The sequence below is a fragment of the Anopheles marshallii genome, chromosome 3, assembly GCF_943734725.1.
Source record: "Anopheles marshallii chromosome 3, idAnoMarsDA_429_01, whole genome shotgun sequence".
Taxonomy (NCBI): Eukaryota; Metazoa; Arthropoda; class Insecta; order Diptera; family Culicidae; genus Anopheles; species Anopheles marshallii.
The window spans coordinates 60891583-61030197 of NC_071327.1; the positions used below are offsets into that span (position 1 = coordinate 60891583).

Genomic DNA, 138615 nt, shown 5'->3' on the forward strand with positions numbered 1-138615 from the left:
AATTTCGCTCTAAGTTTTCATCCGAACCCTTCGAAAGTGCACTAAGGGCAATGTTCGTTAGTTTGTTGGCAAAAATTTAAAGAAAAAAATAAACAAAGCATCCTTTAACACACCCACACATACGTAGCTTATCATCGATCATCAACACACACACCCACCCACAAGTGCTGCATTGTTCTCATCTGCATTCTTTCAAGTCAACGAGGTGCCCAGATCATCCTTTACGGTGCTGCTAGTGCTACACATTGTTCTGGTGCGGTGCTGATTGTTGTGGTACTTATATTCTTGTATAATGCAATAGCCCTGATAGTGATATTATTCATCTCCCGTGTGTATGTGTGGCGTGCTTTTCGTTGCGGTTGTCCTTCTTCGGGCCTGTGCCGTGTTTGTGGGTTTGACGCGAACAAGTGCATCGAAATTTTGCGCTCACTGAACAGTGCACGCGCTCAGCGACCGCGGTACAGGACCGGGTTCCGGTTCCGTACGGATCCTCACGCCAATCGCCGTGGTCACCTTGGCGACCAGACTGCCCATCGGCGGCTGTCCACGACGACCGAACAGACTGTTGCGCTACGCGCATACTGCGACCGAACTCCACGTCGACCCTAACCGGTGGTTTTGCAGTCGAGCAGCTGATCCGGCATCTGTTCGGCGCCGATCAGCTAACCATCATCGTCACAGTGACAGCGATTGTTATAGGACTTCTAATAGAGCTACGGTAAGTCAGCAGCAAGCAAGAGCGCTCGGTTAGGATGTTTCGTCACGCATGCGCGCATGATCGTGTACCGATTTTGTGTTTTTTTTTTTTTCGGTACTGCAATGTGGCCGGATCTTCTACGCGTAGACTACGAAATCATTATGACCTCCATTTGAACTTTTTCCAGCCCGGTGTCAGTCGGTGCGAACAGAACGCGCGATGATGGGTTCGATCCAATTTTTCACTTTCCCCCACTTACTTGGCCAGCTTCACCACCGTGGGCATTGCACAAGGGTGTTTGTGTTGATCTGTGGACGCACATGCTGATTGACGAAAAGATCTTCAATGTTTGAGCTCCTCTTGATATTTGTTTTCATGATTTTTATCACACTTGGTGCGATTTTTATAAAGATACGTTAAAGAAATCTAAATCTAGGAGAATTCTAGGAGATTTAAAGGTTATTTTAAAAAAATAGAGTTGCACATTCATAATAGAAATTTCTAAAATTATTTAGGTAATTAGAGTAAAATTTTCCCAAAACTTATTTTTATAACAAGAAAATTTAACCTATTTTAGGAAAACATGAAATTTGGAAAATAAAAAATGCAATTCCACTTACAAAATTACATGAACTGTCAAAATTTTGAGATTCGCGTAACTCGAGTGTCGCGTAACTCGAGTGTCGCGTAACTCGAGTGTCGCGTAACACGAGAAATGACTACTCACAAAAAATAATTCTGGTCAATGGAAAATTCTAAAAAAAAAACTCAAAGAATTGCTATAGGTTAACTAAAATAAAATTACTACCTTACTAAAAAAAAAATTATGGCCAAATTCAAACTCATCCTTTAACATTGTCCAAACGTACAGGTGATGCAATGTGTGATGCTAACTCCCAGTAACTTTCAACACTCTGTAGTTGAATGCGTTAAACTGTTTTTCTTTCTTCGTAAGAACGACCATTTTACACAGCCTCACCAAAGAATACGGTTAACCATCTTCAATTCAAACCAACTGGAAACAATATTGTATGTTGCATCACACACTGACCCGATCTCCGTTTAGTGTCGGGACTTGTGCGAAATTATCCCACCCAAACCCTCCCTTGCCCCTCCGTTCGTACAGTGACGAAGTTTCTTATTTGCGTCCTGCGGGCGGTGTCGCTTGCGCTTTCCTTTTACTGAAAGGAAAAAAAATCTATTTTCAAACCCCCGTGTGCGCCCTGCTCATATCCTGTGTGTAAGTACTTGCTTAAAAATAACACAACCCAAAACCCGTATCAATTTTGTTTGGTCGCCATTCCGCAAAACCACCCCAAGACCATGGTGTGCAATATTGGATATATTGGTTTGGGTTACTATTGCCAAAAGGGGGACAAAAATGCTCTTACCTGTGCGGAACAACGAGTTCACCTGACCCCTACCCCGTTGCAGGTAGTTGTGAGAGAATTCCCGTTGCAACAGACCATCCGCGGAACAAACATTGTCCGGTCGGAGTTGACGTACTGCCCACCCACGGGATTGGGTGTGCGATGGCCGCCCAAAGGATGCACAGGTAGATCATGGTGAAATGTGAACGATCAGGTGATGATTGACGCTATTGGATGCGAGATATGGGGGCGGCCAATGGCCGAGCCCTTTACCGTCGGCGGTAATCGCCCGATCGGGAACCAGCTGACGATCCCACGACCACCGATACGCTCGTGCACCGCTTTTATTAGCAGCGCACGCTGAATTTAGATCAAGACGGCTTCATCAACTGACTCGCGGGTAGCCAGACAGTCTGACGATCGGGGCAGTAAATTACGCCGCCAGCAATGGAAACATGGCGCCGTGTAGAAGGTCAGATGATCAAACAATGTGTTGACAGTTGACTGCAAACCGTGTGTCTTTCCGCTCCTTTCAGTGCTGCACGCTGTCCAAAATGGGAGTTCCGTTCGATTAAGCACACTCACTCGGTTTGTTGCACTTACACTTGCACAAACACCTGTACCGTCGATAGGGCGAGTGTGATGGTGTTATTTATCTGTTTGATTACTTTATTACTCCGTCCGTCGCTATCACCGTTATCGATCTGCCGTAAAACAAATGTATATCGCCATGATCGGTTCAATTAGAAACGGTGTGCCGCAAGCAATTGACAAACTTGCGATGCGTTCGCTTTGCAAAACAGCACGCCCATAAACGAAACTGCATTGTCATACGGTGGGCCACGGTGCTCACACCCATCCACGGACTCCATACGGCAGCAACATTGCTTGAAATGCATTCGAAAAACAAAACCGCCCGTATATCTTTCGACGCGCACCCATTCCGCCCACCGTTGCTAATGTCATTTGAAGGTGACCACACGCTCCGGAGCATATACATTTGCTTCGCAACGTTTCCACCCGGCTCGGGTTGGGTTTGGCCGAATTTACGACATATTGTGTTCGTCTAGAACCATCATCCGGTCGTCTCTCACCGTGCTTTTCTTCGTGCTGTAGGTGTTCTAATGCGTTTCCTTCGCCGGCTTCACGGCCCTTCTAAAACTCTTTCCACGCGTATCAATCGGACGGGATTGCATCATTTGCCGTGTTTGCATCGATCTTCTTTCGATACATTGCTTGCAAAGATGGCGCTGGTTTACCGTCTTCGTTGGTCGTGGAGGGGGGTTTTTTTTCGGGACACGCGCACGTGCTTCGCATCTTTGCCCTTGACCGTGGTGCTTTGACGATTGAATTTATGAATTGAGAAATTCACTCCAAATTAACTGTCTAGTGCGCCGCCCGGTACGAATGATCAGTGCGTGCATCGGTGGTACGAACCAACGACCACCAGGCGTCTCCATAATACATTCTTTAGCGTTAATTAAGGGGGTGGTATACTCGGGCTGTATTTTATTATTTATTCTCTCAAGAATGGACGGCTAATGGAGGCCGTACATTTAAACTTTGTTTATATGAAATTGTAGATAATGTTCTGCTGACGCGATAAATGCGAAAAATTTCCTTGAAAATTTCCTGCAAAATGATTAGATTTTCGGACGTTAAAATTAAAATTGAAGGTTTTCAAACATGTAATATTAGAAATAGAGTAAAAACTGTGTAGAAAAATCGCGTACAAAAAATGATAAAAAATCCCTCGCGGAAATCGCGGAAATAATCGAAGTTTTGATTTTTGTCAACTCTGTTGCAACACTACAACTTTGGAGCGCATCATAAACTTCAGATATACCGTTCTGAACCGAATTAGGGAAAGCTTCAAATTTCGGACATTCGTTAGGTTTTAGCTGAATAATCTTTATACACAAACTATAACTACACCGCTGATTAATTTTACCATTATTGCCTTTAGATACTAGAAACAATTTATAATATTACTGGCATCTATTGAGTTCTATTTTCGCGATAAATAAATATGTTTCACCCGTCAGCAGTGCTAGCCATACCTAGCAGTTTTGCTTCAAACCGACTCTAGTGTAAATTCATCATCATTTCAACCTTTATTCTAACCTTGCTGCATCGAAGTATATCGGAAACGGCTTTTGAGATTATATCAACGAAAAGACTATAGTGGTTTATCATTTTACACTCTGAATTCTACAAAAAAAATCTTATTTTATTTTGTCCGCAATTCGAATTATGGTGTTTTACCTTGTTTTTTATTCCAAATAACCAAAATAAATTGTAATTGTTCTCAGACTTATAGAAGAAAACCACCTCAGTAGGCGCAAAAATGTCACGTCAAGAGGAGAGGGGGAAGAAAGGGTTTGTTTTGCTCGCAAGATTGAACTGAAGGAGCAAGAATGTGACTAAGATCGTGTACAGGCGTGTCTCTTGATGTCTCTATTTGGGCGGTGATAAGTTACAAATTAGATAGAACTAGACTAGAACTTTTAGTATAGAAAACGTGTGTTTTGTGAACCGTATTGACAAAGTTTTGGTGCTGTCGGAAAAATTAGTTTAAATCGTCTGTAATATGAAATAAAGCGTCGCACGTTGCAATTTCGTGGGATTTTTCAACGTTTCGAGTTATTTTTGATTGAAAATGCTCATCCCTTTCTTAAATAAGATGGCTTTTGCTCTCTTAAACCAGATTGTGCTGTGTTGTGACCAATTTAATTTCTATTTAATAATAATAATAATATGGGCGAAAGGTTCGTTAAGTTTGTAATTCGATCCAAAACGGTAGTTTCCAATAAAGTAGACAGTCGAAAGCATATTTTAAGCCAAAAAAAAATTACTGAATCTTCCAGAGTGTACTACACCCTTAATTCGATTCGTTGGCAGTCGGTTCGTGAATGGTGGTGCCGAACAGAATGATGATGATATTTCGTCATTCTATCGTAAATAAAAACCGACTATCCATTTCCGTGGGAATTAAATGGGTGCATTCAATCAATTGGGTGTAATTAGTACCGAACAGTTACTTGCCTTTTACTTGATTGTTATTTCATAACGTAAAAAGACACCCCATTTCTTTCTTCTTTGTCCACGGTTCACCTTAATCTCATCACCGTCATACACGACACAACGAAACGACTCCTCCAAGTCCGGAGTTGATAATGCGATCCTGCGATAACCATCTGTGTCAAGCACAAGCTGTTGGAGTGATTCATTCGATTGGCGCCAAACCAACCATATTTTTGGCCTTGACAGTGAAATTAAACCCGGCCGTACGAGGTGGGGATGGTTTTCTTGGGGTGAACTTTTACGACCATACCGTTTGAGATGAACTAAATTTCGGGCCACGCTTTATACAGTATTCAGCTAATGAAATTCTTCCTCTGGATCCAGATTTATATGCTCTCCCTCTCGTTATGTCTCTTCATGCTGTGTTTATAGTGCCTTCAGCTTGCTCAGTTGCTGTTATCACGCAATCGTGTTGGTAAACATTCCGCAAACGAATTCACAACCATATGACGCTCGCCGGAGACGCCGGAGCCGTCTGCTGTCAGCATAACCCTGCGCCGGGCACTGGCTGCCCGATAACGGCCACTGTTTACTGTTTACGGTGTAACGCTGATAGGCGGTGGACGGATTACACCGGTCCGGCCGGTCTGATCGTTGGGTCGGTGCAACGGTTCATGTTTACCAACGATTAGGAAGTGCAGCAGCAGCGCCCGCCCGGCAATGGGATCGGATCCGTAGCGCCAACATTTGTAGCCATCGAACCGTTTGTAGCCATTCGTTTTTTTTTTTTTGCTGGTATATTTTCTAGCTTCGGTTGCATTTCGATGAAACAACCGCATACTACCACCCAGTGCTCCACGTGAGTGTTGCATGACACTCACATGTGGCTGGTGCCATATACACTCTCCTTAATTAAGGAATAAACTATCACGTAATAAGGCGACGAATGAAGGGAGTAATTGGAATGTAAATTATAAAAAGTTGATTTTTTGCTAATAATGTTAAAATAGTACCGCCGTTATAGTTAGGTTAGTGCGTGTACGGAGGAAGCAACATTGCTCGTGTTTCATAAACATCTCATTTTCGAGGAACATCGAACCACTCAGCATCATAACGCGATTCGTTACATCATGACCAGGCACGTGGCCAGGGTAGGGGCTAGTTGTGAATTAGTTCGTTCTCAGTAGCCTTGGTAGTAAACTGACATTACCTTATTAACACTTGTAGCTAGGAAACCTTAACAGCATTGGTAATAACTATCATTACAATATTAATAATTCGGTAAATAAATTAAGTGTGCTGTCTTTACATTGATGATGATCTTTGTAATGTGAAGATTTTCAGCAGCTCTACCATTTCCTCTCAAACCCCAGTAGTGATGAGCACAAAGCAAACAGAATGAATGTATGATTTAAAAATTGCTAGAGAGTGAGTTAATTCAAATCTCCCAGTAGATTATTTATAACTCTTTTGCGATTTAACTCATTCACAGAGAATTAATTCACTCAAAACAGTTTTGATGAATTTCTTCACGGAAATATGGGGAGCTCATGGTTTAAAATATGAGTTAACTCATGTGTGAGTTAACTCAGGATTTAATTCTTCGACGACCTTCAACTCTGTATTTTTTTCATACATTGAAGGTCGCTGTGAAGAGTTAAATCCTGTCTTGTATGTTTTAAATCATGAGTTGAAGGTCGCCGTGTAGAGTCAAATTCTGAGTTAACTCACATATGAGTCAAAGGATCGCCGTGAGGAGTTAATGAATTAAAGTAAGGGTTGCAATTTTTAATTCACTGTGAATCAGTTGCTAGACTAGAAAAATTTATTTTGTGTTGGTAAATTTTTTGCGAGTGAGATAATGAGTTAAATCCTTATTCTAACTCTTTGATTCAGATTTAAATCCTTGCAATGAATTAAAATTCCCATCGCAATGGTTCAACAGTGTGTGGAAGAAGATATAAACGTAGAACTTTTTTTTAAATCTAATCTTAGAGATGGGAATAACAGCTCACTTTGAAGATTCAATTCAGAGTGGATGAGTTGCATACAAGAGTCAACTCTTTTACCGACTCTTTCAAGAGTAATTATTCAAAAATTTGCGCGAAGGGGGAGGTGGAGGTGAAATGCAAAACGTTTAGGCCGTATTGCTTTTAATGAGCAGGGGAAAGGACAACAAGATCAATAACTCTGCGAGCAAGTTTCATCACAAATGAGTTAAAACCACTCTTTGTCAAGATTCGAGTGAACTAACAAAACTTAATTCATTCATTCACTCTGACTCATTATGCACATCTCTAATCTTATCATTTAATTCTACCGATCGATAAAAGAGAAGGTAGACGACTTGCAGTGCAAGAAGTAGAGATCGAGCTAAAGATATTCACAAAAAGGTTGGTTGGTTGGTTGCATGATTGGAGATACTTTGAAAAAAAGTTTCTGTGGATATATTCACTATAGGTTATCGTATTATCCATATCCCTCAACTTCAACTTATCCTGCAAACCCAACAATCTTAAACCAATCTACCCGAAATTGTTTGTTTTTTGCCCAAAACTACCAATTCTTTAATGTTGTTAATTAAGTTCATTAAGTCAAGTTGATTAAGGGGTTAATCCGATGCTTTGTACATTAGTTGAATTTAATAATTAATAATAATAATTCAACAATAATGTTCCGCTCAATAATACAGTTCGAAAATTCTTTCTTATGCATTGTTTCTGTACCGTCTGTGATAAACCTGGTCGTTTTCACGTGATTCCCCCTCCAAACAGCTGTCCATCGTGGAAAGTATCGCTCGGCAACTAAATCACCAGCTTGATCATGTTTCATGCCCATACCACACTTCACAGCCAATAACGCAAAAATCAACGTCCTTCATATGATATAACCCACAACATAATGCATCATAGTGTCAGTAGTTTACCATTGAAAATCATCTATAATTAAATTGTAGCACGCTCTGGCACCACGCATACCGTTTGCAGGCAGTGGCGCGATCGCCACCAGCAGACGTATTTCCTTCTTCTCGTCGCTTTAATTACTATTATCGCCCCGTGTCTGACACTGACAGACGTTGCTAGTGAACCACCACCGTCACAAGTGCCTGCTCGGATCGAATCTGTCTAATCAGCGTTTGCACGAACACAGCCCCACGTTCCGCTTCGTATGGATCGAACCCTGCTACACGCGTGCGACATTGACATTAGTCTTTTTTTAGGATACAACAAAAGAAGTCGTCCTCCGGGGCCACATCGGCAACATTGCTGCTGGTTGCCCATTGATCCGCCCGAAACACTTGTATCAATGGCACATGCCTGCAAGGGTTCGCTTGGGCGTACAGCGTGAATCGCTTTCACCCTCGCCCGTTGGCGGGCAGATGCGATCGGCATTGCGCCGTGAATTGCGCGTGCGGTTGGGTAGAGCGTGAACATAAACGCCCTCAAAACCCATGTTTGCTGTTGGTTGGGTTTTTTTGTTTAGTTTGGTTTGTTTTGAGCTAAGAATAGGACGTTTCCGCAGCATCGGTCTGCCACAACCGGATTTTCTAACCCACCAATGCTCTGTATCCTTCTTTATCCTTCGCTTTCCCTATACACTCCGTCCGTTCAGTGCGGTGGTTTCATGATGCACGCATCTTCTTTACCTTCAAATGTGCCGTGTCTCATCCTTAGGAAGGGATCAGCTGACATTTTGGTTTGTTGTTCACGCAACAATGTGCGAGACACGGGGCCTACAACTGGTCGGTGACTGGTCCAATTTTAATTATACCTTCAATTATCTTTTTTTCCAGATTACATGAAGCTTGGTCACTCTACGTCTGGTGGTGGATCATTTTGATCAGGTTCTTATTGATTTTTGTTTACTTTTGTTTCGTTTTGTTCTAGCGTTGTTGTTGGTGCTGTTTTGTTGTTGTTGTTTCATCGTTTTTGTTGGTTCTTTATAAACTTTATATAAATTTTTTTTTCAAGAATTCATTTGAATGTTTCTTCTTTCCAAACACCTTTGCTACATTGACACGTTTGCAGGGGTTTCGAGTTCAACTAGAATGTCCCGACAAATATCTGGAATTCTTAACATTTTTTTCTTGTAACTTAGAGAGATTCAGATTCATTCATTCATTTCAAAGAGTCATTCCGATTCATGAATCCGTTAATAATCTAATAATCTTAAGTGAATCTAAAGGATTCGTGGATTATTGAGGATCAATAAATCTTTGAGAATTCTTAAGTTTTAAAGATTCATGAATCTTTATAAAAGAGATTCAGATTCATTCATTCCATTCAAAGTGCCTTAAGGATTCATGACTCTTTATAATAGAGATTCAGATTCATTGGTCCGAATCTGATTTATCCAACTCTAATTATGATCTTATTCATTGATGGGTTTGAATATATTTTCTCTCCTCGTTGCTGTGTTTTCTCGTTAGTAAGCGACTTGACTAAAGTAAATTTTTGGTTGCTGTGTATGATTTGAATTTTAATAAAAGGAAAACAGTGTTGAAGTTCAAAAACTCTTGACTATAAATAGAAACTAATAGAAAGCTACCGGTTTTCCACTAGGAAAAGTTCCAGAAAGTACGAAGAATTCCAGATCTACCTCGGCACATTCTAGTTCAACTTGAACAGTTCTAGTACAACTTGTGATCCCGAAAATCCTATACAACTATTCATATGTGTACATAAGGAAGACAGTTTGCAACGCTTATTACACTGCTTTACATTGAACTACACCACAAGTTACACACCTCGCATACGATCGATCGATCGATGCACCTGAATACGACACAGCCCCGAATGCTTGCGTTCCGTCTGTCTGTACACGCGTGCGTCTCGTAACTCTGCTACCACTGGTTTGTTGCTGGCGTTCGTTAAGGAACAGGACCGTACGATACGCGAATGCAAAAGGCGCCAGACAACAGTATTTATAGAAAGTTCGTAATTGAAACAGCAACAAAAATCCAACGCCCCCTTAAGCTGATGATTTTCCGCTTAACGTTTGAGCGTGGTTTTAATCGAATTGTCGTTGAGCGCCCTAGGAAGAACAAAAGAAAGTATTTGTGTTTGTGTCTCTGATATTGATAACGCACTAACATTCCTTAAATAAAACCAGTTTGGTGTAGAGGCATTAAGGAGCAATACTTAGGAGTTTCATACTGTAGCTGTGTGAGAGGAAAAGAAGGAAAGCTTAATCGATGAAAGTTGTGGTGGGGCCAGTAACCGAAACAATAATTCCACCCCCCCTCTCCCTCCTCCCCCATCCCCTCCCACACTTTAAAATGCTGACCACCAGCATCCCCTTTGAGCGGGATTCGCAATTTAATTCATCAACCTCACCACACCCTTTGGTAAGGCAGTAACAAACATGCGTCAGCAGTGGGGTCGCGCGTACTAGTGAAACGCCATTCGTGCCATAAATAAATTTAATTGAAAATAAGCAAAAAAAAAAAAAACACACACACACACTCGTTTCGTGCGTTTGCTTCTACCGTTTTTGGATGAGTGGAGACGTTGAGAGGATCGTACAGAATTGGAAGCAGAAGAACAGGAAAACAAGCTGTCGAAGATTTCTTGAGCGTCAAGCAAGATCTCAAAGCCATTTGGCAATATATTTATATATTTTCTCTATTCCGGTACAGATTTGGCGTATGCAAATCCAATCCAATGTGATGCAATCGTCCGTGCAGGAGGATGGCATGTGATCGTAGTGATGGTGTTTTCGTTTTTGTTGGAAGGAGGGGGGGGGGGGAGGGGGAGAGGGGCAAAACATTTCCATTTCGCTTGCTTTCTTTAGTGCTTTTTGCTTTTATTAATGAATCGATACGGTTTTCGAGTGCTTTAATTGTCTTGAAGTCAGAATAAGCATCTTGGAGGGAGCTAAAGCGCGAAGAAATCCATGCAGCAATTGCAATACACTCGCATCAGTCATATCCTTAACGTTATTGGTTCAATGTTGAAATTGTTAAAAAAAAATACCGACTTAATTAACCATCTGGCATTGTTCACTTCTAACGATAAGACATACTCACACCACGCAAACCGGCGTACCATTTAGCGCTGTAGCACCAGGTTGCTAAACCAGCTTGCAAGTTATCAAGCAGAATTGTCCGAGGAGAGGCTCCTGGTGGACTATTTCAATTGATCGTGTCTTGTTTGGGTTATTTTTCCGACAGAAACTGCCTTGCTTCCATGACCACATCGGGCGATCCGTCAGCGACTGGACCTGACAGACCGTGCGGGATCACCGCACTGCTGCCGAGCGGTATGTCTTGCCGGAGCCGTGCCGAAGCCTTCGCCCGAAGCTTACAGTCCCGTTTGCGGAACCTTGGCTCCCAGGTAAGCCTGCATGGCCGTGAGTGATCGCCATATCCTCTGCATCGCTGGTCCCGTTCCTGCTTGAAGTTCTGTCTCCCAAACGCATTGTCGTTGATGTTGTCAACTCTCTTCCTTCATTCCATCATCGTTTGTAAACACATACAACGTAAAAGCTAGTGGAGGAACTGTAGAAGTCACTAACGATAGACTTGGATTGATATTCATTGGATGATTGTGTTCCGTTGCAGGGCAGCACCGGTGATGACGATGATGACGAAGGTCGACTTACGGCGGAGGAGCAACAGCAGCAGCACACGGAAAACACCTGGCTATCGGCGGGCGCGAACGACCAGACGGGCGTAACGAGTCTGCAGCCACTGCGCATGATTGTTGCCAACGAGGCCGACTCCTGCTTTGACTTTGGGCTGGAAGCGGAAAGCCCAAGTTCCCCCGTGGAGGAGTGCGAGTACACACGGTTGATCGAAACGGCGACAGCCACCCCGACCAGTTTGCCCTCCATCGCGGCAGTCAGCGAGTCGGCCGTAGTCCAAGCACCCGAATCGGGTTACGTCTGCTCGTCGCCCTGCTCCACACCACAGGGTTCGGCCGCGAGCAGTCACAGCAGTTCGTCCGACTGTCAGTTCTACGATCCGGACAGCTCCGACCCAGAGCAGCGATCGGTTAGTGGGTGTGAGTACTACGATTGCACAATCCCGGTGGCCGGTAGTTTGCGATCGGTGGGAACCGGACCGTACAGCTGCGCACCGCCAACGGGCGACCCTGTCCTGCAATCCGCTGTTAATCCTACCGGTGAACCGGCGCAGCATGATGACAATATCGCACACAAGCCCACAGCAACTACCTCAGCGAATAATCCCTTTACCGGCGTAAGTCTATCTAGTCAGGCGGCGAACGGACACATCCCGGGCTACACCACGGCCGGTGCGCTCGACAGTGACAGCTGTTCCGAGTCACTACCACCGTCACAGTCTACGGAATCGAACATTTCCACCTTCACGGGGATGAGCTCGAATTCGAACAGCACCCTGCAGGACGTCACCATGGAACCGCTGGACGATCAGCCGGGTGCAGATATCCCGGACGGTGTCCACTGCTCGGCGCCCCATCGGATGGGCAATGGGCACGCGATCATGCCCCGCGGTACAGTCATCAACGCCGACACGGAGCTTGGCCTGATGGGGCGTGGGCTGAAGTACGAAGAAGACTCCGACGTGCACGGTGAGGATGGTGCTGGCGGTGCCCAGTGCACCACCCAAGGTGCGGCAATCCAGATAGCGGAGGTTGAGAAAATCCTCCATGATTGTACAATGACCGATCGGCAGGGGGAAACTGTACAGAACAATCACGAACACAGCGCTTACAACGATGCGGATGACGACGAGGACCGAAAGCAGGGCCGCCGGGCGACGATGTCGTCGGGCGACGAGGATGAGGAGGAAACGAAACCGCAGCGTATAAGGCGATGCTCGTCGCTGAAAACTGGCAAAACCCCACCCGGCACACCGGGACGGAAGAAGATCGTCCGGTTTGCCGATGTGCTCGGGCTGGATCTGACCGACGTCCGGACGTTTATGGACGAGGTGCCCAAGGTGCCGCAGTCGGCGTTCGAGGACCTCACGATCGCACCGGCGGTCGAGCAACCGATGCCGGAGATCATCAGCCTCGGACCGAAGGTGGACCGTGTGCTGGTGCCACTGTTCCAGCAACCGGGCGCACTGCCCTGCTTCCTCGACCGGGTGCGCGAAAAGCAGGTCAACCTGGAAAATGCGGCCGTTACCGATCCGATCACGCTCACCATCACCGGCACGGTGCGTGTGCGCAACCTCGACTTCCACAAGTCGGTGTACGTGCGGTATACGCTCGATAATTGGCGCAGCTACGCCGACCTGCAGGCCGTCTATGCGGAGAACTCGTGCGATGGGTTTTCGGACAAGTTTAGCTTCACGCTGCACGGCAACTCGGTGCAGGTGGGGCAGCGTATCGAGATGGCGATACGGTTTCACTGCAGGGGGGAACAGTTCTGGGACAGCAACTACGACACCAACTACGTCTTCCAGTGTTTGCCGATTACCCAACCGACGCCGATGATCGCGGCCCGCCCCCTGACGGAACCGTCCACCATGTTGACCTCCTCCGAACCGGCATGGTGCAGCAATTTCTACTAATAAGAACGCAACAGACACACATGGCGCCCGTATCGGCGCATCAATGCAGTAGTGCAATGAAACACTCAAAGTATGTGCCATCCCGCCCCAGGATGCGCTTGCTTGGCCATCGGTTCGTAGGGTCGTAGTATTAATGAACTGTTTTTTTTTTTTTTTAATTCGAATTTCAAGCTATCGCATCGATCGTGTGATCGTCATGCTAAATGTACCAAAGTTTTATCCGAACGCACTTGGAAACAAGGAAGGAACTTAGGAGAAGCAGTGCGAAACAATACGCAAAAGTAGTAGTGTAAAGTGTGAAGAAATACAAAAACCCTACAATCTGTTATAAAAGTTGATCGACTCCCATCTGAGCGACAGGTATTTTAAGCGAAATTATCTCCCTCCCCTCATTTCGATATCGTCAAGGCAAAGATGAATTAATCACTGTTGAAAGCTTTAGTAAATTAAAATCAGATAGTAGAGATTAGCAGGTAGCAAAGAAATGGAAACGGAATGGGAAGAGATGGAGTGTGCATCGCGTGTATATGAGAATGTTGTTGAGAGCGTTAAAAAGTGTTATGTTTGCTAAAGTTTATGTTACATATACTAGGAATGTACGTGCGGATAGGGGAAAAACAGCGGGACAAACTTTCGCGATCAGCGTGGCGTGGCGTGTAAATAACGAATGAACAAAGCTAGCGAATGAGCAAATGACGGAGAAGTCTTTTGGGAATGAGTAAAAAATCGAAAGAAAATTAATTTTAGAAACGAAGCGTCCCGAACCCGAATCACAGAAATTGGCAGAAGTGAATTGATGAGTGAAAGTGGAAAGAAAACGGTACCACAATGTATGTTGTATTCGGACGATTGTAGCGACTATGGCAATATGAGAGTAAATTGCAACATTATAATAAACATTGTGTCTTATGATGTAAATCAGAGCATTGTAGCGAACGATGGAGATCCTTCCCGTCCCCCGTCCCCCTTCGTCCCTTTTTCCCCCCCCCCCCCCCACATTAGAATGTAATTTCATCCCAAAGTTTAGTAATGGTAGGAATAGCAATACTGAAATGTAATTATTATGCTGACTGTCAGAAAGGTTTAGGAACTGCATCTAAGTGCACGGAACATGACACACACACACACACATCTCACTGGCAAACAACTGGAGAATAGTTTCTCACCGGTGGTCGATTCTGTATGGAAAGTTAAGGCCAGTTTTACTCAGTTAGAAGAAAGTTGAATAAAGTGAGCATTATTTAAATACAAAAACTGGACTGCAGTGTATGCGGGAGGTTGTATATGTGATAAAAGAACACAGAACGGTAATGTATTCTCAGCTATACATACTCTACTGCACCTTTATTCGGGTTGCCTTTCTTCATTTCGTCTAATGTACCAACCTAACTTCCTTCGTTTGATCTTCTACTTTTTTAAGCAAACCATCATCACCATCATCATCATCATCAGCGATCGCATCCACGTCGACCTTGCGTATCGAGTGCTGTTTCTTTCGCTTGTGGCGAAGCTTTGGATTTTTAACTGCTTCAAACCCATCCGGCTGTGACTGTTTGAACTGTTCCCAGGGATGTTCTCGCACAATGCCGAGCGCCTGGTCTAGCGCTAGTCCCTGCAATCCCATATGTTCCCGCCACGCGTCCAGATGCATCCGATATCGGTTGTACTCCATCTTGAACTCGTCCCGTCCCTTTTGCCGTGGTTTGGCATCATAGTCGCGGTCCCGCTTTTCACACACCTTACCAAACTCCTCCAGATGGCGCAGGAACGGTTCGTTCGGCTTCAATCGCTCCCGCTTGACTATGTTCAGCACTTCCGTAACGTAGCGGAAGTTATTCCTCGCGCAACCCTGGCGCAACATTGCGCCGAGAATTTGTATGTTCATGCGCACGTCCGCTTGTTTCATCATGTTGAGGAGCGAACGGGCTTCCTCCTGGGTTTGGCATCCGAGGGCCAGTACACCGTAGGTGACGATATCCGGTTCGAGATTTGCTGCCTCAATCATGTACAGCACTTCCTGGAGTAGACGAAAAAATATGATTATTAGGCAATTTGCACCCGAAAACAAGTGGAAATATTGACGTACCCTAGCTCCTTCGTAGTCGAATCGCATCGATCGTTTCTTGATAAGAATGTTAAAAAAATCGATATCACACCCCAACTTTAGTTGCTTTATCGTGGTCAGCAGCTGCTTCTCGGCAGCATACGTCGGTGGAATCACATCCAGCAGCTCGGTCATGGTTCGTACGTCCGGCTCCACGTTGCATCGTTTCATTTCGGCGAATACATTCGATGAGCCACCTAACAATAGCAAACGATCTTCCGCTTTTCGCACCTCGCCCAACTTTACCAAGCTACCTAAATGGGGTTTTGGCGACAGCAGATCTGGCACACCCTCGTGATTGAGCCGATCGGTAAGTTCGCTGTTCACGTAAGCGATTTGGAGCGATGGTGTACTTTCGTCGTTTACTGCAAGCGTACCCTCGTTAGTCCGTTTTTCTCCGACTGATGCTAACTGTTGCTGCGGTTGTACAATACTTTGGCTGAGTATTTGCTCGATGACTTGTTCCATTGTTTCCAGCTCACCAAGCTGACAGTCCCGGACGCAACGGAGCAACAGATTAAACGAATAGCGATCCGGGCTGATCTTCATACGATGCATCCTGTGCCACACTAGCAGCGCATGTCGGAACCCATACTCACGGTCACTAATGCATGCCTGCAGCAAAAAGTTAAACGTGTCCGTCGCGACATTCAGTTCGCGTGCCACCATTTCATCGACCAGTTGAAAAGCGGTCATCAGATCACCGCATCGACCGTACGCTTTGATCATGGCATTGTAATTCGTTTCGTTCGGTTCGTATCCCTTCTCTAGCATGATTTCGCGCAGATGATTTGCTCGCTTTAGTCCATCCCCAAGAAACGGTGAGATGGCACATGCATTGAACAGCGACGTGTACGTTCCGCCGGTCACTTTCAGACCATGTTGCTTCATTTTATTGTACAGCTGAAACGCTTTCTTACTGTAGCCGACCCGTGCACATCCACCAATCAGCAGATTAAAATGATAGTTTACCGGCTTGACACGATCCTGCTTCATTCGCACCTCGACCACGTCCAGGGCTTCCCGGATGCGATTGTTTTTCAAATGATCCTTTATCATATCGGCATACTGGCGCACGGAAAGCTTCTGTCCCTGCGAGGGTAAGTTTTGCAGAAAGTCTTCCTCCTTCAGATCGCCTTCATCGGCTGTTTCCGGTTCGTCCACTTGTGGGGATAGCGTTCCGAATTGATCTGGGCCGTGTACCGCCTCTAGGTGCGAATATGCATCTTTTCTGTTTAGCTTTTTTGCAAAGCCGGCTGAAGATCCGTGCAATCCATTCCTGATGCAATATGGCTGGTGGAATAGCCGTGCGCGGAACTGGCTCAAACATTGCCTTCGTAGAGCGCTCAACATTATCATCGACATAGTACAAATCACTAGAAAAATACTTCTACACCATTTTTACATCCAACAGTTTTCACTACGAACGGTGCGAAAGCATGTGTTTTTGTTTACCTTAAACTGACATTTCGGAACTGTGCTGCCAGCTTCAGCTTTGGCAGTCGGTTAGCTGTCTGTTAGCTCATGGCTCCTTTACACAACTGCACTCATTAAAATTCATTTTTTTTAATGCTAATAATCGTAATAAAATTAAGATGATAAGAATTAACTTGAAACAAGCTGTTTGACCAAGTGTTGCAGTGAAATGGCTTTTTAAACGGTTTATGTTTTCCATTCGCTGCCAAGCGCACTTTGCAGTTTACCCACTCTCCAATCTCAGCTGTCACTATTTGTAAACAAACCGGAAACCTGTAAATTACGTAAACAAATCATTTGAACAGCGGTATGGTTCTTATTCGGTGAACGGCGCTGGCTTTATCTATTTCTCATCAAATGGCCAATCGTTTTTGGCCAATTTTTAATGTATCATTGCGACGAGGTTTTCACTCATCACGTTCCGCCCAAAGTGTGCCACGCAAACGATCTATAGCCCGCGGATTTGCATTCGGGCTGACCGGTTGCATTGTCGGTGCCACAACGTACGATGGTTTGGTGAATGGATTCGAAAACATACAAGGTGCCCAACGTTTTCTACGTTCCCTTGCTATCGGTCTCAGCATATCGGTTGATTACGCCTGGAGCTTGAAGGGGCTCCAGGAAGGCGATGGTCTGTACGAAGCAGTACTACCCGAGATTCATTTACGATCGGCGAAAAAACTACTCGATGGATGCCTTGCGAATGGTGGGCTGTACATCAAAATTGGCCAAGGTGTAGCCGCAGTGAACCACATCATACCGAAAGAGTACGTCGATACGCTTCGACAGCTGGAGGATCGCTGTCTCACCCGGCAGCCGGGCGAGGTGCGTTCATTATTCATTGAAGATTTCGGATCGCCACCTGAAGAGATATTTGCCAGCTTTCAATATGAAGCGATAGCGGCCGCCAGCCTAGCCCAAGTGTTCCGTGCTGTCACCAAATCTGGTGAGCAGGTAGCGGTCAAGGTGCAGTACGCAGATCTAAGGAAACGGTTTGACGGGGATTTACGCACGATTATGTTCCTACAGCGGCTTGTGGCACTGCTACACAAGAATTACAATTTCGGATGGATTATAGACGATCTGCAAGGAACGCTTCGGGAGGAGCTGGATTTTATACACGAGGGCAAAAACGCCGAACGTTGCGCCAAAGATTTGGAACGTTTCGACTCGGTGTACGTTCCGAAGGTGCTGTGGAACCTAACAAACGAACGCATCCTGACGACGGAATTTATCGATGGGTGCAAAGTAAGCGATCGTGACTCGATTCAAGCAATGGAGCTTAATCTATCCGAGATCGATAAACAATTGTTTACCACCTTTGGGCAGCAGATTTTCTCAACCGGGTTCGTACATGCCGATCCACACCCAGGGAACGTGTTTGTCCGTAAAGATCCATCCAATAAGAAACGACTCCAGCTCGTCCTTCTCGATCACGGGCTGTACGAGCAGTTAGCACCAGGTGTACGGGAAAATCTTTGCCGATTCTGGGAGGCGATTGTCCTTCGCGATCACGCTGCAATGCAGCACTACTCAAACGCATTGAACGTAGCTGATTATCGTACGTTTGCGGAAATATTGCTACAGCGGCCGCTGGAGTTGAAAGGTACGGGAAAGTTCTCTACACGACTAAGCGAACAAGATGTTGCGTATATGGCGAAGCAAGCGAAGGAACATTTTGACCGTATCATGGAAACACTAAAGTCTATGCCAAGAAATTTAATTCTCATTATACGGTAAGCAGTCTGATTATTGATTGATGATGCTTTATACATAATGATTGTTTGCAGCAATCTAAACACGATACGTTCCATCGCACGGGATCACGGCGATCCCGTCGATCGGCCGAAAATACTGGCTCGCTGTGCACTGGCTGCCCTCTGTCCGTCTCGTCGCGATGTACGCAACTTTCTGTGGGTCACTTTTCGCAAGTTGCGCTTCGAGTTTCTCCTGTGGTGAGTAGTTAATGGCAGTGGAAGTCATCCCGCATCAATTTAATGCACCGTTTTTACTTCACTCCAATCAATGCAGGCGACAATCATTCCATTATTGGATCGTAAGCTATTATCTCAGGATGCTGACGAGAGTTGGTCGTTCGCCGGACACTTCCCATCTGATGAATATTAATATTGATGTGTGAGAGCACGGTTTAGCGCAATAGTGTATTGCGACTCATCGGTTGCATCGGTAGCGAAAAAACAGATGAAACGAACAGTTTGTATTAAAGTTGAGTTTATGTCACTAAATTGTTAATAAATCGCAACTGGTTCAACTAATTGTTCTATATAATGTGATAAGTTTTACAAACTATTTATTTCATTATAGATACTACATTGCATGTAATTGATATTCGGAAGCAATAAATCAATGAAAATAAAAAAAGAAGTAAAGCGTCTAACTATTAATTTTATAGTGGATTGAACATGAGGCTGGACCCACCATCAAGGATTTTCTTGGCTTCTGCAACACACACCTCTCCGATTGTGCCAGGTCTAAAATTTGTTAAACCAACAACTATCCGAGCACCCTTCTTCATGTATGCATTCCACAGCCCCGGCGTTCCTCGTACATATTCGTGCCAGGCTATTGGATCCAGATTTGAAGGACACTTTCCGGCTTTCTTTATGACGTCATCTATATCCGTTTCAGGAGATGCCGCTGCATCATGCTGACGATGAACAGATTTGATCGCACCTACCACGAAGGCTCCTTCCATCGGCAATGTAGAGAAATCACGGAGCATTTTGGCATTCTTAGAACGCTCATTACCCAAAACGGTTCCCATCGTGTGCACAAAGACCTGTAAATTGCCGTTACGCTTGATTGAGGCAATACTTTCCTGTCCTAGTGCCATGCAGTGGAAATACGGTGAATAGCTATAGGGATCGTCTAAGGCATTTCTGGGATCCAACAACTTTTTTGCTTCGTTAGCTGCCCCGGCGCTCCATATCCAATCAAGAAGCTGGCTGCTGTCTGGCACGTCCATGAGTGCACCCAAGTGAGGAATCAGTAAATTTGCGTGGCAGTTTTTGTGACGCGTACATTCAGTTCCTACACGCATTTTGCATTCCGCATGGTTCGGAAACCTTTCCAAAAACATATCCAGAGCTGCTGCCATGGATAGATAGTTTCGATTCGATTTCAATCTTCCGTAGAACGTTGCTACATCTTGATGCGACACTGATCTTAACTTGTGACCAGGAGGTACAGCCGCGGTCAGCTTTGCGGCGAGAGCTTTCTTCTGCCCTTCGTATGTTGTATCCAAGGTGATCGGGGCAAAAATGTAGTACATTGCCAGTTTCGCCGTGCAAGAGTGCATCTTCATTGGACGATTGGCCTTCGGTTCGGGGTTGCCATCACAAAGTTTAACTTCCAGTAAAGATAAGGGAGTTATGATGTCTCCCCCTTCTTTCCGATCACGACTCCGAACGATTCCCAGTTTGCTGCAAGCGTTGCCTGAATCTGTTCCAGTTGTTTGTAGATCAAGTAATTAACAGCGGCGTCATCGACGAGGTTGTTTACTTTGCTACTAACTATGGCAGAGGCTATATCGTCCGGATTATCATGCTGGATCACAATCGTGATCTCTGGTTTCCTAGGTTTAGGACGCAAATAATCTCCTGGGTACGATGCGTCTATTGTATTGAAATCGATAGACTCAAGTTCAGCAAGCTGTAGCCATTCCTCGGGAGTCGACATCTTAACTGAAAACTACCGGGGAATACAGAACTTGTATTAATATAGTACGCAGCTTTGGGCGTGCGCGGAATGAGTGTGCGTTAACGATTAGCTTTACCGAATGCACAATTCTTACTATGCGCAAACTTTATGCGTTGTATTGCGTGTTGTAAATTTACACTGCGCAATTACAATATAAAAGTAGTATTTTGTGCGCACTCTAGCACACAGAATGAAGCGAAATTTAATCTGCCTCAATGTAATTAGATCGATGTTCGAAGACTGGCGCGATTATTGCAGTTCGTAGCGTTGTTTTGAAATAGTACGTCCACCCTTGTAGCGAAATTAACAGTTGACTACAGACAGTCTCTGAGATACGCGATTCCATCGACAGTGACCAGTTGCACCGCCCTGCGTCTGCTTTCAATTCCATATAAAAATCGGTTTGATGCGATCAGACGCGGTTTGGTACGTGTACAGGCAGTCCTCCAGATACGCGGATTCGGACTTACGCGGTTTTAGGAAATTTGCAGCTAAGTTAATTTATAGCACAAATCTAGGCAAAAAGTGAAAATTTGGTCGACCTTCCTTTGTCATTTAAAACATTTGTTTTTAATTTATTTTATTGTATTCTTTCAAAAAGACGGCTGATTTGCTGAATAAATTAAGTGCAGAGGAGGAAGTCAACTATCTAACTTTGAAATATAAACACTATAATAGCGTATCTCGGGGACTGCTTGTAGTCTGGATGTCAAACTGTGTGTGTAGTTTGGCTGTCATGCCCAAGGCTGTCAAAAGCCGCAATTTTCGTCAAATCGCAACGAACAAAACCTGAAACCACTTTAGTTTCATCGCCTGCCCAGAGCGGGGCAATTTTGGTAAGCTCGCTTGTACGTTGGCCAGACTGCAATGAGTGACCGGCAAAAATTAATTGTGTTTTCTTCCAGGCAGCGCCTATCGAAACGAATTCTCTATCTGGAGCAGCAATCGTATCCCGCACCCCGTAACGTATGTGCCAGAAGACGTTCTGTATCGTTAGCGGTTGAGAGTTCCATCCATTTCCGCTACATTCGTTTGTTATCGCATTATCACAGAATTGAGACTTTTTCTAACAGCATATTATCACAGGCAGTAGTTTTCATCACGGATTTTTGATATGGACGAGTCAAGCAAGTCTGAAGATTCGGATACGATCTGGTTCATGGGTCAATCAATATCATTACCACTGTTCGAAAATCGCTCGAGGTACCCAGGAGACTATTTCCTTCCTAAACCTAGGAAACCAGAGATCACGATTGTGATCCAGCATGATAATCCGGACGATATAGCCTCTGCCATAGTTAGTAGCAAAGTAAACAACCTCGTCGATGACGCCGCTGTTAATTACATGATCTACAAACAACTGGAACAGATTCAGGCAACGCTCGCAGCAAACTGGGAATCGTTCGGAGTCGTGGTCGGAAAGAAGGGAGACATCATAACTCCCTTATCTTTACTGGAAGTTAAACTTTGTGATGGCAACCCCGAACCGAAGGCCAATCGTCCAATGAAGATGCACTCTTGCACGGCGAAACTGGCAATGTACTACATTTTTGCCCCGATCACCTTGGATACAACATACGAAGGGCAGAAGAAAGCTCTCGCCGCAAAGCTGACCGCGGCTGTACCTCCTGGTCAAAAGTTAAGATCAGTGTCGCATCAAGATGTAGCAACGTTCTACGGAAGATTGAAATCGAATCGAAACTATCTATCCATGGCAGCAGCTCTGGATATGTTTTTGGAAAGGTTTCCGAACCATGCGGAATGCAAAATGCGTGTAGGAACTGAATGTACGCGTCACAAAAACTGCCACGCAAATTTACTGATTCCTCACTTGGGTGCACTCATGGACGTGCCAGACAGCAGCCAGCTTCTTGATTGGATATGGAGCGCCGGGGCAGCTAACGAAGCAAAAAAGTTGTTGGATCCCAGAAATGCCTTAGACGATCCCTATAGCTATTCACCGTATTTCCACTGCATGGCACTAGGACAGGAAAGTATTGCCTCAATCAAGCGTAACGGCAATTTACAGGTCTTTGTGCACACGGTGGGAACCGTTTTGGGTAATGAGCGTTCTAAGAATGCCAAAATGCTCCGTGATTTCTCTACATTGCCGATGGAAGGAGCCTTCGTGGTAGGTGCGATCAAATCTGTTCATCGTCAGCATGATGCAGCGGCATCTCCTGAAACGGATATAGATGACGTCATAAAGAAAGCCGGAAAGTGTCCTTCAAATCTGGATCCAATAGCCTGGCACGAATATGTACGAGGAACGCCGGGGCTGTGGAATGCATACATGAAGAAGGGTGCTCGGATAGTTGTTGGTTTAACAAATTTTAGACCTGGCACAATGGGAGAGGTGTGTGTTGCAGAAGCCAAGAAAATCCTTGATGGTGGGTCCAGCCTCATGTTCAATCCACTATAAAATTAATAGTTAGACGCTTTACTTCTTTTTTTATTTTCATTGATTTATTGCTTCCGAATATCAATTACATGCAATGTAGTATCTATAATGAAATAAATAGTTTGTAAAACTTATCACATTATATAGAACAATTAGTTGAACCAGTTGCGATTTATTAACAATTTAGTGACATAAACTCAACTTTAATACAAACTGTTCGTTTCATCTGTTTTTTCGCTACCGATGCAACCGATGAGTCGCAATACACTATTGCGCTAAACCGTGCTCTCACACATCAATATTAATATTCATCAGATGGGAAGTGTCCGGCGAACGACCAACTCTCGTCAGCATCCTGAGATAATAGCTTACGATCCAATAATGGAACGATTGTCGCCTGCATTGATTGGAGTGAAGTAAAAACGGTGCATTAAATTAGTGCGGGATGACTTCCACTGCCATTAACTACTCACCACAGGAGAAACTCGAAGCGCAACTTGCGAAAAGTGACACCTCGGGACATTGGGGAAAGATGTGCGATATCCCCTGTGAGGCATTGAGACTCTTTATACAGGCATAATTCACAGCTGGACGTTGCAGTATTGTGAATCCCACGGTGTCTAGGAAGAAACCCTTCGAATACGTCGGAACGAGCGATGAAGGCCATGTCGCGATAACCTGCTCCACCATGACCAGCAATGAAGTCAACCCAAGTCTCAACAGCAACGGCAAAGCACCAGCACAGCTAGAACTGGGTGAATACCGTGGATAGCGATCCCGAAGATGACGAAAGGATGATAATGTGCCGGCCGATACCGACAGCGATTGGCAAAACAAATTGAATCGGTCCCCGAATGAGCGATGTCACTCTCGCGGAAGCAATGATGGAGGAGATTTAATATGAGGTATAATACAGGAATGCAGTGACAATTCAATTTAAGCTAGCATGTTTTATGTATCGTAATATCCGTAATAAAGCAGCTTACAAAAACAAAAATACAGAAGAAAAAGTTGTCAACACTGTGTTACCAACCAACTGGTTTACCTAGTAATTTCTCTAAACAACTCCCAGGTCACCAGGTATTAATTACAAAGTAGGCAGGAGAATCTAGATTGGCTTGCGGGAAATAAAAATCGTTTAAACACCAGTTAGCCCTTTCACCTACAACGGAACGGTTGTAAAAAAAAAACCGCCACATAGTCTATCTAAGAAGCGTTTGCCATCTTAACACACATCTAACCTCTCGTAGGCATCGTTTGAACTATCAGTGCACCTTTTGCTGCCCTGCAGGCGTGCAAAATGCTTGCACCGATTACGGTGATTATTAGGTGCCGGCACACCGGCTTTGCGCACACCCCATCAAGCGTGGGATTGCCGGTACCGACTGCTGAGAACTGGACTTCATTACTTCCTCAATTGCTGTGACCTGGTCACCGACATCATCGATCAGGAGCTAAGCATGAGCGCTGGCACGTACGACAGGTATTGGCTTCCAGCACCGCCGTTTAGCACGTTAGTAGTGTGTTACACTTGCAATCAAGCGGATTAAGCGAGCATTGCCAAGATGTTGATCGCGGTTCTAGTGTTCATCTTAGCTTGCTGCGTTGCCGTACTGCTTCTACGGGATTATCAATCGAAGCAAACGGATGGGTACCGGGCTGCCCAGCACTATCCCGGAGGAAGAATCGTACCGGTGTTGGGGAACTTACTAGAGCTCTTGTTTAAAAATCCCGGTAAGGGCTGTTAAATCTTCCGCTAGAAGCTCCAGTGAATCTATTCACACAAAAACAACAACAAATCCTTTACAGTTCAAACATTTGCTTATGCTCGTGAGAATGCAACCCGCTTCGGGGCCTCCTATCGCCAGTGGATCGATGGCAGGGTGATCCTGAACATTACCCGCATTAAGGAAGCGGAAAAGATCCTCTCCAGCGCGCAACACACCCGCAAAAGCGTCCTGTACAAGTTTCTTCATCCGCTCATGGGTGATGGATTGCTTTGCAGCAAGGGTTCCAAGTGGCAGCAGCGACGCCGCATATTGACACCGGCATTCCACTTCAACATACTGCCCAAATTTCTCACCATCTTCCAGGAGGAAAGTGAAAAACTCGTCCGTCAGCTGGATCACTATGCCGACGGTAGGCAGGAGATTGTGCTGCAATCCATTGTGACAAGCTTCGCACTGCACACGATTTGCGGTAAGTGTTGGTAGTGGTTAGCAAAGGGGGGATATTCTCACGCTCCTCTTCCAAAATCCCAGAAACGGCCATGGGCGTGAAGCTCGATGCGTACAACGAAGCGGATGAGTACAAGCAGAAGGTGTATGAAGTTGGTGAAATGTTGGTCCATCGCACCATGTCACCCTGGTTGTACAACGATCGAGTGTACCGGCTGTTGGGTTACGATCGACCACTAGCCGTGTCATTAAAACCCATACATCACTTCACGCGCAGCATCATTCGCCAGCGTCGGCAAAACTTTCAAGCTCAGGCACAGCTCATCGATTCCAGCAACGAGGAAAACATGTACCGTACGCCCCATGAGCGTGGTTTTATGTTGTGTTACTAATCTTCCCTTCCTCTATTTAGGTACTTTGGCAGCAAGCATCGGTACGCCATGCTAGACACACTGCTTGCCGCCGAAGCGAAGCAACAGATCGACGAGGAAGGCATCCGGGAAGAGGTGGACACGTTCATGTTCGAAGGACATGACACAACGGCTGCCGCGATCATGTTTACGCTTGTGCTACTAGCGATCGAACAGGACGTGCAGGAACGCTGCTATAAGGAGCTGGAAGAATTACTCGAACGCGTGGCAACCGGTAGCAGTGAATCCGTCCCTCTTTCGGTGCAGGATTATCAGAACCTTCCGTATCTGGATCGTGTGATCAAGGAGTCGCTAAGGTTGTATCCACCGGTTGCCTTCATTTCACGCACCACCACCGGTGAACTGGCTGTGGGTAAGAATACTCTCAAACGTTCTAACGAAAATGAACCTTGGTGTTGTAATTAAACTGCTGCTTTTGGCTCCAACTCCAGATGGGACAACCTTCCCGCATAACACAATCACGCACGTCCACATATACGATCTGCATCGGGATCCGGCACAGTTTCCCGACCCGGAACGCTTCGATCCCGATCGTTTCCTACCGGACGTGGCGGAAAAGCGCAACCCATACGCGTACGTACCGTTCAGCGCTGGACCAAGGAACTGTATCGGGCAGAAGTTTGCTCAGCTCGAAATTAAGACGGTTCTGGTGGCGCTGTTACATCGCTTTCGTCTGATGCCGGTGACGAAGCGTGAAGAGATCGTGTTCATGGCCGATCTTGTACTTCGCGCTAAAACTCCGCTGAAGGTGCAATTAGTGAGGAGATAGGAACGTACTCGTACTGCAAGCTTTAGTGGTTCTAGTTGTCGGTTGGTGGTTGTGGAAGCTATTGTGATTAATTAAACTACTACAATAATTCTCTTCAATTCGTGGACCATTCCCGTCCAATTTTTTTGTTGCCAAAGAAAATAGTGTTTTCGTCGTCTTACGAATAGTATCTCCGGGGATCGTTCTTGGCTTCCTATTGCTGTCTAGTTCCCACGCTTAGACTCCTTGACCTACGGTATAGTTAGTTTACAAACACGGCTTTTAAGCGTCAGCGCCAGAGTGAAATCTTGCTCGAATCAGTGGCATTCAACGGCAAGTGCATAGTTCTTATCGGTTACGCCTTCATCTTGCACGCAAACAATCAACCTGCTGCAAGCCCTAGTCGGCACGATTTTTGCATTCAGTAATCAACATGGCCCCCGGTTGGAGCGTAGTTCTTTCCGAACAGCCTGTTTCAGTAATTCTTGTGCTGGTCGTACTGTTGCTTTGGATAGTTTGGGATGTGATTGATAAGCGCGGTTCGACGTATGTTGCCTTTCGACAATTTCCGGGACCTCCGGTGTGGCCACTGATCGGTACGATGTACTACACCCGTGGACTGGATGCAGCCAAAACGTTCGATGCATTCCGCTACTTCACCAATCGGTACGGGGGAACGTACAAACTGTGGCTAAACAGTCATCTCTTTTCCCTGAACATAACACGCTGGCAGGAAGCGGAACCGTTCATGAGCGGAGGACGCAACACGGACAAGAGCATTCTGTACCGGTTCCTGCATCCGTTCATTGGGATTGGTCTGCTGAACAGTGCGGGCGCCAAGTGGCTCCAGCGGAGACGCATACTTACGCCAACGTTTCACTTCCATATCCTGAACGAATTCCATCGGACGTTCTGCGAGGAGAGTGAAAAGCTTGCCGCCAAAGTGGACTCCCAGCAGACGGGTCTGGAAGGGGTGGAGGTGGACCTACAGTCTGCAATGTCTCAGCTAACGTTGAACACCATATGTGGTGGGTATGGTTGTGCAAAGTACCGACACACCAAGAAGAACTTGCTCTGATCTCTCGCTCAATCCCGTCTCTTGCACAGAAACATCCATGGGCGTAAAGCTGGACACTTTGGACAGCGCTCGGGAATACCGTGAAGGTATCTACAAGGTCGGCGATATGTTGCTTAATCGTGCCGTTCGTCCCTGGCTCTATGTGGACTGGATGTACCGGTTATTGGGATACGCGCAAAAAATGCAACGCTTGCTGAAACCCCTGTATCTCTTCACGACCGGCATCATCACACAACGGCGTGAACTTTTCGTGCAGGGAAAGCTAAAGGATCTTAGCACGGAAGAATCCACACAGGACGGTGATCATTCGCTGTACAACACTGCATCCGGTGGAAAGAAACGCTACGCCATGCTGGACACACTGCTGACGGCCGAAACCCATGGACTGATTGACGCAGACGGCATCCGGGAGGAGGTAGACACGTTCATGTTTGAAGGCCACGACACAACCGCATCGGCGCTCGTCTTCATCTTCCTCACCCTGTCGTGGGAGCTGGAAATCCAAGAGCGTCTGCACCAGGAACTGCTACAGCTGCACATGGAAAAGGTTGCAACCGATGGGCATTTCTCCGCGCACGATTTAAACACTTTGAAGTTTTTCGATCGCGTCATCAAGGAGTGTCTTCGGCTGTGGCCACCGGTAGCATTCATTTCGCGCGCCGTGACGGAGGAGATACATTTGCCGGACGGGCGCACCATACCCAAGGGTTGCATCGCTAATCTGCACATATTCGATCTGCATCGTGATCCGGCACAGTTTCCCGACCCGGACCGATTCGATCCGGATCGCTTCCTGCCGGAACGGATTGCCGAACGCAACCCGTTCGCTTATGTTCCATTTAGCGCGGGTCAACGGAACTGCATTGGGCAGAAGTATGCACTGCTAGAAATCAAAACCGTTGTCGCCTATCTGGCCCTGCGCTATCGCATTCTACCCGTTACGAAGCGTGCGGAAATACGCTTTATCGCTGATCTGGTCTTGCGTGCGTCTACTCCACTGAGGGTTCGCTTCGAAAGGCGAAGTGCGTGAGACCGTCGGCGGACCGGCCTGTGCTGATCAGTGGGTGTTATCATACCGTTTGTTTACGAACAACTAGAACGGCCCGTCGCCGCACTATCAACTCTCAAACCAACACGTGAAGATCTGTACGTAGCGGAGAGCTGCGAGCAAGCTGGTTATCAACATGTTGACAAACAGTAGAACTGTCTTGCAAAGCAGTCTGAAGTACTCATGCATTTTGCACCAATTTTAGTTTATTTTCAGGAGTGCGCGAAAAATATAGCTTATCTGCTTGGCGTATTCAACACAAAATTATTTATATTTAAATGGGAAGCTTAGAAATGCCGGCGAGTCTCTCTAAAAGAATCCGCGATCAAGGGTAACTTCTAGGAGGTTATCAGCACCACACTGGGGATCGCCAAAAAGGTTCTGCTTCAATCATCACCTACCACCCTGGGGGTCAGTTGTTCACCGCCGTACCAATTTTGCACTCGTCATGCTCGCGTATCAATCGACTCAACGCACCCATCCCTCGCCAAAGTCCAAGATCGGCTCAAATCTTTCTGCCCAAGTCATCCACTCAGGGTAGGCTCGGAGCAGCTTAGTTCATTTGCACACTCCGAAAGCGATGGACATCTTGACCGTGGGTTTACTGTTCGTAGTGCTACTGCTCGTTTTATTCGAACTGCACGTCCAGTTATCGACACCGTACCGTGCCGGAAAGAAATTCCCCGGACCTAAAGCCTTGCCCCTGCTCGGTAACGCTCACAATCTACTGTTTAACGATCAACGGCGCACGTTCCAGCTACCGAGACGATGGGCCGCTAAGTATGGTGACACCTACCGCATTTTGGTACGCGGTTTGCTCAATCTAAACGCAATACAGGCGAAAGACGTCGAACCGCTCCTGTCGAGTCCGAAACTCATCGACAAGGGTATGATTTACACCCTGCTGCACAGTTTTCTCGGCATCGGACTGTTGAATAGCACTGGCCCGAAGTGGCAACACCGCCGGCGTATTTTAACGCCCGCGTTCCATTTCAACATTTTGCCCAGCTTCTTGATCACGTTCCAGGAGGAGTGCCGTGGTCTGGTTGCGCAGCTGGAACAGTATGCCGATAAGGGTACACCAGTGGCGTTACAGCCAATTGCTACCAAGTTTACGCTTAATACCATTTGCGGTAAGAAATCGAAAGCGTTGCTGCCTTTTGTGTACAAATGTAAAAAAAAACTTTGTTTTTCTACCCAGAAACGGCCATGGGCATTAAGCTGGACTCGATGACACTGGCGAATGAGTATCGTGGTAAAATAGAAGCAATTGGTACCATGCTGCTCCAGCGGCTTATGAATCCTTGGTTGTTTGAGGACTTCAACTACAAGCTCAGCGGACTGCAGGCCAAGTTTAGCAAGTTGCTACAACCGGTGCACGCGTTCACGCGGTCGATCATACAGCAACGACGTGAGCAGTTTCATCAAAACATTCGAAACATTGGAGATTTTTCGGAGGAAAATATGTAAGTAGAGCTGGAACCAACAAAATCAAGTGACAGACCATATACTTCTACTCATATTTTAGCTATACGAACCTTAAACAGCGGTACGCGATGCTAGACACGTTGCTAGCCGCCGAGGCTAAGGAGCAGATCGACGAGGAAGGCATTCGCGAGGAGGTGGATACGTTCATGTTTGAGGGGCACGATACGACGTCCGCGGCAATCATCTTCACGCTGCTACTGCTTGCACACAGCCCTGAAGTACAGCAGCGTTTGTACGAGGAGTTGCAACAGATCGCCGCCTCGCGATCGGATGCGGATGGAGCGGAGTTCACGCAGCGTGACTACAATGAGCTGAAGTACATGGATATGGTGCTGAAGGAGTCACTGCGTCTATATCCGCCGGTTCCTTTCATTTCGCGCAACGTCTCCGAGGACACCATGTTTGGTGATCGGCTTGTACCGAAGGATACCCTGTTCAATGTGCACATATTCGATCTGCACCGCGATCCGGCCGTATTTCCCGACCCGGAGCATTTCGATCCCGATCGCTTTCTGCCGGAAAATGTTGCAGAACGGAGTCCGTATGCGTACGTTCCGTTCAGTGCAGGACCAAGGAATTGTATAGGCCAGCGGTTTGCTATACTGGAGCTCAAAACGGTACTCAAAGCGATACTGGTGAATTTCCGCGTGCTACCGATCACCAAGAGGGAAGAGGTGGTCTTCGTGGCGGATATGATATTACGCACCAAAGATCCGATCATGGTTAAGTTTGAACGGCGCAACAGGTAGATTGGATTTCTTTCCATTTTTTAAGCATGGATAATAAAGGCGTTAGTACGATAATGGCCAAGAGTATAGACCTTTTATATTTATGATATTCTAGCATGGTAGAACTTGTCCGTACTTTGTATGATAATATGTAGAAATGTTTGCAATGTTTGCCATGCTTAGGGTGAAATTACGAATCTAAATTTAATGATGCGATTGCATGCCCTGGCCCATCTGCTGTTGCAGTTGCTGCTGTAACGCAACATTTGGATTCGCAACTCCGCTCACCTGTGTCGGTTGTTGTGATCCAGTAGCTGGCCCGGCTGCACCCTGTACCGGTGCTACAACTCCTTGGGTTGTACCGGGCGTACCGGAAGCGGCACCGGATGCGGTTACCCCCGTTGCCGAGTTTGCAACGCCCTGTGCGGTTGCGGCCTTCTGATCGACGCCAATTTCCTCGACATTCAGACGCGTGATAAACCGCAAACGCATTTGCAGTGCTGGCCGCAAACGGCGAATGATAGCCTCCAGCTCCGTTTTCATCGTATCGCCAACGAACATGTACTTGATGTGATACAGTAAATCGCAAATCGGATCCATATAACGTATCGGTTGCGTTGGCTGCGCTTTGTCCACCTGTTCCAACAGCTCGTATAGCATAAGCGTGATATCTGCGACAGCGCGAACACGTTCGATGCTTAGACGGTGCAGAAATGGTCCAACCACGTGGCAAACATAGATTAGCTGATACTCGGTGTGGACCAGCGGTTTCAATTTTTCCTTCATCGAACTACAACGAAAAAAAGGGGGAAAATGCCTCATGTTATATACGGAACAGCTAAATGGAATCTTTCCACACGCACTCAGTAACAGTGGCCAGCTGGCCAATTCCAAAGTGATGGAAAATGCTGTGCACAATCGCCAGCACCGTTACATAGCTCCGGTCAAGCATCGATTCCTTCACGATCTTAAAGTTGAACATTTCGAACGGACTCTGTCGGTAGACCCATTCCTTCATGGCTTTCGAGTTTAGTGCACCCTGCATGCGCTCGTAAATAACGCTCCAGTAAGCTTCCGGCAGGGCTGCCATAATCAGACCGATCGTGTTGGCCCAGTTGTGTATCACGGCGTTCGGAACCACGGTATATCCCTTGACAAGCACATCGATGATACTGTTCGCGACCACATTGGGTCCCACCGGTAATCCGAGTAGCTCTACACACGTTACATAAAGTGCGTGGGCCGGAGGATTAGGGAACTCATTGAAGCGCCAGTCTGTGCCGGAAAATATGTTTTTCCCATCCATAGCTATTGTTTGGGCAGAAAAACGTTTGGGAATTAAGAAACACGAAAAGATCGTTTGTCCAGAACAGGATACTTACTGTCTTGCATGCGACGAACAAGATTGATGTAATAGCTCAACTCCGGCACCCAGTTGACATTGTCCGTCTCCTTCGTCATCATGTATGCTTGATAGGCTTCTGTTAGGGCCCAATTCTCCGGTCGTACATCCTTCAGCGAACCCACCACTGTACAAACCTGCAACATATTCATACATATTGGTACTCTTACAGAACCCTTCTTTACGAGCATTGAAACCTACCAAGCGTTTCTTCAACTGTGGGCGATCTCGAAGCTTACGCTCATAATAGTGCAACGTGTTATACAGGTAGGTGATGGGCCGATCGTGAAATTTATACAACGATCCCAGATGATCGAGAATAACGTCGAGCGTTTTGCTCAGCTGTGTCGGCACCTCCAAGAACCGGTGCACGATAATGTCCAGCACGGGCAGGAACCGGAGGCAAACGTTCCCAAAGTACACCGGTAGCGTTGGATGTGAAACGGATTCATCGGGAGCAAACTTTTCCGGAAACTTCTGGTGAAATGCCAGATGTCGTTCGTGCCAATTGTTCTGCTTCCAGTGTTCCGGCGAGTTGATCGTAATGAACTCCTGCACCCGGTTACGGAACTCGGTTGTTTTCAACAACAGCAGTTGTATGATGTAGAAGCTAACCTGTGCCTCGTTGCCATCAAGCGTGCGCAGTATCAGACACAGCACCAGCCGATCGATCGTTACAATGTTGTACTTCCAAATCATGTCGTTGATCGTGTCGACGCATTTGTTCACGTGCGCTCCACCGCCCGAATTGGCCACTTCGAAAAGCAAATAATCGCACATCTTCCGTAGATGAGTCGAAAGAGCGCGGGCGCCGATGCGTTCCAGAATTCTGTCGAATTGAAAGAAAGTAAGTAACAGGACATAATACAACATTCTCCTTTCATTCTACTCACTTGTATGCTACCGGACTGATTACATCGGTTTCGATGATCATTTTGAACACCAGACAAAGGAACAGTGGAGGGTTCACCGTCATGCCGAAGTGAGCGATAATGTCGTTCTCGTTCGTCATTGATGCCCAGTTGCGATACTCTTCGTCGACCGTTTTCTTCAGCAGCTGCTTGCTTTCCTTCGGTATGTTGTGCTGCATGAAGAATTCGTTCAGCACCGGCGGAAAGCAGTACAGTGTATGCTGGGGCCAGGCATGGGGCGTGTTGAGCATTATATTCTGAAGAAGATCCTTACACCAAGCGCTCGATTGGGGATCGTTTCCAGTGCCGGTGATGTGCATCGAACGGGCAAGCGTCAGTATGAGCGCTCGGTTCAGTTCTTCACTTTCGGCAGACACGATATTGCCCGGGGGCTTCGGTTCGCTCAGATAGCGTGACAGCTGTGCCTGCACTTCTACCGAACCTAACCCAATGATCAAACGAAGAGCCGTCGACTCAACGCTAAAATATAGATAAAAAAACAAGAATTAGCCTTTCTTCGTATTCGTGAGCATCCAATACCTACCAGGAGTGTAGCTGCATCTGATTCGTGTGCGGTACCGATGCCAATGAATGCAGATGAGTCAACAGTTGCACCCGATAGTGCGAATGGATGTGGTGCATGCGATAGGAGAACATCTCCAGCAGTGTGTAAAGTATGCCCCAGGCTTGCGATTTGAATACCTGCGGTAACAATTGGCCCAAAAATCCCTTTATGCCAAGCGACTCGATTTCGGTGTACACAAGCAACCTCGAGTACGTCTCCACCAGAGCCGGTGCCATGTTGTTCCCGTTCGGTATTGAGCTTTTGTTTTGTGCTTGTTTGATCATATGCATCACAATGCTGTGTATTAACGACATCTTGCTGTGTATGGTCAAGCTGTCCAGCACGCGCATCGACAATGGAGCAGTTGGAAGCGACTGAACGCCACCACCAACCATATTTGCCTGCGGGTTTTTGCTGTTGCCCAATATTGTATCAATCAGTGCTTGCATCGGACGGGAGAAATAATCCGTCTGGGTAGAATAAGCATTGCACAGCAACGCGAACCGATACTCGGATCCCATAAACAGTGTCGGATTGTTGCTGGGCATTGCTAGATGCTGGAGATACTCGAAGTGCAACCGCAGTGCGATCGGTATCGGGCGATTTATGTTGTAATTCTCCGTCTGGGCACGTTTCATCAGATGAATCCAGATGCACGTCGGTGCCATTTGATGTGTGCAGTTCGGGTTGCTGTTGTCCGGTACCGGTAATGATTCCTTCTCCGGATAGAGTATATCGTAAAGTTTCAGTATCGGCAAAAAGTTCAGTATCGAGTGCTTCTGTATGCTGCCCGATATGTACTGCAAAAACACCCACATCAGGTGATCGCGGCCACGACGCAGATTGCGCACGGCCAGTTTTTCATGCAGCGCGTTTACGATATTCTGAAAGGTTGCAAACTGAAACAGTACGAAGTAGATCAGCTGCGAACTCAGATGCAACCAGACCCACTGCGTGTGACTTTGATCGTTATCATGCTCATTCATCGTTGTACCGGCCGTATTTTGAGCCTGCGTTCCTTCCTTTTCCGAATATTCCATCGCGTTCAGCACCAACCAAACCAATTGTTCCTCGAGCGCGGCACACTTTTGTTTCTGCTGCTTCTGGAAGTTTAGCATTGAGCATACCATATCGCGCGAATAGGGCTGCTGCAGTACAAACCGTAACAAACGGGCCTGTGGTTGCAACAGTTCCTCATCGTACGGTAGATTGCCCCGGAGCGCAAGTTTCAGCGTATCCGGATCCAGCTTCCACGGTATGATAAGATTATCCGCGTACGACGAATGCTCCACGATTGGTAGCATGGAGGAGTGCCCAATGATTGACAGCATCTGGGCGACGGAAACAAACTCCTCGATGAAGTTCGCCGTAAGATTCGACACTCGCCAGTGCATGTTCTGGTAGTCGGTTTTCTTAATTTCATTGATGATAAAGTACGCCGGCAGCAGGCACGCATTCCGGTTGAAGATATGCTCGATCAGTTCGATCAGCTCGAGCAGTTGTGGTAAAATGTTAACGCTCACATTAGCCGGAAATGAAAGAGCCTTCTCCTTGCAGCACTTCATTATTTCTCGCACACCTTTGTAATCCACGCCGCCGATCACTTTCCGGATCAGTCGAAACGCTTCGATCCAAAAGCACGGATTCTTGTACACCAGCTTATCCGAGCACATTAGCTGATCGCACAACAGTTTGGCCGGAATGATGTTCAAAGCCACCATACGGTTCATCACCTGCAGGTAGTTGTGCACCCGGTTCTGATGGTTCACGGTAGCCACGTAGCCGAGGTAGCTACGGATGGATGCTTCCTTCACTTCCGGTGTCATCGCACCGAACAGTGTGCCGATTTTCTTGTAGCCCTCTTCAGTCTTTTTGCGCTGTTCTTCCTCATCGAAGCTGGGAACAATGTTTTTGTCCTCCTAAAATGTACATCCCCGTTAGCAGCAAGTTCTTCGTTGTGTCGCCAGCGCAAACAAACAACATGAAAGTGCACCAAACATAAGTGTTCTTACCAAAACCTCTTCGAAAAGCTTCACAATTCGCAATTCAGCCGACATTTTTACACAGTTTTACAGTCCAAATATACTATTGCATACCAAAAAGATAATCTTTTACACACCGACTCTGCAAAGCGCAACCAAACACCGCTTTGCCGATGTAAACAATAGCTAGTGATGGTACGAACTAGTGATGAGCGATGGTTCGTTTACTCCGGATCGGAATGAAACGTTTTGACGAACAAATCGTTCCAATCCGGCTCGGAACGAGAACACCGCAACTTAACGAAAGTTTCAAATAATTGTATTTTATGAAATCGTCAATTTAATAGCAAATTGATTTTAGTTAGCATAAGAACAAACACTACATAAAAATAGCAAAATAAAAAACTAATTTTCTTGGTAAAACAATGGGTTCGTAAAATATAAAAAGAAAAAACGATAAAAATACACAACAAGTAGGGACATTTATTCGACAAGCGACTTGGTTTTTACTTGTTTTTAAAACTAAATATGATAGCTTCATTTCAACACACACGGTCAATTCTGAGCTACAGCTGCAGTAACATTATTTAACGGATCTTCATGTCAATCCGAAAATCTCGCATGAAGTAACTACGATAAAAAGGCAAACAAAATCTACGAAATAGGTCACGTTGTAGGTCAATGCCTTGTGCTGGGGCCATCTTCGCCGGTTGCCCTGTGCCCATCGTTGACAAACTTTGTCGCTCGTCCGTTCTTAGGATAGCTACCCCAGCCATTTGCACTTTAGTTTCCATAAATAACCATACGGAACGTTTTGCCCATTCTAAGCACGTTTCGAATGATCTGCAAACAGTACGGAAACATGCACGCAAATGATTATGATCAAGAGATTGTGTTTCTGCACAGCGCAAGAACGAAAACACTTGTCGCCGGTCGGTTCTTTAGGGTAGCGTCCGTCGACTTCCTAATGAGAACGAATTTAGATGGCGCCTCGTTCCAGCCATGATGGTTACGGTGAAATTAATGGCCGTTCTGGCTTTGTTCCTGATCGAAGGCGTGTCAGGTTTAGCTAGGAATCAAATCTCTTATTAGATGTGGACATATTTGTTAAGCAAACAGTTTATTCAGCTCGCATTTATTTGTTCATTCGCTAATATAAACTACATTCAACTATATTTTTGTCTGCAGTTTTTGTCGTATGTTCTGGATAAGTCTTAATGATAAGGGATGATGAGATGTAAACATCAGCGTTCGGTAAAAAGTCAAAATTTGGAGTGTTTCCAATGTTTCCAGAGCTCCCCGCTGATGCAGCACAGACCGGACAACTGTTGAAAGTGTATTCGAGAACGTGATGTGAAATGAAGATGACAATCATGGCTGATGATAAAATGCTTCCCAGAGTAAGAAGACACTCCGGCCGCATCGGGTCAACCAAGAATTAGATAGTGTCGATGTAGATAGTGACGATCGTCTGCGAGCTCAAGAGGGACCTCATGAATCGACGAAGGGAAAGAATCAAGCAGCACCTTAGACATCGCACGAAACGATCAACCATTGAAGAAGGAAGAATATGAAACAGGACAAAACACAACACAAAAAAAAAACGCAAAGGTTCCATCTGAAGCCAGATAAAATGTCCGTGCTTTTTTTTGTGTGTGAAGAAAAGAGCAATAGAAGGCATGGAACTAAATAACCTGTTTTCCTACCTGTCTGGTTTTGTGTGATGTAGCTGTGATTTTAGTACCGATTTCGACGAGGCAAACATTTGAACCATCGCACGCACACTTATGCTTTTCTTCGCATCGGTGGATGATAAGATTTGTGGTCTGGTTTTTTTTTCGTTTTAAATTTATTTAACACGATAACAACATAAATTAATATGTTGATTTTACATAAGTAACAATCATATCGGTAAATTTGTTTAGTAGAACTCTATCTAGAGCTTATACTTATTGGAAGTTTACTAAAGAGAAATAACATTTCCAGTGTTTTAAGATGCTTATAAAGCAGAAGGTAAAGTAACATACATGCAAACAACACAATGGCGAGACTAGCATAGCAAATTGCTCAGCATATAGTAGAACAGAATATAAAGTTACAGCGAAAAGAAAGAAAGAAAGAGAGTAAGAGATCTTAACATTAAAAAAGGAAGGAAAACCCTGCTTAATCACTGTCGCACCTGTGTGTAGGTAAGAATGGTGCACATAGAAATCGGAAAGAAAGCTTACATTTCATGGATTTTCTTCATTCCCGCAACCTTCCATGAACAGCCTGAATCACAGGGTCATTTGTGTATGGTTTGAATGCACACACGCACACCAGGAACAAGCTAGAGTGCGCGCCTTGTCAACATGAACCCTGCCGCATCCTTGCGCCGCCCATCCATTAAAGCACCAAAACCTCACATGCGCAACACCGCGCATGCAACAGGTTCGTCTAGCTGAAACTGTGTTCCCGGTAAAAGTAGTGCTGCCACCGAGCGGTGGGTGGGCACTCACACACAGGGGTGACGTAGAAAACAGGCTCACGGACCCCTGTAGCATCCCGTCACTCGTGTTCCGAAAGCCTTCGCAGCATGTTCGATTGCGTACGCCGTGCTGTCTCGAAGGATTCCGGTTGTTGATTAAGTGTGCCCCAAAACCGATCCTCGTTGAAAACGGATGTACAACTTTTCCAGCAGGTTCTGGAAGTGATTTGGAAGTGGAAGAGTTCGTATGGTTTTTTTTCCCCCAAACGTGCTGATCATATCGCGACAGAGAAGAACAGTGCTGCAGCACGAATCTGGAACCATTGAGTGGCAGGGTCAACGCATGTGTGGCGCATACGATCCCAGGGTGGGTGGGGTGGTTGGGTGGGATGCTGGGATTTGATCTTTTCCACTCGCCAAAGCCATCTTTGTGCGTTTTCATTCGTGTTTGTGTGGTCGCAGGCGACTGAAGTGGTGTTTCTGCCGTGCGAGAATCTTATTCGTTTCTGTGTTTGTTTTTTGTTTTCTTCCGTTGCCATTAATGGGATATAAGAAAGAAAGCAGAACAAATGAAGTGATTGTTTTTTTTTTATACATAATTTCGGTGCTAACCTCAAATGGATTAACATTATGTGTCGCTATTCGGGTTGAAAAGACACCCCTGCCGTTGGGGTTGCATTCGGTTGCATGCTGACGAAATCAGTAAAACTCCAACAAAAAGCAAACAAACACAACCACGTCAACAAGGCAGTCAAAAAGTCGAAACAGTGACAGAAAAGCACGCAGAAGAGGAACCGATCGAAAGAGCACGCGAAGAGCAACGGTTGAATGAGACGGAGATGGAGTGAAGGATCGATCACCGTGGCGTTTCACGCCGGAGTGCTAGTCGGAAGCGAGACAGCGAGCATAGGCAAGCAAGTGTTGTGATGTGTGATCTGCAAAAGGTGCGTAAGGCCCAAACAGCAAAACCCCTTCGGGTGCTGCCAGACAGGGACAAGAAATTCGCCCAAAAGCGGGCGACACAGTGCCGTAAACCTGCCTACGTTCTGGCATTTCACCTTCTTCAGGATCACATTCGTTTCTGGGCGAGGATGATGAGGGTTGGGCAACGGATTGTCCCGTGCGACATAGAAGTGTGTGTTTTTTTTCGTGATCTACCAGTTTTAACAAGTTTCGCACACTGCAAATATTACTTTCCAGTGTGGTTAGGATACGCAAACAACGTATCCAACGAGCATAACATTTATTGCAGCCAGATTGTTCGGTTTGTTTGTGTAGAGTCGTCAACAAGGGGTGCGATCGTACGGTATGTTGTAATTGAGTGTGCGTGTGTGTGGGTTTGCACGTTGGAACACAACGAGAAGGTGGTCAAAATACGCAAGAGTCGGAGAAGCTGTTTCGACTCGCAAGAGTCGCCAGTGCCCAACCGCCTAAAGGTCCCGCAAAGCAAGATCGCTCGCCCCCCCTTTTTTTTCCTCAACGCGTCGATCAAGTGCGAGTTTCGGCGGCAGCCGACTTCGTGACCTGATGAGATGTGAACGGCGCGCGCGCGCGCGGTCACCCAAGTGTGTGCGTGTGTGTATGTGTGTGTGTGTGTAGGTGGCAAGTGGAAAGGAAAGAGCATAATAAAGCTAATGTCAGAAAAGAAACTACATCGCCAGAGTAAAAAAAACACATTTCTATACCAGACAAATCTGGTATGCTGGCGAATGCGTTGCGAACGAGTGAGACAGAACCATGGTAGAACAAGTGTGTGTTGAGACGTATCGCTGCATGTGTATGTGTGATCATAATCAGAACGGAGTGTGTGATTAAATCCAAAACGGGAGGGAAACAAAAAGAATTATTGATAGAAGGATAAAAGTGTATAAAAAAAATTGTTAAGAACAGTAAACAGTGACGCGTGAAGGATATTAAACGAATCAAGAAGAAAAGTTAGACAGAGAGAGCGAGAGAGTAAGACAGAGAGAAGAAACGAAGGAAAGAATGATCAGGAACGGATTGAAACTCGGGGGTTTGATTCGCCATTAATCATGCACCCCTCCCATGCACACCCTACCGCCATCGCTTGGAACAAGATCTTCCCGTTCGTATAGGTGCATGATCAACGTCACAGCGTGCGCGAATGACGTTTACACATCCAAGTGCACTTGGCGAAGGATTCCAAAAAAAAAAAACACTCTTTTCTCTCTCCCTCTCTTTCTCTCTCTCTATATGAGGTTTTTTTTAGGTTTGTAGAAATATATTGGTGATGCGTGCAAATCCAGCGTTGTGAATGGGTTTGTTTTACGCGCGTGAGCGAAAGAGAAAGAGCGACATTTCGAGAGAGAGAAAGAAACAAAAACAGGAAAAAAAAATTAAACGATTGACGTGTTGCGCTGATGAGACGCAATTCTAACCGATTACACCGATGTGCGGAAAGGGTTCGTATCTGTGTCGTTTACTTAAAGCGTTGCATTGGTAGTTGATCGATCGTACCCGTACGCACACAAACACCTTACGAACGCAAACACGAACCCTACCCCTGACGGAGTGTCGCCCGGGCGCTTGTAGTGGTGATGGGGTGGAAGAAAATCATGCCAGCACCCTCTTTCCCCCCTCTCTCCCTCCTTTTCCACTCTCTCACTTAACTGTGCTTGTGGGTAACAGCCACCCACCCCTTTCGTTTGCAAGTGCACGCATTTCGCGCAATGAACGCACACATGTATTCGCTCTCCATTACGGGTTCACTCTCGCGCACGCTCGCTCTCCCGCTCTCACCGACGCTCTCGCTCTGCTTGAGTGGAAGAAGCAATGGAGGGAGCGTATTAATGCGTTTACGTAGCCTGCTCCAACACGGGCACAGCACAGATTTGGATGTGGCTGTACCAACGGCGGTGGCGTAGTTGATGGTAGTAGTATTGTTTGGCGCCTCTCGCATCGCTCCATGGTGGTAGTTAGTACGCGATACGTCCGTGTGTTGAAAAAAGTAGCGGACGCACTCGCAGCACCAAACGGGAGCGAATCAACGCGTGTGAGCAAGCAAGAGCGAGTCGGACGGAACGAGAAACGAATAAAACGAAGATTGAGCATTTTGGGGAGCAGATTTTATTCGTTCGCGGTACGCAGCCCTGAGAGTGTACCGATCTCGAGATCACTCCTCATCTTTGACTGGCTGGATCAGCGAAGGGTTGTTGCACGGGTACCGTACGGTGTTGGGATGCGTTTTCAGTTGGTGTTCGAACGATAGCATTCGCGCAACAAAAGGTGTCTTGTCAATCTCGTTTCCACTGGCTGGGTTTTTTAGTGCTAGATTTGGGAAAACTCAACCCCGGAAACGGTTCGGGCTGTATATGCTCGTGCGCGCGCGTGTGTGTGTGTGTGTCTATTTCGTGTCTATTGCGTACCGTGCGAAACTTCCTGTCTCGAAACGCGAACAGTCGGTTTTTCTTTTGCGCATACCGCTTTAACTGCTAAGTGCAAACGTGTCACTACGAACTTTGCGCGGTGTTTTTAAGCGAGTTCGACGCTCGTGCACTGTGGATAACCGAACCTAGGCTAGTGGGAGTAGGGGAGGTGATCAAACACCTTTGCCCGATACGGAGTGCAGCGGGAAGCGTTACCGTTTGTCACTGAACCGTTAGCGTGGCCTCTGTGGAAGGAAGAACAAACTAACTCCGAAGTGTACTACCCCCGCTATCCAAAGCAAAATTTACAGATCAGTTTTAAAGAAGTTCACAGTTTCGCACTAACCACCACTTCGTATAATCAACATTTAATTTTTATTTTCATCTCCCAGAATAGTGACCCAAAACCGTCGTCACGTGCAGAAAAAAAAAAACGTAGCGCTGCATGTAAGGGCTTGATGTTTGAACCGACCGCTGTTAGACGAGCGCTAGCTGTTGGCGTCCACCAAGAATAAGGTGAATGGTGCGGGCCAAGATTGTTGCTCCGGTGAAGTGATTAACCCTACGGATACAAAGAAAGTTGTGCACCGAAGTCATTCGCCCATCTCGCTAGTGTTTGTATACAACCGGGTGTGGGTGTGTGTGCGTTCGTGTGTGCGTGAAAAGTGTGCAGAAAAAGGCTGAAAGAATTGAAAACAAGAAGTGATCATACGCGGAAAATAAAGCGAAACCCCCGACGGGTGAATAAAAAACATTCCGCGAAGGGCGCCTGCGAAAACTTCACCTCCCTCCCCCCCCCCCCTTCACGGCACGCTCTTTATTGCTAGCCCGTAACCGAGCATCGGCTCCAGCATCAGCACCAAATACTCACACACAGTGGCCGCGAAAGGGCGCGCCCCGTACCCAGCAGCTGTGCCTAGTGAGCAAGATTCTAACAAAACGGTGGTGCATACGAGCGAACGAGATCATCGCAGCGATCGTGCGCTCTCGCTCACAACAACAACAAAAACCCCAGTGAAAACCTGAATCGCGAGCCCGAGATCAAGCTGGGCTTTTGAAGGGTTGGGCTCTGACTGCTGACTTAAGCGCGAACCGCGCTTCCCACCTCAACACACGCGCGTATGCATGTGAGTGTGTGTGTGTGCGAGGCAGAAAGAAGATAGAAAATTGTGTTGTTAGAAGAAACCGGGGAATATCCCGTAAGTGCGTATTAAAAAAAAACACACACACAAACAAACAAAACAACATGGCGTTCAACGGTGGTGCTGCCGGTGGGAACGGCAATGCAGCGGCTGCAGTGGCCGCCGGTGCAGCAAATAATGCCAGCGACGAGAACGAATCAACCGGTGCGAACAAGAAGAAGAACCTGATCATACTGGTCGACAAAGATTCGAACGATAAGCTGAACGAGCTGTTCGACAAGACGCTCAGCAATAAGCTCCCGCTACAGATCCCGTACCGCATGCGCAAGCTGCCGGAGTCGTTCTTCATGCCACCGTCGTCCGGCTCCAAATCGCCGTCGGTGTCGCACTCGCGCGAAAACTCGGCCGACTCGGCGTTCGGCTCCGGTACGACCATACTCGGCGGTGTGACCGGTGTCGCGACCGGTCCGAACGGTTTGCCGATCCATCACAGCCGCGCCCACAGCAGCCCGGCCTCGCTCGGGAAGATCCCGGTCGGGTTGGGCGGGCTGGGCGGCGGTGTGGTAGCGGCGGCCGCAGCCGCTGCAGCCGCCGCCGCCGCCGCCGGTGGCAACGGGGCGGGCGGTGGGGGCGGCGGCGGTGGCAACAGTGGCGGCGGTGCGGGCAACAGTGCCGGGGCCGGCGGTAGCAAGTCGGCGGCGGCGGCAGCGCAGGCGGCGGCCGCGGCGGCAGCGGCCGCCCAGAACGATGCCAGCAGTCTCGGGGCGGCCGTCCTGCAGCAGGCGGCACTGTCGAAGGCGGCCATACAGCATCTGCACAGCCGGGGTCGCTCGTACGATGTGTCGAACCTGCACGCCAACTTTGGCGAGCTGCCGCCCGGCTGGGAGCAGGCCAAAACACAGGACGGACGCATCTACTACATCAAGTAAGTATCGCTCGAATCGTTCGCTTTCCTCGCAAGTGGGCAAACACTTGGGAGGCTTCTTCTCCCGCACACGAACGCCATCCAGTTGGCAGCTGGAATGCGAACGGACAATGTACGACGTTAGCGGGCTTCATGGAAGGTCACACACTCGAAAGATCTGCTGGTCTTGGTCATCTCGGACATGTGAGCCATGGACATCTTGAGACGCAATAGTACTCGCAAAGACCTTTGCACACTGTTTAACGGGAGGGGGGAGGAGGATCAATTTTAGGGATCAATGACAGGAACAAACAGCTTGACACCTGAAGAGGGCTTTTTTCTTGTAAAACAATCAACGATACCTTTTGGGGGGCTTCGGTGCTATATATAAATCTAGAGAGCTACAAACACACCTGTCGCGGCAGGTTGCGCTGCATTCTGCAGTGGTGGCTACTCCACGACTCCGCTCTCTGATTGGATAATATACATTTAATCGTGCCATAAACATCTTGATTTTAGATGGCGTGGGGTGTTTGGGGTTTTGCCGTTTCCAACAGTACACGCTCTCGAATGTGTCAAGTACGGACATTTATAGCATCAAGCTGTCCAAAAGCCCTTGAAGGGCATTGTATTGCTGTGGAAACTAAAAACACACATCAAGCCTCCTCCACGAAACGGACACTTTCCCGTGTGCAACAACTGCACCGGCCGGACAGCACAATCCGGTGCTTTATTCACTTACCCCTTGCCGCCCCAGTAACGGAACCCCCTCCCCTCAACAGTGCGAAGTCACGCGAAAACGGGCAACCGGAAAACCCATCATTTGGAGGAACGTCCGGGCATGAACGCACCCGGTGCACCGAAGTTGTTGGCAAGTGTTTTCACACGTCTTGCAAACGACCGATCGATCGGGTGATCGCTCCACCGCACACCGTTCGCTAGCAAATCGAACGGAACAGCAACAAACCACCTCCCTCCCCCCCCACAACTGACCATCGTCATCGTCGTTTGACGGTGTCGATCCTTTCGGATTCGTTCTTGCATTTCTCGAAACACTTGCCGCATCGTGGTTGGAATGGATCGTGATGAAACATAATTAAAACCGTTCACCAAGCAGAACCGCCAGCTTTGGATGTGGGCATTGGTGGGTTCGATTTTTTTTTTTGGTTTTTGTTGAAGGTTTTTTGTTTTTGTGAAACAATAGCCAAAAAAAAACAAGGATCTTACTTCATGGAGAAGTTGTTTGTACAAGCATCTCACCCGGTCACAAACATTTTTCCACGCGGGTTGTCTAGGCGGTGTGCAATCTCCCGAGGACCTTCACGTTCGTTCACGTGTTGGTTCGAGTTCGAGAAGGGCCGTACGCCGTGTGGCTCACGTGTTGGGCAACGTTGGGTTCGCTGCAGCGTGAGTGGCTCTTCAAGGAGCAGACGAGCAAGTTGGCACGTGTAGCACCACTGTCTCCCTTTGGCAGAAGAATCTCATAAAGCATGGGTCATTTCTAAATCACCCGCACGGTGCCATTGCCCCGTCGCTCTTAGCGAGCCCCTTCTCAAGGGTACGCGACCCCAGTCTTGCGACGCATCGGTTTGGTTCACTTCCGAAATGTATCCGCTAACCCTCGTTTGGGGTTTTCGATTGATGAGCTGGTCCAAAGTTCACACCCGCCTTGCTGAGGCGTAGTTTAATTAGCATTTAAATTAATCACCAGGCAGAAGGGTCCGCACTGTCTGCTGGTGCCGACTGCGACACACCCTTCAAACCTCATGTGCGCTGATAGATATTAATCTACTTCTTGCCTACACTGCCACCGGACTGCATTCGGTTGGTTTTGTAAGGAAATCTTTGTAATATTCCACATCCAGCGCACCTACCGTGCGGCCTCTTAACAGTGCTGCTGCTCTGGGTCTGTGGGAGAGAGGGAAAAAACAGAGGAACATACGCTCTAATAAAGCTTAATTGGCGTAGGAACACCTCCGTCTATGCAAAACAGATTGTTGGTTATTACCATCTCGCCCAGAGCGACCGATCGACCGATCGTGCCTCTCATATATATATAGGAAGTGGCTACTACTTAACAGTGTGTTTGCCCAGTTTAGCTCCCTTCGTTCGCTCGCATGTTATCCGGCTTGTCCCCGGTGCGCCAACCGATCGCCTTGCCATTCTCCGCCCTGGCGGCATTCGGTACGCATGGCACCCTTTTATGCAACCCCCACTCCCCCCTCACCCCCACCTAACCCTAACGGTACAACCCGGTTCTGCTAATAATCATAATTGAAAAATATTAACTCCATTGCACCAGCTAGTGGACACGGTGGGAGGTGCGGTTTACACCCCCCTTTGCAGACTCTAGCGCACAACCCAACACAACAGGGTTTGATGGTTATCGTGCTCTTTTGACACAGGCGCTATTTACAAGACATGCTACGGGCGGTGGGCCAGCAAAGAACCCCGGGTGAGGCAGACCGGAGCTGCCGAGGAACTTCTCCGGCCTGGAACTTCCTTCCTATCTGCCGTATGCGTGTCTGTGTGTTCTTTTATCATGCTCATCATCGCAACACCATCTTCCAGCGTGTGTGTGTGTGTGAGTGCTTTTTGCGTTGGAAGGGTGGCTGTAGCGTGTTGCGAGTTTAGTCGTGGCAGTGACCTCATGTTGACGGAAATAGAAGATGCTGTAATATCTACTCTACTTCTGCAGGTCTGCAGGTCCAGGTTGGTTTTTTTTTTCTCCCCTGGATCATTATTCGTACCCTTTTGTGGGGCAACTTCCCCGCACCCCACCCTGACGCTTACCATCTGCCAGACAAGTACGGTGGTCGGCCAGAAAAAAAACCCCTACTGTCCACCAGCATGATAAGATAAGATTGGCCTGCAGTTCGGTGTTTTCTGTGATGTGTGTGTGTTTAACTCAAGGTGACGAGGGGTTTTTGATAGCGTTCCTTCACTGCGTGCGTGACCAAACAGCCCCAAAACAAGTAGTCACGCAACATAACCTACATCAGGCGGTGGGACGGGTCCTTTGCTTTGCGTTTTACGCTGGGGCGGCAAACAGCTCCGCACCGAACGCTATCAATCAAGCAGTGATTGCGCGAACCATATCGATATGTTTTGCAGGGAAGCGAGAGGTCGTCCCAGGTCCGAGACCACCTTTGCCGATCGTTTGATGTGCGTTTCGGGCACTAGTGGGAGATGAAAGAATTTTGCGTACGAAAAGCGTCATCAATTATTTTTAATTAATGCAACACTGGGCGGCTCATTAGCCTCTTTGTCGGCTGGACAGTGTCATTGTCGCTATATTAGGAGCCGGTTTTTTTAGAAAATGAGGAGTCATCTCTAGAGTAATGGGAACAAACATTTGTCCTTCCTGCTGGAACATTGAAGAATGCAGCAGTTTGTGTTCTCTTTATGTAAATCTTCAGACTGTAGGCAAACATCTATATCCGGAACTCTGCAACGCAAGGTAGAAGAATATGCAAAGCGTTTCGGAATTGATTGAAGAGAAATTCTTGGCCATTAGGGTTCTTGGGACGCGCTTGCCGTAATCTTGGCAGAGCCAACAGATAATTAACACCACTAACGGGTGGCGAGATGTTGTGTTGCAGCTCAGCGTCAAGTGGCAACGCACCGAGCATTCCCTTTGCATGCAACCCTCCGGTAACGGTGGCGAAGATCTTGCCCGAATGTTTGCCCAGCCGTTGGACCTTAGCTGCCTGCGAAGTGGTTGATTGTTGCCGTGTCTCAAGCGTTGCGCTTTCAGCAACATTCGTCCGCGGGTTTTGGAATGTGAAGTTCAACAGTAAACCCGACCCGATAGGTACGCGATCGCGACCGGGTGTGTCGTAGGACAAGCAGGCAAGCGCCAAGAAGCAATGCTCCCAACCAACACGCAACACTCACAGAACGTTCTTAAGCGCAATGAATCAGCAAAACCGATTATTGCTGCCCTGCGCCGCTCAACGGGGCTTTGGTTCGCCCTAACTGCTTCCTCGCCAAACGGACGCGACCACATGTGTGAAGCGCGTAACCGGATACGGCAAGAATGTACCGTGAAATGAGGTGTCTATGGGAAATAAAAATCCGAACCGTGCTGAGGGAAGATGGATGAGGGCCTTTGCCAGGGGTTGGGACCGATCGCACTGAGATGGTCGGGAAATCAGGTGCAGTTTCGACGCTTCGCAATCGTTTTTGGCTTGCTTGGGTACTAGCCGGTCCGAAGACCTTTTTCCCGGTTCCCGGCAATAGTGTGGGCTTTTGCCCCCAACACACACACACCTGAGGTATCTCCTTGAAGAGTGTATCTCCGAGTGCGTCCTTATCGCATGGATCGTTTGATCGGTGGTTGTGCTGGCTTTGCTGGAGCGGCGTGGAGTGGTAGATTTGTGGCCAAACCACCTGACACACAAGTGCGTCATCCTGCACCGCCGTGAATTATGTTGTGTTTTCTTTTTTTTGGGGGCATTTCCTTCCCGGTGGCAACGTTGCGGGACTCGAGCGCGATCGATTGGTCAGCGGCTGGTCAGAAGCGAATGCAACCATCTGTCTTCTGGAGGCCTATTGTGTGTGTGTGTGTGTTTTTTTTGCAAGTAATCCTCCCATTTGGGAAGCACTCTTCCGTGAGTCATCGGACCAATTGTTTACCCAGTCCTAATCGTTGCGCAAACACAACCGCGCGCTGCCGAATTCCCACGAAACAGGACCGTAAATAATCGCTAGAACGGTGCTAAGGACACGTCAAACCACCGAAATAAACCCCCATTCCACAAGACGCACATAAATGGCCGCCGGCTGTCCGCGTGGTAGTGGCAAGATCGGTACAATTATTCCATAAATTTGTTCCGATTCATTCCACTTTATGGCACCGCAATTTAAGTTTTCTGCGCGGAACGGCACGAAAAACATCGTTTACGCGTCAGCGTCACAGGGCAGCTTCCGCTAGCAGGAAATGTGGCCACCTCTACGCGCCGGTGGTGTAAATTATGGTCCCACAAAAGATATGACGCGTGATGGATCGTCTTCAAAGCATGCTGGCGAACCGCGCGAGATGTCCGACGGGACAACAAATAAAAAAAACCCTCGCAACTTTTATTCCCTCCCATGCCCAATGCGCACGGTTTTGGAATGGGTTGTGGGTGGAAATATGTCAGGAATTCGAACAATTTACTGCCACTGCGCCGTGTCAAGTGTGGTGTGGAGCATTTTGGAATTACAACAAAAAAAAACAAAATACAAAATGTTATCTCGTGCCTCAGTTTTCCTCATGCAGGGTTTCCCACCGGAATTGGAATGCAACCAAAACCACGAAACCGCACTTTTATTGCTTTACTCGCATGCTTTTGCAACTACTCCCCGCTCCCACACACATACACACACTCACACGTGTGGCATCCTTATTTTCCCATGACGGTTACGGGGGGGCGATTCTGGAAACAAACGGAATGGATGGCGCGGACGAGTTTGTTTTCCATACCATGAAAGTGCCAAAAAGAAAAGCGCCACTTCGGGTACGTAATTTTGCACGGCGGAAAGGCCGTTTTGTGGTGGGGTTTATTGGTTTATACGTTCGGATTTGTGATTCCACATGATTTGCGTGTGTTCACAAAAATGGGAGGGTTTTTTTTTCCTTTTATTTCTTTAGATGCTTATTACCTTAGCTTGAGAGTGAACACGTTTTGGAGCTCGCGAACAGTGCGATGCGGCGGTAAACAGACGGCGCCGCCTGAAATATTTCCATCAGTCACCGAACGCTTCCTAGAACACCTCGTACGGCTCTATTTTCATTATTTTCGCGAGAAAAAAAAAAACTTCATTTCCCCGAAAACAAAATAAAAGTGTACACAGAAAACCACACACAACACTTTAATCGCCATCATCCTCTCGTTCGCAATTGGTGACAAACAAACAGTCTTGGTCAGCCGCCAGTTTGACGGCATTTTTCCCGGCATCTTACCTCGCGGTATGGTTTGGAGTATTTCAAGAATTCATCGAAACCACACCGGGGCCCGCACCGTTACATGATATACCGGCGTACTATCATCATGCCGGATCGGAAAAAGAGCGAAATGCATCGTCATAGCGATTTGCGCCACGGAATATGACTGAAATGCTCGAATTTATGGCGCTAGACTTGCGGTAAACTGATATTGAGTCGTTAATTGGTGACGACGGGACTAATGAAACGAAAAATCGTGAAATCTGAACCATTTTCCTTTCCTCGAACAGCTTAAACTAATTTTATTACAAAAACACCACACCGGCAAGTGTAATAAAAACAACTGCACACTAGCCAATTCAAAACAACGGGTTCGAATTTCAGTACACGCTGCAACGGAATCTCATCCAAATGATAGTAAAATGTTTAATTTTGGTCGATGATCTCGTTGGGTCGCGTTGGTTGGGGGAGTTAGTTTTCGGTCCAGGCTTTGTGGGCAAATCAGGTTAATCACGCAACTGCTCCTCGCTGCTCAAGCAATACGATTAGCTATATCGTTCGTTGCCGTTTCCGCCAGCAGAAAGGAACCTCCATTCCCATTTCTGGGGGGAGGGAGGCTGTGTGTGTTTTTCCATACATGCCGTACCACCGCTCGGCTACACGGTTTGTTTTTCACGATCACCTGTCGTTGGGCAACGCGCTGTTGACATGTGGCTAAAAATAGTCTTTCGCCCATCATCACGCCCATCTCGCAAACCAGCCCACCCATATTACGACAGAATTTCTTTCTACGTCATGCGATATTTGGATGGAATACGGAAATTGTGTGACAAACTGGTGGATCTCTGCTTCGAACAGGTATATAAGAGAGTAGTAAAAAAAAGGAGGAAAACAAAATTAATGGGGTTAGTTCGTTGTTGTGTTGAGTTGGACCCATTGCTTAATTATTCTGCTGATTGCAGTAGAACAATGAGAGATAATAGTGGAATCTTATCGCATTTTGCGACCTTGCTCAAGTTGACGTATCCATCATGCCATAAATCACTGAAAATTGGTGAATTGGGAACTCTTTAAATAGAATCTATTTTATATTTGGAAGAAAATCTATTTCTTATCGCCTAAATAATCTAACATAAATGTGCAACGAATCTAGAATCGGTTACAATTTGCTCAACTTCAACGCAAACAACCCTGATCTGTTGCAAAGAAAGGGTTTTGAGGTGAGCTGCTGCAGGGTTTTGCTAACCAGGTGGGCTTATAGCTTTCATACGGTCGCCATATTGAAACAAGTTTTGACGTTTATGAATTCGATTGTGATACGTAAATTTTCACTAACACAATCATACACAGGATATGAAGCACACACATACACTGACAAAAGGTCGAACCCACTGCTGTCAAATTTTTGTTTCATTTTTCTAATGTGCAAATGTCAAATCGTTCGGGATAAGCCCATCAGTAAAGCACTGGCTGTAACGTTACAATCGGGTTCGCTCCAATCCATCCCACCATGTTACATGCCAACGATAGTTTTTTTTCCATAATTTTCCATCTGCTGTGACAGAAGTATCGTGACCAGCGTTAGCACATGTGGTATTTTGTCCCTTAAATCTTACTGTTAACAATTTCATCCTGTTGCTATGTTCCAATGCCCATTTCGTTATTCCATTCTTCCGTAACGGGGACGTATTTTTTTTTTTCGCCCAAACACAGAAGACCTGCGGGCTAATGCCGTATATAAATTAAGAAACTTGCCACACACACACATACATTGGGGCTCATCTTCGGGCGCATAACGGCTTGCAATTCATCACACCCGGTTTGGAGTGTTGGTTTGAGCGAGTGGAACGGAAGCTTCGCGGAGCGCCAATTTGCTGCCCGCCAAAATGTACCGGACGGGAAATGTGAAAATGTGAAGTAAACAAAAACAAAAAACAACCTCGCCAACACACGCAAGTCCACCGACAGACTGAAAGCCATGCTATTTTCGGGCCCACGGGGAGGCATGGTGAAGGATTGGGATTGGCTTAAATATAAAATTAATTTAAATTTTAATTCCCTGCAATTTCACCGTTCTATAAATTCGCTTCTTCGAGGTGGTTTTCATGTCTGCCGCTTGCCGTGCTGTTTTTTGCCTTTTTGCTGCTTTTGTTTGCCAGTGTCAGTGAACGATGTGATTTCAATGCAACGAATTGAAATTCATCGACAATCACACACCGATATCCGTTAGATCGTCTCTGAACTGTCACGAACCGACACCGAACGTCACGTTTTGTGCCCCTTTTTGTTATTGTTGCATTTTGTTTGGCTGTGGGTTTCTTTCTTCAAAAAACTAGAAGGATGTGCTAAAGCGATGTGTGAAGTGACGCACATACACGCATATTGCATTCGACACCGAACCCAAATCAAATGACATGAAAATCTTCTCGCACCCGAACCGATTAGATGCAACCCTGCCAACACAGGGTTTCACGTATGTATGAGCACCCGTCACAGCCGTCCGGTCGGGATCGGCACGCTAAAGTGTGATAAGCAATCGAATGCACGGGAGCGCACAGCAGAACGGGATACAAACCGGCCCGGATGGATGGTATTTGAGTGCGCGTTTCGTTGGCAGACCAAAAAATTCTTTCCTTTAAGCGCTTGATGCACCGTTTGCTTCGACGCAGACCGAGCATAATTCGTTCACCGCTCTTCACCAACACAGCCGTTGATCGTTCGGTGATAGATCGTGTAGCAACCGCCGGGTGTTGGGTGGATGGAGGTGTTTGGTATTGTTTTGTCTTGTCGTTTGGCGCGACGCACCGTGTGGATGGGGATCCGATCGCGGTAACCCTACACCGGCTCCATACTTTGCTTCCGTTTGGCCCTGCCACACGCTGATTGGTATTTTATATCGACGACGATGGTCGACGTCGGCAAACGATGTGCGAAAACGATGCAAACGATGCTGATCGTTCTTTGTTGGATCGGTGACGGGAAAGCGAGAAGTTGCAAAAAAAAAAACACAAAACCGCAACACTGGAGTCGGTCGGAATGTATGCACGCAGGGTGTCGGGGATGAAAAGATGACGATTGGGTTGGTGGGGAGGTGTCTGAAAAACTCCAATCAGTTAACCGGTCGTTAGAAGTATCGCCGTGCCGCACTCATATTACCCACGCCGTGGATCGCTTGCAAACGTCAGCAGACGGATCGCGTCGAATGTAACGAACTTTCCGGCGAAAAACCGCCATTAAATGCGTTTATCTATGCGCTCGCAGCGTAAGGTAGGCAAACAACGGAAACGGAGAGAGAGAGAGAGAGGAAAAAAAAGAAAAAAAGCGAAATGAAACAACATACACACACAAAAACCAAACTAAAAAAAAGATGGCAGTACAAACAGAAATAAAAATGCACACACGCGTTTTGCTAGAGAAAAAAAAAACGTTGCGTTGCGTTGCTGTGCGCTCGCACACGTGATCATGTCGCGAGGCAAGACACCACTGCACACTCGTCACACCCCAACCCCCCAACCCCCCAGGTGCTTCGAGTGTTGTTTGCTGCGCGCGATTGTCTTGTCGTCAACAGTGGGTACGCGCGTTGGAAGTTGTATGTTGATCGTTCCTGGGGCTCTAGCGCTGCTATGGCGTTTGTTGTTACAATTGCCACTCGAAACGAGTTGTCAGTTAACAGGGGGCTTTAAAAAAAAAAACGCTGGCGGTTTTAATCGACTTTCTGTTAAAGTAGCAAGCTAAAATTGTATACATCTTGCTGTGAAGAGGAAGAAAAAAAAAGTGCTGTAAGTTAGTGTTGCTATACATGCAAAAGAGTAAACATAGGACAATTAGTTTACCCAGCATGTCTTTGCTTAGTTGTTTTTAGTAGAAGAACTCTTTTCAATAACTTTGTAAAAAATGAAGCGTATCTCAACGTTGGGTGTTGATTGCAAACATTAATGTATTCATAACACCTCTTTGGTACCATAATTCTAAACGTGGTCTTTCTTTGCTTTTTGTACTTGGAACTGCCACCTTCTCCTCCTTAACTTACAAATTTTACCTCTTTACTTCGCCTTCTGGATATGCGGGTCTAGATGGGATTTGATATCGGGCTTGTCCGTGTGAAAACTCGACATCACTACCACTATACCACCGGGCCTCCCAGCTAACACAGCGCAACAAGCCCTATATAAGCAGCACTGTAATGTTGCGCATCCTTTCCACCGATCGTGTGGTTAGCCAAATGTGCATATTAAAGTAACTCTTACCACAAGATGAACAATCGATAAAGCAATACATATATTTCACCCAATAAACACCTGCATACTAAAACCGTACCCCGAATGACGTCAAAGATCGCACCGGATGCTGCGGTTGCGGTTCTGTCGCGAGGCGACTCACTCGATGCGATGAGTCACCGGCAACCCAATTTTGTTTTTCGGGGAAACTGCATGCGTTTCGTACGCTTCCCTTTTCCCGCGCGTGCCGATCAAAACACATTGTGTGCGATGACTAAAAATGGACGAACGCGAACTCATCATTGTCCAAATCTCAAAACCCCAACCACTGTAAGCGTTTCTGATCGCTCGGCGCTATCGAATCGTGACTTGACCTGACCAGCATTTACGTCCTCCCCGGTAGCATGTCGCAGCAGAAAGCGCGTCCTCCTGTGGACGGCTTCTTAGACGATCGTTACCGACCGTTGGCAGACGTGTTGAGTAAAGTGAGCAAACAGGGTGCCGCTTGCCGAACAGTTACCATCCCGTGGCCCCTTGTCTCGCTGTTGCGGGTTGTTGCGGCACAAATTTTGGCAATTGCGAACCCGAGATCGTCGCCCCAACCAACCACTGGGGCGGTGGGAAAACAGCCGTGTAGGTTGTTGAGCCGGTAGCAAGACACTGACCACGGGTTTTTTTTTTGGGGGACGTCCTACGCTCGGTAGAAAGGAGATGCGATCGCCCGTTCCGTATTCAAACGGTGATGGTGATCGTCAAAATTTGGCATCGATCGAACCGAAACCAGTGGTGGTTGCCTGCCTAAAACCCCGCGTATCCACATCGCAGCACCGGTGAATCATCCTTGCGGTGCGGCACTACCAGAAGCAAAGGGTCGCGCCGGCATGGTGCCGAGTGAAAATAAATCAAACCACACGGGCCTGGTCGGTGTTTGGTACGGCGTGCGTGGTGCGTTCACCGTCTTGGCTGCCGGTAGCACACCGACCGTTTTACGTAGGGTTCTACACCCGCGCGTTCCCATGGTTTTGGTGCGTTGCGGTAATGGAGCTGCGGTCAACTCCATGGTGCGTGATTAACGTCTCCTTTGCCAGGACGGTCCCTAAATGTGGCGAGCGCGGTTTTTTTTTTTTTCGTTTCGGAGCTGTCTGTGCGTGTGGCGTCGGTACGCGCCGCGTAGTGGGCAAACATTAATCGTCGAAGGCGTACCGCCACTGGCACTAGGGTGGCACAACCGTGCCGAACGTGCACAGCAGTGTTGGCGCTCTAACGCTCTAAATTTAACTACACAACGGAGCGGAATGGGAACGGAGTGCCAGGGGGCAGATCCGACGGGTTCGAAGTTCTAACCTATTTTTCCACCAAACTGACGAAGTGTCCTCCATGTTGTATGTTTTGATGCCAAACCAACCCCTCCCAGACCGAAGAGGATGCCGTGCGTATTCGGAGGTGTGGAGATTGTGTATCTTCACTGTTTGTACACTGTAACCAAATGTGTGGCGCATGTGTGTGTTTGTTTTTTCGCTCTTTGATACTGTGATCCGCTGATCCTCAGACCGGAAGTCTTGACGATACCAAACCCACGGTGGATCGTTAGCTTGATGCTTTTTCTTCTCAACCGCGTGAGCGGTGGGAGTTTCCTTTACTCGAAACAGGCGTACCGCTGCACATGCGGATGATCGTTGGTCGATCAATCCCATCATAGGCAAGGCGCGTAGGCAAGCTGCAAGCCCCCCATTAGACGAGTGTTGGCTTTGGGGAGTTGCAATAGCGCGAACTCTACTACAACAAAAAAACCCACCCTCACCAACACGTAACCGTGCGATATTGATCAACGATAAAAACATATGTTCGGTGTAAATCTTCCACCCGAACACACCGTCCGGCCGTCCTGAGCTCGCGTCCACTGGGTGACGAACGGGCTAGTGCCGTGTTTCGTCCGGCAGGAAAGCACTTTAGAACGGGCGCCGTTCGGGTGCCAGAAACCAGGAAGATAACTTCCCGTGCAACCAATCCGGACTACCCCACCGGCCGTTCGTTTCCGAACGGATCGTCCGATGTACCATGTTGTCAGATTTATGGTAGCTTTCACGGCGCGTTTCAAGAGCAATTCCAATTAAATTTAACTTTCATCCGGTCCTGTGCAGTACCGTACCGAATCCGCCACCGAACGAACCTCTACTGCCAGCCGTGCATGTATTTTACGGTTTGTTGCGGTGGCATTTTGCCGTGTGTAGTTGCCGTTTTATTCTGTGCTGTACCGTTGCGAGATTTTGCGCGCTTTTGTCACCGCACGGTATAGTCTCCGGTGGCCGGGGGATCCCGTTGGCCGTCGTTGACAAAGGGAAGGGTTATGGTTTGCTGTTTGATTTGCTCGCTTTTTTAACCACCACCAATGGCGCCTACCGGTGCTCCGCCTGTGAGGAGTAACGATCCTGGCCCGTAGGGTGGGTGTGTGTGTGTTGTTTAACGTTGTTTGGCAGCGGAATCCGGTGCCACTTGAAATATGATCGGCCATCTCAATCAAAGATCCGATCCCACCCAAACACACGTGCCGGGGAGGATAAGTGGACCGTAGGGAAGCGAGGGAGACAAGGGGATTTTGAGAAATAAACTCTCGATCGGCCGTCGGAATGGGCGAAAGCACTCGCGAATGGTGGCCGGCGGCTGATGATTATGTCAACCTTAGCGCTGTGCGCGCCCCGGAAGATTTATCGACAACCGGGCGGATAGATACACTGCCTCCCATCCTCCCTTCCTCCCCCCCTCTCCCTCCCTTCCCGCACAAACCCTCGCGCCTACAAACGGGCGTGTGTGCAAGAAGAGTGGTGCAGTGTCCGACAAGCTTGCGGTTGAAAAATGACCGCTATTTCAAGGATTGATAAGTGGTTCTTCTACCACCGTTTCTCCCAGTGAGTTCCCATTCGCTCCCGCTATCGGTCCGCCCGCACCGGGATCCTACCGCGAGATCCTGGGAAGAATGATCGGCCACGGCGAAAGGATGCCCCTAGACGGGTTCTTGGCCAAATCCTGCACACACAACGGCCAAGGCTTAATCTCCGCCACGCAAGACTTTCCTGTTTTTTTTTTCCCCCGAACGGTCGAGGAAGTGCGTCGCCGACCTGACGAGGGGGGGTTTGTTTTTTTCTTCGAAAAAATTAGATTTCTATTTCTGACACGCCGACCGACATCCCGAATCCGCTGTACCACCGACCACCGTTTCGAACTCGGCAAACCTCTGCCTGTCTGCACCGGTACGGCTACGCCGCTTGCCGTTCTCGTTCTGGTAGGTCATTAGTCAACTCGTCTGTCCCAGGGCCCGCGTGGCGCGTATTGTGCGCGTGTTCGTGGTTCGCGATCACCCCAAACGGGGCACCGAAGTTTGCGCGTCTCGCAGGCGGGCAGGTTGCACCGCTTACCTTCGTAGCTGCGGCGTCGGAAAGGTGTGTCGGTTTCGATTTGGCAAATGGCCCATCATCATACCGAATGGGTCGTGGCGGTGGCGCGAGCCTAACGGCGCTGGCACTCACCGAATGAGCCGGGCGGCAATGGTCGTCCAACCGCTGAGACGCGGCAGTACTACGACCCGTTGCACTTGCGCTAGACTGCACGCAGATTGTGTTGCACCGCTCCCGTCGTTGCTTATTTTGTTGTCACCTTAGTTCCTTTGTTTTGTTGCTAACATACGCCTACAAGCGCGAACTGCGTGTGTGCCCAGGCTGGGTAGGGTCAGTGCAAGACTTAGGGGTAGGGGGGAGGCGAATCACCTACCCGGTGGCAAACGGCCAACCCCGAAACGGGCGGCGCGTTTCGTTTGGTGACTTTTATTTTTATTTACTATTTGTCATTCAACTGGCGCTGGTTGGCGCCTTCAAAAGTTTCATCAACACGGGCCCCCAAGGGGTAGTGACAAACAAAACGAGCAACAACAAACAAAGCAAAAACAAAAGGAAACATGTGAAGCAGCTTCACGGTTGGATGATGTTCTGCACGCCCTGTGGAGATCGCGCGCAGTGTTTTAACTCTTCCGTATTATTTAATTAGTTAGTTCCTGAACGTTAGAATGTATTATTTTTCTTATGCGAACAAGACTTCAGTGGCATGGCCACACTTGCAAACGGTGAAACAGCGGCTTCAAAGTGTTCTTAAGCGTTCAGCCACACACAATGTCATCGGTTTGATACAAAATGCCCAACCACCCCCCTCCAAAAGATGGATGATCGCGTGCGCCCCCGATCGGTCGCGACGCTCGTCACTGATGACGTCCGACATCTCCCCGCCCGTTCCCGTTCCAACCGCTGCCAACACCACGGCAATGATAAGTTGGCCTTCGAAGCGACAAACGCTGAAGCGCCAACGCTGCACATCATGCGTCCCCATGGTTGATCATCTTCGTTAGAGCTCCGGCAGCCATACGAGCGGGCGTGTGGAGCATGTGTGTACATCCTCCCAGTTTTGGTCGTATTTTTGTTCCATTTCTGTTTCTGTGTGTCCCGTTCCGTTCCATCACCCTAACCGAACGACCCGGGGGGGAAGGTGAGAGAGAGGGAGGATACACCCGCAAATGGGTGGCGGATTGTCGTTGCCTTAGCCGATGGGTGTTTAAATTATTTTTAAACATCCCGCGCGACGCTTTTCTCCGTCACACACAGTTGAGGCGGGAACGCGTTGGGCGAACACGGTACGAGCATTGGGATGGGCTGGGCGTTCGTCCCCTCTGGGAAATTGACGGCTATAATGGTACCAGCCGCGCTAGTCGTTGGTTCCAAATTTGCAGACGCACGCCTAATCTCGACCAGACTGCACGCAGTGCAGACGACAACTCAGTAGGCGTCCCCCGCCGAACGAACCACTCGCACCGAGCGCCGCTCCGTAAAGTCACCGCTAGATGGCGCTTCGTCTGACCGAACTTCAAGTGGACAGTTGATGTTGCAGCGTGCACGGGAAGCGGGACGGGCGACCATTTGGCGAAAACAAAACACTTCAGCCGCGCTCGAGTGTACGCCACCAGAACGCCTGCGCATAAGTCGTCCCGCCCTGATTCACCGACCGGACGACTTCAGGCGCTGTCTTCAGCGGTGTGCGTACGCACACGGCTATGGAGATCATGGATATTCCAATTATAGCTCGGGACTGCTTAATGATCCCGGCAGCGCTCGTCCCGATGCGGCCCGAACGGAGCGGTGCGCCAAGCCGCTTAGCCATCTGACGCCCGGCACGGTTTCGCGGCCCAGGGTCCTGTACATGTCTCCCTAATGAAGTTTATGATTTGCGCAAAACGATATTGCGACAGACGGTATATAAAAGCGAACTCATAAAGCTGTCGGTGCCGGCCGACCGTTAATGTGGTTCACGTTTTACTTTTTGCCAATCCTTACGGGAAGCGCACAGAACCAGAACTGGATGCGCCATCGGTAGAGCATGACCCTGAACGGTACGACAAGAAGGTATACCTGCGTTACCTTGAGCGGTCCCGGATACCTGTTCCGAGCATTGGTGGGAGTTGGTTCTGGGAACTATTCCCACGTTCCCACGAACACGTCGTCCGCTGGAGGGGCGCTTCTTCCAGACCCAAAGAAACATCCCAAGCAAAGGCCCCTAACACCGTCCGTCCTTGGTCGATGTTTTAGCAAACGGGCTCGGGATTTCACGGCGTGAGACGAATTAAACGAAGAGACAAAACCTCCAAACCTGAGCAAACGGGGATTTTTCGAACACCTTTATGCTTTTCTTTCTCTTCCTGGAAACCTAATTGAAATCGAAATCGGTACGAAACTACACATTTATCTTCGGTACGGCATCAATCGGGACCCGGTCACTCCGTCCGGTTCCCTTTTTTGTACTGCTGGAGGTAAAAGAATGAACGAAGAATTACGGATCCTTCCGAAAGCAGAACAGGGCAGCGCCGTTTGTACCAGGCGTCTCCTGGAAGGATCACTTCTGTCCCTCTCTCTCTCTCTTCCCATCGCCACTCGGGGTTTCTCGTATGTCCAATAAACGCGGACAGCGAGTTGCCGCAATCAAGTGTGCCATCCTTACGCACACTTGGGGTAAGCAATTTGCAGACGCTGTAGAGTTCGTCCTCTTGTCGTCGGCTGTACAGCCGGTGAGTTTGTTAATGGGATCGAATTCGGTACGGAAGGAGCAAAAAAAGGCAGAACCCACTCGTAAAGCTGTGAACAGTGACACCGCCATTAAGAGTGCGATGCGTCGCAGCTTATTGTTCTGTTTAAGGGTTGCAGGTTATGTCTGGGCAGTGTTTTCAATTTGCTGGCACAATTCCTAACTCATTCAGCATTTTTTTTCTTTGCATTCTCCTTTTGACATGCGGTTCTTTTTTTTTTGTATGTGAATGAACGCTCTGAAGCGTTGATCGATAGAAAAACAGAAGGGTCCATTCGGTTATTACTGCACGGGATGTTTATGATTCCATTCATCAACCGCATTACACATCACGACATGGCCTCGCTTGCATTCCTTGCGGCACAGGGACAGCCCGGATCGGCCGGAAAGCTTCATAATCTATGCAGCCTTCAGCCAATGGCTTCTGTTTGCAATAGCAGAGCAGTGCACAAAAACTAGCCGCATTGCATTGCTGCATAAGATTAAGAGAAGTTTGCTGATGCAGCAGCTCCGAAGATACCAACCTAAGCTGCCTACAAGAGATCCCCCCCCCCCCACACACACACACTCACAGCGGTGACTGAAGCGTACGTAAACGACGCCAACAGTTCGTTCGGGTTTCGTAATAATTCGTCCGGGTCCGGACGGCGGAACACCACGGCACGCAAATGGGAATGATCGTGCGATAGCGCTGGCATCCATCGAGGCCCGGTTACAAGCCCGGCGTTCTGCGACATGCTGCGGTGGTACTTTATGCGGTGCACAGGAGGGGTGCTAACACAGCTGGGTCTACCTATCGGCAGTTCGGCACTGTGAAACATTTGCCAGCGTTTGCTGCACCTTCCAGCAAACTGCATCAGGAACGGTTCGCCTCTAGGGGATTGCGGATGCGAGAGGTAGTGATGTGTATTTCGTTCTGAACCTGTCAGGTTCGTACCGTTCCTTCTGTGGAACGATGAAACTTTGGAGCATAATAATTCAGAAAGTTGGTTTTTTTTTGCACCGACTTGTTTTGTTCGTCTTGCGAAGCTTATACAAGTTAACGTTTACTGCTAAGTAACGCTCAAAGTAACAAGATTTTGTCCGCGTTCGTTCAATGATCTTCTGCTGAATTGATATACTTTTTTTAGAGAATATAGGATAATTGTTGGGAACACTACAACAGCGAGAGAAATGTCCCAACGACCTGTCATGTAGCTATGGAAAAAGATTAGCAACACATCAAACATCAAAGAAGAAAAATTATAAAACCGATCGCAGGATGCGCCTGCGACCTCTTTGAAAACATGACACGTGAAGAATAAAGACCTATTTTTTGGCACACGTTATATCCGTGTCCGGCAGAAAAAGTTTTATTCTCGGCAAATCAGTTTGAAAACCAGCAGTTTTCCAACAATAATGTTGTATTCCATTCTTTCTGGGTGACGGTTGTTTACGTCATGTGGAAACTTCGGAAGCTGCATTTTCGACTTACTCGCAAGGCGTTCGGATTGTAAGAGAGTTATATTCCCATGTTGTCGCTTTGATGTTCATAAGGACACGTTCCTTATGCGCTTCTTTCAATACGGTGCGTCGGGCGATTCTATTTTGTCCTGTGTTTTAGCAGCACCTGAATTCTCGCTGTTGAGCAGTTTCTTCATTGCTGCTATCGAGAAGATCCCCACAGTTATATTCTGAGGGGAATGGATATCTCTAAAACTGGTTCGATATGTAGTGAAACGACGGAATAGAATATCGTTTAAGAAACCTTATCTAGATACGCTTATAAAACATAACCACTGTTATTAATGGTTATAGTTGCAATCGGTTCGTTTAATATTCGTCTTATTTTTTGACATTTTATTTTAAAAATCTCTCGAACATTTCCCTACGGCTTTAGCTTGTTTGTTTAAATTTCACCTTCTGTTTAATGATGTTTTGAGAACTTTGAAAAAAAAAAATATCGCCGTTGGTAGCGAAGATTTTATAGCAAAAAATTTACATCCAGAACTTTGTACTTTTAAACCAAAGCCTGTAAATATTAGCCAAATACTATTATAATAAATATTGGTAACGAATTTGTAAAAATCGTATCATACAAGATTGTTTTAACTTTCTCATAAAAGTAGGCTCAACGATCCTATTAGGTTCGTTCCATTCCGTTCAAGAAAAGAACCTGGATCGGTTCCGTTCCGCAAAAAAAAAGTGGAACTTTCACACCACTAGCGCGAAGGTGCCCATTGGTGCCCGTCAGTGACTGTTTTATTAGTTTTGCAACAATTATTTCTAAACAGCGTACCGTGCCGTTAGCACTGTGCGAGATTATGCGCAAACAGAAGTTGACGGGAATGCCCACGCATCCGTAAGCATTTATATATTTATACGCGATGCAGAATATAATGTTTGCCCGCAAATTTTTCCTTCTCTCACCGCCCGTTTGGATCCAGCTTCTGGCTGGCACGCTGTGCGGCTTGGGACACCCGCTCACACGCATGCCGTTGTGTGGTGTCCTCGTCCAGCTAGTCGGGGTTTGCGCAACCGCAAAACGGCAACGACGCTCAGCAGCACAGAACAACAACACAGACCCGGCACGTACCGATTACCGGTCGCCTGGGTTAAACATAATCCGACAAACAACTGCCGGACGTCACCGGGCCGCGTCCTGCATCCTCTCGGTCGGCTAAATCTGATTCGTGCTGGATACAGACCGGGTGTTGTGTGTTGCAACAGCATCCAAAACCAACCCCGGAGAGTAACAACCGTGTGTAGCGTATGTGCATGCATAATACGGCGCTTTCCAAAAGCCGAATCTCCCTTGGCGGTTACTTGCGGCCTGCCAAGGGGTTTTTTTTTGCGTACGAGTTAGCAAATCCCAACCCCCACCTTCTTGTTTATTAATAGGTAAATAATCATAAACGCCACACTGCGGTTGGTACCGGCCGCCTCCAATCGTGCGGACACCATAATCAGTGGGTTTTTCCTTCTCCTGTCTTCTAGTAACACGGGATCTTGTTGAAGGCACTGTGTCCAACCCGTGCAGCTGCAGTGCTCTCCAAGATTTGGACCACTTGGAATGGAACCATGTGGAGGTGGTGATGTGGGTCGGTGGGTTGGCAACTGCGTGAGCTTTGGTATGGTTTATGTGGGTCGCGTGACCCCCCGACTATTGTAGCTCGCCAACAGCGCAAAGCGGCCTATTATCCAGGTGCTTGATAGGCGTCTTGCTTGGAAGTGTTGCGGGCGGTCCAATGCGATAGCGTGGATTAGCTAGTACAGGCGATCCGCCAGAGTTCGCGCAAGATAAAGCAAACTGTACCTCGCAGTGTGGTAAAGTTTATCCGCGCTAAAACACTGGAGTACTGGCAATATCGTTCATGTTGAGTTGGCGTCGCGTCCAAAAAAACATCCAGCAATCTTGGTCCGATTGGGGGGAAACACACCGCTTTATGACTACATCACCGCAACGTACAGCGGTTTGGGATCTTTGTTTTAGTACGTATTTTTACGCGGTGCTGTTTTTTGTCCGCAACGAAACGACGCTCCCGGCGCGGCTCCCATTGCAAGCACCCACCCTCCAACCCCCACAAACCACCCCCCCGCATCTTGCAGCTGGTGTTGTGTACGCGCCGCGTTCGGGTGGCGTGGTGCTATTTTTGGAGTTTCGTTGAGAAAATCTAAAACTGAATCAAGGCACTAGAAACCCCTTGTACACACACACATATACTCACACACACAGACACACAGACAGACAGGCAAAGTGCGCATTTGTGCTGGCTGTTTCGCGGTGTAAACACCTTCCCCCGTTCGCTCGATGCCGTGGAAAATCCTGATCATCAACCCTCCCCCTCCCTTCCCCCCCTTAACCCCTCCACCACCCCCTCCCCCCGGTTGATATAGGTGACGTTCTGGTTTGGCGACGGGAGCGGCCCACCCTCGAGACCCCCGATGCGCGCACATAATTTGTTGTGTGCCGCTCTCGATTCGTTTGCAATTAATCTTTCGGAAGCAGGAAGCGGGCAGGAATCAATGTTGTGAAAGAACTATGAACAAACAAAAAAAAAATAAAACAATTGGTAAACGGTATGTCACGGTTGTTCCAACGCGTTCACGCTGCACACTTCGAAATGATTTGTACGTCGTAGTTGCAGGTATTTAATTTTACCGTCCATCACACACGGACCGGTACGGCCGGTATCGCCTACGCCATTCTATTCTCGGGCGCACGGTTCGGTACATCTCGCCCAATTTTGCCTGCATTGCAAAAGCGAAGCGGGTTTATTTTTTCTCCTCTTTCGGTTCAATCTCTGGGAAGAAATGGTTGCTTCATTCGATTGAACCCTGCGTGATCTGCGTGTATGTACAGCTGGCCGATCAGTACGGGGTAACGGGGTATGGTAAATTGTTCAAAAACATGGCAGTGAAACATGATAGTCCGGCGCCGGCCACGGCCACGTTTATGACACTCGGCAAACGCGGACGGTGTTGCAACTTTTGCAGTTCGGTGCTTTCGCAGCAAATTAACATGAGAAGCGGAGAACGGAAACGCGGAAGCGGAGAAACGGAGAAGAAATTAACATGCAACCGGAGAAAGCACACGCCGCTTTACGCGGGGGTTTGTAGGGTGTATTTTCGTCCATGCAAAAAGCAGGCGATACATTAACAGCCTTAGCCCATTACCCGATCAGGCGGTCGGTTCGGTTGGATGCCGGGTGGAAAAGGGGGAAAATTCATTTTTCATCATACCCGTCAATCGTAACGTCGGAAATGTGCGTTGCTCGTGTCTAGCATCGCAGCATACAAAAACACACACACACACACCGAGCGGAAAAAGGCAATCATAATCCAATTAATTGCGAGCGTTATCAGCTCATTAAAGGATCATGATCGCGCACGGCTGAAAGGGGGCAGAAAGATGCCACGGTTTGCAACATTGATTTTCACTTTGCACTAGTGTCATAGCAGTGCTCTCCGATGCACCCCCTTGCTACACCAAAAACGGTAATTAATCCGACGGTTGATGGGTGATGTTAATCCATCTCGCGATCATCCCATTCAAAAAAAAAGGAAAACTCATTCCGACACGCCAATCACTTACTTACGCTGGCAAACTATCAACGCCCGGCCCCATCCCGGTAAGAGGGTTTTAATGTACTCTTTATCGTTCGGCTATCATTCAGCGCAACGACAGCAGCAAAACAAAACAAAAAAAAGGTTACCACGATCAATCGTGCCTGATCGATCGAGCCCACCGGGCCCAGAACGGGCCGTCGCTGTACATAAAATGCGTGCCGCGCAGTTAGTTGTTAATTGATTTATAATATACCCCTGTTTTTCATCGCGTTGCTTTTTTCCCCCCCGATCCAACAGGGCGGGGCGGCAATAAAGCGATAGGAGTGTATGGAAAAGCGAAGAAAAGCCGCCAAAGATCGGTGCCATTATCGGTGCGTTCGTGCGGTTCGATCATGGCTAAACGAGGGTGGGAGGTGGGGGGGAAAAGCCTTGCGCGGGGTGTTTGGGCGATCATGCTTCCGTAACGCGATCCGACGGTTCGGTGGCGCTCGCCGATCAGTTTCGACCGTTTGCGTAGATCCATCCTCGTTAGTGTTGGGCAACGGGGGAAACGCTCACGCACGTGCGCGCACGCGTACAATATAAATATCATATTATCATTAAAAACAAAAAATACATCCAAACCAAACATGGTCTGGGAAGCGATGAGATGAACATTAAGGCTACACGAAAACAATAAACCGTGACTAATAAAACTCTAACACAACCAATCTTAATTGCAATCCATCATTTGCTGTGAACGCTCCAGGTGCAGATGGGAGATGGGGCTTGACGGTGGAAACTTTTCCATAACATGCCAAATGAAATTAGTTAGCAATGGCAGTTAATTAAAATGTTGAGACAGATTAAAAATGGAGTGTAATTATGTCAATCTCATTCATCTCAAATTTTAACATATTGCGTCTGAGATTTTCATGTAAATTAGTTGCTTATTAAAATTCAATTTGATTACTGATTCAATGATGCATAATAATATATTCAGTGTTACCCTTGCATCTGTCCGATCCGGGATCCAGCAGCGTTCGTACTCAGTTCATTGCAGGTTCATCACTGGAATGAACTGGCGTACGCTACAATATTTGCCTCTCTATTTGTGGAATTGAAGAATTTTGTTTGCTAATTTTAAACATTTGGATCAAATCAACGTCATTTAAGCAAAATTTTTAGGCGAGAGTGTCTTACTTACTTACTTTAGCAATCAGGTTTACAACAACCATTGTACCGATTGTTGGCTGCCGCAGGAGTCCTCACGGTTGAGCGCCGTCGTCTGCCCATCCATCACCCCGACATTTCTAGCCCAGGCATCAACGCCACCACTCCATCTCAACTTGGTCCTACCAAGGCCTCCTCTGTCTATGTGGACGACCTAATAGGACGTTACGGGCTGGATCGTCCGGTGTCATTCTCATGACGTGACCAGCCCATCGGAGCTTTGGCGAGTCTAATTCGCTGTATTCTACAGTGACTTCGTCATACAGCTCGTGGAGCTCGTCATTGTCAGTTTTGGACCAACGTCCATGTCTTATAGGCGTATGTGAATAGGTTCTATATAGTCCCAGCTTCTTTCTTCGCGACAGCAGTTTTCAGTGGAGATGACTCCTTCGACTGTAGAAGGACCGGTTGGCTGCACGTATCTCAACATCAATGCTGTAGTCGGTACTGACATTTGACCCAAAACAGGTAGAACTTTGAACGACTTCTAAGGTGGTCAGGTGGATTTGCTGGCAGGGCTGCTGGTGGTGCCACCTTCTTCTGCTTCACCAGCAACCTCAAGGGGTCTAGGCCTGCCATTTCTGACATTCTGTGACTTTATTTGCCCGTAGCTGGATAGCCAGTCCTGCGTACGGGGGATTGGCCCAGTTGGGATTTTGGTCCGGACCGTTTGTGTGAAGACCGACGCCGCTACCATCATGCCACCGGGCCGCCACCACTCTTGATTTTTGTATTTTTTAAGTAACTATGCGAGGCTAGCCAAGACAGACGCTTTCAAAAACTCCTCTCAAGAAAAGATCTTGAGGAATCTGAGAATTTCGTGGATGTCAGAGGTATGAGATAAACAAACAATAATAATTAAAATTATCAAAGGATTTTTCAACAGAATTAGAATTCTTGGATGAGTTGTTCACAACGAACTTATAAACAAAGGAAATAGTTCAGAGGACAAATACTCATTACTCAAGGTACATTTTACTCCAATTTTGCTTAAAATCAATCCTTGTTCATTTTCCCCAACTTCATTCTGCTCGCTGAAAATTCAATTGTACTCTGAATTCTACAAAATATTCATTTGCTGAGCACGGCCAATCTAGCAGAACTGGGAATATCCGCTGGATAACGATGGCTGCTCGTGAACAACCGACCAAAACGAGGTGGTGCTACCTCGCCCAGCCATTTATCTTTCCCCCCGACGCGCACCGGTCGCATTATCGGCACGTCCCTGACAAGGTTCACCGTTTATCGCTCGTGGTAGTACCGCTCCCCCGGGGAGGGCGCCACAGTGCCCAGGACGCCGTCACCATGACGCCACGGACACCTTTGAAGGAACGGCTCCCGGAGCACGTACGCCGATGTGGGACCGGGTCGAGTGGTGGCTCGCTCGAGCGTGCCTTCGATTCGCGGAACGGATCAATGCGGACCCGCAAGTGAGTGTGTTTGTACGGCCTTTCCTCCCCCTTGCCACTTGCAACTCCCCATTCCCCACCCTGCAAGCCCTTGAAGAGGGTAGATTTAGCACGTCGTGTTTGATAGCAGAAGGACGCTGTATCGGGCTGTTACCTTTTTTCTTTCTTATTCCCTCCACTGCATTAACTGTTGGGAAAGGGAAGCGGCTAATCTTGGTAATGTTTACCGACACTGCACTCACTGCACTCTCGGGATGGGGGGGGGGCACCAGCACAAACAGGGGAGGGTTTCCAGATGACTCCTTGCGGTAAGCACGCGTGATTCAGCGAAGAAATGGAACTGTGCGGATGCTTTTGCTGTCGTGACGTAATGTGCCACGGGACGGCACGTGGACAAACGCGTGGAAACGTGGCGAGATGATGTCGCTGGAAAGCTATCCGCGTGCGCCGTTGATAGATGAACCTTTGAGCGGCGTAGTTGCCGGGTTGACGTGGTTGACGCGCTGCGAGTTTCGTAAAAAGCATCTGATAAATGACATCGTACCGCATTATTCGATCGATCTTGCCTGCCTACTCTATTCGCCTGCGGTTGATCTCTTGGTGAACATTTTTTTTATTGGTACTGCCACCGTGTACCCAAGGAACACAACAAAGTTCACCACACCGAACAAAATAAATCGCACCAAAAGCAAAACAACAGCAACAACATAAAAAAAAAACACAGTAAGCTCGCGGGCGGAAGTTTAAACCCGTTCCCGAAGGACGTTGTTGAAATAATAACAAATGAACAGAGAAAATAAACAAATTACCTTCATTACCCCTTGGTGCGCCAACGTCGCATGGGTTGGTCCACCGCGCGTTGGAGTCGTTTGGTTCGATTCTAACCCATGAAATCCGGCTAGCGAACGGAAACCACAGCGGTGTGTGCACCGTTGGACGGAAGCTGTAAGCGTTACGTTGAAGGAACGGAAGTGAAAGGGGCCAGAGTGGGGTGGGGAGGGAGAGAAAAGCATCAACTTTGCACGATCAACCCACTCCCGAACTATTTGCAACAGAACAACAACAAAACTAGCAAGATGGTGGTGTTTTTTTTTTTTGCGGTGGGGGAACAGAACAGGCGCGTGTGTGAGGCGTTACGAAGCCAAACGATCGGTGATCGTGTGCGGTGAAAATGTATCACGATCGGCAATAACAACAACTGCCGGCGGAGGGTGGCAACGGCAACAAAACAACAACGAAAAATCGAGTGAAAACCAAACGTACCGAGGGTTGAATCGAAGAAGGAAGGAAAATCACACACACACACACGGGCGCGCGCGCGCCCCTACAAGAAGGGAAACTTAACATGGCGGCTGGTTGGCTAGTATTAGGCAGCATCAGCAGAAGAAGGAGTAGTAGCGCGTTATACCGAATAGGCGGTTACCGGTTTTTGATTTCGATTCGGCTAGGTCCGACCAATCCGACCAAGGTGGAGGGGGAGAGGAGAGAGAGAGAGTGAAAGAAGAAGAGTTGTGTGTTGGCAGTGTATCTTCCCCATTTTGTGTGTGTGTGTGTGTGTTTTTTTGCTAGTGGTTTGCTTTTGCCCTTCTGCTGGCTTTGCGGCGGATGAGTCTAAAAATAAACTACCATTTCACGCAGGTTTTCCACCAGTCTGTTTTCCAATCTACGCACTAGTAAAACACCGATGGGTCTCTCGGTTGGAACCTTGGGGTTGTAATGTAAAGATTGTCGGCCGCTCTGCCACACAACCACACGGGAAACACACACACAGAGAGAGAGCATGGGGGGTATCTGGCCGCGCGCAGTGTATGTTGTTGGTGATGCTGTTGGTGGTTGATCGCGACGATCCCAACGGTGCGTAAGCTAAGGTTCTTTGGGTGTAACGAAGATACGCATGTAGGATGGATCACTGGCCGGTGATCCAGTGGCCGCGTTCGGACGCCGGGCGCGGAAACACACAAGCGGCGACGTCATCGATGTTGCCAGACGGATTAAGACGTTGTGGGGTTGTGTTTTGCTTTTTCCACGAGATCAACATGGGAGGGCAGTATTAGCCAGCTAGCGTCTCACCCGCGCACCGAGAACCGTTGCCGTCCGTGCGTGATTGATTTATATCACCCGCCCACATCTCAAAAGCGAAGCCTCCCCGCTGCGTTCCGGCAGTGTCGGTCGCATCATGCTGCTGGGGGTTTTGTTTTTTTTTCTTTCGGCTTCTTCCCGATACGATCTGCCTCCGATCGATGTAAACATAATCTTACAGGGAGTGTGGGTGGAACAGTGTGTTGCCACTACGGTGAAAACGATTTGCTTCGGGCGAACCGGATAAATGATGGTCCGAGTAGGCCACCCGGAAAGGGCGGCATGATTGAAGAATGCGCTGTGGTTCTAAATGGTTTTCACTCTAAAACCAGAGTAAAACTGTAAAACTCCGGTTGCTTGGTTACGTCATGCGAAGGTAACCGAGCAATCTAGTCTTCAAAATTCGATTTGGGATATTCAAAAGCACTCGGTAGGTATACTTATTTACATGCTTACTTATCCGACGCTACTTGTTGCAAGAGTCCTCTTAACCGCTAACGGTCAGGTTAGTCGAACACATCAGCGCCATCGCTCCATTTCAATTTGGGCATGTGGACGACCTAAAAGACCTAAAGGCTGGGTCGTCCGGTGTCATTCTCATGACGTGACCAGCCCACCGAAGCCTGGAAAGTCTTATCCGCTGCACGACAGTAAGTTCACCGTACAGTTCGTAGAGCTCGTCGTTGTAGCGGAGTCCACTATTGTCCTTCCAAACACACGGGAGTAAAAATACGTTTGAGCATCTTCCTCTCGAACGAAGCTCAGAGGGCTTCATCAGTTTTGGACAAAGTTCATTTCTCAGAGGTGTATGTGAATACTGGAACTATGTAGGTTCTATACAGCTTCAACTTCGTTCGTTGTGACAGGTGTTTTGAGTGGAGAAGACAAGCTGTAGAAGGAATCGTATCTCAACCTCAATGTTATTGTCGGTGGTGACGTTTGACCTAAGATAGGTGATATTTTGGACGACTTCTAAGGTGCGCTCATCTACCTGTACGTCACCCATCACAGCATCTTTTCCGCTGTATGCTCAATCCTCTGGTAATCCTCCACTACGTAGGAGAGCCTTCAACCAATGATGTCTATATCATCAGTGTATTAATCTGGATGTGGATTGACTTATAGAAGATGGTTCCCAAAGTTTCCAGCTCCGAGACGCGGATGGCCATCGCTAGTGCTAGGTTGAAGAGTAGACAAGCTAGGCCATCTCCTTGGAGCAGACGCTTGGTGGTAGCAAAGGGCCCCGAGAGTTTTCCATCCACCATCACCTGGCATGTGACGTTGGTTATTGTCATTTGTACGGCCTTGTAGTCGATGAAGAGATGGAAGAAGTAAGCTATACTAGACCTAGATTACTCCAGAAGCGCTGGCGTCGTAGTAATTTCCAACAGACCTAGACCACAAACAAGTTCTAGCTGTTACCAATGCTCTTAGCCTTAGTAAAACAACACATGCTGTATCATAATTTTGTTTGCATCATGTCTACTGCATCTGCTTATCTGTCCCCCTTATAGCACACCATGACTCATCTGTTGGGGCAAGTGCAAAATGTGTTCAATTGAGAAAAAAAACAGCCTGTCACTATCCACTACTTGTCTGGACGGTAGTTATACCTCGCCTTACCGCAATCAATCGAGTGCAATTTTCTCCCCACGCGAGTGACCCTTTTTGCGATGAGAAAAACACCTGCACAAACCGGTACCGTACGTTCTGCATTCCGATGGATATGAGCCAGACCCTTCATTATCGGGACGACCTTGTTTTGGGAAAAACCCAAGCATCAGCCCGAAGCTGGTCACAAGGTGCCCAGTTTGCCTGTGCCCCGGGGCAGAACCCACCCGTAATGTCAACAGTGTGTGCTCAGCATGCCCGATGAGTGTGTTACACCATCACGGTAGCGTCCTCTGTGTACAAACAGTCTGTAACCAGGGCGACGAACGTGAGTGCCACTTTCTAACGATTTCTTACTCACGCGTTTTCTCCGCTTCTTTACTACCCAACAGCCACAACACAAGAACGACCACGTGGGAGGACCCGCGCATTACCGCCATGCAGGAAAGCCTTTTCCAGCAGCAGTCCAGCGTAGAGACCCTGTTCAATACCGGCTCCCAGACGTTGCTCAGTCCCACGATCTCCTCCCCGACACCGACCAACAATGGTGAGTAGACGAGTGCTCGAATTTCCCCAGGGTGTCCTTGAGATTTTACCGGATATCTGTGACCCCTTTGCCCCGTCACAGCTAATTCATCCACACGGAAAGCAGTGGGAGGTGTGCGACACACAATGGACGTAGCGAAGTGTGTGGTCCTTTTCGAATCATTATTGCTTTCCCATTACCCAAACCACTCGTGAATCGTTGATAAAACTCTCAAGGAAAACCCTGTTCAACGTGTACAACTCAGTCGATAGACTCCCTCCCATGGCACGCAGGATTAATTTGTTGCTCTCTTATTAACTCGTTGCACTTTAAAACAATAAAAATACACTGTATAAAGAAATGATCCTCCTGCCAGGATCAATGTGCACTGTGACTAACCTTACAGATGGTAACACATCAAAGATATAATTTAGTTTGAAGAAATGTTAGGTAAATTCTTAAAACCACTGCAGGATGAGCAAGTGAGTGTACCGTAAGATTCAAAATGATGTTTTCACTCTCGTTTTCTAAAACATTTTCGATCAACGATTTAATTGCTTTACCGTGCAAACATCTTTACCAACGTTTTTATTGCATCTTAGCGGATGTTTTTATGTGCATTTGTTGATTTGTCATTACGTGTCAAAGCGTACCCAAATAAATTTGAATCGTATAGATAAGGGTGTTTTTTTTTTCCATTCAGCTTTACTTACTATCTCTAGCTGGTGGCCACTACGCTACACGATCATTCATACATTTCAACCGGAAGTAGATTGCTTTCGGTTATTACCGTCTAAATTGTGGATCGTCTTGAAATAAGAAACTTTCCCACAAATCCGTGCACACACGGAAAACCCCTCCCAACATTGGGAGTTGTCATGACTGAGATGGTGAAGAAAAAGTCCTCTTCCGGCATACATAAAAACACACACACACACACACAATTTGAAGATAGTTTTTAAAAAGTAACAACAAATGTACAACAAAAACAGACAATAATGATAAGACCTTTTGCTATCTGCATGGTACTCTGACTAATCTAATTTGGGTACGGAGATGGAGTTCGGCAGGGGAAAAAAATACTCAACATATAATCATTCAAACATACGCCCAACCCGTCACGTAGTCACCCCTCACGCGTAAACAAATCCGGTGGCGGCAGGTATCCCGCAATCGTTCCTCTTGGTAAATATGACTTTTAAATGGAGTCGGCCAATGGTTCTGTGTCGCACCCGAACCGCACGTTCGTTATCGGGAAAGGCAAATATCGGAGAGTCGTAAAATTCATTCATCAGCCCTATCGCCCCGTCCAGTCCAGTCCGGCCGCATCACATTCGGCTTCCGGTGCCGTTGGTTTGATGGGGTCAATCGTAATTAAGGGATTGCGACCGTCGCGTCGAGAGGTGGCCAGTGTTTGCAGTGGATGGAAATGGCCATTTTCCCTTTTTTTTTTCCTCCCTTTCACGAGCCAAAACTTCACCCCGTAAGTGGGTCAGTGGTGGCCTTTTTTAGAGGATGGGTATGGCTTTTCATGCTGCTGAGATGATAGTGCTTTGTTGTCTTCACTGCCTTTGCGATTCCACTCCGATCTGCCCGTTGCTATCCGTTTTTCATCCGGACGGACCCCTGATTTTATGTAACATTGCGCGATCAGTACAGTGGGTTCGGAGTGTGGTGCACTCTATGTGTGTGTGACTTAATGTCTTTCCACTTTCGAGCCCGGGCACTCCCTCATCCGGTGACACTGGTAAACACACAAAGGAAAAGCAATACAAACGATGCACGCATCGAGCGTCTAATCCGACGGATGACACGAATCAATCAGGGTCTAACAGTGCGCCGTTCGTTTCTCTGTCCAGCGGGGTTTGCTAACATAACCTGAAAACCGCCCGCGACTGTCCCCTTCGGTTTTCGGTACTAAGCAAATGTGTGTATGTGTAAATAAATAAATGTACACGCTGTCCCCTTTCTTTACCAATTGACCACACTAACGTACCCACTCCCAGGTTCCCTTAGCCTCGTGTGACAACACTACACCCTTACCCTATTCGTATGCCGGGCGCGCGCCATCAATGAATGTGGCAGAGCAATTGAATCGTCCATTTTCATTCATGAAACTTTCGTCTAGTCTACGTGTGCACCAACACAGTGGAAACGTTGATGACGATGATCGGACGTACCCATTCCGATGCTCCAAAACATCACCTCTCAACCGCTGGTTAGTGGCAATCTACCTCCACCCCTTCCCACTCCCACCCCCTCCCACCCCCTCCCCACCCTGTTAGAGAGAGATCGTGCCCGCCCGAAGGAGAAGACATTTCTGTACCATAAATGGCTTTCGGCTTCAATTTCTTACCAATCCAAGCTACCCGATATGGATGTACGGGGGAGCTGACCGTCCGCCTGCAGGAAATGAGGTTAGGTGTGAGAAAAGTAAAATTGAAAGAAAATGTCTATTTTAGCACTGGCCCATCACTCGGGATGGCAATCGTTTTGCGATCCCATCTAGGAGCATGGCAGTGGTGATCTTTAGGGCATGGTGAATTAAAGCGAATGTACAAAGGAGGTGGCTTTTTGCTACGTTGGGGGTCTGTGTAAATATCGTTTTGAAATTATTTTCTCTACTCAAAGACAACAACTTTTGGGGAGAAGAACTGCACAATTAGCACAAATCGACACTCGCAGTACACGCACCCACCAAGCCCGGAACGGCATTCGTGCACATCTGTTTACCATCCCGCAATTGTTTATTTATTTTACCGTCCACTGCAATCGTGTTTCTCTCCACCGCTGCGGGCTGTGTGGGTTCATTCATTGATTCATTCATGCATTTGATTCCCATTTAACCCTCCCCACCATGCACGCTCGACCCGCTCATCCCGGTACTGCCAAAAGGGTTTAGTTTCATTCATACTGTCAAATTCCCCGTTAGTATTGGTTCGCTTGGGGGAATGTTTTTTGTTATTGGAGTAAATATTCTAATGTTCTCTCGCGACCCCGGTCCCACCAACTCACTTCATATCGGACTTTCTACCGCTTGACCGTAAGCGATAAGACCCGCACCGATAAGAAGCGTGCAGAGAGTCAACAATTCTGGGTTTCCCTTTCGTTCCCCTCCGGCCCTTTAGCCCTGGCACAACATCCCAGACGGTGGCATATATCACCACTACCGGAAGTGTGTCAGCAATGACGCCGGTCCAATTACAAACCCCGCCGGTGTCGGTGGGCAAAACGAATCACGTCCGGTTTCGCTACTAATACAGCAAGCGGCCCTTTTACGTTTTGCTGACGTTGTTGAGCAGATCAGATGGGAAACAACGAAACGAAAACGACAAAGAAAAAAAAAACAAAATTGATCGAGAAAAAGAGAAAACATTTGTGTTTCTGTGAATGTGTGTGTGTCTGTATGTTGTAAGTGTCCCGTTATCTTCTACAGGCCATGCAAACCCTTTTAATGTTTGCACCTTTTGCGGTAGGGTTTGTCCGCGCCTAGACTCGTCTAGACACAGGTGCCATTGCTTTATGACGACCCCCTTGGTTGCGGGCCCAGTCATCGATGATAAGAATTGTTTTGCTTTCGCAAGCTGGTGGTACTGTAAGTACCAAGGGCTCTTTGTAGATTTTAGTGGACAGTAAACAAATTGTGCCTCAAATTGTAGTACAAACCCTTTAGAGAAGATTTCTGATAGTGGATTATACGCTTAGTACCACCTAAAGTGTAATATCGGAAGCTTTAGTAGATGTTCTTGAGTGCATCTAACGATCTTTCCAAATAGCATAGTCGGAAGTAACGCGACTTAACATTATTAGGGGTTTGAGGTTCAAATCTCGAGCTCAAGCCTCTCAAGTTGTTTAAAACTTTTTGAAGCTACACAGCACATTTGAAGACGCAAAAAGAGGGGGAGAGCACTCACCTCGTATGCAAATAGAGCCCACCCAAACCTAAGAAGAGTAGTTTGCAAAATGCAATGGGAAAAAGGTAAAAAAAAAGAAGACAAAAAAGAGAAAAAGAGTAAGATCATTTGAACTTCCCTGGAGAAACTTGTAATAGAGAACCCAACTTAGAGAGATGACAAGTCTCTCAACCCGTGTTGTCAGCACTTTCATCCATCATATAACGAGAATTTGAGAAGCAAACGAACGCCTTTTACCGACCGGTCATTGGGAAGAAAACGTTTGGGATGCGAGAGCTTCACTTGTTCTCCGTCCACTAGCGCTCTCTTGTTGTCCTTTCTTCTATTGTTTCTCTATCTTTCTCTCTCTCTCTCTTTCTCTTTCTCTCTCTCTCTCTTCAGTGGTATTTCCAGATACAATTCAAATGACAAATGACAATCTCGCACCGTCGAACGCCGCCCCACCGGCATCGATGCTGACCGGCAGCAATGTCGATCTGGGCCCACTGCCGGAAGGATGGGAGGAAGGCATCACGGAGAAGGGTGAACGGTACTATATCAATCATGCGACTCGGTCGACCACCTGGCGGGATCCCCGATTGTGTACGTGTCCATTTTTTTTGTTTGTTTTGTTTTACAAATTTTCGCTCCCCCGTATCTTTAAGTTCACACGCTCACATCCCGGAACACGCGCCACCTGCTCGATGTTCCGTTTTGTGTCTGCACTGTATCTCTGCATTCTTCATGACGATCTCGGTTTTACCCAGAAAAAAAGACACTTGCTCGTAGTGTAGGTGCCACCGTTGATGGTGGCAGAGCGGCGGCGGAGGGCAGCTAGAACGCAAACAGGCAGCGAGGTTAAGATGAGCTTACTAGAGCTAGAAGGTGTAGTTTGTGGTTGCGCAGCGGCATGTAGTTAGGTAGCGAGGGTAGTGCATCTTGACTTTTCTGCAGCTGAATTACTAAGCCTTACTCATGTTACTAACACGCAAAACAGCAACCATTCTTCTTCCAACGCTGAACCCCCTCCGTACGTAGAGGTGCGGAGATACTAACACCATTACTAACCGATAGGGCTGGAGGTTGTAGCAGTAGCGCCTGGAGCACACGGTCTTTTATCTCACCACACATCGCCAGATAAGCTTAAGCGCATGGAGCATCCAGCACGAGGACGTGGTATCTAATTCGCTTTGTTTACATTCTGTTTCATTTTACCAAACACCGACGAACAATCCAAAACCAAACAGCAAACCAAGATTGGGCAGTACAAGAGCAAACTGTGCGTCTGTACAACCTGCAGCTGGAACGGGAGCGACTTCGGAAAAGGCAGCAAGAGATCAAATCACATGTAAGTATGGGGTGGGGATGCGTAGTAGTGCTGCGCGTTGCCGCTAGATGGCCTCCGCTACAATGCATTCGTGCAATGCCGCTTGTCTTCTCCAGATGGGAGACGACCCGTTCCTGTCCGGTATTGCCGATCACACACGCCAGGAGTCCGGTGATAGCGGTTTGAGCGAATCGTCCATGACGCAGTCGATGCCCCACACGCCCGAATTTCTCTCCAGTATAGACGACAGTATGGATGGGTTGAGCAGTAAGTTTTTGCGCCGTTTTGTCGGCCAGATTGCCTTGGTTTTGCTAATGCGTACTCCTTTTTGTTTTTAGTGACGGACAATACGATGGACACTATAGCATTTGGGGATAATCTCGAGACGCCTGATGAGTTTATGGTGAGTATCATTGCTGGACCGGGGCTTCTTTCGGCGGCCTTCCTTAAGCGGTCAATACACTACGAACTGTTTTGTGGGGTGCGTGACAAAACACAAACAGAAAACATTGATTGTTTTTCGGGTCGTGTGTGCACCATAACCATCCACCGGCAGCTAAATAAATGCTGATCCGGTAGGACAAACACGCACACACACACAGACCAACAGACCCAGCGGAGCGTTTTCAATTTTCGGACAGCAATTCTCTTACTACGCAACATTCCGCCAAGGTCGTTTGCCGGCACCGGTTGGAAAAATGGTCTGGCCGCGCGCGCAAGTGGGTGTGAAAGTTGCCAAATATGCACAATGTGGGGAGCAAACCAAAAAAAAAAGGTTGGAACAACTTCAACGAAACGTTGCAAAAATATAATTTATGGCTACCGGGAGGAACCGGGTGGTTCGTGTGGGCAGAATTTTCTATTTCTGTCCTTTGTTAACTCACCTTTTCACGAACCTCAGATCCTTTGCTGTGTGACGAACGCTCACTAACATCTACTCACGTTTCCTTCCAGCTGGACGATCCTTTGCTGTTGGAAAAGATTGATGCCGTCACCAACCTGACCCTGATGGATCCGACGAGTAGTAAAGCGGAAAACACGCTCTACGACATCATCTAACGGTTGATAGGCGAGAAACCCTCCCCCAGTTAGAGCATAGGCCAACCCCACTAGTACACCACTTGTACATCCACGTGGATAAAACTCACACACACACATCTAAACGCGAACATATTCATACACACAATCCATTGAAACCATCCTTAAATCCCACCCTTCCCACACACACACACAAGTATATATGTATAAGTGGAGCCAGCATCGGATAATGTGCTGAGTCCTTCGCGAGAGATACTGTTGGACACCGTTGTACCGCGCCACAAATCGAACCAGCGCCTTCCCCTCCCCCAAAAACGACTCCACAAAGCGCTCGGAAGCTACTTAAAAAGGCGGGAAGGGATCCACTCTGCTAGAAATGGACTATCTGTAGGGTAAAAAAAAAACAGTAGGGAGGGAACACTCCTGAATCCACGTTTTAAATGTAGTAGGATCTATTATTTCTAGGTTTATGTTTTCTGTCCTTTTGTTTCCGTTACGTCGATATACATGATTATTATTACGAGAGGGAGAAAACGAGAAAAAAAGAACATTATTAGTGTTTACGCTTAGGTACGAATTATTATTGTATTTTTTTTTATTACTATTATTTTTTTTTTAATTCAAATTTAGATAAAACGTGAGATATTGATCGTGTGCTAGGGTAGAGCGCATGAATGCGGTTGCAGCGTGTGCAGGGCTAAGCGGTGCGCTGCCAAGCTGCGACGCGTCGTTGCGACATTAGGTGAGACTAAAAGTGACGCGCAAACAATTCAAGTGCCTTAAACGATGTGACAGGATCGTGCATGGTTGGGGTGGTGGTAGAACGCAGTGCGAATTGAAGCAAAACGGAAGGCAGCTAGGAATGAAGCCCCATTGGAAGAATGTGTATTATAATGCAATAATGCGATTTTGCGTGGAACACGTATACGAGCAGACGTACGTACGTGTATATATGCCAGCGGGGGCAGATGCGCTCATTTGCCCCCTTCCCCCCTCCCCCCTCTCCCCTTTTTCCCCCCGTCTGGGTATAGATAGGCCAATCCGCTTTTCTAGCGATATTATAGCAGCAACACACGGTTTTGAGTGCTAAGTGCGCGTGTGACGCACAGTGATGGTTGAGGATGTATGCGTGCGATAGAGCTGTATGAATGGTTCTACCGTCTGTCTGTCTGTGCGTGTGTGTGTGTGCTGTGTTTTTTTTTATTGGAATATCCAATATTCTAGCCATAAGATAGTAGCATCGGGACGAAGAAACGAAGAACGTGTCTGCCGCATGCATAACCCAAGCCCTAAGCAGCATATCAGCCCGGGGTCCGCTGATCTTGATAATGTGGCATATTTCCATTGCGAAGTGTCGGCAGTGTGGAGCGGCGCTGGCGAACGAGCCCCGTGGCATGATGCATTTATTTTACTCTTAACGCGGCCGACACGATCAGCTGCCAAGCATTAACGGGGTCCTGCAAGCAACAGCGGTCCTCCAGTGTCCCGACATTATCAAACGCTTGTCCAGACGCTGCACACATGGTGGAATAGTAACGTACTTAGTGTACTCCACTAAGGTGTGTCTGTGTGTGCGTGTGCAAAAAGTGCCTTACATCTTGTTGCGCGGCAAGATTTCAAAATGTCTCCGGACGCGCGCAACAATGAAGCAGAGACGCGTACGCCGATGGATTGTCACTCTGTGTGCCTTTAAGGTCGCCCGGGGCCATGCAGAGGTGGAAACTGTGTTTTTTTTTTAATTAAAATCATTTTGATGCTATTGAAAAATTAATTAGGCTAAAAACGTTAGAGTGGCGTATGCAATTATATAGATTTTATGTTTCAATTTTACATCCTTCGCATCCCGTTGGGGAATGACTTTCGAGCAATGGCAGCGTTACTGCCTTCTGCCTTACCTTTGTAGCTGCGGTATGAAGCAAAGAATGCGGAAGCTGCCGACCGCTCGTCCCTCTGGTGGGAAACGCGAAGGGATAAGTAATAGAGCATAAGCCAAGATAAACATATCCCTACTGATGATCCTCTACCTATCTACGCTCACAACAGTTCGGTTCATTTGCTTCATCCACCCATCCACAGTTACTGCAAAAACCAAACCACCTGACAAGTGAATGGTCAACACATTCATCGCAATGGAACCTCTTTGAACCTTTCAAACAATAGATAACTGAATCACGTTTAAAGATCCAATGCGTTTAGAGCCAGTTTTTGTAGATGCAATGTTTCGTAATAATTAACCATTTTTTAGTTTTGTTAAAACAAACTTCTACTATATTTACTACACAGTATCATAGAAATTTTGTCCCATTATTACTACTCGATAGAAACAGTAAGCACTGTAGTGTGGGAATTTATTTTAGAACAATGAGCAGCAGCAAACCGTTGCTGTAGAAATTCGGTTCGGTTACGGTATTCGGCTGAACTGGCACCTCGTTTGCCAATCAGATTGTTGTTTAAAGTAGCGTTAGAAAGTCACACCTAAGCAAGCGTTGGTTCTGATTCGGACGCAATGCAAAACGCTCATGATTGTCCACCCCATCGGTCCCATAGCAAAATTAGCGTTGCGTTGCCTGAGTGGCGTTGACCATTTTGTTTCGTTTGTCAGTTTGTTTGTTTGCTCACAGTGAATTTTTCTGTTCGCAGTGTTTCGTGCACGCACGTACTTTTCGCGCGACAGAGTGTTGCGGAACGCACAGTTGCAATTGCCGTCCATTTTTTTTTTTTAGTTTCTTTGCAACGGAAACCGTAAACAGTTAAAGTACCAATGTGTCACCCCCTCCCCATACTTGCAGTAACCGTTGTTAGGGATGGTAAATGAAATCGAATTGGGCCAGCCGAACACTCAGATACCGCGATAGACGCATCCAGTTAGGTGCGAATCCATCCAAAACACCAGCCCGATTCGGCCGTAAAGTCGCATAGCGAATGGAGAGGAAGCGAACGTAAGCGAACGGAATGGACATTGCAATGATATGTCACGAAAGATACTTGATCGCCGTCCAAATTGCAATAACGAAAAAGCAATACAAATACTAGCGTGGATAAGAATCTAGAGGCAAGGCAATGGGAAGCAATCGCACGGTACCCACGGTGCAGTTGTTGGTTTCGGTGTAATTAAACAGACAGTTAAAATCGGTGCAAGATACTGGTGGTGTAACGGTGTGTAACATGCGTTACTGAGCTGCGCAACCCTGTCCAAAAAAATGGCGCTTTACCCGGCAGCACTCATCAAGCAATATTTGTGAGCAAATAGTGTACAGCGTTGATGTGCTAGCTGCAACCTGTAAAGCGACGTTCGAAGAACGTGATTTTGGTTGTCTTTTTGTTTTATCGTTACAATATGTTATCAAAACCCCTGCAGGGTTGGCAGGTGAAACAGTTGAAAAATAAACCCCCTTCAGTAAAGGCTTACGTGCTTTAGTCTGCTTCCGCTACCACATAACGGGGGACACGAATTGTGCTGCTAGACACCTATTGCTCTACGGTTGTCCAACGCGAGACGCGCCGTCTCGTAGAAGATTCATACAGGTAGAGGAATTAGCGTTGTCCGGGAAAGCACCGTACCGCTCAAAGTGTTCCTCATGTAGAAATGTAACTGTGTTTGTAAATTCGATAACATCTAGATTAGTTTACCGGCGCGAACATTAGATTATGTCAGTTCCAGTAGTAGCGTTCACCACCAAAGCTGCATGTCACTAATTTTAACTGCACCGGTTTGATTTTTAACGATAAACTGCACCTCGGTATGCTTTGCTAATTGCTTCGACACAAAGCTCGTGTTTTGTTTAGTGATTGTACCGTTCGAACGATGTTTGGCAACAGGTATAGAACAACGGTATGGCTGATGATGTACATCTTCCAAACGGACAATAGTTGACCCGAACGGGCAACGCAATACGTGTGGCGTAGCCACACTTGTACACAGCAAACAACACAAAAAAACCAACAACATTTTCATAGTGAGTGCGTGACAGACGCAAAATGGTTAGTGGAAGTTTCCAGTCTCAATTGGTCTTTCACCGATATGTAGAAAAAAGCTCTTGCGCACACGTGTGTAGTAAAGGGGGACAGGGAATAATGCAAATAGATTAAATTTGTCTTTGTTCCAAAGACCTTGTAACACCCTGTATGCCGTAGAGACGAATGGTATCTAAAGCAATACGATGCATAATAAAAGGAAAATTCAACCAACCAGAACCAACAATACGACACGTCGAGTTGTGGCGTTTACAGCACTAAACATAGTTGATGACATGCGTACCACTAATGTGCAGCAGGAGGGCATTGAAGGAGTCGTGAGGCTCCGGTGGACTGGTCACGTCGTTTGAATGACACCAGACGACCTAGACCGTAAAGTCCTTTAAGGTCGTGCACATGAACAGGGGTGACATGAGAGACTCAAACTATGCGAAGGAGTAATGGCGTCGATGCGTCCATCAGAAAAGCCTCAATTAGGCTATTGGATTGGTAGACGATGACTCTCAACCGTGAGTGGTTTAGAGGACTTCTTCAATAGGCCAAGACCTCGAAGCGTAACGTCCAATAAGTAAGTAAGTACACATTAAACTACAGCTTTGATAGAATGCATCTTCACGTTCAAAGATGATTAACCCTCGTATATAATAAGGTGGAAATTGCCGAGTCTTCTTTAACTTAGTCTAATTCCCCATGGGAAGATAGAAATATTTCAAAGAAACCTTAGAAATGTTTAGTTATTATGCGAATTCTAACAAAAAAAACTAATCATCAATTATAAAACATTTTGGAGTCTGAAAACGACAATGAAAACGGGAATTACAACTGCTTCATGTTGACATGTTCATACATCGCCACGTGTTGTTCAAAATGTTTGGCGCGTTTATACATTTAAAGAATAGCACTAGCGCCCTCTGTATGTCAGCTCTGCAAACCATGACGCCAACATTGAAATGTGCGCATTATTTCAAATTCAAGAAATACCTTATTCAATTAAAAAATCACAATTTACAAACATACAAGCGTACTACTTTTGTTGAGATTTAATTATGCAGTAAATCTATAGTTTGAAAGTTCTTCAGACGGTTTAGAAGACGATACGCAACTCGTAGCATTTCGGTAGCATTTTCACTGGGCTGAATTCTTTCAATTTCGACTGGCCATTCTTTAAATTTATCCAAGTATTGCTTGTTTTTAATTATAAAAAGCGTATGATTGGTAAGGCATGAAATATGTTTAATGCACGCGTTGTTTAAATAATGATTTTAACTACAAAATAAAAGAAAGCATTGAAAATTGGCAACGAAATGTCAACAGCGATAGAAGATAGTTTATAGAAGAGCCTAGGGCGAAATGCTACCTTCAGCTTTGCAGCACACAAAGTGGTAAGAAAACACATTAACCGGATTCAAAATTAATCTCTATTGTTTTGTTAGCTGTTTCTATTTTTAGAACTATCCATCAAATGCTAATCCAATTTTTAGTAACATTGTTTATAATTATCATGGTTACTTATAGAAATGCTGATAAAGCTGTCTAGGGGGTGCATTCTGCCCTCCGAGCAATTGTGCGAGTGAAATAGTTGGCACATATGAGCGAGACCAAACAGCACTGAACGTCAAAAGACACGCACACTACCAAAACCACGCATTTCACACACACACTATGCACTCTACAGTTCTTGTTGCCTACACGGTGACAGCTCTAATTTGGTTGGATGATAGCTCTTTGCACCAGTGTGTGCGTGTGTTTCTTACGGTGTAAAATTCGGCCGGCCCGTGTTGTGTTGAGAACTAAAATAAATACTTGTCGGTCGTATCTTCGTGCTGCGGTAAGTGCGTGCAAAGTGAAACGCACTTTACACAGGTTTGCTTAACTGGAAGGGCACGTGCGCCAAGTGTAGGACAATCTCGCAGGAAAGATAAACGCTGAGACCTCATCAAGAATCATATCGAGTGCAGACGAAATCGACGGGGGTTTTAGCGTAAGGTCGCGGACGAAGTCACGACGGCAGAGCATTCGCCGCCGTCCGAATCCGTGAGATTAAAACGCCCAAGTCGTCGAAGAGTGTGGAGCAGCTGCTGCATAAAAATTATTCTGAGACTGTTGTGTGTGAAACCGCAACAACGACCCAAGTCGCTGGTCTGTTATGATTTCAGATTCTTCAGAAATGCACCCACCAGTTCGGCAGTAAACCAAATTGTTGCATCCGGCAGTAGCAAAACGTCCGGAACGCAGTGTGAGCAATACTTCCATCGCACTGTCCACCGACACACCAGTTCATCGGTGTGGCGCTGTTGCGAGTCGTCCTAAAATAGGGCGATTGCGTGCAAACATTCCGGAAGCCGCTGCTGCAACCGAGTGCATTCGCCTTCTTCACGTCTCCCTTAGGCGTGAGAGTAAGAAAGTGAGAACAGAACAAGCAAACCCATAAATTCCACGCGTGCTTGTGTGATGTGTGAGAAAAATATTAAATGAAGAAGCAATAAATAAAGGTTGGTGTGTGGCCGTCGTCCAAGTCCAACCCTTTGCGTCGGTGTGCAGCAAGAGGGGGCATATACATACACCCGCACGCAGTGCATTCACAACTATAGAACCCGTCGAATGCAACAGTATCATTGACTCCGCGGACAAAACGGTGGAGGACGCGCGAGTGCATCGACAGTGTGTCGTTTGCAGTGGGTACAACATCGGTGAAAGCGTTTGCTGCCAGTGGCCTTGAAAATTATCCTCGACGGTACGAAAAAAACGGACTGACGAAGCAGCAGAATCGTCACCTATCGGCAACTCTCCCAAAAAAGGGAAATTGGAATAGAAATTCGGCAAAGTTCGTAAAAATAGCTTTTAATGCAACACCATCTAGTGTGCGAAGGAAGATCACGAGTGTGTGTGCGCGCGGATTTGGAAACAACGATTTGGTGCTGTGGTAAACACATATCAGCAATCACTCCGGCAGGCTCTGTAATGCAGCCGGACGATGCTTTTATCGCAATAAGTAGCATTCCATTCTGCTAAACATACCGGATAGAAATTCTGACGAAGAATACAGCTGTGGGAGCGTGTGTGTCGTTACAAAAAAGGTGAACTGGTGAATAAAATTTGTGTATTGTGGTTGCGGATATAAATACTACACCTGCCATAACACATCAGGTGCAGCTGCAGTTTAATGTGCATTTGTTCGGTTTGAGTGCCTGTGTCCAAACTTCCGCGGACCGTATGGGTCAGTTAAATCAATCCCCGCGTACTGCCCTTTCGTCGGCTAGCAACCATCGCCTAGATGCCAAACCAGCGTGTGTGATCTAGTTTTCCATTTTTGTTTTTCTCCACCTTTTTTTCCTTTCATTCCGTTGCGGTTTTGTCTTGGCTATCGAAAAATTGCTCGCCGATTTTAATTAAGCAGCCAGTTAAAAGTTTCTTTTCCTGATCTGTTCCGTGATCTCCCGGGCGGAGAAACAAATATTTTCGTCTGAGTTCAATTTCTCCAACATTTCTACTTACTTTCCTTCGAGTGCAATCGAAGGTGAGTGGGAAAAAGCGCGGACACAGGGTTTGCAATACAGCAGATCGCTGCCTTCTTAAAGCTCCCCGGCTTAATCACACCTTTATCGTGCACCGTATATACACTACGGGAGATACCTACGCAATACGGACGCCACTGTCTCTGTCGTATCAAAAGTGTCGCCCCGTTTGTGCAGTTCCACCTGTGCTGCTCCGTACGGCCCCTCGTAACTCCCGGTACCTGCTGCCCGAAGGTCTGCCCTTCGTATGCTGGCGATGTCTTCCAAACAGTAAGTATTCCCCTTTTCCCTACACCCTACCTACGTTGCAGTCACGTGTTTTTTTTGTTTTTCCTTCAGAAAAATTCCGAAAAAGCACGCACTTCTGAGCGCGAAATGCTGCCACAATCAAGCATGTAAATCACAAGTCGAGAATAACGATGGGAGAGAAAAAAACGGGGTAACCCCCAAAAGCAGGGTAGAACAGCACAAAGAACTCGCCACCTTCAGTCAAATGCTCCCCGCCAGTGGGGTGGCAAAACATAAGGCATGGAAGCGGGCGTGCTTGCTTGTTCAAGTCGAAAGCCTTTAACCTTCGGGGCATAATGATATGTGTGTATGGTAGTTGCGTTGTACAGCAGAGAGAAAAAAAAAATGACGCAAAGAACGGGATTTGGAAGGGCGGGAGCAAAGCTCTTCATCAAGCAGTTCTCTGATTCTTGGTGCCTCTTGTTTCTTTTTATTTGCTCTAACACTACGCTTCTTCTGTGCTTTGCTGCCAGTACGCGGTCGTCACTGTCGGGCGCTGTAGCAAATGTGTCCACACGTGGAATGATAGATATGGGAGGGAAGCATGATGATGATGGTAGAGCTCAATCTACGCACCCCCCCGAAACTCCATTCTGGAGACCGCTCATTCAGATGCACTGCAATGTACCCAGAACCCTTGCGGAAGCTTTGCTGTTCGACAGTCGTGGACAGGGTGCATAAAACAAAAAACGAAATCTAAAAGGTCCGTTTTTCCAGCGCGTTATGTTTACATTAGCACCATCACGTTCTTCGATGGTGCTGGTCCCCCTTTTATGGGGGTTGTATTAAGTAGCCGTACCTAATGGCGGCACTGTACTCAACCCGCGAAGCATAAGCGTGGCTTTAAAATAGGCTCGGCCATTAAACCATTTGTAAATAATTTATTGTAAGTAGACATTGCATCTTCAATTAAATGATGCCAAAACGCTAGGTACAATTAGTTTATGGTTAATTTTTAATTGTATATGAGATTATTTAGTACAAATTGTAAAATTTCAGTCATTTCTGGAATCTGTACAAGTTTAAATAGAATTTGTCCATGTAGGTAATGAATCCTTCCCAATTTTGGGATATTTTGCAAGTTGGTATAGGGTATAAGCTGGTAAAATTTTTAACTGAATTTACCAACTTTTAACCAACTCGGAAAAGTTTCATTTGGTCTCAAATCTTTGGTACTTTCGTACAAGACGATCATAAATCTTTCGTACTCCAGGTTTGTCACTTGAGCTCGCGAACCCTGTATGATTCATCAATTCATTTTAACAGTTTCAGGTGTAAGGAGAAACAGGTTTTGTTTTGATATTGTTGAACCTCGAACCCCGAACACGGTCTGGCACGATCTATATTTCCGGTTACTTATAAAACCTTACACCACCCCCGTAGGGCATCGTCATCTTTCCGACAGGAAGAGCAAAGAATGTCAGGTTTAAAAGGCGTTCCATTGTATTTTGTACCGATGTAAGCCCTTTTAGAAGTTTGAGTTACGAGGCATTAAATATTGATGTACGTACTACCGGTGATGGAATACCCGTATCGATTGACGGTTACATTACCCAAAGCTTTCATTACAATTACCAAAGAGCAATAATTTATTAAATTGGAGAAAAAAAAAGTTCTATCACTGTGACAATTATTTGTTGTGAAAGGAAAAAAAATGGAGAAGGACGAAGAATGCGTTGGGAACATTCCACAATCTGCTCTGCTTATGTGGAGCAGCTCGAAAGCTTGTACAATGTATGACGAAGGAACGAACTAGGATACCAAAAAAAATGGCCTCCCGTTAGTGGGTGGGCGGTATCTTCCTCGTGGAACACGCCGGTTGCTTTGCAATGGGCACAAAACCCTGACCGAATAATGCTGCTAAATCATGTAGAACGTAACGCTTGCTGGGAGGATCGATGACGATGTGTTAGTTCTGTTATGTTACAGAAATAGTTTTCAAATAATCGATATACCACTTGGCTGCCGTTGAATGTAGGCAACGGGTTAAGGTATTGCTTTACCAGGGTAAGGTGGTGACATAGCGAAAACATTCAAAGGAGACCACTTTTGATCAACTTAAGCGGTAGAATATGATAGAAACGAGAACCGAGGTATCGTGCTACTGCAGTGCCCATCGAAAACTCATCATCATCATAAGCGGCCTTCCTTCCTTCCGGTGTATGTTTCGGCGTCGTGCGAGGATGGTACATGTACTTGATGGTTGGAAGAATGAAATTATTGCTATTGGCTAATACTATCACGAGTCACATGTCGATTCGCTTGTTGGTCTTCACATTTCTCCATGGCGGATATCGCAAGCAGGAGAAATTATAAACTCGTTAGGAAAAAAAGGATGTTTGCCGAATGGAAGGGGTAATTGCGTGACAGATTGCGTTACAACCCGTGTCTGGTGTGGCAGGATAAAAATAGCCCGACTTTGTAGTATTATATCGAAGGATCTCATAAATGTTTCTTATGTTCCCCTCTCGTTTGCAGTGAACTGAAGAAACTCTCGGAAGAAAGCTTAACACGGCAGCCGGATGAGGTGTTCGACATTATTTGCAAGCTGGGCGAGGGTAGCTATGGCTCCGTGTACAAGGCACTGCACAAGGAGAGCGAACAGGTGCTCGCCATCAAGCAGGTCCCCGTCGATACCGATCTGCAGGAGATCATCAAAGAGATCTCGATCATGCAGCAGTGTGACTCACCGTACGTCGTCAAATACTACGGTAGTTACTTTAAAAACACGGATCTCTGGATCGTGATGGAGTACTGTGGCGCCGGTAGTGTATCCGATATAATGCGGCTACGCAAGAAAACCCTTTCCGAGGACGAAATCGCAACCATCCTGATCGACACGCTGAAGGGGCTGGAGTATTTGCATCTGCGGCGCAAAATCCATCGCGACATCAAGGCGGGCAACATACTGCTCAACTCGGAAGGCCACGCCAAGCTGGCGGATTTCGGTGTTGCCGGCCAGCTGACGGATACGATGGCGAAACGGAACACGGTAATTGGCACACCGTTCTGGATGGCACCGGAGGTAATCGAGGAGATCGGGTACGACTGTGTGGCGGATATTTGGTCGCTGGGCATTACGGCGCTCGAGATGGCGGAAGGGAAACCACCGTACGGGGATATACATCCAATGCGAGCCATCTTCATGATACCGACGAAACCGCCACCATCGTTCCGTGATCCCGATATCTGGTCGCCGGAGTTTATCGATTTCGTAAGCCTGTGTTTGGTGAAGAATCCGGAGGAACGTGCGACTGCCACCGATCTGCTGGCCCATGAGTTTATTGGTAAGCTATTGAATGCTTTTCTGGTGGTTTTTTTGTAACGTATTGCTAATGACATGCGATTCCCCGTTGCAGGCAATGCCAAACCGTGCAGCATACTGAGCCAAATGATAGCGGAAGCGAAAGAAATTCGGGAAAACCAAAGCTACAGGCATGCGGCTGCCATTAGTCAAGCTAACAAACAGCTGCAGAACAATAGTAATAACGCGAATGGGCATGACGGTGGTGATTCGGACGATGAGGATCAGGTGAACTCGAGGACGATGAAGGAATTTCCTGCCGACTGCGGTACGCTGGTGCCGGGTCGTGGAGACGAAGGTGACGGTACGATGATTGCGCACGCCGATTACGGTACGCTGGTGCCCGACAATGGGACGATGGTGGAGCTGCAATCCAACCTGGGCACGATGGTGATCAATTCCGATTCGGAAGAATCGACTATGAAAAGTGAGTTTCTTTGTGTCGACAAGGTGTTTGTGTAGGACAATGTTAACGATTTTTTTTTTTCTCATTTCCACAGGACATGATACAAATCCGGATAAACCGAAATATAGGCCCCTGTTTCTTGACCATTTCGACAAGAAAGAGGCGGAAGCTGCCAGTTTCGGTAATAGCAAGGTTGCCGCAGTAAACAACCACCACCATCATCATCAACTGCAATCGCCACCATCCGCGATGAGTTCGTTCGACGATGGATCTCCGTCGGTCGATATGCAAGCGGAACATTCGCCCGCCTTCAGCCCACAGACGACACCGATCGCCTCGCCGCAACAACCACACCTTCCACAGCCTTTAGCAACATCACCACAGCAACCTCAGCCGCAGGTGCAGAAGATCGTTAGCAATCTGGTTGCACCGGCGGCACCCGCAGCGCAAGCCTTTCCAGCCACGCACAGTCCGGTCTCTCCGTCAGCACCACCGATGACGCAAAATTTCCAAGACCACCAGCAGCATCAACACCAGGCACTGCAACAGCAACAGCAGCAGCAACAGTTCAATGAAGAGCGACAACGATATCAATCGCATCTACAACTGCAATTGAATCAAATCTCCGCCGTTAGTCCCAATATGCATCAGATGCAGTTTTTGCAACCCACCGCGGCCGAGTATGATTCGGTAAGTGGACACATTGCGACTGTTGATGGTTTCTAGGTTAATATCTGTTTACCGCTTACTAATGATTTATTACACCTTATTACAGCTTAAGTTTATGAATTACGAACAGTTGGAGCAACGGTTGGCCAGCTTAGACAAGGAAATGGAGAAAGAGCTGGCGGAAACAAAGAAGCGTTACACCTCAAAACGCCAGCCGATTCTGGACGCGATCGAGGCCAAGCAACAGAAGCGACAGCAGAAGCTGGAAGAGTTCTGAGTAGTCGCCAGTGTAAGGGTGAGCGTGGCCAATTCATCATGGTTCCCACACGATGATGTATGTACGCGATTCGTTGATTTTAGTAATTAGTGCGTAGACTTATTTAATAGGAATAATTTCAAACCAAGGCTGCCGTCATTTAGTTGCGAACTCCTATTACTTTTTTAAACATATCTACCAACCGTTGGAACAGGGGACATCCAATTCCCTGGTAGGGTGCTGCTTGTCGCTAGAAAATGACGTCTGTTTAGGTATTCTAAATGCTTTTACCGACAAAATGTATCCATCAAACGGTGTTTGCGTGTTGTCTGATATTACCTGCATAAAAGCAATACTTGCACAATAATGTGTGAACGGATGGACGGTGTGGTGAACAGATCTGATATTTTATTTTAACCCTAAAACCCAGCAAAGCGACCATTCATCCCCATCTTTCTGGGGCTTGTTGATTAGCTGCGAGATACAGGAAACTGATTTTAGAGGGCCTCTGGTTTTATGTTTTCTACATGTTTGATCCTCACGTGTCATGGTCCGTCCCTTGAAGCAAGTGCAAACACAATGTCACAATTGCACTTTTTGTTAGGTTGACATTTTTCAGGCTGGTTAAGATTACAGTGACCGTACATGCGAATTAAATGCATTCTCTCCGGATTGACAAGAACATTAGGATGAGGTCCTTATTGAAGTGACGATACAGCAATGCATACATTTATATTACGACTTTTATGCTGCACTGTTAAAGATGAGTTTGCTTGCATTAATCGAACCTAATGCTGCTTTGGGTGGTCAATTTTGTGATGCTGGCGCCTCACCCCAACCAAATAATTTATTGACAAATCGTTAATCGTTACACATGCGTGAGAATGAGCGGGTGCGAGAAATAAATAGAACACTGAGTGTGATTCTAGCGAACGTGAATTAAAATTACCTTAAAAAGAGACAGACCTCAAACTAACCGAGAAGATTGAACGTAGAATACAATAATCCTGTAATAACTATAACCAGGGACGAGAAAATTATACATATATCCAGCAAGAGCGTAAATGAGACGATTATATACAAAAAAAAACAAACATACGCAAGCAACACAATGCAATTGAAGGACTCATCGATCGTAGTTGATCACACATTTTATACACTAACTAAGCCATATACCCTTGGTATGATAATAAACAAGATTGGTAGTGCTGAACACAGGAGTTAAGGGATCCAGGAGAACCAACATTAGACATTGGAGGAAAGGCTAAGTCTAGACAACTTACCTTGTTACATTAACATTAACGAAAGTGCTAAAAGTGAGAGACCCAAATGGTAGGTGATGGAGAACATAGCAATGAACAAAAGTGCTACATTTTATTCTTTAAACATATACAAGTTTATTGAGAAATAGTATCTATCTACCGCTGCTAGAGATATTATAAATAGGAAGATGATTAAACCGCATGGCGCAACGGCTATGCGCGGAAGTTTGTGGGAATGATTGATAAAAAGCAACGCGATAATAAACTAATCGCCCGGGATACAGGAATATGCGATTAAAAATTGTAAAGTAGTACGAAGACGCACCAAATAATGGACAGCAAACACGAACGTATTATTAACACAAAAACTCGGATGAACGAACACCCAAACACATGATAAATAAAGTTGAACTTTAAGGTTGCCATGCATTTATATTAAAATCAACTGTTCCTATGAAGCTGATCATTCTTTCGGAACCTTTCGATTCCGCAACATAAACGACAGCGAATTCCAGCACGTATGTGATTGCTTTTTCTCGACGCGTGTAGTGGACATCAAAACAAGTTGATTTCCAGCCGCAGCATAATCATTGGCGAGAAGGAGACAGCCGGTAAAGGAGCTAGAGCTTTCCCGTTCATACTTGCTGCATCAATTCGTGTTGCCTTTCACTCGCGGACACCCATGGTACGGCACCGCGTACACCAGTTGCATACACCGTGAAGCGATGGTCGTGTGGAAAGGTTTTACGTGGCAATGTAGAGTCCCTCGCGGGACGATCGTGCTTTATGCGCTGCTGTTTTGCCAATTGTACTCACTTGTTGGGACGCAACAGCAACCCCCACCGCAACAACAACAACATCCGCCGCCGCAGCAGCAACATCCGCCGCCGCAGCAGCAACAACATCCGCCACCACAGCAGCAACATCCGCCGCCACAACAGCAACATCCGCCGCCGCAACAACAACAGCCACCGCCGCCACAGCAGTATCAGCAACAGCATCCACCCCAACAGCAGCAACAGCATCCACCTCCACAGCAATTCCAGCAGCAACAGCCGCCACCACAGCAATTCCAGCAGCAGCAGCACCCACCCCCGCAGCAATACCAGCAGCAGCAACAGCATCCGCCTCCACAGCAACAGTTCCAGCAACATCCGCCTCCTCAGCAACAATTCCAGCAGCAACCTCCGGTACCTCACGACGTCGTCGGTCAGCATCCACCACAGGTGCAGCATCATCCAGCAGTAGCACTGCAAGACATCCCAGAACACGACCGACCATGGTACGAAATGCTACCAGCTGTTGCAATGGACTACAAGGTGCACATCGATGCCGGCAAGGAAGATTGCTACTTCCAGTACGTCCAGCAGGGCAGCACCCTCTATGTAAGTTTCCACGTTATCCGTGGAGGTGACGGAATGGCCGGATTCGCGGTGCGCAATCCTCGTGGTGAAATTGTCCACCCGTACCAGTGGCAGGCGTCCAGCGATTACACGGACGGGGCCGCCATGGGAGGTTTCTATGCCGTGTGTATCGATAATCAGTTCTCGCGATTCGCCAGCAAGCTGGTCAATCTGTACATTACCGTCATCCGGTACGAAGAATGGGAAAAGTTCACCAAGGAGATCGAAGATTTGAATGTGAACATGAACAACTTTACGGTATGTAATCAATGTAAACGACCATCCGTTTGGTACAGTCGTTATCATTAAGCGTCATGGTTGTAAATCTTATCGCAACTTTCCTCCGCGTTTCTGTCTCTCTCTATACAGGGCACCATTTCGACGGTGGAACGGAACTTGAACGCCATGTTCCAGTATCAGGCACATTCCCGCAACAACGAAGCCCGTGATTATGCGCTGATTTTAGACAACAATGCATATATCTGGAAGTGGTCGGTGCTGCAGATTCTTGTGATCGTTTTTACTACCTCGGTGCAGGTGTACTTCGTGCGGAAACTGTTCGACATTAAGACGGGCAGTGGCAAAAGTCGCATTTAAAAGAACCGAATTTCGCAACGGAACCATGTCATTCCGGTCGAGCTGTTTCGATGATACTTACAATGTAACAGAGTGTTCAACGGAAGTGGAGATTCAGACGCACACCAATTTTCCCTCCCCGAAAGATGCCAGGAAAGTTTTTTTGGTTTTCTTCCATCGTTACGTGGCTTCCGTTACAGTATTGAAGGATTGTGTCCATTCCCTGATGACTTCCTGAATGACTGAAAGTGAATACAATCTGCTTTTGTTACACAATGGACCATGTTTTGTTGCATATGCTATTCAATTTGTGTAAGTAAAAAAGAGTGAGTATCAAGACGTAATAAAAATCTGTTGCTTTGCCTATTTCTCTGCAATCCACCTGTTTTCGGTGACAAGTGAAATTTAAAAAAGCAGCAACGCAAAACATAAACAAAACAAACAGCTGTCAAATGTTTCTCCTGAACCGCTCCATTGGTATTTTTTATTTCTATTTCTTCCCGTGGTTTGATGCTTTTTTGTTAGTAATAATTCGCCTTTCGATAAATCTCAACAATGTGCTAAATTGGTTTAATCTTAGTTATTGGAAATGTTTTTTTAAAGTAACGTGCGAACGATTTGTATCGTTGTTCTGCGCGCTGTTCTTAAAAAAAAGTTAAGTGTAATTTACACACAACAGAGCTTGCTTCATCGAGTGTCATTGATCCCATATTTCACATCTCAAATATAAGCCACAGTTTAAAACATGTATTATTAATAAAACTATAAAGATTTTTGATACAATTTTGTTTTACTCAAGAAATAAATTATAATTGGTCATCTACACATGTTGCTGCTCGACAGTTTTGGCAGTCTAGTGAGTGATGGTCCCACTGGACGATGGAGAAAAAGAAAGGGCATTAAACACGCCTTTCCTTCAATTCCTTTCACACGTTTGACATACATTCACAAATTTCCGATGATTCTGACGGTTTCAAACAAATCTGGTCATTTCCAACGTTTTCGACCGATTCCGGCTTTTCGGTTTATTTCGGACAATTCCAGCAATGCTGAACAGTTCCGGGATATTCCGAACGATTCCAATGGATCTGATTGCACCTCGGAACAGGTTCGAACAATTTTTTTGCATTGTTACGAACCAGCTCCGGTGTATTTTTGAAATCAATTTTAACCATCTCTACTGGCATAGTTAGCCATGTCGCATAGTTCCATCAACATGCTGCGTTGTCAAACCTACGCTTAATAGCATCAAAACGATCGAAGCGACCATCCCTTTTAGCTGACGCGTTATTACGGTTTCGTTATTTGTGGTGTCAACGACGAATCAATTGCAATCTTCACTGCGCCGTGCTAAGAAAAACGCATCGTAAGAAAAGTAGGTTTTGCTTTGTCTCGCTATGGACACATATGTACGCAAGTGATGTTGATGGTGGTGCGCCTGTCCTCGAGATAATGCTACATTCATCTTTGCAAAAGTGTGGCAGATTATTGAAGGAAATCAATGCGTGGAAAACCAATTCTAGTAGTAAGGTGATCTCAAATAGGGAAAGAATACGAATTTTTAAGATACTTATCGTGTGTACTCTTGCATTGCGAACAAAGACGTTCTTCTATAGCGCATAAAATAGAATTGTACAAAAAGAAATAGCTTCCATGCTCTGTGCGCGTACATTTTCTATATGTGTGAGTGTATTTTATGGCGAGTGTGACATTGTGAAAACATATTTTTCCCCTGGTTTGGAACCATTGCAATTACCCAGTACGCATCGGAGGCAATCGTGTGGTGTGTGTAGGAAAACTATGTTCAATTGTACGAACATGATCATTTCTTTCGTTGTCGAACAAATTACTATTACGATGTTATTCGTGAGATGTGTGTGAATGAGTGAGAGAGAGAGAGAGGTATGTGTTTAAGCGAGTGTAGCAAACCTCGGAAACATTTTTCAATGGAGTAGGCTAACAAAACGGGAAAAACATTTTGTAGAACACTTGATCGGTTCTTTAGTGTGTGCGTGTTTAACGCTTGCTGTCCTACTTCTTTCCACACGTTCCGTCATACTTCTATTATTAATTCTTCTCAATAATGAGTGATGAGCCTACTGAAATCTGATTAAATCATGGAGTTTAAGTTGGATTATACTATATTGAGGTGTTTAAATTTATTATAAACAATATTGATAAGCTTGAAAGTACTAAATGGATCGATGTAGATGTATGCGTGTATCTGCTAAACTGCCATTATGAAAACCATGTTCGCTAAAGGTGAAACTAACTGGACGACTCTAGGTCCATCGTTGCTTTCGATTGCATTTAAACAAACCGAAGTGAAACAACTGCTTTTTAATTTGGGCTTAACAAATGGGATTTTGTGTGAAAAAAAACTATAAACATAGGAGACAAAGAAACATATGAAGCTGCGCTCGTATGCGTGTGTGCGTAAACTCCAATTCATTTTACAATACGGTGTGAAATAGAGCCCAACAAGGATCGACAAGGAAGACATTGTCCTGTGCCTTGCGTTGTGTGTGTGTGCGTGAGCTAGAAAAGTGTGCGTATAAAATGTAAACAAAAACACAATTGCAATTGTTGGTGCTGCGACGCATAAACAATTTCGTTTTATTACACTGTTTTACGACGACATTCTAAAGTTTGCCTCTCTCGCAAAGTCATTTTGGTTTTTAAAACTTTGGTTCAGAGAATGAAAAGTAAAGGAAGACACACGAAAATTAAAATAACCAAAAGAAAAGCAACATTTATGTACAGCGACATCTACACCGCAGTGCCAAAGCGAAAAAGCTTTTTCCCGTTTACAGCAAAACTGCCAACAAGCAACTGTCAAGTATTGGTTTCAATTGGCTTCCGTAGTGACAGCTCGAACATGCTGTAAAAAAAAAGATTTTTTTTCCGATCATTAACAATTGGTGAACTCATTTTACTATAGAAAACGACTTCCACTGTTTTATTTTCTACATTAATTTGTTCCATGTAACGTGAAACATGGCGCATCACCCTGCACATAATACGCAGCTACATCATCACAATCATTCGTCATCAATAAGAATCAGCTGGTTTGTGGTACAAGAACCGTAAATATTATGCTGATGTTTTCTCTTTGTTACGCGAACGATGCTACTCACACTTTGCATCGTTTTCGATCTCGTTACACGCACACAATCGTACATCGCACATACAGATACGTTAGTAGCAAGATGCAGCAAAGGGCTACAACAACGCATTATATGCATCTTTGTCAGACTTTTCTTCTTCGGATCGAATATTTTCATTCTCCGTGTAACTGCTTCTCTTTCTTGCCGACGACAAATGGTATCATGACGAATGTTGTGTTTCTCGCTCAATGGCTCCTGCATTTTGGTTCATGCTAGTGTGCGTAATATTTGGGCTACCCATGCTGGCATGGTATGTGTTTGTTGCGTTCGAGAGTGGTGCAGACACTTTTCAATGGGAGAAAAAGAGAGATAGAGAAAGAAAAACAAGATGAACGAATACAAACGTTCGAACGAAAGGAGGAAAACAAGCCCAACGAAAGTACATGTGCTAGAGTAGGACAACAGTTCCCTTTCCGTTCCATCGTTTCTCCCGCACAGCTTAAATCATTTGATTTAGCACAGCCCTCTGGTACGTCAAAGTGAAAACCATTCAAGACTTGTCGTCTTAGCACTAGTAAGTAACAGGCAATCACAAAATCACAGCAAATCAGAGAACTAGGAAGTGATTCGATAGAACGATGGAGATTGCAGATAAATGCAATCCATAGTAATTCATTAGCATATAAATTTCCTTGTGCGACAAACAACAAAAAATATATAGGTTTCGTGCACTTTGAGCCACTCTCCAACGATACACACGGAGCAAAAATGGAAGAAGGAGAGAGGGCATACGAATCCGAATAAGTTCGTGCGAAAACGTACCCACCGTGTCCGTCCAACCATATCAAGCAGCAGTGCACCATCCGTGACGATTCGATGCACTTTTAATTTCGTGACAAGTGTATGCGTTTGCTAACGGTGATCCCCCAACATCTTTTCCTTTATTCTAGTTGCATTAGAGTGTTTGCTATCATCGACGGTTGGAGTCGATGAAGTTTGGCCAGCAGGAAGTGACAAACTCTCGGGGGCTGCATCGAATTAGATGCAGCAGCAGCAGCAGCAGCTTGTCATTTTTTCATCTCTCGTGTTGCAATAGGAGCGAATCGGACGTGTGCATGCTCTAGCAAGGCAAGAACGGATAAACGACGACCAAGACGGAGGTGTTACGACGACGTCGGTGTCTTTTGAGTAGTAGTAGGCTGCGCGAAGACACCACACACCACAGGATCGGAATAGAAGTGAGAGCTCTGCGGTTTTTGAGGGAAGTGGAATTAGTGGCTCAAGCGCACCTTCGTCGTCTAGATTAATTTTCCTTTTTTGGTAAGTATTTCGTAAGAAATGTGTGTTCTTCTTCTAATTAGCATTTAATGGAAGATATACGCATTCCATTATTCTTCAAGTCTAAACTTATCTTAACATTACGACTTACAGCGAGGACAGTACAGATGATTTAATAATTGTATGTTTTCTTCCGTTATCTCGAATGTCTTGTTATTGTTGCACTCAGAGTTTGAATGGTGCCCTCGATAGAAACTCAAAATTGATTGCCTTCGGAAACCGATTGGCGGCGGCTCTTCGGCAAGGTCCTGCTCGTCCTCGTCGTCGTCGGACGAAGACCTCAATGAACGACCACCACCACCGCAGCGGAGGAAGTTCTCGTGCCAGACTACGCAAGACTTGCCGTCAGCCGACGGTATCGGAATTGTCGTCGTTGTGGTAGAGAGTCAGCCGGACCAGCCGGAGCAGCAGGTGCAGCAACGCGAAACAGTCGGAAGGAGTTTCGCGGTGGCAGAACCGGAGCAACAGCAGCAGCAGCAGCAACGGCAACTAGCAGCGGCAGGTGAAGTCGAACACGTAAGGGAGGAGGAGCAGCAGCCGGTCGAGGAGCAGCACCCCCAGCGACGCCTGGCTGTGGCCGAACGGGAGAAGGAGGAACGGGAGGGCGACGATAGTCGTCCTGCTGCTGCCACCACTACCGCCGCTAGTCGTCGAAGGTCGCGGGTAGTGATAGTGCCAAGTGGAGGAGGCGGAAGTGGAGGCAGAAGCGAAGGTGGTGGAGGTGAAGAAGGTGGTATCGGTGACGGAACTGTTGGTGTTGTTAGTGGTGGTGGTAGTGGTAGCGTCGCGCTAGCAGGATTACCCACCGCCGAGTCAGCGGAACGAATTTGCACGAAACGCCGTAGTACGAGAACGGCCACACAGCGGCACAGTAGCGTGGTGGCCCCCGTGGCCGTAAGTGAACCCCATTCAGGGCTAGTGGTACAGCACCAGCTCGGCGACGCGTCCAGTCCGTGCCGTCTTAGATCGTCGTCCTCCACGTCGTCGATACAGTCGCTGCGTCAGCAAGCGTCGGTCGGTACGAGCGACGGGCATTCACTTCATCATCATCATCAACATAATCGTTCCGCACGCGCGTTAGACACATCCGCTAGCAACAAAGACTCGGTGCAGCATCGGGAAGACGACGCAATCGAGCGCAGAGCGGTAGCGGACGAACCCGGTGCAGTAGTGGAGGAAGCGGGTAGCTGTTACTACATTGCCGCGAGTAGCGAGCAGCAGCAGCGTAGTGACGAAGACGACGATTGCAGTCCACGTTCGAAACGCCGGCGAAAGATGCTGAACGATAACATCGGTGGTGGTAATCGAAACGGTGCGGCCGCCGCCGCCGCCGGTCTTGCACCGGTGGCCCCCTCCTCGACCGCCTCACCGATGGACGCGTCCAACTGTGATCTGAATGGTCACACCGTGACCAACAGTAGTAGCAGCAGCAACAACAGTAGTAGTAGTAATAACGCCACCGCTAGCAATAATAGTAGCAACCCGGCCGAGAACGACAATGGCATGGGCAACAACAACAACAATGGACTGACTGCGAACGGTGATACGGGTGGAGGTGGAGGATCGCGCCCCTTACCGGCACAGAGGACCGTAAAGCTGGACCGCACAAACCAGGATATCGTGCGACTGATCGGACAGCATCTGAAAGACATTGGGCTGGAGCGGAGCGCCGAGATGCTGATGCAGGAATCGGGTTGCTGTTTGGAGCATCCGGCCGCAACAAAGTTCCGCATCCACGTGCTGTCCGGCGACTGGAACAAGGCGGATCACGATCTGCAGGAGCTGCAATCCATGGTCGACATCCGGACCGATCGGACGAGCATGAACGAGATGAAGTTTCTGTTGCTCGAGCAAAAGTATCTGGAGTATCTCGAGGAGGGCCGTCCGATCGATGCGTTGCATGTGCTGCGTAACGAGTTGACACCGCTACAGCACAAGACACCGCGCGTCCATCAGCTCTCGTCGTACATGATGTGTACGAACAACCAGGAGCTGTATGCGCGGGCCGGCTGGGAAGGCAAGGGTTCCAAATCGCGCACCCGCCTCATGGATCGACTCCAGTCTTACCTGCCGGCGACGGTAATGCTACCTCCGCGGCGACTCCGTTCGCTGCTCGTACAGGCGGTCGAGCTGCAGAACGAACGCTGCCAGTGTCACGACATGACGTGGAGCACCAGCATCGACAGTGTGTCACTGTTGGTCGACCATAATTGCAGTGCGGACGGGTTTCCGCTGCAGCCGCTCCAGGTGCTGAATGACCACTCGGACGAGGTGTGGTTCTGCAAGTTCTCGCCAGACGGGCGACGCCTTGCGACCGGTTCGAAGGATAACAGCGTGATCGTCTGGGAGGTCGACCCGGTAAAGCTACTCCTGCGCAACAAACGATCCTTCGAGGGGCACACGTACGGCGTTTCGTACATTGCCTGGAGCCCGGATTCGAAACACTTCATCGCCTGCGGTCCGGACGACTGTCCGGATCTATGGATCTGGGACGTGGAGCAGGAAAAGCTGGTGACGAAGTTCTCACACTCGACCGATGACAGTTTAACGTGCGCCGCCTTTAATCGCGACGGCACACGGTTCGTGACGGGCGGCACCCGCGGACAGTTCTACCTGGTCGATCTGGACGGCATTCTGCACGACAACTGGGAGGGTGTGCGCGTCAACGGGCTCGCCTTCCTGTCGGACAACAAGACTGTGCTGGCAGCGGACACGCACTATCGGATACGGGGCTACAGCTTCGACAACCCGCGCACCGATTACGGCATCGTGCAGGAACAGTGCCCAATCATGACGTTCTCGGTAAACTCGGCCGATCGGCTCGCCCTGCTCAACATCTCCTCCCAGGGGCTGCACCTGTGGGATCTGCAGGACAAGTGCCTGGTGCGACGTTTCCAGGGTGTCACGCAAGGCAACTACACCATCTACTCCTGCTTCGGTGGCGTAAACGAAAGCTTCGTGGCCAGCGGAAGCGAGGACAACAAGGTGTACATTTGGCACATCCGCCGGGAGGAACCGCTGGCCACATTAATCGGCCATACGCGCACGGTGAACTGTGTCAGCTGGAACCCGGTCTACCCGTCACTGTTGGCGTCCGCTTCGGACGACGGTACGGTACGGATCTGGGGACCACAGCAACCACAGACGCAGTGGAATGCAAACGGTGCGACTGGGTCGTTGCAACAGGCCAACCAACATCCGCAGGTGCACACGAATGGTAGTGCCGGTGCCGCCGATAGTGCCTCGATCAGTTCGACCGGATCTGCAACCTCCACATCATCATCAACCTCATCCTCATCCGGTGGAAGCGGTGGTGGCGGTGGTAGTGCTGGCGGTTCCGGTCAACCACCCAATGCAGGAGGCGGCGGAACTGGTGGCAGCATCGAAGTTCTATCGACATCGTCCTGGAATATCACATAATGTTAGGTGAGTAATGATACTATTGCAAGGTACTGGAAGATAAAAAATCGTTCGTTATTTGGAGTAGGCTTATTAGTGGACAACAGTCAAGGCAGGTCAACACCGGCCTCCAGTTGTAGAGCAAATGAACAACAATCGAAAAATGGAAGGAATCGCATTAGAGATACACATTGGCTGTTAAGGGGAAGCTTACATTAATGAGTAAATGAAGGTGAGAAATGGAATGATTAGAGCGGACAATCATTGCGTCTCCATTTGACATTCGTACACCACCGCGTTACGCGCTAGCGTAGTAGTGTTTGTGTAGAATAACTCGAAGCCATTGGTTGGCTGTTACCAGTGTAGGTCGGAACCGGGTACGAGTGAACTGCACAACCAAACGACCATGATACTGCGTGGATGAGCAACACAAACATCAGGAACTGTGTGGAACGGCGAGAAAATCAGGGAAAGAAAGCGAATGCTCTTGTTCACGGCTACCTTTTACTCGGCAGTGCAAACACAGCAGTGCGCCGGCACTGCACTTTGATAAGCATACCGGCCTTGGTTTTAAATTTCATCTATTACACTCCCGGACGCTAACCGAGAGTTGCGTTTTACAGTATTTTTTTTTTGCGCAGGGTAAAATGAATGCAAACAAGATAAGCGAAGAGAAAGAAAGGAATCGATTGATGCATTCGTTAAAAATAGCAACTATGTGTTTTAAATATAGATAATGCAACAGGGCATAGCGAAATAATAAATTGGTGTTGGGTCGGTACAATTGTCGTTTTGCTTAAAGACATTGGCCGGTTTTCTTCGCACGGCAATTCCGCTACCTGTTAGTTTTTGATAAGTATTAGAAAACAGTTTTACACACTTCCAACACAGTGGCATTTGTAGCATATGATATGCGATTTATGCAACACACATTGCGGACAATCAGGCGCGTCCCGTCCATAGTAGCCACAATAGTAATGTTGTATTTTTATTTACTTCTTCTTTCAGATATTTAAAACAAAAACCCGGTCTCAAGAGCGTATATTTAAGCGAAAGGGTTGTCCACCAACGCTAGCAGCGCCGCTCCACGGTGTTTGTGAGCACTGCGTGTGGTGTCGTGTACTAACTGCCCGGTACTGCTGCTGAGCCTCGTAGCTGTGTTGTGTTGTTGTCTGCCATCGTCGGTTCCTTGTTGCTGGGCAAAGGTTACGTAGTGGCAATAGGCGTGTGCGGGAAAAGTGTGTGGGTGTGTGTGTGGGCGCGCGCGTTTCATCGACCACGGAGAGCTGCCAGAGTCGGACTACTAGATCTCGATTGGTGAGCACACATCGGTCGGTGTAATAGAAATATGTTATAAGAGGGAAATCATAACAGATTCTATGAAACTTATAATACCGCAAATCCAGCGATTGGTGGTAATTTTAATAACCGAACGACGTTAATAAAACCAAGAAAAGGGAGATCATACAAAACGCAATAGTAAAATGAGCAAAATAGTGCAAAAGAAGAGCAGAAGGCGAATGCCACAGATTACGAAAGAAAGTATGAAAACTTTAACGGAAAAAGCCAATAGAAAGATTGGTGGAGTAAATGCTAAGATGAGTCTTAAGATAGGCTTAAGTGAGAGAGAGAGAGAGAAATGCAATTCATTCGCACGTAGAAACGAAATAAAATCAAATATAATATAACACAGTAGTAGCATATGTATGGATGCGATACAGAAAAAGAAAAACAAGTAGACCCGCAATTGGCTATCAAGGCGAAAGCAAAGCGTCAACCGTAAGTGAAGATGAGATGAAAACTGTCAGGCGATATGTAGTTGCATGCTGGCAGATTTTTTCATTCGATCGATATGAATCGAAGCAACCGAGGTTGGTGAAAGCGCAGAGGCAACACAAACGTATCGACAACAGAACGATCCAGCAAACACACACACACACGCGCGTGCAACCGTAAGGTTTGGTTTAGGATGTTTGGCTTAGAGTAATTATAGTAAGCAAAGCTGAGCGCACGCAAGTACTGATACTGGCGCGAACGTATGATTTTGCGTACAGTATGCAATAAAAGCAAACAGGTTGGAAAATGAAAACAAAATCGAAATTCGTGAATATTTAAGCAGAAGAAGCACAGTGAGGAAGAGAGAAAAAGCTTACCCCAAAAGTTGCCGAAGATCATCTCGGCAACGCTGAAAGCTGACGTACAATGCATGCGTTTTTTGGTTTCTTCTTCCTATTCGTTTTACTCTACTGACGGTTAGGGTGGCCCCGCTGGCTCGTTAAGCCTTAAATGAGAAGCGTGCAAAAGATAGTTTGTAACCCTACAAAACAATTCGGTTGATTGTAGTTAAGCTCGTACTTTGCGTAGTTAAAAGCGTATTTGATCCGTTCATGTGTAAGTTGAATCTAGAGTAATTTAGCGTTTTTTTTGTTCTGTTGTTTTCATTTTATTTTATCTTTCTCACATTGGAAAACAATAAAATGAATGATGAAAGTCGCTTCTTCTTTTTTCTATGTCGAGCTTTTCCATACCCCATTCTCTTCATTACCATTTTGCTTTGCTACGCGTTCTCGAAAAGGAGGGTTAATTTAAGTTGCTCATTAAGTTTAAGCGGGCACCTCATTCGATGTTGCGCGCAAATTGTTGCAACACACACACACACCCATTGCAGTTATGTTTAGGCAACGCAACAATGCATTGAAGTATTCCCCATGGAATGCGGTTACGAAAGGTGGGAAAGAAGCTTATTAAACAGTAGGATCAAGCAATCTTATCAATTAAAACAAAACCACAGAACACTATGAAACCATTACACACACCCACTCACTCACATGCTGACTCTAACGTTAGAAAGAAAAGAATTACTGATCGGCTAGTTATGCATAAAAAAAAACAAACCATAAGATTGTGCTATGCGAGGAGAACAACAAACGATATACAGAATGAAAAGGTTTTTGTTGGTTGAAAAATAAATAAGGCAATGGAAATCATTGAAAGCAGTAGTGCAAATTTATTATGGGACCTCCTTTCAACACTGTAGCTAAGAAAAATGGAACAACAATCGACACTGAATGATGCGCAGTGCGCCGGAGAAGAAGTGCTAGTCCGTTTTGTAGACAACCTGAGGAGAAGCTCGTTCTGGACTGATTTGCCATACACTCGTCATCGTCTTGTGGAGTACATCGTGAAACGTGAGTTGTGGTCCGGCTCAACTAAACTGCTCACTGTAAACTGTTATGTACGTTAGAATTTTTGTGGTAAAATCCTCCCGAAACGTTCCGTTTCTTCATTTCGGATATCACGAGTACTTCTTCTGAGGATATAACACTAATTCACGTCTACCTAAGCATAAAACTGGCTAGATGGTTTGCAGATCTAATGATCTAATATTTACTATTCTGACAATCTGTTGATGTTTCCTCGATGTTAATGTTGCTTAGAACAGTACAAGATTCATGATGATACTGACAAGGGCTTCGACATAGGTCAGCTTCGTTACTTACGGGATCCAGTACGCGACTTCTAGAAGTCCGGAGGTGCGACGACTGCTCGTTCCACGAATCGTCTTTCCATCAGAAGGCCGAATCTTAGAGGGATCTTCATGGTAACCTCAATCGGCGGAGATTTCAACGAATGGAAGGCGGGATAAAACAAACTTTTCCGTGCTTTTCCTACACTTTTTTTAGTAGAAAATTTTAAACTATTGTCCTTATTATCCTTTTCTTACCGTCTGTTAGATCTTCGACTTTGTTTCGGTTGTCAGTATAATAACATTTTTGTCAAAGTTATTTTATTTTCAGGAGTTTTGTTTTATTTCGCTGCTTTAATTATACCACTTAATTCTTACTGACACGATTCTACCATTTACGCCCATGCGTTTGCTAACGCGCCATACTTCCGTAAGATTCCGGGTGCCCGCAACATCAGCAAAACCTAAACGTGTTCGTATGAGTGTTTCCTTACTGTTTGCACCCAGGAAAGGAAATAGTAATTAAAAAAAATATATGGAAAAACACATTGTTGCAACAAAACGGGACACGAATTGTTTAAAAAAGAACCCATACGGAAAACGGAAGGATAGATTAGGAATACATATACATATACATACATAATTACAAATGTCTTCGTCGGCCCCGCTTGTGATTGCTGCAAATGCATTATACGCGGCGAACAGTTACTTTTTATACATAGTACATTCAATAAATTACATACACCTTTTATGCTGCAAAATACACGCACACACACATATCCACACGCTATATAAAATCATTTCCTCCTTGGTATCTTTTTGTGAGCGTAAAGACAATTTAGCTTATAATCGCTTTTTGCATCAATTTGACATGTTTTCTGTTTGCCATAAAACTTTAGTGCACTGTGGGCGTAATCATAGTTGGCTAAACTTCAATAAACAAACCCACCTTTTCTCTCTAAAATATCACAAAGCATATTGTACCGTGCAGATTTTGCTAATTATTACCATGATTTTAAATGTAAAGTTAACAACGAATTGTTTAGACATTACTCAACACAAGCTCAACTAAATAAGGCATTCCGGATTCTGTTTCACGATTAGCTACTCCGCCCGATTGCTCCTTTCTCCCCGTAGAGCCATCTCAGCCGTCATGTGTGTGTGTGTGTACGTGCATTTCTGTGTTACTTCAGCACTATAATGGAACGGGTTCTGCCATTGCACTCAACGCCCATTGCCACCAGCAAAACCCCTGCGCTCTAAGCCATGGCCAGCCAGGCTAAAAAGATGAGCGCCACGTACAGGAACACCTGCGAGAGGAACTGGTCCTCCTCGCCTTCGCGCGTATTCTCCCGCGTCACATTGCCCGCACCGCGGAAATCGCCAAAGTTCAGCGTTGAGGTAAAGAACCCGAACGGGAACGCACCGATGCCGAACGACATGTGGAAACTGCCGTCCCCGGTAAAGCTCTGGAACCCGTGCGGTTGTTCCGGCTCGGTACGCTGACCGGCCGGTCGCGGTGGTACGGTTTTGCGCGGATCTTCCTTGCTGCCACCGCGCCCGTACAGCGGTATGACCTTTTCCTTGCTGATAGAAGATTTGCACACCGGACAGGTGTTGCGGTACCCGTTCATCCACTGGTGGATGCACGGCCAGCAGAACAGATGCCCGCACATGCTGACCACCGCATCCTTGGCCGTGTCCAGGCAAATGTTGCACTCAAACATGGAATCATCCTTTTTCTCCTCCTCGCCCGCATCGGTGGAGGAAGAACCAGCCGCACCTTCGCCTTCGCCGCCACCTGCCTCCGGTGCCGTTTGTAGCTGTATCTTGCTTTTGCTGTTCGATCCGCTCCCACCGGCCGATTGCTGCGTGCCGTCGTTCAATTCATTCGCTGGTGGTCGTTTGGTGCTGTAGCTGGTGCTGCTACTGCTTCCGGGGCCATCCGAACCGATCATGGAAAAGCTGTACGATGTCGAAGGTTTACCACTGTCTGTCGTCGTCGTCGTCGAGGCAGACGAAGCGGACGTGTCCTCGTTGAGATCTTCTAGCAGGGGAGCGGTGGGCGTGTTGCCCACGGCCGGAGGAATATCTGTCGTTGATGCCATTCCGAATGGAATTAGAACACAATTTCACCACCTAAAACGATAAGAGGGAAAAGAAACAATTAGCTATGCCTGCCCCGACTAGAAACAATGCATATCGCTAAAGATGGTAAACACGTGGCTGTCTACTACAACCACAAATCTAAATCACACGTCGAAACGCATGGCAACGCCTACTCGGATTGGTCGTACAGCTGAAGCAAAAACGTCCCCGGTCTACATTATGCGAAGTCGTACCGACTGTGATGTGCGAGCGAAGAAGCACCACAATGAACGACAACTTGCAGCAGACCCCGTGTTTCGACAGCGTGTTGCATCGATGGTCAACGACTTCACAGTTGGAGGTGGTGGGAGAGTTGAAAGCCAGTTTGTCCACTCTATATTTCATCCGGTTCGGGGTGGTTTCCGTACGGGAGGTGTATTAGATTTTCGGTGCAGCAAAACCAATGAAGGACAAAGAACTCTCTTGCTCCAAGGTTTGCAAACCTTGTTGTGAGTTCTTTTGCATTTTGCGCACTATTTGCATATCTCGCTGCTGTCCCGTGTGTGGTAAATTTCCTACTTCCTTACGGTGCTATTGTTCTTATGCTGGGCATCAATACACACCACCACCACTTATCGGCCACAGTATTCTCCATCTTGTACACACACGCCAGGTGGCCCGCCTGTGGGAGGTTGTATGTCGCATATCGAACATCGATTGTAATGATGAAAACGTGTGCTCTACCCTCCGCTGTATCCGTGGCACCCGGTGTATTAGCAGCACGTAAACGTAATACACGTGTGACGTGTCCTTTCCGATGGCAGCGTGTTGTTTTTTTTTGCCGAAGGATTGTCGTGCATACGTATGCTAATTACGGTGCTCTCTGTCTTTAGTGTGGTGCCCACGTCATCATCGGAATGACGATCGAGCGACGGTGCTTACAAGCGTAACCTCACTTCAAAGGTGAAACGTTAAAGTGATTCCAGCGTGAATCCGCCGATTGTTATTGATTCTATTCTCTGTTTCTATTTGAAGAAACTCACATGCCACAGAATCTGTTAATACATTATTTTAACAAAGAACATTCGATCGTGTCTCTGCAGGTCTTTGGAGTATTTTTGTGTTGCTTAATGAATCTTTTGAGGAGAGCCATACATACGACTGTTTTAAGCAGAGCCTCTTATATGGCTCTTTAGGGAGAAGATTCAAATCAGGAATCAAATCGCCAGAGCAGAATGGCGTACCCTTTCAGTGGCCTTTGGTAGCCTAAAGCAGAACGGTAGTTGGATCCGTTTTGGCATTTGATGGTTCGGGAAGGAGAGAGAGGGGAGGGGGAGGTCAAATAAATCTTGGTTGATTCAATAATCTTTGAAATAGAGATTCAGATTCATTTATTCGGTTAAAAGATTCATGAAACTGAATCAGCTTTACGCAACACCATTTCGGTGTGCTGCAAAAAAAACAGCGAGAAAAAATTAAAAATAAAATCTTTGGTCAACCTAACCCCTAAATTGTGTAAAGCATCAACTGGTGCACAGATCTTCGTGTAATTTTCTGGAATTCCAACCAAGTTTCAACTTTGAACACTTTGGGCAATAACTTCGATGGTTTATCGGTATAATATCCACAAAATATTCCCGAAGCTAAAAACATCCAGAAATTGTTTTCGTTTCGGAAAGAACATCCGTAAAGACCAAACCGAAAAACAACCATCACAAGCAAAAGAAACGCAAATAAAATTGCGTCGGCAATACACCGCTGCTCGAGATTACCTCTTGCGACCGCATCGTACGCCCGTGCAGAAATTGAATTGATAAGAATCTTGTCAACTGCGTCATTACTGCTGTTAAGGTTATAAGGGGCCCGCACTCAACCGTGTGTAGTACCGTGCTATGTTTTCTCAGCTCATTGATCAGATCAAGTGGGGGTTCTTCCACTAAGCATAAAGCTTCGACCAGAGCATAACAACATCATAGAAAGCAAACGACCCTGACCGATCCGATCTTCAGTACTAACTGTACCTTACTTTAAATAATTTACAATCTTTTTTCTGCTTGATCTTCCTTGGGGCCACCACCACCCCACCAGAAGGTTAGTGCTACCAGCGCAGTGAACCTCGCGGAGGGACGGAAGGTTTTTAACAGGGCAAGCAACAACAAATTAGTCCACCTAGCTTCAAGGTTACGGACGGGCCGTTTTTGCGACAGCACCGTTTTGCCATCGCCGACCCGGTAGGACAAGGAGGCGTTTGGGGCGACCCAAATTGTGTTTGCAGTTAAATGTTTGCGCACAGTTCGGCACGTACGCTCGAAATATGAAAGGTGGAAAAAAGGCCCTTACCGTACATAAATATGCATGTAGGCACACACGGATGGAAATCACTTAACCCAACACAAGGGGGCGGTGGCAGTGTCTCGACAGTTACCGATGCAAAATCGGTACGGGGACGCCCTTGAATGAAGGTGATGAAGGGCGGTTTTTGTGGTGTGGAAGCGTTAGTGAAAATTTGCCAACGGATATCTCCTCACCTCGTTGCCGTTGAGGGATTGATTTAAAAAAAAAAACTGCAACCGTTGCAGATGGATGGAGCCATATTCAAGAGCAAATGTGTGCCCCCCGTTGGCAGATACTAGTTGGCTTCAGGACTAAAAGAGAAGCTTTTAATTAGCACACCGTTAAATGTTTGATGATAGTGGTCGAGCCCGCACACTGCAGCGTAGATGTTAGAAGTCATTCGACCAGCAAAACAATCTTTTTTGTGCGCCTAAAACCGCCTCAAAACGGTTTCACTCGGGAAGTGAAACGAAAAGGGGGCGTTTGGTTCAAGATCTTCAACGTTGGCATGCACGCACGACATTTGTGACGTCTTTCGCATGTGTACGAGTGTGTTGTATCCGTGATAGGCCTCATTCGTTATCAAATCACGCATCAAAAACCCACCATCATCATGTGATGTGCAGCTTGGATCCATCTCCGTTGACCGTGCGGGCTCGATTGTTCAATGGGAGGGCATCTTCATGTGTGTGAGTGTGTGTTTTTGTGTGAACCTTTCTAAAAGGTGTTTTCACATTTCCGCCAGATTGGCCGTTCGGTTGAAGTGCAGCGAGTTAGAGCTGAGTGTCGCTTCCAGGTCAGGAAGGGCAACATTTAACCAAAAACCGGTTGGGACCATCTTGAGGCTATCGATCTAGTTTTGCGATCCAATTCGATTCGAGACTTCCCGGTTCGATTCCGGGCACAACATTGTGTCGGCCCTGCGGTGATACCTTTTGAAGGTCGTGCCGCACATTAATGCCGCTCCTTCGCATTACACTAAAATTGAAAGCATACGAGAAAACATGAAGCATAACTCTAGAAAAACATAAAGCTGATAAAAAAAATGGTTCCAAGTCAGACAAGTAAGAGGGTTTAAAAAACGGTTGTCTACAGCCGCCAACATCCACACACTGGGGATTGTTTCTCGAACTTTACTATTTAGCGCTTCGATGACGGTTTGCAGTTCGCGGTAGCGAAACTGGTTTTTGATGTGTTGGACAGCCGAAAAAAAAGGATCTTTTACATTATGGACTGAAATCTCGTAAGCCGTGGCCTACAACTTACTGCCGGACCGTGGAAGGTTTGAAGATTGGGAGCGTAACACAAAACACATTCGTTCGCAGCCTTATCACATACTTCTTGCCACCAAATGGACACTAACTAGATCAAACGGTTTTACGCCGTAGTGTAGATTCAATTTACCAGACTGTGCTCTCGGTGGATCCAATCACGACACCACCCTCGAAAATACAGCCCGGAAAAAAGGAATAAATCCAACCAACAGCGCACAGCACAGGCGCACTATTTACTGTGTTGTGAACGTCAATTGGAACACGGGCATAGGGAACAAAACAGATGCACACACAAAACAAACCCCAAACCGGGCGGACACTTTTTCCCAACCCAGTAGCACATGATGGAAGAAGGGGGTGTCTACGTGGGGTTTTGGTGCAGAGCACTACTTGTGACATCCCTGTTGTTTGCACACACAAAACAACGAACACACACACACACACACACCCGGACAATAGCACAAAGTTGGGTTGCTTCTTTTGCACCCTCCCTTTCGAATGGGGGGTGATAGTGGGTTTTCTTCATGCACTGCATATTCCCCCCCAAGTTCGCGACGTTTCGATCGCGTTCGATTGGTACGAAATTGGATTCACTTTCCATCTGAATGGCTAACCCCTATCCTTGGGAAATTGTTTGAACGCGCGTAGTAGATTGGTGGATTCTTTTTTTTTTTTGTTACTGCAAAATAAGGGTTGACACAAATCTCCTATCTCCAGCTTTCCGCTATCAGAGACACAATGAATGCTTTGCAATATTTAGCTACAACTTTGTGATGCTAGTTCATAACTAAGGCACACATATTTTTTGAAGCAACACTCACTAGAATTCGGTATGCAGCACTTCGCGGCTTCTGCTCACGTATAGCACAATCGGCTCGTATTCAACAAAAGAGACACGTACGTGGGTTGCGATATCAAGTGATTGTTCCGATGATTCTCTATCATACATTCAACTGTTCGCGTGTGATTGTTGTTCGCATTCAAATGATTTCTGCACAAAAGCTTGCTGTTGCCATTTATGCTCCCAACAGCGCGGTACAGAATGGTCGTGATAAATGCACTAAACGATTTTCACTCAATTTCACGCGGGACCCATTGGACGTCCGCACCGTTTTAAAATAAGTTTGCTTATGATGAAATAATATTTTTCTTTTGCTACGGCTGACAGCTGCCCCACACCTCGAACAGCTCCGCAGCCGTCACAATGACAGTCGGAGTGCTAAAGCGCAGTTTACACAAAACAATTCCACCGCGCAGAAAGCAAAAGAATAGGGTATTTTCGATTATTTTCCATCATTCACAGGCTGATTATGCAAATCGTTAGCTTGCGATGAATTTACGGCATTGATAATACTCGTAATAAAGCTCAAAAAATGGAACAAAAAAGGAAACACCAAGGGGTGAGCAGTCTGGCGGCTGTCAACATCACTGGCAGTTCTTGTGTACCGTTAGCACGGTTTGGCAAAACACGGCAACCCAATCCTCGGTGCAAATCACTCAAAAGTGTTAAATTTAAACAAAAATATTACTCTGCCAAGTGCATTCCTGCAGACCAAACCAATAGGTTGTGACTTGTGTTGTAAAGTGGAGTTGTTCGTCACCAAATACTTGCTTCATCGTCCACCTTAAGGTAGGGCCCTAGCCTCTAGCTGACCTCTTTTCCTACTCGGTAAGAAAAACCTTTGACCCATGAGGCCGAGAGGCTTGATTGCTGTGTTTGTGCAGCACTGTTTACGATCGCGCTATCTACCGGGGTTGCTTATCAATGTGAAATAATCGACTATTATCGTGCAGAGACTAACTTTTGGTTGGCCTTCTGATACGTTTGCTTAAAGTTCGTGTCATGGTGGTCTCGCAAGACCCTATACTGAGCTGTATTATCACCAGATAATGCAAGAAGCTTTATCATTTGGTTCGCTTCTCGCGATCATTCTCTTATTTTTGCGAACTGATAAGTTGAGTAAATCGTAACTCGGTACGGGTCGAACGTACGTTGCGTGTTTTCCATTCCTAATCGTCATCTTACTCTAGTGTGACAAGAAACATCTAACAGAAGCAACATCAAATAACTGCAAATTACTTTTGTTTAATTTTAGTACTCACTTTACAAACCTCAAACCTAAAAAAGGTGAAAATATGTCCCTTTCGAGACCGATTTACAACCTGCTCGGTTCCTACCTGGAGCAACTCTTCGAGCATCCACTCCGCACGAAAGCTTTAACAAGGTAAGGCGACCAACCACGATCGTCAGCAACTGGTTTTCTTCACTGTGTGTTTTACGTTTTCCTTTACCAGCTGCGTTATTGCATCCTCCGCGAACTTGGTCTCACAGAAGCTCGGTGGTGTCAAGCAAGTCAACAAGGATTCGGTTCTGGCGTACGGTTTGTTCGGACTGATCTTTACCGGGCCACTGTCGCATTTCTTCTACAGCTGGTTGGATCGCATTACCAACGATACTCGCTTCAAGAAGCTGCTAATGTTGCTCGGCGAACGGGCCCTATTTGCGCCAGTCATTACCGCGCTGTCGCTTTACTTTATCTCGCGGTTTGAGTACAAAAGTCACGATGAGGCGCTCGTCAATTTGATTACCCAGTATCGAAGCATTCTGCGGGGTAACTGGAAATTCCTGACGTTGCCCGTGTTCATCAACTTCAACTACGTTCCACCAATGGTAGATATAATGTTATAAATTGCTTAAATTTAAGCATACATACGTTAACATTTCTCAACTTCCAATTTCCTTCCCTTATAGCTACGCGTTCTGTTTGCCAACATCATTGGTTTCTGCTGGATGGTTGTGTTGTCAACTAAGAGAAGGAAAGCGGAACAGCGCCGTCAACAGCAGGCACAGGACAAGAGCAAATCCACCTGATAGTCTTCCCTTTTTGAACTGGGAAACAGCATTATTATATGGAACAGGACTTGATCGTCTGCCAGGAACACTGCATTTGATTGTATCTTCTTATATATTCCAGTACCGGGTACATGTAGCGTTTGGTGAAGAAGAAACGAGAACAAATACGCATCGTATGGATAAGGGGTTTGGGAATGAACGAAAAAACGTGGTTAATCTGCTAAGTGTTTTGTTTTAAATAGTCAAAAATAAAAACTCCAACGTTAGGGAAAATGTAATGTTAATGTTTTCGGTGTTCTGATTAATTCGATAGTAAGACAAATAAATTCAAACTTCATCTAGTTTGCTAGTGTTGATTATTTATGTGTTCCATTTTATTCACTAGAAGGTTCATGATCGTCTTCTGAATCAAAAGGTTGATAGCAAAGAAATGTTATACGTTTTTTTAGTTTTGCTAAGTCAGTTTTTCTTCTACTGGTGTAAGCATGAGTATTGTTAAAATATCAAACAATCAGTAAATAAATCTTCGTAAAATGTGACTAGTGTTAGGGTAAACTAACATTGCAAACATGGAAATAGAACCGTCTGTTTCCAAATCAAATTTCCGTGCATTGTGTATTGCATTGCAAAACTAATACGAACTAGTAAAAGAATAGTACTTTAAAAGCAATTTTACCAATGTTGATGTATAGTTTAGTGTGTTATTGCTATCTCTTTTCTTTTCCGTGAGATTTTGTAATTTACACCTACACGGTGCTATTGCGACTAAATAATTTCATTGAAATGGCACGATCATGTATGATATGATCGAAGGACGTTAGGATCAACGTAACGTTCCTTCGTTTGGAATGTACAGGATTGATTCACGCGCATATACTTCAAGCTGATTTAGGATGCTGACCATTGCAAGGCGCACACCTCATTGAAGACACCGAAATCATCGTAGCTATATCTGAACGTTATCCTGAAATGGACGAATTGTAAATAGGATGACCATCTAGTTGAATGGTGTTAGTGTGTAGTATAGCCGACGGTGACCCCTATCCGTTATCCCCATATCGACGTCAGAAGAGCATTTGAAGATTTTAAAGTAGTCGCTGCATTCAACTGTTTAACTTTTGCTGCGGCTGCGACTTCTTGAGTGACTGCCACGGCTGTGGTAGCTACTACCGCTCGACGGAGATGATGGCGTCGGTCTGCGATACGGTATCGGACGTTTGCGTGCACTATTGGCCCGCGTAACACCAAGGTTCCAAGGATAGCAACAAGTGTTAGAAAAATAGTTTATAAGTAACATGTTAGTTGGTTTACATTTATAGAATACACCTGTTTGTCAAAGAGACTCGAATACTCACAAAACAACGGGAACAAAAAAAAACGCTACTAAACTCAATAGAAAATTAAGCATTATAACACACACACACATACATACTACTGGCTAGGACTCATAATCTAAGCAACAAAGTAACATAATCTGGAAAAGAAACTAATATTTAAGAAATAAAACGAACGAAAGGTTGGCAACGAGGAGTAAGATAAGAGAAATATATTTCAGATTTGAAATTTTTAACACATTGCCGTGCACATGTTTCCGCGTAAATTTGTTCACATTGCGCCAGCAGTACAGGATGCGTACAGTACTAATGGAGCTGGCTGTTTTTTTTAGCATACGGCAGTAAATTGTATCCAGAAACGAAGCTTTACGTATGATTTGTGAATGCTCTGGATGCTCGTACGACTGACACTACTGATCGGCATTCAAGCGAACGTTTATTCTCGTCGCCACTATGTTGTCGCCGAGCGGCAAAGTGTCAATATGCACGATGCGTCTGTATATTCTGTGTTGGCCAATATATTGCGGTGCACAATGTTATGAAACGTAAGGTTTTGTTCTACCTCAACGGGTAAAGCTGTTTTCTAATGCTAGCTTAAGGTTACAACGCACGAAATGGTCTTGGCGTAAAAGAGTGTGTGGGTAGAGTTTGTGTAATATCTATCGATCTGCTCGATAATCCTGACGCCGTGTGTAGGATCTGGAATTGGATCGGGTTCTGTTGGTAGTGCGCCTCTTATCACGTGATCGCAACCGTTCCCGGTTACCGTACAGTAACCGCGGCGAAATAACTCTCGAGCGTGCACGACGGGAGCGAGACGAGCGACGGGATGAAGCGGACGAGGCAGACGAAGACCTAGAGTGGGATGAACGCCGCCGTGGCCGAAGATCGTGCCGCGTGCGGAAACTACGGGGCGGGGAACGGGATGTTCTTTTTGGTGTGGGAAGAGGTAAAAAAAGGTTGTGAAATAAAGAAGGAATTATTGAACCGAAAGAAATAATAACGTTAAACAATATTTTAAAAATAACACATTACGCGCTAGACTTAAAAGTGCTTGAACGCTTGTCAATGCTTTGGAACACATGAGTGCAAAAAAAACGATCACTAATAAAAGACTTATGATTCCACAAGCCTACCTGGTGATACGGCGCCGATCGAGGAACGAAGGTGATCCAGCACGCCGTGGTATCGATGGTGAACGCGATGCTGTACGGGATCGCGGGGAAGATTGAGACGAATGGCTGCTGGAACGGCTTCTCGAGCGGCTGCTGCCACGATCCGTAGAGCTGCGACTATGCGACGAAGAGGACCGGCTACGCGAGCGAGAGCTGCCAGAACCGCTACTTGAGCTGCTGTAGCTACGGGACCTACAATTAACGAGCAGATTGTGAGCACAATTTTTAATTGATTTAAATGTTCTCAAGCTAACATACTTATGCGAACGTGAGCGTGAACGGGAGCGCGATCTCGAGCGACTGCTTCTGGTACTAGCACGAGTTTTACTACCGGATGCGGTAGACGTAGTAGACTTTTCCTTCGCAGTTCCCGATATTTTCTCCTTCAGTATGCTATCCACCGCGTGCAAAATCGTCGTCTTCGCCAAACTGGCGGCGACTTCCGAACCATTCGCAACCGCACATGCACCGACAGTGCTAAGTATCTCGTGAATATCCTTTTTCATTTGTGTACTGCTGCTGTCCTCCTGGACTGCATCGGCCGAAGAATTATTGGATTTACCGACAGATTGCTTCTCGTTTGAAACGTTTGGTTTTGTTGTTTCTGTTTTGCTAGAGCTGGGTTGAGCGGATTGGTGCTGTTTGCTTTGCATTAGCTGCAGTTCCCGTTCGCGTGTCTCGCCGATCCGCACCTCCACGCCAGAGGATGTGTCGACCGGTTTGCCCACCAGTCCAACCTTCATCGCTATGGCACTGCTGCTTACAACACCTTCGGCGGAGCTAGATTTTTTCTTTTCCAAACTTTGCTTCGCTTTGGCCGCAAGATCATGTTTCAGCGCTTTCAGCAGGGTAAGATCCTTCTCCTGTTCTCTATTTTCATCATAAATAGGAAGGAATGCATCCAGGTCGTCGCGATCACGCTGCATCTTTGTACGCTCCGGCTGGCGATCATCGCTATCGGATTGCGAATGTTCCGATTCGGGAGAGTGTAGCTTCACAACGGGCTGCTGAACGATAACGGTCGTGGAGACGGCTGCTGACGGTACCGAAGATGACGCTGCGCCAGATGATGAGGAAGATTTCTTTGTTCTTGATTTTCTTGAATCGCTTTTTTCCGGACTGCGTGTCTCGGGGCGCTTACTTTCCGCTAGCTCCCGTTCATTTTGCATTGTTTTCGTAGTACGAGCGGTTGGAGACTGGTTCCGCGAATCACGTTCCTGACGACGTTTCTTCACCTCAGGTGAACGAGATCGTGACATTGCTTTCTTTAAAGATGGCGATGATGAGGTTGACAGTTTTTCCGATGATTTTGCGGAAGGATGTGTTTCAGCTGGAGTTGAAACATGCTTGTCACGCTTCTTTGTATTGGGTGATGATCCGTATCGGGTGGAATCCTTTTTCTTTGGGGAAGACGATATCGATCGGCGACGCTTCGACCGTGAACGAGAGCGATCTTTTCGAGCTTCGGGGCTCGTTGATGTATGACGTCCTTTATGTTTACCTTCTTCTGCCACATTCTTGTCAGATCTCTCGCGTACGGGACTGGCCGTTGGTTCCACTTTACGAGCTTCGCGTGTTGAAGATGTTGTCGTCGCTTGCTGTTTATTGTTTTTATTTGACGCCGTATCCGAATGAGCTTCTCCGTTGGCATCCGTGCGTGATCTGGTGCGTTGCAGTATATCGCTATACCGCTCAGGATGTCTTCTGGCTGGAGAATAGTCCAAATCTGATTCCGATTCGTCTGATGATGATGCGGATTGCTTTTCGTTAGCAGCTTTCGGAGAACTACGCTGGTATACAGATTTGTCCGTCTTGTCAGCTGTAACAGACTGGTGGCTGGTTGCTGCCTTCGGAGATGGGGATCGCTTACGCTGCCTAGATTCGCTGACAGCCGTATTCGATTTAGATTTACGTTCAGGTGAATGACGTGATGATTTTTCACGCTTTATAGTGGGTGGTAATTGCTCCTCTTGCTGTTGCCGACGAGGTGGAGATCGATTTTCCCTCTTTTTGGGGCTCGATGAACGATTCCGGTCGCGGTCACGATCGCGATTGTTTTCCCGACCTCGTGCACGATCATCATGTCGCCGTTCGCGTTCCCTATCGCGGGAACGATCCGTATCTTGCTCCCTATTATCGCGATCTCTGTTTCGTTCACGACCCTTTTCACGTTCACCGTCTCTTTCACGAGCTTTGTCGAGATCCGACTGTTTCAGAGGCGAACGATCCCGACGGTTACCGGGTTTCGATTTTTCTACACTATATCCTCGCGCATCAGTATGATTCGGACGCCTTCTTTGACTTCCCGAACGAGATCGCGAACGAGAATGTGATCTATCATTACGCTCGTGCTCCTGTGAACGGTCACGGCGTCGATTTCTCGAACGACTACGACGGGGACGTTCCTCGGCAATGCGATTAGTGTCACGATCCCGATCACGATAGCGATTAAAATAGTTTCCTTCGCCACGATTGGAACCGAAACGATTTTCTTCATATCTATCGGACCGATATGTTCCCCGACGAACATTGGAGCCACGTTCCCGGCTAGACTCTCGCGTCCGATGACTATCATTGCGGTTTCGACTGGTCGATCGATCTTTACGCCCGACACTGCGATCAACCGAACGCCTGTTTCTATCCTCGTTTCTAATCTCGGAAGGGACTTCCTTGCGTTTATCATGTTGTTTCTCTTCTTCCAGAGAAGTTTTCTTGCGAGAAGCATCCGGTGATCTGTAATTATTACAATGTAAACAAAATGGTTGTTAAAAATGTAAACATATATTAAAAGTACTATACTTACTTGTTGCGCGACGTTGATCGCGATTTTGCCTTCTTCTTTTTGGATGATTTCTTTTTCTGTGAAGAGAATGAGACGTTTTGTCGAGCGGAATTAGTTGGGTCAATATGGATTACAACGAACGGCATTCAAGATCAGAAACATCTAAGAACAAACCAAAGTTTAAATGGCAATCAATTTTACTATGAACTAATGTTGAGTTTCGAATGAACAATATTCTAAGTAACTGTGACACTGAGTTGCTGCAATGAATAAAACAAATTGGTACAATAACTTGATTGTGTCAACGTAAAATATAAAAAAGGATACAAATTATGACATTAATTAACAGACAAAATAATTATCCGCGACAAACAATGACTTATTGTTTCGGTTTACTAAACATAACGTAAAAAACACCGCCACTCACACATAAAACAACCGGATAAATATGAGTACTGTTATAAATGAAATGCACACAAACTCAAATTAATTTAACGATAAAAAGTATATACAAAGCTATATATATATAAGTATATATTGGTGTGGTTTTATGTTGTTTTCGATTTAGAATAAGTAAACTATTACAAAAATACCTTCAGATCTTAATTTTTCGATCAAGAGTTCCGCTTTTAATTATGCGATAAAAAGAAAGTGTTACAACAATTGAATAATATAATCACACAGAGAGATAATACAAGTCATTGAATTGGTAGTATGTTGTTATAATAACTGCTTCATTCAGCAAACAACTAAAGCGTAATTCTCTAGCCATTAATCCAAACAAACTTTCGTATGAATAGAAAAACAAAGAATAGTTTACAAGCAGATGACGGAGTTTACAAAGCGCAGAGAAAGAAATTACTTTGGTATGCCGTGATTGAGATACGTTAATGACTGTGCATTCATTCATTACAAGCTAAGCCTCTCTCTGGTTTCGTATATCGCACAAATATATCGCATACAGGTGGCAGAATATTCACAATTGGACAGGTGTATAGATAGGTGTTCAAAAAGCGCATAATGGTTAGTATTACATGGTACGAAATATACAAACAACCAATAGTAGCAGCAAATCGTTCTGGTGTATAAAATGGTCTTACCTTGTCCTTCTTCGAGGACTTTTTCTTCCGCTTGCTGCTGCTCTCGCGTTCCGAATCCGAGGAAGCATCACTTTTGGAATCAGAATCGGATTCCGAATCGGACGTATCGCTGTCTTCGTCACGATGAGATTTCTTGGAGTGTTTCTTCTTCGTTCTATTCGTTACGCGTTCGATCATGGCATCCAATCGCATCCAATCATGGCAAGGCAGCATTATCACACGTCCAGTCCAATCGACCAAAACCAAAAAGTAAAAGGAAAAATAAGCGAAAAATTATGTTAGAAATTGAATCGATATAGTGTAAGGTAAATGTGATCGCAATCCAATTCCTTCACGAGTGATGAGGTAGATACAATAGTATGAGCAAAATCCGCTGGTTCTGCACAACATTTACATCTCATGTCGCGCTGAAAGCTTCCGATCTGTTTGAATATGATAGGGTAACAGGGCTTTTGGGTAAAATAAATAGTGTCGGCAATCATTGACATTCGATTGGGAGACACAATTGTTTCCAATTGTTTCCTAAAATAATAAAATTTTAGTACAACTACTTCTTAACATAATATGCATTACTTTAATAGGACCATTTAAAACTTTTGTAGTAACGGACATGGCGTTTCTTGAACTTATTTCGCATAAAGGCAAGTGGTCAAAACAATGGAAAAATATGCATAAAACAATCGTAAAGCTATTTAAGTAATTTATACTACTGTGGTGCGTCACAAGCTCAACGCATGGAGAAGGATACTCTATAATATTTAACTTTATTCATTTTATTAAAGTTTGAATTGTTTCACACATTTCATTATAGACAAAGATTTTACAATGTAGCCAGACAATAATCGATAACCGATCATAGTATAGAAATGTATTTTTGCTGGTTCATATTCACTCGTTTCCATAACCTACCAAGTTTTGGTAGTTCATTTTCGAATGGCAATTAGCTTGATCGTTAAATTTTTAACGTTTCTACAAAAAAAAATCTGAAATTATCACGTACAAAGTGTTACTAATCACTAATTATACTTTGTTCAATTTGATTGTACCAGATAAATATTGAACTGTAGGAAGTTGAACACAACGTGTTGTTTTAACCACAACTAGAGGGAAGTAATAATGTTCGTCAGAAAGAGACAATTGTTGTTAAATGTAGTTAAACGGAAATCGCAGCTGTTTAAGGGAATAATTAATTTTTACCTTTCCATCATGTTAAATATATTTTCATCATATTATTGGTCTGTCTTTTTGTGGAAAAAAGGAGAGAGAAAAGAATAAAATAAGAAAAAATTTCTCTTTTTTTCTTCGATTTACATTTTGAGGACACATCGGAATTGGAACAATATCCTATTTCCGTTGCTTTAACTAAAACTCATTCGCTCGTAAAACAGTACTAGACTAAAATGCTTAAGAAGAAAACCCCTAACCTAAAACAAATATGGTTTATAAGTAAGGGAAGAAACTGAACGGAAGGAAACTGATAAAAGGCTGGACATACAGAACAATAGACAAGCAATAAAGCTACTGAGCTTTGGCGTTATTTCAATTTAGGAGCCCCTCAACTGAATGATGATAACGAGTTTTTTATAGGAACCGTTAAAGGTTCTGCTGGCTGCCGAGATGATACATATTTTATTGTTTTATTCTCAGCAAATGCTCAACAATTAATAATTATTACTAATCATATGCAGTGGTAGCTTTTAACAACACGAAGCAAAAGTATAATGCTGAGAGTGAGTTGAAAATAACGAGATTCTGGTTATCTCTAAAATGAAACATTTAGGTCAATTGACAAAACGAAAATACATCTGCTGCTTGCAGAAATGGTGCAGCTCCATACTAATAAAGACAGAGAGCATAAGATGAAATAAAGTAAAAAAAAAAAACGATAACGATAAAGAACATTACGAAAAACTTATATTATTAGGCAGGCACAGCACAAATACTTACCAACTAGAGCGCGTGATAGTATTGATAATATGGTTTTGAAATGTTTAGATTTTGGGATTTTGTTTTAATTTGTGTGTATACAGAGAGGGTTTGCAATTCGATCGAGTTTGTACACGATTGTTGGTATTACGTTTTTGCAACGATGGGATGCACGTTCATTTTGTGGTGTTATGGGTAGTTGTAATATATATTAATTAGTTTTGTGGCGCGCAATCGGTAAGACAGAGAGTATACGAGAGCAAAAATAAAAATGAGAGAAGATGTAAGATAGAGATGATGAGAATTAGTATTTTGTGAATTACAATTTACAGATTAGATGCATTACGATAGTGCATTTTACTTGCACAACGCTCTACATGCACCTAATAACGATGCACCGACCGGTAACTATTTTCCCACCATTTTTACTTTACCTTTACGACAAACACACACACACAGAGCACACGTACAATTTGCTGCTGTGTCACTAGCTTACAGAAATAAATCTTCAAACTAAATCAAAATATAATTCTAAATCCGTAAGCAAATCCCATTACACCAAAATAAGCATTTCCACAACCTCACAAGAAGTTGAAAGATGAGTGAACATGTTTGTTTTTGTATACTAGGCAACTGAAGGTATATAGATATCACATTGATACCCTTTTAAATAAAGATATTTTTTTGCGAGAAATTAATCAAACTTCTCAATCTGCCAAACACTTCCAAAATTATCAAACATCTTTCCAACAAAACCCGCCCCATCCCCTGTTCACGCCCCACGTTTTCCCCAACTTTGGCTGTAATTTTTGTACGATTGCGTTGTTAACTTGTTATAATTACCTTTCTTTTTTATTTTTCTTCGATTTCTTCTTCTTATCCTTCTTGCGCTCTGGACTGGAAGATCTAAAATATGGGAACATAACCAGCATTAGCAATTGTTTGGAATTCATTACCATTATTTGGGTGCATTAGCACACACCACAGCTTAATCGTAATACTTACACATCTCGTGCCTTCTTCTTTTTCTTTTTCTTCTCCTCTTTATCGCGACGCAGGGCACCGCCACCACCAGCGGCAGATTTCGCATTCACCTTGCCACCGCCGTCACTTCCACCATCATCACCGTTTTCCTCATCGTTGTCCTCATGTTCGCCTTCCTCGCGCTCGTTCGAACCACCGCGCCGCTGTTTGCCACCATTGCGATCCGCATCCTTTTCCGGCGATGGTGTACGCACGAGTGCGTACCGTTTCCGGTTTGCCCGTTCCATCTCTTTCGCCTTCTCCGCCTTTTCGGTCAGCTCCTTTTGCAGCGCCTCGGATTTGGCAAGGTCCTCTTTCGCCTTGCGATCCTGGTCGAAGCTCGTACCTTCGACGAAATACTGCGATATGCCGAACGCTTCGCGCAGTTTGGCGTTTTTCTCTTGCTGGGCCTGTGCGATGTGATGGGTTTCTCGTACACTGTTTGATGGGAAAAAGGGCGATAAATGTAAAGGGAAAAATATTAGACGACTCGAAGCAAAACGTTCGTACATAAAGAAAAGCTTAAACAATGGCAGCAGTTTCCACATAGAGCGAACCATGTTTGCGTGTTTATGGTTCATTTATTTCGAAATGGTCCTATTAAGAAAGGCCCACCATCACATGGTTGGTTCATATTATCTATCATCTTGGTCCTATTTTCGTTAGACGTTCAACGGACAGCAACGAATGCGCTCCTTGCACTGGTGGATGGAAAAAAATGCACGTATCTGTTTTTATTACCCTCTAAACATAGTAATTCTAATCGATGACACATATTTGCACAAGTCCAAAGTATACCCGCGATTGGTGATGTAAGCCTTAAAAGCTTTATCACATCGATCGTTATAACAAGAAATGCTTTTCCGGATGAATTTCTTCATCAAACACTGCATGACCAAACCAAATAAATTACAGAAAAATGTGTCTTGTCTTATAGCACGTTTAAAGACGCGATGAATTCTTAACACACCTATCACACTCCCATAACAATTATTACCTCACAACGCTATGCATTGCTTGCATGCAAATCGGAATGCGGGCGGCAGTGGTTCTGGTAGCGGGAGCCGCACCACCAACGGAGGTACGAATGCAGAACTTTAGATGATGGTGATGATTATGAGGCAGGTGATGGGGTAGCAGGTGGGGTTGGATGCTGTTACAATGATGTGATAGGGGCTCCCGATATTGATGCCGACTCGGACAGTGAAAGGCCCTGGGGTTCAGCTCCGCTGACAGTGCGGATGATTCCTCGTGCGACCGACGGTGCAGCTTCCGAACTTGACACGAAACAACTTCCGACGGTCCACAGGACGAAGAACGCGAGGAAGAATCCTCCTGAAGGTGTTGAAAAGACCTTGCCTTCGCACCGCAGGGTAACGTCAACACATCGGCTGTGTTGGGTTGATCCCTAGCGGTACCGTGCAGGTGTTGGTTATAGTGCCGAGAACGATGTCCTGCCGTCGACTGAGCATGGTTCGGTTTGTACCGTGGTCGGGAAATTCGCATACCGGTCGGCCGGGACGTGCAAACATCGTCCTCTAGGTAACCGCTTCTTGTCCGGCCGTGCGATTCGTGTGTTTTCCCGGTATCTTCCCTCGCCGGTAGCTTTGCTGCACATGCGCAATGGCAATGCCATCCGGCGGCAACGTTGCTACCATCATTGATAATGCCGGCGATAGAACCGCTGCTGCCAGCGTCATTGAGCATGCTTGCAATCTTCCGCTGTTCGCTGTTCGTTGTATCCTCTGCCGGAAGGGAAGACAAACAGAGACCCTGCAGGCGCAGTTGTTTTTGTAACTTTAACAGCATCTTCCGGCTGTTCCAGTTCATCCCGTTGAACGGCACCGTGCAGCGCTCTGCCGGATTTGATCTCCGCTTTTTACGTCCAAACATCGAACGCTGGTGCTGCTGCTGTTTTCTCCTTGATGGCACGTTCATCATATCGTTCACTTGAACGGCTGATTTTATTCTTCGTTCCGAACCACCTAAAGGACCTTGCCGCTCACGATCCGATACGGTCGATTGTGATGAGGAGCGTGAAAATGTAGCCACAGCAGATGGGGGCGCCACAAATGGACTGTCCGTTGGACGATCTGGAACGTTGGATGGTTGTGTTTCATTTTCGGGATTAGTCGACGAGTCCGGTGGATCCATCTCCACCGGAAAGTTGTTCTCCGGTGGCGTATCTTCCACGTTGTAGCGTACGTCGTGCTCGAAAAACTGTTCCTTTGGCAGCTTTCGATTGAGAAACGAATGGCCACCGCCATTGTTGGTGGTTTTCTTTTTCATCGCCGCCAAACGGCGTCGAAATTTTGTGGCCGGTGATAGCTTTTTCTTCATGATTAGCGGACAGGTTTGGTCAAGAGTTGGTAGCAGTTTCGTTTCTATATCTGAGTTTTTCGTTATGTTGTAAAACTTAATGCGTTTATGGAAGACGCTGATTGATCGATAGTATATTGCTTTTATCACGGTGTTGCTAGTCTCAACAAAGCTTATCTACGTAACAACTTTCTTGGAAGACAGTTGATGTGTTTTGTATATTGAACGTCGCACAGGAAACATTCTGGCTTTATATATCTTGCCGCCTCAATCGACTCCTTAACACTACCTAACACTAGATACAAATCCCAAACGTTGGCGAAATTTGTTTTGGAAGACTTTTCAGTGATTTGTTTTGCGTGGATCTCTCGCTGTGTTCACATGGCGCTTCTATTGGCACTTTAGCACCAAGATATTAGATGATGAAATGCCGATGTCCGTCGAACAGTTTCCTGTTATGATCTAATTTTCTGCCACCAATATAAACGGCGTCACATGATGGAACATTTTGTTTGCACAATAAACTCCCGCTGCGTCCAAAATGTGCCGTGTCCTGCTGGTAGGCCATGGTGAGGAAAAGGGGCTTTTGTTTGCCCGATTATCGATCCGACTGGGTTGGGTTTTGGGAAGCGTCGTGTCTTTAAAAGATGCTGCAGAATCACTGCTTTAAATAACACTGGCCGTCCATTGAATCACCCATTTTACGCAGCGTTACTTTCATTTCAGTTGCGTTATCACTTTAGAATTAACCTAAGAGAACGCATCCCTGTCGGCAAACAAATACGAAACATTTTCACACAAAACGGCACGAAAGAAAAATTGTAACTTCAGTCTCCTCAATTTAAGCTTCGTCTTCTGTTGGTAGCCTTTTTTTATACTGTCCATTATTACACACACACACAGGCCGTTTATATAGGCTTTAGAAGCCGCTGAAGCGGCTGAAGCTATCCGCAAATCATTCTTTACTGGCAAAAATGGTTAATATGATGGCGGAATGAAGCTTTGATGCTGGAGTTTTTTCAACTGGCAAACGAGTCTGTGGCAAAGGATATGTGCGAGTGAATGTCCCTCGGTTTGCTGGGTAGCTATTGCGCATGATACAACGAGAATGAACCGAGTCAAACACATGATTGTTTCCAGTGATGCTGTGGTACCAATGAAATTCCGTACCATAAAGAGCCATTGATAAGTTTACAAATGTTTTTCTTCGATAATTTTATATACAATAGTAAATATTTAAAATTCCTTTCAAGAAAACCAAATTTATATTAAATAAACATTAAGCAATGCGCCTTGAAAATAAGGAAAACTTTTACTCATTAAAATACCACCCACTTGAGATACACGCATGCATCTCCTCCCCTCAAGCAAAGGCCTAATTAAATTCAAATTTAAAGTATATTGGAAAAGGTCTCGCATGGTCCATTGTACACCACACGTACTCAGATCTACTCAGATCCCCTTCCGTTTCATGATGCATTCGATGTCAACGAGCAACGATTAATTCAGGCCAGTGTTTTCTTGTCGGTCGGAAAAGAGCACTCATTTGAATCTACTTTTGGATGAATTTCAAAAATGCTCCATGTGCTGCAGTTGGCAGCAACCGCACGGGCGAGACCAAAGAAGAAAGATACACTGATGGTGGTTCAATACGCCGGAGCGAGTACATAACACACCCCGACAGTCGATGTACATAAATAGAATCATATTTTGTCAATTACGATTTCAAAACAACCATGTGTGCCGCTTGGTGTTGCTGAGGTTTATGCTTATTTTTCAATCTTTCTCACTAGCAGCAGGCTAGAAATGGTGGAGCTTATTGTAAGTACTTGCACCGTAAACCGGCGTTTTGGCACGATGACTCCCATTCCGTTTGGAGAATTTTCAATGTTGGTGGCTGTAAACTCAAAACGCTTCAAACTCACAGCCGTTTTACCATCCACCCGTCGTGATCGTAGTTGGAGTGTGTCTTTATTCCACTCAGAAGTGAAACTAAAGTGCTTCATGTTGCCGCTTCCTCCGCGCGTACCTCCTCTTCCTCCTCGATGTTCGAGGGGATGCATCTCCATTCGCTGCTTACAAAGCAGAATGAGTTTCATCGTTGTATTGTCAACCGTTTACCGCGAGAGCATTCGTGTGGTTGTCGTCGTCATCGTCATTACAATCATATTCCACAGACATGAGACATATCCTCACAAACAGCGCGATGTGGTTGTTTGTCCACGGAATCAAACTCCCCGACCCAATCGCTCTTTATAGACAACTGCTGCTCCGGACGTGTAAAAACTCAAACGAACTCAACTCTCGGGCATATGTGGCCGTGTATGGCAAAGATGTACAATCAATTTAACATTCGCAGCACCAACCCTTCCTTCTTTGCTCGCGCCCTTACCCTCAACTCACGCTCACCCTCTCTTGCTCCTCCTTCCACAAGGGGATTACGGTGGTGGTGATGGTGTCAAGATCATGGAAAAGGGGTATTCTCTCGTTTTGCCCGGTTTGTCTCGCATAATTGCTTGCGCTGGTTTTGGTTCTCGTTGGATGGTGGTGCTTCAGTTATTTACTATTCCAAACCATATTCTTCGCATGCCCTGGCTCGATGTGCGCGTTCGTGCCATTACCATCATGTAATCGCTGCCAGCTAGCTAGCACATTGTGTCGATGCTAAAACGAATGAAACATTAGTTTTGGTGAAATCCAACGATGTCCCATGTCCATAATCTTCCCCGATCTACGGCATTGCTAGTTAGAGCATTCCACAATATTTTTACAGTAAGCATAATTGTTCGTTCTCCATGTGTGTGTGGCTCGCTGCTACTGTTATACGCCGGTCATGGCTAAATATTGTGATCATGTTTCACTATCTTCCCAGCCTGTTCCTTTGGACTGTGTGATGGTGTCGTCAGCTCTCCTAATGCTTATGCTCCGCGTGCTGCATCTGTTTATCTCATAGTAGTAAATCGTTCCGCACTGTTCCTTCCATGCGTGTGCATTGATTGTCCGGTTCGCTCACTCCCGTTTGGAAAAGGGGCGCTACAGTCATTCTCGCGGCAACGCGACCAGCCAGCACCAGACAGTTGAACAACAGCAATAATAAAAAAAAAGAATCAACATATTGGATGGTTGATTCCGTAGCTGTACGTTTCGATTTACCAACATCATGTCATGCCATCTTCCCAATCGGATTTCTCTCGCTTTGTTTCTATCTCTCTATCCATCCCTTACTCTTGTTTTGCTTATTTGTGTTCCCATCGTTTCGCTCTTGCTCTTTCTCTCTCTCTCTTTCTCGTACACGCATTTACGCCGGTTTCAACAACAAGGCCTCCTGCAATGCATTCTTCTCTCTCTCTCTGTGTATAGTTTCGTCCTGCTGCTGATCATGCTACTCGGTTGCTGGTGCTGCTGCTGCTGCTGCTTCTGCTGCTGTATAATTCTGCCATACCCCCGGATCCAGTTCCACATTATCCTATTCTGCGCCATCATCCATCAATTCTCAAGAAGCTACAAACGAAAGCGGACACGCACACACCATAATACAGGCGCGCGCGTACGTGTATGTTTCCGTAAAAGGGGTTCAGGTTCTTCGGCGTCGCATATCGTTTCCAACATATCGGCTACCGCACCTCAACCCCACCCCCTTCACTGGGGGCCCCTCACTGGCCCAACACCCAGTGGACGTGTGGAGGGTAAAAAACCACATTCTCTCCGTTTGTACCTCGGAGTTATTTTTGAGCATCACCAACTTAAACCGACCAACAATCTCGGCTGGTAGACTCGTTTTCTTCGCCTTTTACCATACGGGAAGAATAAAGGAGGTTCAGTTCGACGTTTCCCTTTTGCTCTTCTCTATACCTTTTTGCTTCCCCCTCGAACTATCCGGGCACCGAGCGACAAGCGGGGGGTTTCAAGGGGTCGTTCAACACGAACCGGTATAGCCAGGCCCGAGGTAGTGGAAAACTGTGAGGTACATATTATGTTGAAAAACCTCAACCATACCTAAACGACAATCGACAACGCCGAGCAAAACGCCATTTCGGAGGGTATTAGAAAGGGATGGCGCATCGGCACGTCGGGGCTAGCCAACAGGGCAAAAGCAAGTAGAGTGTTAAGACCCAATCCGTTCTGTGCTGTCTTGCCAGTGCGTCCTCTCCGGCTGGTAACGTTAAAGTAATCTTTCTATTCTACGTACTTGAAAAGAACTCAATTCAATCGTTCGCGCGCGCTCGTCGTGTACATCGGCGCTGGTGTGTGGTGCTGTGTAGCGGGTTGTTTGTCATTCCGGAGGTAGCCGACAGTGCGGGCAGCGGCACAGCAATATAGTAGTTAAACCCGCATCTGTACCATTTGTCAGTTTTGAAGTTCTACTCGGTCCGTCAACAGTTGTGGCGTGGTGTGGTTGAGCATCAGCATCTCATACCTTGTGCCGTGCCCATCGTCGTCCGAGCGAACGTACACACAACTACCCAAACTGCATATACACGCGTTGTTTGTGGTGGCTGCCGAGGAAAACAACTCGGCAAGATAATTGATGTTAAGTGAAAGATAGCTTCAAACACCACATAAAATAGAAGTGAATCTATGAAATATGCGTGGCGTGTAGTGCGCGAGTTACAAAAGGCAGCATTTGATGTTAGAAGGGAAGCGTTTGCGAAGACTTGCAGCAAGTAGCCGGACTGGTGCTGTGTTTATAAAACCCGACCAACTTACACCTTTCTTTGCGTGAAGTGAAAATTGCAAAGCAACCACCACATTCCGACACAATGTCGGAACAAAGCGATGAATCCAAGGAAATGCTCGGCGAGTACGATCGGAACCTATTGGAGCAGCTAGTGGTGAATGACTGGGGCCTTAATGCGGCTGCATACAAAAGAATGGTTTGTAAGTATCGTCGTCTCGTCACAGCACACAAAGATTTTGGTTACGGCTGTGTCGCTTCCTGCCCTAATCAATCGCTGACCGTCCCAAAGTGTCCCACCGATGCGAGGCAAAGTAATGTTAATCCTGTACCAGCACATTGTTATGATAGTGCAGTATATGAACTGTGCTACTATGATGAATCAGCTATGAGCTGAGGTAGAGGCGCATTCTTAGCGGGCACACCGCATGGTACTTCTGATCGTGTATGTGTGTGCATCCCTGTCACTGTGACTGGATGCTATGTAGTGCTGTCTTTTTCCCACCCGAACGCATGCGTTCTTTTTCCTCTAATCGTTCCGCATACGATCTCAGCGCTCACTCTTGTTTCGCATGCATTGCAATTTTATTATCCCTTTAATTAAAAGCAACCTCCGTAACCCATTCTTTACCTCCTGTCGCCTGTTTCGTTTCGTACAGATTGCGGTATAGACGAGGTCAGTTTGGTGCTGATCGAGGATACGGAAATCAACGAACTGTTCAGCGATCCACGGCTGCTCGGTCAGAAGATTCTCTTCAAACATCGGCTCAGACAGTGGCGTCAGGATCAGCAAAGCTTCCTCAGCAATATTGCCGCCCACATTGCACTACCGAACGGAAATGGTACCGCTGCCGGAGGGACAGTACCGCGCGTACCGCTACATCCGGCACTCAACGGCACAACGCCTTCCAACACGTACAAACGCAAATATCCATTCGATTCCGACCACTCGGTGTCGCATTCGGCCCTGCCACCGTCCGACGATGATGTCGTGAGCGTCAAAACGGACCACGACGGTGCGACGAGCAACGGGCATGGATCGAAACGGCGAACAACGGACCGGGACTCGCCGCTTATCATGCCGCCCACCTATACGGCGGCCTCACTTTCGCTCATACAACCGTTGGTTAAGCGCAAGATTGAGCCGCCAACGCTAAAGGAACGGACATCCGGTGCCATTGGTGATATACCGGTGCGCATCGATCGCGACAGCATGTTGCGGCTGTTGCAATCGTCCCAGTCCGGCCATTGGATATTGAACAGCTACAAACCTAACGAACCGCTGGAACGACGGGGCCAAACGATCATAACGCATCTGATCGTTGACCAGTTTCTGCACTTTAACATACTGTTCAAGCATCGAATGATGAGCCATTATGCGGATGTGATAACGCAGCTGTTCCCGGCGGAGCTGAAGGAGATTTACTACGCCCCAAGAAACACGGTCAAGCGCAACACGTCCGGGAAACTGTTTGACCGGTACACGAACCAACGGTTGCGGCACAAGGAACGGCTCCCGCGCGTGAAACCCTTCGTCGCAGACGAATGGACGGAACACAAAACGTTCGCTGAGCTGGCGATCCTGAATGAGGCTATGCAGGGAGTTCGGAGTGCGGCTACCACGGCGAACGGTGACGATGCGACTGGCAGTGAGGATGGCAACATTAGCAACGATTTTCTGCAACCTCTAGCAACGATGTATGTGGAGGGTGAAGACCATCCGGCGGCTAATGATGGTGGTGGGGCGGTTGATTACTCCACGCGCGAGGAATGGAAGTGTGGGAACAGTGATATGCAACAGGAATGACGTGCCAAATTGCGATACTAGGAGGAGTCGTTGGATTGAAGAATTACCAGATTGCTTATTCACCCGTTAAACGCCACCTGAGGAACAACGTTAGGGTAATCTTGAGATAACCGTTTAGGTTGCAAAATTTAACATGCGTTTGATAAATATCGACGTAAATATCATGCGGAACTTTTAACGAAGTCACATACGGGTGCGTTGCGTATATTTTGTTGCTCAAACGTGCGAATCATGAAGTGTTATGAGTTTTTTTCTAATGCAAAGTAATTTTTCATGATTACGGCTTTAGCTGTACTAGCTATAATACTTTACAAAACTAAAGTAATTTATTGAAAGATGAGCGTTCTTTAAGGAAAATAATACAGAATCTGTTCTCTTTTTTATACGTTTATTGGCTACTTGTGGCACTTTCATGTATGAGTAAGGATTTAAAATTTGCTTTTTTGGCCTTTCGACAACCAAAACACAATACACTGCATCTTTGAACAACCGATAAGCAAAGTGCATTAAAAAAAAGAAAATATATCGTGTAAATGATCAACTGTTGCCATGCTCACAAATGCGCAACCACGGCGTGGAAGGAACGGAACTTCTCGGCGTTTAACGTTCTAAAGGATTCGAACAATATGACTAAGGAACCACAACTCATAGTGACTAAAACACAATCAAATTAAGCCATTTTTAAAATAGTGTCTTAGAGTAACATTAATTAGTAAGCCAATCTGCTGTAGGTAAGGATACAATAAGCATCGATCGTATTCGTGATTACGCGCGTGATTACACGAAGGACGTTACAAATCCGCTTCATCAACGTCAATAAATATGATTCATCAAAAGCTAGACGGTGTTTTTCTTTTGCCCTCAAGGGAAACACAAACACATTTGTACACTGAAAGACTAAAAATGGAAAAGCACAACCCCTTTGAAAACTTCCATTTTTGCATTCCTGGTTATTCCTAGCTTCCGTATTTTCCGTTATGCTTGAGCGCGTGTACACCCAAACTACACAGTGTAATGAACGCACAAGGGACCTCCGAAGCCCTTGCAGGACGACTGCGGGCAGGATTAATCATCAATCAGTGAGGGTGAACCTGTGCGCAGGTGTGAGACCCAACCACCAAACCGCATGTGGGTAGAAATTTACCGACCAACTGGAGGTGGAGAGTCTTTGGAAGGCTTCACAAACATGGGCTATATTTTGGGTAGCTGAACCCACATGAAGGAAAGTAAGTTTTGTTCGATGTACTTACAGCAATCTGCCAAATTCATCCTTCGGCAACTCGATCGTTCCGTGGTCCATCAGTTTCGAACGGTACAGTTCCACCTTGGCACGAACTTCATTCTGCCCAAGCCTAAAATAGTCGTAACAAAATTTGGTCAAAATCAATAAAATCACGCTACATGGCACCACCGAATCAACTTACCCTTGGCTTTCGAGCACTTCTTCCAGTTCGGCACATTTTACTTCAATCTTTCGCTTTCGCTCGTGGTCTAGGATGCCTTGATTCGGCTGACGGTTCGATTGTGCGTCTAGCTTTGCTAAATCGTCTTCCGTGCGGTAGTTAATGTTATCCTTTTTCCCCGGCCGGACAAAAGCGACGTTACGCTGAACGTGACCATTGGTACCGGATCCACGGGGTGTAGTGAGACCGATTCCGTTGTACATTTTTTGCTCAAAGGTCCTCTATCGACCGCTTGTAATAAAAACAAACGATAGCGGCAAATTGGAACACACACACTATGCTAACCTGATACAAATCGGTTCGTTCCGACCGATACGATCGGGTTTATTCGATGTACCGATATTCACACGCCGATACCGTAAGAACACACTATCGTTGCATAAAAAAAACACAGAAAAATCGATACTACGCGCCTTCGGAGAACTCGCAAGAATTTGCTTGAGGCCCGTGAATGCCGGCGATCGAGCACTCTACACGGATTTGCGATAATTGATGGTGCGTAGTCGATTACGAAATCACGATTTAATCACGGCTCACGGTGAGCGTGCGTTCAACGCAAATCCTGTTCTAACCACACAACAAACCACCATTACAGCAGCTGAGCAGCAATTTCGCGGAGCGTACACTTCTGCGTCCCAGAATGTTCGGCCATCATTTATTTTTTTTATGCACTTTTCCTGCTATCGCGTTTGACAGCAGCGTGTGTTTTGATAGGTGTCAAATGTGACAGTGTCCCTCGACAGGACGTGCTTAATTGAATTGAACGTTGCACAGCATAATGTACGAGCGTAGTTTTCACGTCTTTTTCGTGTTTTTAATGTTCCAGATCGGAATCATTGTTTTGCCTACAGCACAAAGGATCCGCAAATTGTATCAAGAATACTCAACAACGTTTATTAATATATAATCAAGCATCGCGATAGGGGAAGCAGCTGTTAATATTATTCGTGCATCTCTCTTCCAGTTCACCGTATTTCGATGGCGGCGTAAATCCAAAATTCTGCATTGTCTTCTTGGGCGATAATTTTAATAATAAATTGTCATCGTAGCAAATACAGAAACATTAAACATAAAAGTACATTTTCTCCTCTCCTGAACAGATGTTATATTTCTTCATCATTCTCCAGTTGTTACAAAGTGTACTTCTAATGTTCGCTTGAAACAATTCCAGCACAAGCTTTACAGAAAGTTTCCCTGCGTCGAGTGGAAAAAATTGCGCCAGAGAAACGTATCTGAGAAGAGTAGGAATGCAAAAGATGCGCCAACACCGATCAAACAGGAACCGGCGCACGCACCTTCCTTTTCCTCCCTCTGAACACCTCCGCCGTACGAACGCCAGGACGACGGCGCGTTCGAAAAACATACAGAACTAGAGCTTTAGATGATGCCGATCTTGTTGGCAATGTCCAATGCGTCGTAGTCGCGTGTTAGTCTTACGTACGCCTTCTTCTTGCCGTCCGGTCGCACCAGCGTGTTGATCTTCAGCACCTTAACGTCGTACAACTTCCTTACGGCAGCCTTCACGTGGTTCTTGTTGGCGCGCAGGTGAATCAGGAAAACAAGCGTGTTGTTGTCCTCGATCTTCTTCATTGCTGCTTCAGTCGTCAGCGGATACTTGATTATATTGTACGCATCCATGCTGTTTGGAAAGGAATGAATATAGCATTAGTAAACATTCGAAAATGATGTTTGATTTTATTCTACATCAATCCACACAAACAACTGTCTCTTTCATTAAGTAAGCTTCCTAGTAAGGGTGTGGTAGAAAGCAGTTGCAAATAAAAAGAGGATTTACTCTAGCATTCAAAACCTTCACAATAAATCCCAAAGTCGGACGAAGACTGTGTTTTATAACGAATTAGAATGCCTGAAATGGCAACTTTCGGAAGGGTTTCACTCCGGTGCACGTTACTGTTACTTACCGACTGCGCTTGGCGACGGACTTCCTCGGGTACTTTGGACGACGGGGAAGTCGAAGGGTCTTCGGCCGCTTGAAGTGCACCGATGTGCGAATCTTACGCAACACGGTTCCATACGGGCCCTTGATCAACTGCATAGAGAGAAATAGAGAAACATTGTTAATCCTCAATAACCAAGCTGCATTTGATTCGCATTTCACACAACACTAGATCGCCTTCGGGTGGATAATTCGTCACTTCAGTAGGAAGTAATGCGGTGATTTCACTTGCTAGCATCAATGAGATTCCCTCTTCAACATTTCATCATTAGAACACTCACTATCCATCCGATCTTTTCTTTTTTTGCGAAATGCACTGTAAACAACCTCAACGTGTTCTCACCTTGGTCTTCGCACGCTTGGCGCGCAGCATAGCAGTGGTACGAGCCTTCTGGATACCCTTCTGGATCTTTGCCTTGATCTGCTCCTTCGTCAGCTTGGGCCGGGGACTCTTGGTAGTCTTCCTACCCTTGCTGTTGATCTTCCTCTCCGGTTTCTTGGTACCGGCACTCTTCGCCTTTCCACCAGCAGCGGCAGCAGTGGCTTTGCCGGCCTTAGCTCCGGCGCCAGCGGCAGCCTTCGCACCCTTAGCAGGCTTGGCGGCGCCCTTGGTCGCAGCAGCAGCAGCGGCACCCTTCTTTTCGGCGGGCTTCTTCTTGCCAGCAGTGGCGGCAGCAGCAGCAGCCGCTGCTGGTGCAGCCTTCGCTCCCTTCTTGGGGGCAGCGCCAGCGCCAGCAGCCGGTGCGGGTTTCTTGGCATCGCCGGCAGGCTTGCTAGTTCCAGCGGCAGCGGCAGCGGCCGGAGCCTTCTTCTTCGGTGCGGCCTTGCTGTCACCAGCTGGTGCGGCCCGTTTCTCGGCCTTCTTCTCCTCAGCGGGTTTCTTATCACCGGCCGGTTTCTTCTCGGCGGCGGGCTTCTTCTCCGCTGCCGGTTTCTTTTCAGCTGCGGCAGGTTTCTTTTCCGGCGCAGGCTTTTTCTCCGCAGCGGGCTTCTTATCACCCGATCCGGAAGCCGTTGCGGCGGCGGCAGCTGCCGGCTTCTTCTCTTTCTTTTCGGCCGGTTGGCCGGCTGGAAATAGAAATAACACAAAGAACACCATATTAGAATATGTTCGGTACAACGCAGCAGCGATGATGAATCGACGTCCTTTGGCATGTTGTCAGTAGCGAAGTAAATTGTCTCAAACATTGCATTTGGTTCAGTGAGATTCCCTCTTCGTTAGCGTTCATCATTCATAAAAACGTTTCAAGCCGTGTGGACACTCGCGTAAGACATCGCATCATATTCATGCGTCCCCGTTTCACCGCACCAAATACGAAGCATCTGACGGATCACAGCCCTCGTGGCGTACACAATGGAACTTTAACTTGCTACTTTTCACTATAAAATTACATTCCGCTCCAAACCACCACTTTGCAGCACGCGGCCAAGGTTCGCAAGCAATCCTAAACTTGAATCATCGTGGTCTAAGGGCATTTTCACCGTAAAATGCACGAATTTTAGCTTACCGGGCTTCTCAGACGGTTTCTTCGGACCCATACTTGAGATGGAAAAGAGATGTCAAAACGGAGATTGCTCGCTTCTATCCTCGGCTTCCGGCACGATGACACATGGTAGAAAATACATCCGTGCACGAATATTTTCAAGCAAGTCGTGTCAACAATAGGGTAGCGCCCCTAGCGGATTACTGTAGAACTGTCGGAGCTGGTCAAAGTCGACATTGTTTGAAAGTCGTGTTTACAATTTTCTATTTTCCGTTGCACTCTGTTTGCAAATCGTATTTTGTTTGACAAATTTATCCTGTTTTGCTAAAGTTATTCAAGTCTTCCAAACAAATAAACAATGTCGGAGCGATTTTCGTAGTTCACTTCTGAAACATTATTATCGCAATTTCACAAAAGTCTGTGAATCTGTACATAGTGAGTTCATTAACATCAACTCTATTATCCGTTTACACACACAGGGCGCATAATATTCCCGAGCATCTTCCTCTGGAACGCGGCGAAGAAAGTTTAGTTAGTTTTGGAAAGTCTATGTCTCAAAGGCATATCTGAGTACCGGAACTATATAAGTTCCATATTGCGATAGGCGACAGGCATGCAAACATTTACCATTATGCTACAATAATTTTATTGTAATGTTTTTATTTCATTCCCATATCGTATTAACCGCTTATCGATTGCATAATTTATTGATGCGTAGTCTAGGTTTTATTCGCTTTTAATTCACATCTCGATGATCATCTATGATCTTCCAGGAACTTGATTCTCCCAGCAGTCGTGGTGCACGTTTGCATCATTTGCGCTAAATAAAGGAGAAGAGCGCTTGGGCCGCATGGTCATGCGGGGCGACTGATTTATGCTGCTGTTTGTGCAGTTTAACACCCTTGTGGATGTAAATGGCTTTCGTCCTGTGGTGGAAGTGTTAATAGCCCGAAGGGTTTTCGCACGCGCACTACATCGTTTTCGCAAATGAGTGTTTTAACGTTTACATTTTCTTCGACGGGGCGCATCGGCATGAGCGTTCTGCATTCACATTTGTGCTTCATCGTTCTGCTTCCGTCTTTCCACACTGCAACGGGATCTTTACCATGTGGCGTGTGATTGTTTTGACTTTCAGGATTGATTTCATTCACGGTGCTGTGGGGGTTTCATTTTTTTGCGAACATGACATCAACTTAAAATTACAAATTGTGCATCTGTTTTTTTTTTCATGAGCCGAGAGCTCAAAAGCCCAAGCGCATCGTTTTTCGGTAGAAGCTGCCGGTCCGTTATTTAAACGGAAGGAACTTTCCTTTTGTCACGCGGCGTTAAGCGGTCTGTACACTGCAATTCACATGCGCCGCCACTAACCCACCGGCAGCGAGATTTAGGTTGGCCATTAAAAAGTAATAAAAACGCGCCCATCATTTTACGTCCCGCCACCACAGAACGACTGGTGTGGGGGACTCGTGAAAAGGAATCAAAACACATTTTTCAAACTTTTTTTTTTCATTGTTTTTGTATGCGTGCGTTTCGGTGCGACGTTCACTACGATCATCAGAAGTGGCAGGAGCAGCGCACCCTCGGTGTACGCAAGAAGGAGAAGTCCGCTGGAAAGCGATCATGCGCAGATCACACCGATCATTCGCCTATCGTTACGGTATGATATAAAACTGTGATGCTAAACAGTTGTCATCGAAAGCAATAAAAGCACACTTTTGAGCGAGCCAAATCAAAACAAGTTTTTCGTTCACAATTTATTCTAGTCCACCTATGGGGAAGCTTCATAGCGTTACCATAGAAACCATTACCATTATCAGCTGAATGAATGCTTGAACCACACGCACACGTGGTTTTATCGTACGAAATTACCAACAGCAGCAGTTCTTGGGCTCTTCTTTCA

At 46.4% G+C, this 138615-nt stretch overlaps 17 protein-coding genes across 17 annotated transcripts; 11 read left to right on the top strand and 6 right to left on the bottom strand.

Annotated features, from left to right (window-relative positions):
* Positions 1 to 622: 622 nt before the first annotated feature.
* On the top strand, positions 623 to 13591 carry LOC128711746 (glycogen-binding subunit 76A). Its single transcript, XM_053806630.1, has 3 exons — positions 623 to 718; positions 11264 to 11426; positions 11654 to 13591. Exons 2-3 carry the CDS (start codon positions 11280 to 11282, stop codon positions 13589 to 13591), a joined length of 2085 nt encoding a protein of 694 aa, XP_053662605.1. The 5' UTR covers positions 623 to 718; positions 11264 to 11279.
* A 1372-nt stretch (positions 13592 to 14963) lies between these two features.
* On the bottom strand, positions 14964 to 17060 carry LOC128714506 (pentatricopeptide repeat-containing protein 1, mitochondrial). The gene is made up of 2 exons (XM_053809381.1): positions 15678 to 17060; positions 14964 to 15608 (listed from the first exon to the last, which is right to left on the bottom strand). Exons 1-2 carry the CDS (start codon positions 17058 to 17060, stop codon positions 14964 to 14966), a joined length of 2028 nt encoding a protein of 675 aa, XP_053665356.1.
* A 468-nt stretch (positions 17061 to 17528) lies between these two features.
* On the top strand, positions 17529 to 19311 carry LOC128714466 (uncharacterized aarF domain-containing protein kinase 5). Its single transcript, XM_053809340.1, has 3 exons — positions 17529 to 18907; positions 18962 to 19126; positions 19203 to 19311. Exons 1-3 carry the CDS (start codon positions 17529 to 17531, stop codon positions 19309 to 19311), a joined length of 1653 nt encoding a protein of 550 aa, XP_053665315.1.
* A 5546-nt stretch (positions 19312 to 24857) lies between these two features.
* On the top strand, positions 24858 to 26669 carry LOC128715816 (probable cytochrome P450 4ac1). Its single transcript, XM_053810732.1, has 5 exons — positions 24858 to 25026; positions 25102 to 25491; positions 25554 to 25818; positions 25882 to 26252; positions 26332 to 26669. Exons 1-5 carry the CDS (start codon positions 24858 to 24860, stop codon positions 26667 to 26669), a joined length of 1533 nt encoding a protein of 510 aa, XP_053666707.1.
* Positions 26670 to 27081: 412 nt separating this feature from the next.
* On the top strand, positions 27082 to 28756 carry LOC128712950 (cytochrome P450 4C1-like). The gene is made up of 2 exons (XM_053807815.1): positions 27082 to 27676; positions 27756 to 28756. The coding sequence occupies exons 1-2, from the start codon at positions 27082 to 27084 to the stop codon at positions 28754 to 28756; spliced, it is 1596 nt and encodes a 531-aa protein (XP_053663790.1).
* A 574-nt stretch (positions 28757 to 29330) lies between these two features.
* LOC128713330 (probable cytochrome P450 4ac1) lies at positions 29331 to 31011 on the top strand. The gene is made up of 3 exons (XM_053808189.1): positions 29331 to 29907; positions 29976 to 30240; positions 30303 to 31011. Exons 1-3 carry the CDS (start codon positions 29355 to 29357, stop codon positions 31009 to 31011), a joined length of 1527 nt encoding a protein of 508 aa, XP_053664164.1. The 5' UTR covers positions 29331 to 29354.
* A 183-nt stretch (positions 31012 to 31194) lies between these two features.
* LOC128711726 (mediator of RNA polymerase II transcription subunit 23) lies at positions 31195 to 35925 on the bottom strand. The gene is made up of 7 exons (XM_053806611.1): positions 35881 to 35925; positions 33848 to 35787; positions 33286 to 33783; positions 32594 to 33221; positions 32373 to 32529; positions 31854 to 32298; positions 31195 to 31780 (listed from the first exon to the last, which is right to left on the bottom strand). Exons 1-7 carry the CDS (start codon positions 35923 to 35925, stop codon positions 31195 to 31197), a joined length of 4299 nt encoding a protein of 1432 aa, XP_053662586.1.
* Positions 35926 to 42949: 7024 nt separating this feature from the next.
* On the top strand, positions 42950 to 78177 carry LOC128715797 (transcriptional coactivator YAP1-A). The gene is made up of 7 exons (XM_053810714.1): positions 42950 to 43770; positions 71765 to 71919; positions 76194 to 76394; positions 77039 to 77139; positions 77235 to 77385; positions 77457 to 77521; positions 78073 to 78177. The coding sequence occupies exons 1-7, from the start codon at positions 42950 to 42952 to the stop codon at positions 78175 to 78177; spliced, it is 1599 nt and encodes a 532-aa protein (XP_053666689.1).
* Positions 78178 to 85893: 7716 nt separating this feature from the next.
* LOC128716142 (serine/threonine-protein kinase 3) lies at positions 85894 to 90590 on the top strand. Its single transcript, XM_053811062.1, has 5 exons — positions 85894 to 85916; positions 88413 to 89221; positions 89294 to 89665; positions 89739 to 90334; positions 90420 to 90590. The coding sequence occupies exons 1-5, from the start codon at positions 85894 to 85896 to the stop codon at positions 90588 to 90590; spliced, it is 1971 nt and encodes a 656-aa protein (XP_053667037.1).
* Positions 90591 to 92541: 1951 nt separating this feature from the next.
* LOC128713321 (uncharacterized) lies at positions 92542 to 93831 on the top strand. The gene is made up of 2 exons (XM_053808181.1): positions 92542 to 93492; positions 93604 to 93831. The coding sequence occupies exons 1-2, from the start codon at positions 92557 to 92559 to the stop codon at positions 93829 to 93831; spliced, it is 1164 nt and encodes a 387-aa protein (XP_053664156.1). The 5' UTR covers positions 92542 to 92556.
* A 2976-nt stretch (positions 93832 to 96807) lies between these two features.
* Positions 96808 to 99484, top strand: LOC128712951 (ras-interacting protein RIP3-like). Its single transcript, XM_053807816.1, has 3 exons — positions 96808 to 96885; positions 98448 to 99422; positions 99467 to 99484. Exons 1-3 carry the CDS (start codon positions 96808 to 96810, stop codon positions 99482 to 99484), a joined length of 1071 nt encoding a protein of 356 aa, XP_053663791.1.
* A 46-nt stretch (positions 99485 to 99530) lies between these two features.
* Positions 99531 to 101675, top strand: LOC128714065 (WD repeat-containing protein 26 homolog). The gene has a single exon (XM_053808943.1). It carries the CDS (start codon positions 99531 to 99533, stop codon positions 101673 to 101675), a length of 2145 nt encoding a protein of 714 aa, XP_053664918.1.
* Positions 101676 to 106379: 4704 nt separating this feature from the next.
* Positions 106380 to 111761, bottom strand: LOC128710866 (E3 ubiquitin-protein ligase RNF185-like). The gene is given in 2 exon segments (XM_053805720.1): positions 106380 to 107259; positions 111718 to 111761. Coding segments are annotated over 2 exon segments (924 nt in total).
* A 1191-nt stretch (positions 111762 to 112952) lies between these two features.
* On the top strand, positions 112953 to 113688 carry LOC128712180 (PXMP2/4 family protein 3). Its single transcript, XM_053807075.1, has 3 exons — positions 112953 to 113041; positions 113112 to 113487; positions 113569 to 113688. The coding sequence occupies exons 1-3, from the start codon at positions 112953 to 112955 to the stop codon at positions 113686 to 113688; spliced, it is 585 nt and encodes a 194-aa protein (XP_053663050.1).
* Positions 113689 to 114558: 870 nt separating this feature from the next.
* Positions 114559 to 120238, bottom strand: LOC128712953 (serine/arginine repetitive matrix protein 2-like). Its single transcript, XM_053807817.1, has 5 exons — positions 120062 to 120238; positions 118983 to 119038; positions 116438 to 118912; positions 116141 to 116371; positions 114559 to 114634 (listed from the first exon to the last, which is right to left on the bottom strand). Exons 1-5 carry the CDS (start codon positions 120236 to 120238, stop codon positions 114559 to 114561), a joined length of 3015 nt encoding a protein of 1004 aa, XP_053663792.1.
* A 2588-nt stretch (positions 120239 to 122826) lies between these two features.
* On the bottom strand, positions 122827 to 133477 carry LOC128715756 (serine/arginine repetitive matrix protein 2). Its single transcript, XM_053810671.1, has 5 exons — positions 133236 to 133477; positions 133062 to 133163; positions 123199 to 123448; positions 122993 to 123081; positions 122827 to 122893 (listed from the first exon to the last, which is right to left on the bottom strand). The coding sequence occupies exons 1-5, from the start codon at positions 133475 to 133477 to the stop codon at positions 122827 to 122829; spliced, it is 750 nt and encodes a 249-aa protein (XP_053666646.1).
* A 1148-nt stretch (positions 133478 to 134625) lies between these two features.
* LOC128715695 (nucleolar protein dao-5) lies at positions 134626 to 136770 on the bottom strand. Its single transcript, XM_053810606.1, has 4 exons — positions 136740 to 136770; positions 135575 to 136299; positions 135197 to 135324; positions 134626 to 134913 (listed from the first exon to the last, which is right to left on the bottom strand). Exons 1-4 carry the CDS (start codon positions 136768 to 136770, stop codon positions 134652 to 134654), a joined length of 1146 nt encoding a protein of 381 aa, XP_053666581.1. The 3' UTR covers positions 134626 to 134651.
* Between the last annotated feature and the right edge of the window lie 1845 nt (positions 136771 to 138615).

Excerpts from the sequence above, each read along its gene's own strand:
- LOC128711746 (XM_053806630.1), top strand. The coding sequence starts at position 11,280 with ATGACCACATCGGGCGATCCGTCAGCGACTGGACCTGACAGACCGTGC. Across the intron at positions 11,427-11,653 it reads TGCGGAACCTTGGCTCCCAG|GGCAGCACCGGTGATGACGA; the intron begins GTAAGCCTGCAT and ends GTTCCGTTGCAG.
- LOC128714506 (XM_053809381.1), bottom strand. The coding sequence starts at position 17,060 with ATGTCGATGATAATGTTGAGCGCTCTACGAAGGCAATGTTTGAGCCAG. Across the intron at positions 15,609-15,677 it reads TCGACTACGAAGGAGCTAGG|GAAGTGCTGTACATGATTGA; the intron begins GTACGTCAATAT and ends CGTCTACTCCAG.
- LOC128714466 (XM_053809340.1), top strand. The coding sequence starts at position 17,529 with ATGGCCAATCGTTTTTGGCCAATTTTTAATGTATCATTGCGACGAGGT. Across the intron at positions 18,908-18,961 it reads AATTTAATTCTCATTATACG|CAATCTAAACACGATACGTT; the intron begins GTAAGCAGTCTG and ends GATTGTTTGCAG. Across the intron at positions 19,127-19,202 it reads CGCTTCGAGTTTCTCCTGTG|GCGACAATCATTCCATTATT; the intron begins GTGAGTAGTTAA and ends CAATCAATGCAG.
- LOC128715816 (XM_053810732.1), top strand. The coding sequence starts at position 24,858 with ATGTTGATCGCGGTTCTAGTGTTCATCTTAGCTTGCTGCGTTGCCGTA. Across the intron at positions 25,492-25,553 it reads CGCACTGCACACGATTTGCG|AAACGGCCATGGGCGTGAAG; the intron begins GTAAGTGTTGGT and ends CCAAAATCCCAG. Across the intron at positions 26,253-26,331 it reads CACCGGTGAACTGGCTGTGG|ATGGGACAACCTTCCCGCAT; the intron begins GTAAGAATACTC and ends CTCCAACTCCAG.
- LOC128712950 (XM_053807815.1), top strand. The coding sequence starts at position 27,082 with ATGGCCCCCGGTTGGAGCGTAGTTCTTTCCGAACAGCCTGTTTCAGTA. Across the intron at positions 27,677-27,755 it reads AACGTTGAACACCATATGTG|AAACATCCATGGGCGTAAAG; the intron begins GTGGGTATGGTT and ends TCTCTTGCACAG.
- LOC128713330 (XM_053808189.1), top strand. The coding sequence starts at position 29,355 with ATGGACATCTTGACCGTGGGTTTACTGTTCGTAGTGCTACTGCTCGTT. Across the intron at positions 29,908-29,975 it reads TACGCTTAATACCATTTGCG|AAACGGCCATGGGCATTAAG; the intron begins GTAAGAAATCGA and ends TTTTCTACCCAG. Across the intron at positions 30,241-30,302 it reads GATTTTTCGGAGGAAAATAT|CTATACGAACCTTAAACAGC; the intron begins GTAAGTAGAGCT and ends CTCATATTTTAG.
- LOC128711726 (XM_053806611.1), bottom strand. The coding sequence starts at position 35,925 with ATGTCGGCTGAATTGCGAATTGTGAAGCTTTTCGAAGAGGTTTTG. Across the intron at positions 35,788-35,880 it reads AGCTTTTCGAAGAGGTTTTG|GAGGACAAAAACATTGTTCC; the intron begins GTAAGAACACTT and ends TGTACATTTTAG. Across the intron at positions 33,222-33,285 it reads ATCAGTCCGGTAGCATACAA|AATTCTGGAACGCATCGGCG; the intron begins GTGAGTAGAATG and ends TCAATTCGACAG.
- LOC128715797 (XM_053810714.1), top strand. The coding sequence starts at position 42,950 with ATGGCGTTCAACGGTGGTGCTGCCGGTGGGAACGGCAATGCAGCGGCT. Across the intron at positions 77,140-77,234 it reads AGCAAGAGATCAAATCACAT|ATGGGAGACGACCCGTTCCT; the intron begins GTAAGTATGGGG and ends TGTCTTCTCCAG. Across the intron at positions 77,386-77,456 it reads CAGTATGGATGGGTTGAGCA|TGACGGACAATACGATGGAC; the intron begins GTAAGTTTTTGC and ends TTTTGTTTTTAG.
- LOC128716142 (XM_053811062.1), top strand. The coding sequence starts at position 85,894 with ATGCTGGCGATGTCTTCCAAACA. Across the intron at positions 85,917-88,412 it reads CTGGCGATGTCTTCCAAACA|TGAACTGAAGAAACTCTCGG; the intron begins GTAAGTATTCCC and ends TCTCGTTTGCAG. Across the intron at positions 89,222-89,293 it reads GCTGGCCCATGAGTTTATTG|GCAATGCCAAACCGTGCAGC; the intron begins GTAAGCTATTGA and ends TCCCCGTTGCAG.
- LOC128713321 (XM_053808181.1), top strand. The coding sequence starts at position 92,557 with ATGGTCGTGTGGAAAGGTTTTACGTGGCAATGTAGAGTCCCTCGCGGG. Across the intron at positions 93,493-93,603 it reads TGAACATGAACAACTTTACG|GGCACCATTTCGACGGTGGA; the intron begins GTATGTAATCAA and ends CTCTCTATACAG.
- LOC128712951 (XM_053807816.1), top strand. The coding sequence starts at position 96,808 with ATGGCGCATCACCCTGCACATAATACGCAGCTACATCATCACAATCAT. Across the intron at positions 96,886-98,447 it reads TAAGAATCAGCTGGTTTGTG|AAACTCAAAATTGATTGCCT; the intron begins GTACAAGAACCG and ends TGCCCTCGATAG.
- LOC128714065 (XM_053808943.1), top strand. The coding sequence starts at position 99,531 with ATGCTGAACGATAACATCGGTGGTGGTAATCGAAACGGTGCGGCCGCC.
- LOC128712180 (XM_053807075.1), top strand. The coding sequence starts at position 112,953 with ATGTCCCTTTCGAGACCGATTTACAACCTGCTCGGTTCCTACCTGGAG. Across the intron at positions 113,042-113,111 it reads CGCACGAAAGCTTTAACAAG|CTGCGTTATTGCATCCTCCG; the intron begins GTAAGGCGACCA and ends TTCCTTTACCAG. Across the intron at positions 113,488-113,568 it reads TCAACTACGTTCCACCAATG|CTACGCGTTCTGTTTGCCAA; the intron begins GTAGATATAATG and ends CTTCCCTTATAG.
- LOC128712953 (XM_053807817.1), bottom strand. The coding sequence starts at position 120,238 with ATGATCGAACGCGTAACGAATAGAACGAAGAAGAAACACTCCAAGAAA. Across the intron at positions 118,913-118,982 it reads CGATCAACGTCGCGCAACAA|ATCACCGGATGCTTCTCGCA; the intron begins GTAAGTATAGTA and ends TAATAATTACAG. Across the intron at positions 114,635-116,140 it reads GATCGGCGCCGTATCACCAG|GATAACGTTCAGATATAGCT; the intron begins GTAGGCTTGTGG and ends CGTCCATTTCAG.
- LOC128715756 (XM_053810671.1), bottom strand. The coding sequence starts at position 133,477 with ATGTACAACGGAATCGGTCTCACTACACCCCGTGGATCCGGTACCAAT. Across the intron at positions 133,164-133,235 it reads GAAGTGCTCGAAAGCCAAGG|GCTTGGGCAGAATGAAGTTC; the intron begins GTAAGTTGATTC and ends CGACTATTTTAG. Across the intron at positions 122,894-122,992 it reads AAGAAGAAGGCACGAGATGT|ATCTTCCAGTCCAGAGCGCA; the intron begins GTAAGTATTACG and ends CCCATATTTTAG.
- LOC128715695 (XM_053810606.1), bottom strand. The coding sequence starts at position 136,770 with ATGGGTCCGAAGAAACCGTCTGAGAAGCCCG. Across the intron at positions 136,300-136,739 it reads GAAACCGTCTGAGAAGCCCG|CCGGCCAACCGGCCGAAAAG; the intron begins GTAAGCTAAAAT and ends TTCTATTTCCAG. Across the intron at positions 135,325-135,574 it reads CCAAGCGTGCGAAGACCAAG|TTGATCAAGGGCCCGTATGG; the intron begins GTGAGAACACGT and ends CTCTCTATGCAG.